Below are 118,678 nucleotides of genomic sequence, written 5' to 3'. Positions count from 1 at the left end.
ATACCTTTTTTGCCAATTGGCCTGGACCCTTTATTGCCGACACGGAGCCCCGCCGATCCATCACGACTGGTCTGCCGACGTAATCTTCTGATGTGGTTTCAACAGGCTTTTCTGTTGCGTTGTCACCGAAGACCCATCTGCTAGCCCCGGCCCGCTAGCTTTCTGAACGCCGTGCCTCCCGCTCGCCTAGCATAGTAGCGACTACTGAACGGCTCCCAGACTCACCTATTGCTGCTCATTGGACCCTATGATCACTCGGCTACACATGCTTCTCTCAAATGTCAATATGCCTTGTCTTCTGCCGTTTCAGTTAGTTATTGTTTTATTTCACTGTAGAGCCCCTAGTCCAGCTCAACATGCCTTAGATAGCTCTTTTGTCACACACCCAACATATGGGGAGACATCACCTGGCTTAGCTGGTGTCTCCAGAGATGCAAGCTCTCTCATCGTCACTCAATGCCTAGGTTTACCCTCACTGTACTCACATCCTACCATACCCTTGTCTGTACATTATGCCCTGAATCTATTCTACCACGCCCAAAAATCTGCCCCTTTTATTCTCTGTTCCCAACGCACTAGACGACCTTGTTTTATAGCCTTTAGCCGTACCCTTATCCTACTCCTCCTCTGTTCCTCTGGTGATGTAGAAGTTAACCCAGGCCCTGCAGCCCCCAGCATCACACCTATTCCCCAGGCGCTCTCATTTGCTGACTTCTGTAACCGTAAAAGAATTGGTTTCATGCATGTTAACATCAGAAGCCTCCTCCCTAAGTGTGTTTTATTCACTGCTTTAGCACACTCCGCCAACCCTGATGTCCTAGCCGTGTCTGAATCCTGGCTTATGAAGGCCACAAAAAATTCGGAAATTTCCATCCCCAACTACAACATTTTCCGTTAAGATAGAACTGCCAAAGGGGACAGAGTTGCAATCTACTGCAGAGTTAGCCTGCAAAGTTCTGTCATACTATCCAGGTATGTGCACAAACAGTTCGAGCTTCTACTTTTAAAAATCCACCTTTCCAGAAATACGTCTCTCACTGTTGCCGCTTGTTATAGACCCCCCTCAGCCCCCAGCTGTGCCCTGGACACCATATGTGAATTGATTGCCTCCCATCTATCTTCAGAGTTCGTACTGTTAGGTGACCTAAACTGGGATATGTTTAGCACCCCGGCCATCCTACAATCTAAGCTAGATGCCCTCAATCTCACACAAATTATCAAGGAACCTACCAGGTACAACCCCAAATCCGTAAACATGGGCACCCTCGTAGATATCATCATGACCAACCTGCCCTCTAAATACACCTCTGCTGTCTTCAACCAGGATCTCAGCGATCACTGCCTCATTGCCTGCGTCCGTAAGGGGCCCGTGGTCAAACGACCACTCCTCATCACTGTCAAACACTTCCTAAAACACTTCAGCGAGCAGGTCTTTCTAATCGACCTGGCCCGGGTATCCTGGAAGGATACTGACCTCATCCCGTCAGTAGAGGATGCCTGGTTGTTCTTTAAAAGTGCTTTCCTTACCATCTTAAATAAGCATGCACCATTCAAAAAATGTAGAACTAAGAAGAGATATAGCCCTTCGTTCACTCCAGACTTGACTGCCCTTGACCAGCACAAAAACATCCTGTGCCATACTGCATTAGCATTGAATAGCCCCCGCAATATGCAACTTTTCAGGGAAGTCAGGAACCAATATACACAGTCAGTTAGGAAAGCTAAGGCTGGCTTTTTCAAACAGAAATTTGCATCCTGTAGCACTAATTCCAAAAAGTTATGGGACCCCGTAAAGTTAATGGAGAATAAGAGCACCTCCTCCCAGCTACCCACTGCACTGAGGCTAGGAAATACTGTCACCACCGATAAATCTACGATAATCGAGAATTTCAATAAGCATTTTTCTACGGCTGGCCATGCTTTCCACCTAGCTACCCCTACCCCGGCAAACAGCTCTGCACCCCCCGCAGCAACTTGCCCAAGCTCCGCCTGTTTCTCCTTCACCCAAATCCAGATAGCTGATGTTCTGAAAGAGCTGCAAAATCTGGATCCCTACAAATCAGCTGGGCTAGACAATCTGGACCCTCTCTTTCTAAAATTATCTGCCGAAATTGTTGCAACCCCTATTACTAGCCTGTTCAACCTCTCTTTCGTATCGTCTGAGATCCTTAAAGATTGGAAAGCTGCCTGTTACAGACCTATATCCATCCTGCCCTGCCTTTCTAAAGTCTTCAAAAGCCAAGTTAACAAACAGATCACCGACCATTTTGAATCCCACCGTACCTTCCCCACTAAGCAATCTGGTTTCCGAGCTGGTCATGGGTGCACCTCAGCCACCCTCAAGGTCCTAAACGATATAATAACTGCCATAGATAAAAGACAGTACTGTGCAGCCATTTTCATCGACCTGGCCAAGGCTTTCGACTCTGTCAATCACCGCATTCTTATCGGCAGACTCAATACCCTTGGTTTCTCAAATGACTGCCTTCCGTGGCCTCCAACTACTCTTAAATGCTAGTAAAACTAAATGCATGCTTTTCAACCGATTGCTGCCCGCCCGCCTAGCATCAGTACTCTGGACGGTTTTGACTTAGAATATGTGGACAGCTACAAATACCTAGGTGTTTGGTTAAAATGTAAAGTCTCCTTCCAGACTCACATTAAACATCTCCAATCCAAAATTAAATCTAGAATCAGCTTCCTATTTCGCAACAAAGCCTCCTTCACTCATGCTGCCAAACGTACCCTCGTAAAACTGACTATCCTACCGATCCTTCACTTCGGCAATGTCATTTACAAAATAGCCTCCAACACTCTACTCAGCAAATTGGATGTAGTCTATTACCGTGCCATCCGTTTTGTCACCAAAGCCCCATATACTACCCACCACTGCGACCAGTATGCTCTCATTGGCTGGCCCTTGCTACATATTCGTTGCCAAAACCACTGGCTCCAGGTCATCTATGTCTTTGCTAGGTAAACCCCCGCCTTATCTCAGCTCACTGGTCTCCATAGCAGCACCCACCCGTAGCACTCACTCCAGCAGGTATATTTCACTGGTCATCCCCAAAGCCAACACCTATTTGGCCGCCTTTCCTTCCAGTTCTCTGCTGCCAATGACTGGAACGAATTGCAAAAATCACTGAAGCTGGAGACTTATATCTCCCTCACTTACTTTAAGCTTCAGCTGTCAGAGCAGCTTACCGATTACTGTACCTGTACACAGCCCATCTGTAAATAGCCCACCCAACTACCTCATCCCATATTGTTATTCTTTTTTTGTTGCTCTTTTGCACCCCAGTATCTCTACTTGCACATCATCATCTGCACATCCATCACTCCAGTGTTAATGCTAAATTGTAATTATTTCGCCACTATGGCCTATTTATTGCCTTACCTCCCTAACATTACTACATTTGCACAAAGTGTACATGGATTGTTCTATTGTGTTATTGACTCTTCATTTGTTTTTTCCATGTGTAACTCTGTGTTGTTGTTTTTGTCGCACTGCTTTGCTTCATCTTGGCCAGGCCAGGAACTTGTTCTCAACTGGCCTACCTGGTTAAATAGTATTTTATTTATAAAAAAAACAAAAAAACTTTAACAGCACTAACCTTATAACCGCACTAATGCTTAGTGGTCATAGTATGGATATAGTTAGTATGCCAAAAGTTCCCGGATGTCGTACTAAATTCGCCAAAATATGAAGTATACACGCAGAGGACACTATTTCCGAACTTTAGTGCCCATAATGCAATTATTCAGGAAATGGGCTTGGCTTCATATCGTTTTCAGATTAGAAGAAAATGGCGGAAAATGTGCAGCCGAAGTACAACGAGAGCGAATACAAATTCATTGCTTTAACTAATTAGGACAAATGTTAAGGAAATGTTGAGCAATTTAATAAAGTAATGACTTTTCAAATAAGTTACCTTACACGTTATGTTGGCTAACAATTTGTTAGCTACACTATCCTTACGAACCACATAGCACATCATTACAGCAGTATGTATCGGTATGTTAGCTAGCTACCTAACGTTAGTTGGCTATTCATACATCAAACTTGCCAGTATATTAACTATAGACTATCTAACTACCCAACGTTTATTGACTTGATTATTCCCGTCATTCTTAGCTTAGCTAAATGGTATAGTCGGTGTGCGTTCTCAATGGACATTCGGGTGCTTTTGTAAATTTACTAGCGCTCAACACCCGTTGAATATGGCCGGTGTCAGTAAACGTTGGCAAAAAAGTGTAATTAAATTGTTGCCAGCAGCACAGTTACAGCCACCAACTCTCTGGATAACATGAAAACTGCCTAACCAGCTCTGCTAGGGCGAGAAAAATGGTCAGAGTGGTCTCATTTGTGTTTGGAAGTAGCTAGCAAGCTAGCCAACGTCAGCTTGGGTGCTTGACTGCCATTGTAAGGTCAGAACGCTGAATTCAACCCTACTCCTCAGCCTGAGCGTCCAGTGTGCGCTCTGAATATACAAACGACAATCTGACAATGCTCTGAACTTACGAGTGCACCCTGGCACTCCACATTGAATTTAAGAACACACCCAAAGTTGTAAAATGTCTAACTAGTCATTTGTTATGCTCACTAGCTAGCAAGAGGTTGCATAGCAAAAGAATCAACTTCCGGTAGACAGGCGAAGAGCTAGTACGCTCAACTGAAAGCATACTGTTCATTTACAGCATACTAAAATAAACTTATTGTATATAGTATGTAGTATATACTCATTAAGTATGTAGTATACAGTATGGGTATTCGAACACAGCTATTGTCATTGAAAAAGCAGGTGTACCTAATGTTTTGTTCGCTCGGTGTAGCGAACTACTTTTGACCATGGTCCATAGGGTTTTGGCCAAAAGCAGTGCACTAGGGAACCATTCGGGACGTAAACAACAAGTTAAATGTCAACGGGATCTGGATTTTCCTTTGCGATACTCTTTAACCATTCTATGTGTGTATGTTCTGTAAGAGTGAGCAGGGAACAAAACATTAAGGGCTTGTTTGGGATTCACGCCAAGGTGATTACAAAATGTATTTTACCTAACAAAATGTAAGCAGTGAGACAGATTATAGGCTTATTATAGGGTAAGGTAAAAGTATTTTAAGCACATCAGCTGATATTATACAACCTATATTACACTACTCTCAAGACAAAAATTATTGCAAAATTTTAAATACACTATATATACACAAAAGTATGTGGACACTCCTTCAAATTGGTGGATTCGGCTATTTCAGCCACACCCGTTGCTGACAGGTGTATAAAATCGAGCACACAGCCATGCAATCTCCATAGACAAACATTGCCAGTAGAATGGGATTACTGAAGAGTTCAGTGACTTTCAACGTGGCACCGTCATAGGATACCGCATTTCCAACAAGTCAGTTTGTCAAATTTGTGCCCTGCTAGAGCTGCCCCGGTCAACTGTAAGTGCTGTTATTTTGAAGTGGAAATGTCTAGGAGCAACAATGGCTCAACTGCGAAGTGGTAGGCCACACAACGAGACCGCCGACTGCTGAAGCACGTAACTTGTAAAAATTGTCTGTCCTTGGATGCAACACTTACTACTGAGTTCCAAACTGCCTCTGGAAGCAACGTCAGCACAATAACTGATAGTAAGGAACTTCATTTAATGGGTTTCCATGGCCGAGAAGCCGCACACAAGCCTAAGATCACCTTGCGCAATGTCAAGCGCCGGCTGGAGAAGTGTAAAGCTCGCCGCCATTGGACTCTGGAGAAATGGAAATGCGTTCTCTGGAGTGATGAATCATGCTTCACCATCTGGCAGTCCAATGGACGAATCCGAGTTTGGCTGGATGCCAGGAGAACGCTACCTGCCCGAATGCATGGTGCCAACTGTAAAGTATGGTGGATGAGGAATAATGGTCTGGGGCTATTTTCGTGGTTCCGGTTAGGCCCCTTAGTTCCAGTGAAGGGATATCTTAACGCTACAGCAAACAATGACATTCTAGACGATTCTTTGCAGCAACAATTTGGGGAAGACCCTTTCCAATTTCAGCATGACAATACCCCTGTGCACAAAGTGAGGTCCATACAGAAAAGGTTTGTCAAGATCGGTGTGGAAGAACTTTACTAGCCTGCACACAGCCCTGACCTCAACCCCATCGAACACCTTTGAGATGAATTGGAACACCGACTGCAAGCCAGGCCTAATCACCCAACATCAGTGCCCGACCTCACTAATGCTCTTGTGGCTGAATGGAAGCAAGTCCCCGCAGCAATGTTCCAACATCAAGTGGAAAGCCTTCCCAGAAGAGTGGAGGCTGTGATAGCAGCAAAGAGAGGACCAACTCCATATTAATGCCCATGATTTTGGAATGAGATGTTCGAGGAGCAGGTGTCCACATACTTTTGGTCATGTAGTGTAGAAGGACAGCAAATTAAGGCTGTCGTTGGCATTGTGGAATGGCCATGCATTCAATATGTCCCAAATAGGACCCTATTCCCTATGAGCTCTTGTTAAAACTAGTGCAATACATAGGATGCCATTTGGGATTCAGGATACACACCATATGGTCATGCTTGCTCAGAATACAGCTGTTTGGAATATGTAGGGTAATTTGTCCTCCTTGCTTGGCCAAGTCAACACTTCACAGCACATGCATCATGGTGATTTCTACAGTAGTTTAGCTAGCCTAGCCTAGCCTAGCCTAGCCTAGCCTAGCCTAGCCTAGCCTAGCCTAGCCTAGCCTAGCCTAGCCTAGCCTAGCCTAGGAATCTGAATCTCATTGGCTGCCCAATTATTGTCAAAAGACCTGATTGGTGAAAAGTCCAATTAGTGGAAAAATGATCAGAATAAGCAAGTGAAAACGCAGCGTTTGATGGAAGTCTCCTATAATTATTAAAAAAATATATATTTCTTATTTTTATTTAACCTTTGTTTAACTAGACAAGTCAATTAACAACAAATTCTTATGACAAACTAGTTGTGACTAAACAAATTGACACTATTAGCATACATACGAACATGCTTGATAAATGGCATTCATCCGTCCCTCCATGTTAAAACTGTTGTAATCTCGTCCACAGGCTCAATTGCTACAGTATATAGGTTGTTGTGGAGAGAGAGAAGGCGACGGTTTGTGGACCGCTGTCACGACAAATGCGCGGAGATTAAGCGCGCATTCAATGGTGCCAAGTAGAATCAATCCTCTGACTAGGAGTACACTACGGTACGTTTAGATTTTAGCTACCTGTACGCTTTCTTTTTCTTAATCTTCTTTCGACACATCCCCGTGTTTTTCCTCTTGTCAAGACGAATAGGCGACAGAATGGGCGAAAGCGGCACAAAGTTATCAAAAAAGCTCCATTGAGAGATACAGGTAAAACACAGGTAGGCTAAATCGTTTATTTTTTTTTTGCTTCATTTTTACCAATGTTTTTTTAAAGATTTAATTTACATTTTGAATGAACACTTCGTAGCAAGACTATGCTATGGAATCACATCCCCAGTGTGCGCTCATATTCCATCAGTAATAATGATCATATTCTTAGACGCATGCAGACGTAACGGTAGGCCTAACGAGGATAGGGTGCAAATGGCATGAAATAAAGTAGCACACACCAACCACGTGAATATTGTTGACTTTTTCACTCGTGCAGCCCATTTGAGATGTCTGTCTTCCTCAGACAGGCAGCACATGGCAGTAGTGGGAGCACAGAACGCTAGTTGGCACTGGGTCAACCAACAGACTGGAGGGCTGCAGATTCCTTAGACACACCCAGGGAACGATAGTGGTTGTCATGACACTGTCCTATGGCAATGGATGTCCACGGATTCTGTTTGGAAATCTTTCTATGAGGACAACTGTGTGTGTGTGTGTGTGTGTGTGTGTGTATAGTGTGCATTGAGAGATCTATGAATGATCATAGTGACCAATGACCTTATAGTACATCTGTAGCCTACTAGTAACTGCACACTAGTAAGTAGTAGACTTACGCTGGGCACACACAGTTCAACATCTAGTTTTGATTTACATTCGGTTGAGTTGTCAACTAACCTGAATTCAATGTGAAATCAACAAAACATTTCACCCAATCATTGGATTTAGGTTAAAAATGTGAAATAATTCCCTTACTTTCATAACTTTTTGCAAATCTAATCAGTTTTCCACTTTGATTCAATGTCATCACAAGAATTGTTGTGAATTGTTGAAATGATGTGGAATCAACATTGACTCACGCTCGCCGTAGCCGATGTGAGTAAGACCTTTACACAGGTCAACATTCACAAGGTCGCACGGCCTCCACATTGACTCTGTACCTCCTGTATATAGCCTCCACATTGACTCTGTACCTCCTGTATATAGCCTCCACATTGACTCTGTACCTCCTGTATATAGCCTCCACATTGACCCGGTACCTCCTGTATATAGCCTCCACATTGACTCGGTACTGGTACCTCCTGTATATAGCCTCCACATTGACTCGGTACTGGTACCTCCTGTATATAGCCTCCACATTGACTCGGTACTGGTACCTCCTGTATATAGCCTCCACATTGACTCGGTACTGGTACCTCCTGTATATAGCCTCCACATTGACTCGGTACTGGTACCTCCTGTATATAGCCTCCACATTGACCCGGTACCTCCTGTATATAGCCTCCACATTGACTCTGTACTGGTACCTCCTGTATATAACCTCCACATTGACTCGGTACTGGTACCTCCTGTATATAGCCTCCACATTGACTCTGTACTGGTACCTCCTGTATATAGCCTCCACATTGACTCGGTACTGGTACCTCCTGTATATAGCCTCCACATTGACTCGGTACTGTTACCTCCTGTATATAGCCTCCACATTGACTCGGTACTGGTACCTCCTGTATATAGCCTCCACATTGACCCGGTACCTCCTGTATATAGCCTCCACATTGACTCTGTACTGGTACCTCCTGTATATAACCTCCACATTGACTCGGTACTGGTACCTCCTGTATATAGCCTCCACATTGACTCTGTACTGGTACCTCCTGTATATAGCCTCCACATTGACTCTGTACTGGTACCTCCTGTATATAGCCTCCACATTGACTCTGTACTGGTACCTCCTGTATATAGCCTCGTTACTGTTATTTTATTGTTACTCTTATTTTTTTACTTTAGTTTATTTAGTAAATATTTTCTTAAGAAAAATAAGAGTGAACTGCATTGTTGGTAAAGGGCTTGTAAGTAAGGTTTTCACAGTGAGGTCTGTTGTATTCATGTGACCAATAACTTTAGATTTTTGATTTGACTTAACCAGTTTTTGCCCAATGGGCTATATCACACTACCTGGCTTTTCTGCTTTGAATTACCCCGAAAACAGATACTGCGCTGTTCAGAGATTATATCCATAACCAATGTATAAGGTAAACTATGGTTCAGACTTACAAAGTCAGGTCATGTAATATGTAGGGTTTTGAAGGCACGGCATAGGACGCGGTATAATAAGGCGTTCTTTGAGGCTCAACTAAATCAGCTTGCATGGACTCCTTGATAATGCTGAAAATCCACACAACGGCGCACATTCAATAATCCATGTGTCCCAAATGGCATCCTATTCCATATATAGTGTAGGGCCCATGACTCTGGCCAAAAGTAGTACACAATAGAGAATAAGTTACCACTTGGGACACAGACACTGTATCTGAATGTACGGTAGATGGGTTGCAGATGTGTTGTAGATGCACCTAGCTGTTGACGGTCCAATACACAGCTGCCTCATTCTGCATTCGGTCAGTCTGTAAACAGTACATGTATTATTGTACAGCAACACACCTGTTAATCCACTGTTGATGCTGGGGAATTTCAGAATATTGTCAGTCCTGTCAGTTTCCCCTTTCCTATTCTCTTCTCCCAGCCTCTGTGTCTGGGGTGGAGTGTGCAGAGTGCCTTCAGTCTGGAGACCATTCCATTTCTCTGCCTTTACCCCAACCCCACAGAGAGGGGCTTGGAATGAGCTGAACCCATTCCATATGTGATATACTGTCTTCCTGGAGCAGTGATATACTGTCTCCCTGGAACACTGATATACTGTCTCCCTGGAGCAATGATATACTGTCTCCCTGGAGCAATGATATACTGTCTCCCTGGAGCAATGATATACTGTCTCCCTGGAGCAATGATATACTGTCTCCCTGGAGCAATGATATACTGACTCCCTGGAACACTGATATACTGTCTCCCTGGAACACTGATCCACTGTCTCCCTGGAACACTGATCCACTGTCTCCCTGGAGCAGTGATCCACTGTCTCCCTGGAACACTGATCCACTGTCTCCCTGGAACACTGATCCACTGTCTCCCTGGAACACTGATCCACTGTCTCCCTGGAACACTGATCCACTGTCTCCCTGGAACACTGATCCACTGTCTCCCTGGAACACTGATCCCCTGTCTCCCTGGAACACTGATCCCCTGTCTCCCTGGAACACTGATCCCCTGTCTCCCTGGAACACTGATCCCCTGTCTCCCTGGAACACTGATCCCCTGTCTCCCTGGAACACTGATCCACTGTCTCCCTGGAACACTGATCCACTGTCTCCCTGGAACACTGATCCACTGTCTCCCTGGAACACTGATCCACTGTCTCCCTGGAACACTGATCCACTGTCTCCCTGGAACACTGATCCACTGTCTCCCTGGAACACTGATATACTGTCTCCCTGGAACACTGATATACTGTCTCCCTGGAACACTGATATACTGTCTCCCTGGAACACTGATCCACTGTCTCCCTGGAACACTGATCCACTGTCTCCCTGGAACACTGATTCACTGTCCCTCTTGAATCGGTCTCGGAACAAAAACACTAATAACTTGTAATTTCTGCCTAGATCAGCTTGTATACCACTACATTTTTATCTTATTATATGAATTCTCTGTAGAAAACATTGCTTTCATTGCAGCCTGCTGTTCGCCATATACAATTTCAGAAATATTAGAGTCAAATAATTGTGGTGGGGGGGAGATTATATGGTCTTGAATTGAACTCGTGTTGCTCTGGCCATGCAATAGCTGTCTTAGTCCACTAGATGGCGACTAACGTTTATAGAACACATTGGAGGGACTGCAGGGTTTATACAGAGAGTCATTTATTCATCGTACTGCCTGGGTGACAGAGGAACTGAAAACCATGACCTGTTTGTGTTCTGCTGTGAACCTGACCTTCCTCCCTTTCACCCATCAGCTGACTGACCTATGGAAGGACGAAGCGCATGCCATGTTATCAATCCGCCTGACTCTCTTCATGGATCTCTTCCAAATACATGGGAGAGGAGACTGTGGGAACAATCCAAATAGAGCCCTATTCCCTATATAGTGCACTACTTTATACCAGGGCCAATAGGGTTCGGTGTAGGCCGTCATTGTAACTAAGAATTTGTTCTTAACTGACTTGCCTAGTTAAATAAAGAAAAAAAAGAAGTGCACTATATATTTATTCTTTATTTAACTACGGAAGTTAGTTAAGAACAAATTCTTATTTACAATGACAACCTACCGGGGAACAGTGGGTTAACTGCCTTGTTCAGGGGCAGAACAACAGATTGTTACCTTGTCAGCTTGGGGATTCAATCCAGCAACCTTTCGGTTACTGGTCCAACACTCTAACCACTAGGCTACCTACCACCCCTACACTCTAACCACTAGGCTACCTGCCGCCCCTACACTCTAACCACTAGGCTACCTACCACCCCTACACTCTAACCACTAGTCTACCTACCACCCCAACACTCTAACCACTAGGCTACCTGCCGCCCCTACACTCTAACCACTAGGCTACCTACCACCCCTACACTCTAACCACTAGGCTACCTACCACCCCAACACTCTAACCACTAGGCTACCTACCACCCCTACACTCTAACCACTAGGCTACCTACCACCCCTACACTCTAACCACTAGGCTACCTACCACCCCAACACTCTAACCACTAGGCTACCTACCACCCCTACACTCTAACCACTAGGCTACCTGCCTGCCCCTACACTCTAACCACTAGGCTACCTGCCTGCCCCTACACTCTAACCACTAGGCTACCTGCCTGCCCCTACACTCTAACCACTAGGCTACCTGCCGCCCCTACACTCTAACCACTAGGCTACCTACCGCCTCTACGCTCTAACCACTAGGCTACCTACCACCCCTACACTCTAACCACTAGGCTACCTACCACCCCTACACTCTAACCACTAGGCTACCTACCACCCATACACTCTAACCACTAGGCTACCTGCCGCCTCTACACTCTAACCACTAGGCTACGTTGCCGCCCCTACACTCTAACCACTAGGCTACCTACCGCCCCTACACTCTAACCACTAGGCTACCTACCACCCCTACACTCTAACCACTAGGCTACCTGCCGCCCCTACACTCTAACCACTAGGCTACCTACCGTCCCTACACTCTAACCACTAGGCTACCTACCACCCCTACACTCTAACCACTAGGCTACCTGCCGCCCCTACACTCTAACCACTAGGCTACCTACCGTCCCTACACTCTAACCACTAGGCTACCTACCACCCCTACACTCTAACCACTAGGCTACCTACCGCCCCTACACTCTAACCACTAGGCTACCTACCACCCCTACACTCTAACCACTAGGCTACCTACCACCCCAACACTCTAACCACTAGGCTACCTGCCTGCCCCTACACTCTAACCACTAGGCTACCTACCACCCCTACACTCTAACCACTAGTCTACCTACCGCCCCTACACTCTAACCACTAGTCTACCTACCGCCCCTACACTCTAACCACTAGGCTACCTACCACCCCTACACTCTAACCACTAGGCTACCTGCCTGCCCCTACACTCTAACCACTAGGCTACCTGCCGCCCCTACACTCTAACCACTAGGCTACCTGCCGCCCCGATAGGGTGCAATTTGGGGCATATTTTAAAAACATGGGACTGCGAATGGACTGTCATACAGTCTGTAGTTGTTCCCTTAGCTAACAAAGGGCCTGTCTCAGCTGGCACCCTATTCCCTATATAGTGTGTCAACTGGCACCCTATTCCCTATGGGCCCTGGTCAAAAGTAGTGCACTATATAGGCCTGGAATAGGTTGCCTTTTGGAATTGGGATACAAACTCTGGGATGCAAACTCTGTAAAACAGTCTGTGTTCCTTCCCTCAGCTAACAAGTAGCTGTCTCAGCAAGGGCTGTCTGCCTTCCAGCTCTAACAAGGGGCTGTCTCAACAAGGGCTGTCTGCCTTCCAGCTCTAACAAGGAGCTGTCTCAGCATGGGCTGTCTGCCTTCCAGCTCTAACAAGGAGCTGTCTCAGCATGGGCTGTCTGCCTTCCAGCTCTAACAAGGAGCTGTCTCAACAAGGGCTGTCTGCCTTCCAGCTCTAACAAGGAGCCTGTCTCAGCAAGGGCTGTCTGCCTTCCAGCTCTAACAAGGAGCCTGTCTCAGCAAGGGCTGTCTGCCTTCCAGCTCTAACAAGGAGCCTGTCTCAGCAAGGGCTGTCTGCCTTCCAGCTCTAACAAGGAGCTGTCTCAGCAAGGGCTGTCTGCCAAGGTAACCTGTCTAAAATGGCTTGGTTTTGGCAGGGACCTCACGATATGATCAGTATTACAATATATATGATATACATTGCGATTCTTCACGAACCAAGATTCTATATGTCTTGAGATTTGATTCTGCTATAGGGTGGAACTAAGGGTTGTTGTAATGCATTACATTTGAACTGCTATGGTATAAGGTACTTTTCTTAACCTGTTGGCGATGGCGTGCCCACAGGAGCCGCGTCTTCTTTGCTGAGAGGAGTGGAACCCGGTGTGGTCGTCTGCTGCTATAGCCAATCCGTGACAAGGACCGACAAGTTGTGCGTTCCCGAGATATAGTTCTGCACACCACTGTTATAGTGCGCCGTTATTTTCCTCTTTGTGGCCCACCTGTTAGCTTGCACGATTCTTGCCATTCTGCTTCGACCTCTCATCAACAAGCTGTTTTCGCCCAGAGGACTGCCGCTGACTGTATTTTTTTAGTTTGTCGTACCATTCTCGTTAAACCCTAGACACTGTCGTGCGTAAAAAGCCCAGGAGGCCGGATGTTACTGAGATACTGGAAACGGCGCTCCTGGCAGTGATGATCATACCACGCTCAGAGTCGCTTAGGTCACTTGTGTTGGCCTTTCTAACATTCAAATCGAACAGTAACTGAATGTCTCGATGTCTGTCTGCCTGTTTTATATAGAAAGCCACAGCCACTTGACTCACTGTCTGTAGGAGCAAACCGTTTTTGTGAACGAGGTGACCACTGAGTGTTTACTGCTCAGACCCATATGAACACAGTACATGTGATATGTAGACTATAGACATTGAAACAAAGTGTCAAACATTGTGTTCGAGCTTCTTCGACCTTGCCATTTCTGGAGAGAAAAACATTTGTGTTGGCCTGAGCTTTTGATAAATATTTACCCTGGGGTATGACCACTCTCCCCACACACGAATGGGGAATCAAAAACCCCTTGCATAAACAACACTGGAGCTAGCTATCCTGTGGGCTCGCACATTCTCACATATCTACTGCCCTCATAAAATACCACGGGTCAGACGGTCAGGTTCATGGTTAAAGATACATAGAACAGACTAGATCAGGACCAGAGCCATAGATTTAGAGTTGTGCCAACTTTTAGAATGTTGAATATTGTTCTAATTCTAGATGTTACGTGGAATTATTAAAATCTTCCACATGTAATGTTGATGAGGCGCTAACATGGCTGCCGTAGAATTGTTACGTTTCATGTAAATGCATCATAATGTACAAACCAAGGTCCCAGTCATAGAATTAGGAAATAGCATTCAATAGGACCTCTGTAGGTCCCAACTCCCTAAATACATGGCTCTAATCTTGACCAGTCTGAAGTTTCTAGTTTGGTGTAGTTGTGTTCTGTAAAGGAATGCTCTGTTTGTGCCCAAACCTTGTTGATGCCAAATCATCATTGGCAGTATAGTGAGTCTAGAACGTGGTATTATTGTGTCTTTCTGTTAGTCAGCAGCTCTTGCAATTCTATGTGCATCAGCTCCTGCTTTTTATTGTTCCGTAGATCAACACTCCATATGTCTGCTGCACCGTAGAGCAACACTCCATATGTCTGCTGCACCGTAGAGCAACACTCCATATGTCTGCTGCACCGTAGAGCAACACTCCATATGTCTGCTGCACCGTAGAGCAACACTCCATATGTCTGCTGCACCGTAGAGCAACACTCCATATGTCTGCTGCACCGTAGAGCAACACTCCATATGTCTGCTGCACCGTAGAGCAACACTCCATATGTCTGCTGCACCGTAGAGCAACACACCATATGTCTGCTGCACCGTAGAGCAACACTCCATATGTCTGCTGCACCGTAGAGCAACACTCCATATGTCTGCTGCACCGTAGAGCAACACACCATATGTCTGCTGCACCGTAGAGCAACACTCCATATGTCTGCTGCACCGTAGAGCAACACTCCATATGTCTGCTGCACCGTAGAGCAACACTCCATATGTCTGCTGCACCGTAGAGCAACACTCCATATGTCTGCTGCACCGTAGAGCAACACTCCATATGTCTGCTGCACCGTAGAGCAACACTCCATATGTCTGCTGCACCGTAGAGCAACACTCCATATGTCTGCTGCACCGTAGAGCAACACTCCATATGTCTGCTGCACCGTAGAGCAACACTCCATATGTCTGCTGCACCGTAGAGCAACACTCCATATGTCTGCTGCACCGTAGAGCAACACTCCATGTCTGCTGCACCGTAGAGCAACACTCCATATGTCTGCTGCACCGTAGAGCAACACCCCATATGTCTGCTGCACTCATTTGTTACACTGTACACTGAGTGAACAAAACATTAAGAACACCTGCTCTCCATGACATAGACTAACCAGGTGAATCCAGGGGAAAGATATGATCCCTTATTGGATGTCAGATGTTAAATCCACTTCAATCAGTGTAGATGAAGGGAAGAGACAGGTTAAAGAAGGATTTTTAAGCCTTGAGACAATTGAGACATGGATTGTGTGTGTGTACCATTCAGAGGGTGAATGGGCAAGACAAAATATGTCGGTGCCTTTGAACGGGCTATGGCAGTAGGTGCCAGGTACACCGGTTTGTGTCAAGAACTGCAACGCTGTTGAGTTTTTCACGCTCAACAGTTTCCCGTGTGCATCAAGAATGGTTCACCACCCAAATGACATCCAGCCAACTTGACACAACTGTGGGAAGCATTGGAGTCAACATGGGCCAGCATCCCTGTGGAACGCTTTCGAAACCTTGTATAGTCCATGCCCTGACGAATTGAGGGTAAAAAGGGGAGGGGGGGGGGGGGTGCGCGACTCGATAGTAGGAATGTGTTTCTAATGTTTGGTATGGTCAGTGTAGATTTATGGTGGTGAGTTGGCATTAGATGCCCCCCCTGCTCTTCCCAGCGTGGTGGAAGTGGGGCCCTGTGGTGTGGACTGCTGGAGCTGCAGTGGTTGCCTGGATTGTTGTTCTAACAGCTGATTTGATCCCTCTGAGCAAGACTTCTCCCTGGCTATTTATGGCAGATTCCCTGCTATCAAAGCTCCTCTCTTCAGCCCGTACATGGTTGCTCCTGTATGAGGTTACCACCACGACGCTTTTGGCACACAGTCCTCCTCAGCACAGTCACGAAAGCGCGCAAAGCCGGCCTCTCACTCGAAGACTGTCAGATGCCTAATGTTAGTGGTTAGTTAGAATGGACATTTTGAAAATCCGGCAGGCAGGGACAGCGGACTGGTGACTGGATCGTTGGACTATCTTAGAATAGAATCTGAGGAACATAGAACTTTTGGAATAGTCTGAAGAATAGAACCACCTGCTTCTTTTTAGCATCCCTTCTCCTTACCCCTCTCCCCCTGTCCCCCTTCTCCTTACCCCTCTCTCCCTGTCCCCCTTCTCCTTACCCCTCTCTCCCTGTCCCCCTTCTCCTTACCCCTCTCTCCCTGTCCCCCTTCTCCTTACCCCTCTCCTCCTCCTCTCTCTCTCCTTCCCCTTCTCATCTTTTCTCTGTCTCTCGTTCCTGGACTGATTTATTTGGCATAGAGTGGTCTGTAAGGCACTGTTGTATAATTGTTGGCTGCTGAAACGATCTTCTCCATCGTGGATGAGGCTTGATCCTGGTGCCGCTTTGGAAAGGTGTGGACCCTAACCCTGTCCCATCTGCACCTCCTGTACCTCCAGCCTGCTCACTACTGACCAGACTTATTGCCCCCTGCTGGACAAATAAGAGTATTTTCCTTCCTTGGCTGCAAAACCCTGAACTGTTATTTTTCACTATTGTGATGTTGCACCACCATCTCAATGTCATGCTGAGAAATTGAATGTAGTTGGAACCAAGGAAAAGTAAGTGCCTTACCTTAATCAGGGCCGGATTATTGAACAGGCACGTTGGGCACATGACCTGGGGCCCTAAAAAAATTGTAATTTTGGGGGGGTATAAGTGAGGTTGATCTTTAGAGAGGGGTGGCCCCCAAATAGCATATTAACACGTCATAAGCAATGGCAAAATGTATAGAATAGCAAGAAATTTGCTTTAAAACTGCATCATTTTCCAGTGCCCCTTGGAGGTAGGTGCCCTGGGGCCCGAAATGTGTTAGTCCGGCCCTGATCTTCATTCCTCCTTTTGTTTACTGAAGACTTGCTAGTCTAGTACTTGGTCTTAATAATTCATCTGTCAATGTTGAGGTGTAATGTATATGATTTATATATGGATTGTGTCATTCATAGGATGTACAGTATGCACACCTCTTCATTGAATGTGACCCAAAATGCAAATCCCGGACCGTGATGTTGATATAAGCCGAATTTGAAGTGCTCCGTCATTTAGTCTATGTAACATTGCCAAAGTATGCAGTCTCGAAACGGAGACAATATTGGCATCTGCTCCAGTAGACTAAAGATAATTCAATTATCTTACGTGACATCAGTGGTTTAGCCTAGTTACACAGGAGCGGGGGGATTTTATTTATATATATATTATATATAACAAATGTAATGTTGTCAGCTTATATCTCTCTACTGACAACAGGCCTAGGGCTTGGCTCTGCATGCTCTTAGAATTAGTGGCGACTCGAGGAACCAAAACTGTCATTCTACTAAACTCAGATTGTACTATGCTGGCATGGGGCTAAGAATGAGGCATCACCTGTCTACTGATCACACTGCTCTAAAGACCAAACTCACTGTCTGAAAGGAGGCGTATATTAACTCTGTTTTGTCCGTGTGTGTGTGCTCCCTCATTGCTTTCCTCATAGAAAACCCTACAATATGTTTTAATATCAGTTGAATAAGGCTGCTATGGAGCAGGAATGGGTTTGGACAGTGTGTTCTGATGCTGTCCAGCGGGTCCAGCCTTCATTTCCCCAAGTCTTTGTTGTTATGGTGCCCCAAATGGCACCCTATTCCCTATGTAGTGCACAACTTTTAACCAGGGTCCCAGTGCGCTATGTAGGGGAATAGTGTGCCGTTCGGGATGTAGACGGTGAGTATGAGGACCTGCCGGAAGGATCTGGGGCTGCTTCATGTTGTTTAGAGTCCTGCACTGTCACCTCCATCACAATAAAGAGGTTTACTGCTGCTGCTGCCTGAATGCGTAACCCTGTCTTCACCCTGTCTCTCTCTGTAGGACACACACACACGGTTGTCTTTGACTGGCCCAGTAAGAGGACATCTAAACAACTTTTGGTTGTAGGGAGAAATCTAATGCTTTTAGATTTGTGGCAAGCAGTCAAAGAATGCACACTTAGGAGAAAAGAGAGATTATTGGGATGGCCACTGAACATGTTTCAGGCTTTGACCCTGTGGATTACTGTGGTCAGGTACTAAACCTGTGGTCAGGTACTAAACCTGTGGTCAGGTACTAAACCTGTGGTCAGGTACTAAACCTGTGGTCAGGTACTAAACCTGTGGTCAGGTCAGGTACTAAACCTATGGTCTGGTCAGGTACTAAACCTATGGTCTGGTCAGGTACTAAACCTATGGTCTGGTCAGGTACTAAACCTATGGTCTGGTCAGGTACTAAACCTATGGTTTAGTCAAACAGACAGGCCGGGATGAGATCTTTAAGGTCGGGACCCTCCGTAAGGCTCACAAAATCATTTTAGACCCAAGCCACCCCCTGTACCTGGACTTTAAACTACTCTCCTCTGGGCGCAGGTATAGGGCACCCCTCAGCAGGAAAAACACAACTAGACAATCATTTGTGCCAGGTGTGATATCCCTCCTAAATAGCTCGGGCTAATGTTTTAAAACAAAATGTTTTATTTCTTTATTATAATTGTTTTATTGGAATGTAACTATATTATGAAAGTTGTATTGTCAATTTTGTTTTGTATTTAAACGCCACTTTAAATGTGTACATGACATTGCAACAAAATTTCCCCATGGGTACAATGAAGTCAGTAAGTAAGTACTAAACCTATGCTTTAGTCAGGTACTAAACCTATGCTTTAGTCAGGTACTAAACCTATGCTTTAGTCAGGTACTAAACCTATGCTTTAGTCAGGTACTAAACCTATGCTTTAGTCAGGTACTATGCTTTCTACTGGTTGTCTTCTCTACAATCACATACTAGGGTCGTCATTTTCTAAAGATCAAAATTACAATAGTTACCAGTAAACACAGATGCCTGTTTATCTGCTCGTAGAGGAGTGTCGTCCTCCTGCTCGTAGAGGAGTGTCGTCCTCCTGCTCATACAGGAGTAATTAAAGGCCTAGTTAAAACATTTTGGGGAGATAAATAGAAATTCATTATTTTTAAAAAAATTTATCAGGGGGTGCTGCAGCACCCTACTCCCCACGGCCATGCTGTAGGTATTTTCCAACAGCTATGGAAATCGATAGTGAACAATATGGCTCTTTGTTCCACCCTGTCCTGTGGTCACAAACACAAAACTAAGCTCTGCAGTGGAATTACTCTCAGACAACCACAGACGACCATCTATTGATGTCATTGGTGGCTGGTGGGCGGCGATACGACTCATTTTAATGGCTGGTATGGAATAAATGCAATGGTATCAAACACATGGAAACCTTTCCATCTATTCAATTCCAGGCATTACAATGAGCCCGTCCTTCTATATCTCTGACCACCAGCCTCCTCTGATCGAGGACGTTCACATGTCAGAGATGAACTCTATTATACTGATTTCTTGAGCACCGTGACCTTAACCTCCACATGATGAAGAGCTGTTATAGATGTGCTCTACAAAATTGCCATGGCATCTGGATGTACTGTACAGTATACTCTGAGTGTACAAAACATTATGAACACCTGCTCTTTCCACGACAGACTGACCAGGTGAATCTAGTGGAACGCTATGATCCCTTATTGATGTCACTTGTTAAATCCACTTCAGATGAAAGGGAGGAGACCGGTTAAAGAAGGATTTTTAAGCCTTGAGACAATTGAGACATGGATTGTGTATGTGTGTTATTCAGAGGGTGAATGGGCAAGACATATTTAAGTGCCTTTGAATGGGTTATGGTAGTAGGTGCCAGGCGCACTGGTTTGAGTGTGTCATGAACTGCAACACTGCTGGGTTTTTCCATGCTCAACAGTTTCCTGTGTGTATCAAGAATGGTCCACCACGTTTCCCGAGTGGCGCAGCTGTCTAAGGCACTGCATTGCAGTGTTACAGCGTCACTACAGCCTGGGGTTCGATGCCGGGTGCGTTACTTGGCTCATCTCACTCTAGCGACTCCTTGTTGTGGGCTGGGCGCCTGCAAGCTGATTTGGGTCGTCACTTCAACGATGTTTCCTCCGACACATTGGTGCGGCTGGCTTCCGGGTAAGATGGCGGCTGTTAAGAAGCGCGGCTTGGCAGGTCATGTTTTGGCCTTCGTCTCTCCTGAGCGATGAGACAAGATCGTAATTGGATATCACGAAATTGGGAAGAAAAGGGTGTAAAATTACAAAAAAACTAAAAAAGAATGGTCCACCACCCAAAGGACAGCTTGACGCAATTGTGGGAAGCATTGGAGTCAACATGGGCCAGCATCCCTGTGGTACGCTTTCAACACCTTGTAGAGTCTATGCCTCGACGAATTGAGGCTGTTCTGAGGGCAAAAGGGGGTGCAACTCAATATTAAGACTGTGATCCTTATGTTTTGTTCACTCTGTGTATATCCTATAGTAACATGATCAGGCCAGAGAGAGTGGTGGAATCTTCCATCACATGGAAACAGGACCAAAACCAAAAAACAAGACCCTTCCTTAGTAAATCGCTCCCATCTCCTTACTTTACCTGTAACCCCTCTTCTGTACCCTGTACCCCCTCTAACCTTACTTTACCTGTAACCCCCTCTTCCCCGTAGTAACGTTACTTTACCTGTAACCCCCTCTTCCCCGTAGTAACGTTACTTTACCTGTAACCCCCTCTTCCCCGTAGTAACGTTACTTTACCTGTAACCCCCTCTTCCCCGTAGTAACAGGCCCTATCATTCCCTGGCCGGCTGTCTCCATTCTGCCTTTATTTGGAGACGGTGACAGCCAGCCAGCCAAGCAGGCAGGTAGGCTCTTGCCCAAGATGTGTGTTTAGATTAGCAGTGTGCTCCAGCAAGGCTGCTGCTCTGAGCTGAGCCTGTCCAGGACAGCTTCACACAGCCAGCCAGAGGACCATCCTACTCCTTCAGAATGTTTACTCTGGTATCCAAAGGAGAACCACGTTCCTGCACTCTCTCTGGCTTACATCACTGGAGCTGACATTTTGGGGGCCGTCGGGGCAGGATTCTCCCTGGTCTTATATGGTATAGATTAGTGGAGGACTGAGTGGTGGAGAGGAGAGACGTTCTGTGGAGTATCAACAGAGAGAGGACAGGCTTTCGGAGCAGAGGGGGTTGATATGTTCAAGGGAGCTGCTGTTCTTCAAATGTGCTTAGCCATGATGGATGATGCAGCATTGTGACACACACACACACACACACACACACACGCAGCGTAATGACACACACACACACACACATGCAGCGTAATGACAGACACACACGCAGCGTAATGACAGACGCACACGCAGCGTAATGACAGACGCACACGCAGCGTAATGACAGACGCACACGCAGCGTAATGACAGACGCACACACGCACACGCAGCGTAATGACAGACGCACACACGCAGCGTAATGACAGACGCACACAGCGTTCATACTGACCATATGTCTTTAAGTATTTCACAAAGACGCATCATTTTGCATTCCTTAGACACGTACACAGCTTAGCATTTGTGCAACAGGTAGAATGTGAACCATGCAGGCACAGCTGTCTGGCTGATGGCTGTCTTAAACTAGCCCGACATTAATGTGAACCATGCAGGCACAGCTGTCTGGCTGATGGCTGTCTTAAACTAGCCCGACATTAATGTGAACCATGCAGGCACAGCTGTCTGGCTGATGGCTGTCTTAAACTAGCCCGACATTAACACCATCAACTAGGCCTAGACCAGTCAATACTGTCCCCTAATGATGGACAAAGGCTGAAGGTCATCTGACCAAGGTTCTTTAGGGTCACACTGACTGACCCTGTCTCTCATTTAGCATAGCTTCAGATTACATAACAAGGAGAACACTATCAATAATATTGGTCCTAATTTACAACCCTTTTGAGACCTACCAAGGTTACCAAGGTTACCAAGGTTACCAAGGTTACCAAGGTTACATTTTATCGTGAATGTGCAATAACAAGCTCCTAGCTAACTCATGAGGCAGCATGTGAGCATGATCAGCTGTCATCTAAGTTAGTACACGATCATAAACACCATCTACACCAGTAAAAAAAAAAGTTTAATATTTCTGATTTCTTTTGTATTTTTTTTTATACATTTTTTATTTAACCTTTTATTTAACTAGGCAAGTCAGTTAAGAACAACTTGTTATTTACAATGAAGTCCTATCGTACACTGTTCTGTTCAGAGGGAGGGTGGTGGGGAGCAGAGCACAAGACGATGTGGGTTAATTAGACAATATGGATGAGATGTGAGATCAGACTGAACAGCTGTGGTTTATGAGGTGAGTCCGGGCACGGGCTGGAGCCGCAGTCAGAGAGTGGCTGTAGTGTGTGGCTAATCCTGTAGCTAACCACACACGGATATGACTGGGGCCAGGAATCTCTGTATTTCTAACACAGTGTACCATCTTACTGAGAATATGACTGGGGCCAGAAATCCCTGTATTTCTAACACAGTGTACCATCTTACTGAGAATATGACTGGGGCCAGAAATCCCTGTATTTCTAACACAGTGTACCATCTTACTGAGAATATGACTGGGGCCAGAAATCCCTGTATTTCTAACACAGTGTACCATCTTACTGAGAATATGACTGGGGCCAGAAATCCCTGTATTTCTAACACAGTGTACCATCTTACTGAGAATATGACTGGGGCCAGAAATCCCTGTATTTCTAACACAGTGTACCATCTTACTGAGAATATGACTGGGGCCAGAAATCCCTGTATTTCTAACACAGTGTACCATCTTACTGAGAATATGACTGGGGCCAGAAATACCTGTATTTCTAACACAGTGTACCATCTTACTGAGAATATGACTGGGGCCAGAAATACCTGTATTTCTAACACAGTGTACCATCTTACTGAGAATATGACTGGGGCCAGAAATCCCTGTATTTCTGACACATTTTTTTCTTCCCCCCTTAAGGACCCCATTAGCCAAATAATGATAGTTTTGCATAAAAACGCCCAATTTAGTCCCTGCTGGCCCTAGCTTTAGGTCTGAAAACCCACTTAACCTGGCCATACCCACACTATTCATGTGCTGTTTCACACACCAGCCTGTCCCATCACGCGTATCCCTGTTTATTTTGGTAACTAAGCAGCGTTGTGGTCTGGTGAGGCGATACACAGCCTATGCTAGAGGTTACATTCAGCCACTTTATTTTTAAGAAGAAGCCCCCGTCTGCATTGGGACTGACGTCTGTTTTGAAATTGTACATTTGTGTGGGTGGCTGTTACGGCCATTCAGGCAGAGGTGCTTAAGGAGGAAGGATCGTGTTTGTTGCTGTGGTGACTGTCAGGAAGGTGAGGGAGTGGGAGGAAGAGCACACACACAGACTCCCGCTGTCAGGCAGCCACTCGGCTAACACTTTGCCTTATTAGGGATGTCGACTGGGAGTGGAGAGGGGCGGACTGGGGATGGGCGAGGCGTGCGTGAAGGGCGAGGCGTGAGGTGTGTGTTAAATGGTTACTCTGACTTAATTGGGAAGGCCAGTTAAATATTATTTAATGTTTTTAGTGTTCACCGTGTAAAGTACTGTCGTGTTCTGCAGGGAGTCTCCATTAACTTTCCTAGTGTGGACAACAGTAGACTAGGTCTAATTTTCCTGCAATTGACACTGGTCTGCTGTAAATCCCTGCTGATTATGGAACCTAGGCTCTACTCCAAATGGCAGTCTATTCCCTACATAGTGCACTACTTTTAACCAGGGCCCATAGCACTCTATTCCCTACATAGTGCACTACTTTTAACCAGGGCCCATAGCACTCTATTCCCTACATAGTGCACTACTTTTGACCAGGGCCCATAGCACTCTATTCCCTACATAGTGCACTACTTTTGACCAGGATCCGTAGGGTGCCATTTGCTTCTCTACTAGGTGTTGATCTTCTTAACTCACTGTCTGTTTCCAAAGCAGTTAGATTCTGTGGTGTTGACTACTAACACTATAATGGACACACACACATGGGTAGCAGCACCAAACAGGAGGACTACATCCCATATGTCACCATAGGGCTCTGGTCTAAAGTAGTGCACTATAAAGGGAATAGGGTGCCATTTGGGATGTAGTTTGTGATTATGACACCACTGTGGGAGGGAACTTAGCTGTCCCCATAGGAGAACCCTTTTTGGTTCCAGGTAGAACTTTTGTTGTGTGTGTATGTTAGACTTCCTGTATTAACATGTAATAACACTGATAACATCCAAACAGTGCATCAGCAAACATGGTGTTCCTAAAGAATAGTTTTCCTGTTTGATAGTAGTGCAGTGTTGTAACAGTGTTGTGCAGTAGTGCCTAGTAATGTAACTCATTAACATATGATTCATCAAGAGGAATCTTCTCTTGCTCTCTCGCTCTCTGCATCTGCTCTCTTCTCTTTCTCTGCATCTGCTCTCTCACTCTCTGCTCTCATTCTCTCTCTGCTTCTGCTCTCTCGCTCTAAGCTCTCTCTCTCTCTGCTCTCAATTCAAAGGGCTTTATTGGCATGGGAAACATATGTTAACATTGCCAAAGCAAGTGACATAGATAATAAACAATACAAAATGTACAGTTAACATTACACTCAAAAGTTCCAAAAGCATAAAGACATTTCAAATGTCATGTCTATATACAGTGCATTTGGTAAGCATTCAGACCCCTTCACTTTTTCCATATTTTGTTATGTTACAGCTTTATTCTAAAATTGATTAAATTATATATTTTCCCTCATCTATCTACACATAATACCCAATAATGACAAAGCACATGTATTAAAAATAAAATACAGAAATAGCTTATTTACATAAGTATTCAGACCATGTGATATGAGACTCAAAATTTAAGCTCAGGTGCATCCTATTTCCATTAAGTGGCCAGATGGAAGCCACTCCTCAGTAAAAGGTACATGACAGCCCACTTGGAGTTTGCCAAAAAGTACTTAAAGGACTCTCTGACCATGAGAAACAAGATGCTCTGTTCTGATGAAACCAAGATTGAACTCTTCAGCCTGAATGCTAAGCGTCATGTCTAGAGGAAACCTGGCACCATCCCTACGGTGAAGCATGGTGGTGCCAGCATCATGCTGTGGGGATGTTTTTCAGCGGCAGGGACTGGGAGACTAGTCAGGATAGAGGGAAAGATGAACGGAGTAAAGTACAGAGATCCTTGATTAAAACCTTTTCCAGAGTACTCAGGACCTCAGACTGGGGTGAAGGTTCATCTTCCAACAGGACAACGACCCTAAGCACACACCCAAGACAACGCAGAAGTGGCTTCGGGACAAGTCTCTGAATGTCCTTTAGTGGCCCAGCCGGAGCCCGGACTTGAACCTGATCGAACATCTCTGGAGAGACCTGAAAATAGCTGTGCAGCTACGCTCCTCATTCAACCTGACAGAGCTTGAGAGGATCTGCATAGAAGAATGGGAGAAACTCCCCAAATACAGGTGTTCCAAGCTTGTAGCGTCATACCCAAGAAGACTCGAGGCTGTAATCACAGCCAAAGGTGCTTCAACAATGTACTGAGTAAAGGGTCTGAATACTTATGTAAATGTGATATTTCAGTTTAATTTTTTATACATTTGCAAACATTTCTATAAACCGGTTTTTGCTTCGTCATTATGGGATATTGTGTGTAGATTGAGGGGAGGGGGGGAAACTATTTAATCCATTTTAGAATAAGGCTGTAACGTATCAAAATGTGGAAAAAGCCAAGGGGTCTGAATACTTTCCAGGTTGCCCTGAATACTTTCCAGGTTGCCCTGAATACTTTCCAGGTTGCCCTGAATACTTTCCAGGTTGCCCTGAATACTTTCCAGTAAAAAGGAAAATAAATAAACATAAATACAACCCCATATTTACAATGGTGTTTGTTCTTCACTGGTTGCCCTTTTCTTGTGGCAACAGGTCACACATCTTTCTGCTGTGATGTCACACTGTGGTATTTCACCCAATAGCTATGGGAGTTTCGAATTCTTTGTAGGTTTGTGTAATTGGAGGGAAATATGTGTCTGTAATATGGTCATACATTTGGCAGGAGGTAAGGAAGTGCAGCTCAGTTTCCATCTCATTTTGTGGGCAGTGTGCACATAGCCTGTCTTCTCTTGAGAGCCAGGTCTGCGTACAACAGCCTTTCCTCAATAGCAAGGCTATGCTCACTGAGTCTGTACATAGTCAAAGCTTTCCTTAAGTTTGGGTCAGTCACAGTGGTTAGGTATTCTGCCACTGTGTACTCTCTGTATAGGGCCAAGTAGCATTCTAGTTTGCTCAGTTTTTTTGTTAATTACTTCCAATGTGTCAAGTAATTACTTTTTGTTTTCTCATGATTTGATTAGGTCTAATTGTGTTGCTGTTCTGGGGCTCTGTGGGGTCTGTTTGTGAACAGAGCCCCAGGACCAGCTTGCTTAAGGGACTCTTCTCCAGAATCTCAATTTGGTGTTTTTACCCATTCAGTGAATTCTTGGTTGGTGAGCAGACCTCACAACCATAAAGGGCAATGGGTTCTATAACTGATTCAATTATTTTTAGACAGATCCTAATTCGTATGTCGAATTTGATGTTCCTTTCGATGGCATAGAAGGCCCTTCTTGCCTTGTCTCTCATTGTTCACAGCTTTTTGGAAGTTACCTCTGGTGCTGTGTAACGGTCTTCGTCGTCCTCAGATGAAGGGGAAGAGAAATCAGACCAAAATGCAGCGTGGTAAGTGTTCGTCATTTTTAATGATAAAACTGAACACTAAATCCGACAAGCAAAACAAAAGAACAACCGAACAGTCCCGTCAGGTGCAAAACGCTAAACAGAAATTAACTACCCACAAACCCCAAAGGAAAACAGGCTGCCTAAGTATGACTCCCAATCAGCGACAACGAAGTACAGCTGTCCCTGATTGAGAGCCAGGCCAAAACAAAGAAACACAAAGCATAGAAAAAAGGACATAGAATGCCCACCCCAACTCACGCCCTGACCAACCAAAATAGAGACATAAAAGGATCTCTTAAGGTCAGGGCGTGACATGCTGAGGTATGTATAGTTATTTTGTGTGCTCTAGGGCAACAGTGTCTAGATGGAATTTGTATTTGTTGTCCTGGCAACGTGACCTTTTTTTGGAACACCATTATTTTTGTCTTACTGAGATTTACTGTCAGGGCCCAGGTCTGACAGAATCTGTGCAGAAGATCTAGGTGCTGCTGAAAGTCCTCCTTGGTTGGCGACAGATGCACTATCAGACCTCAGGATAAGACCCAGAAGCAGACAGTTTGAAGTAACAAAAGTTTATTACAAAAACTTGGCAGGCAAACGACAGGTCAAGGGCAGACAGAGGTCAATAATCCAGGGCAGTGTCACGAGGTACAGAACGGCAGGCAGGGTCAGGGCAGGCAGAATGGTCAAAACCGGGAAAACTAGAGTAAACCAGGAGTATGGGGAAAAACGCTGGTAGGCTTGACGAGACAAGACGAACTGGCAACAGACAAACAGAAATCACAGGTATAAATGCACAGGGGATAATGGGCGACACCTGGAGGGGGGTGTAGACAAGCACAAGACAGGTGAAACCATTCACGGTGTGACAAGATTATCAGCAAATAGTAGATGTTTTACTTTAGATTCTAGCCTGTTCTAGTGCTCTCGCCAATTTGTTTATTTATATATATATATATATATACATACACACACACACACACACACACACACACACACACACACACACACACACACAGTTGAAGTCGGAAGTTTACATACATGTTTTCAACCAATACACACATTTCTTGTTAACAAACTATAGTTTTGGCAAGTCGGTTAGGACATCTACTTTGCATGACACAAGTAATTTTTCCAACAATTGTTTATAGACAGATTATTTCACTTATATTTCACTTATAATTCACTGTATCACAATTCCAGTGGGTCAGAAGTTTACATACACAAGGTTGACCGTGCCTTTAAACAGCATGGAAAATTACAGAAAATGTCATGGCTTTAGAAGCTTCTGATAGGCTAATTGACACAATTTGAGTCAATTGGAGGTGTACCTGTGGATGTATTACAAGACCGACCTTCAAACTCGGTGCCTCTTTGCTTGAGATCATGGGAAAATCAAAAGAAATCAACCAAGACCTCAGGAAAAAATTGTAGACTTCCACAAGTCTGGTAAATCCTTGGGAGCAATTTCCAAACGCCTGAAGGTGCCACGTTCATCTGTACAAACAATAGTATGCAAGTGTAAACACCATGGGACCACGCATACCGCTCAGGAAGGAGACACGTTCTGTCTGCTAGAGATGAATGTACTTTGGTGCAAATCAATCCCAGAGCAACAGCAAAGGACCTTGTGAAGATGCTGGAGGAAACGGGTACAAAAGTATCTATATGCACAGTAAAACGAGTCCTATATCGACGTAACCTGAAAGGCTGTTCAGCAAGGACGAAACCACTGCTCCAAAACCGCTATTTAAAAGCCAGACTACTGGTTGCAACTGCACATGGGGACAAAGATCGTACTTTTTGGAGAAATGTCCTCTTGTCTGATGAAACAAAAATAGAACTGTTTGGCCATAATGACCATCGTTATGTTTGAAGGAAAAAGGATGACGCTTGCAAGCTGAAGAACACCATCCCAAGCGTGAAGCATGGGGGTGGCAGCATCATGTTGCGGGGGTGCTTTGCTGCAGGAGGGACTGGTGCACTTCACAAAAGGAAGGAAAATTATTTAGATATATTGAAGCAACATCTCAAGACATCAATCAGGAAGTTAAAGCTTGGTCACAAATGGGTCTTCCAAATGGACAATGACCCCAAGCATACTTCCAAAGTTGTGGCAAAATGGCTTAAGGACAACAAAGTCAAGGTATTGGAGTGGCCATCACAAAGCCCTGACCTCAATCCTATCTCAAATTTGTGGGCAGAACTGAAAAGCGTGTGCGAGCAAGGAGGCCTACAAACCTGACTCAGTTACACCAGCTCTGTCAGGAGGAATGGGCCAAAATTCACCCAACTTATTGTGGGAAGCTTGTGGAAGGCTACCCAAAACGTTTGTCCCAAGTTAAACAATTTACAGGCAATGCTACCAAATACTAATTGAGTGTGTCAACTTCTGACCCACTGGGAATGTGATGAAAGAAATACAAGCTGAAATAAATCGCTCTCTCCTATTATTCTGACATTTCACATTCTTAAAATAAAGTGGTGATCCTAAGACAGGGAATTTTTACAAGGATTAAATGTCAGGAATTGTGAAAAACCCTGTTTAAATGTATTTGGCTAAGGTGTATGTAAACTTCCGACTTCAACTGTATATTGAAAAGGGTGGGGCTTAAGCTGCATCCCTGTCTCAGCCCCGTGGAAAGAAATGTGTGCGTTTTTTGCCAGTTTCTACCCCACACTTTTTTGTGTACATGAATTTTATAATGTCATATTTTTTTCCCCAACACCACTTTCCATCCATTTGTATAGCAGACCCTCAAATTGAGTCAAAAGCTGTTTTGAAATCAACAAAGCATGAGAAGACGCCTTTGTTTACATTTTTTTTTTTAAATTGTCAATTAGGGTGTGCAGGGTAAATGCGTGGTCTGTCGTACGAACATTTGGTAAAAAGCTAATTTGACATTTGCTCAGTACGTTGTTTTTATTGAGGTCAAATTTGTCTCCACTTTTGTGGATTGGGGTGATCAGTCCTTGGTTTCAAATATTGGGGAAGATGCCAGAGCTAAGGATAATGTTAAAGAGTTTAACTAAAGCCAATTGGAATTTGTGGTCTGTATATTTTATAATTTAATTTAGGATACCATCAACACCACAGGCCTTTTTGGGTTGCAGGGTTTGTATTTTGTCCTGTAGTTCATTCAATGTAATTGGAGAACCCAGTGGGTTCTGGTAGTATTTAATATTTGATTCTAAGATTTGTTTTTGATCATGTTTATGTTTTTGCTGTTTGTTCTTTGTTACAGAGCCAAAAAGATCGGAGAAGTGGTTTATTCATACATCTCCCTTTTGGATAGACATTTTGTTTAGTGTTTTCCAATAAGTGGTTCGAGTCTATGGATTCTTCAATTACATTGAGCTGATTTCTGATGTCCTGTTCCTTCTTTTTCCATAGAACATTTCTGTATTGTTTTAGTGATTCAACATAGTGGAGGCGTATCACTCAGGTTTTCTGGGCCTCTGTTTTTAGTCGGATAGGTTTCTGAATTTCTGTCTTAGGGTTTCATTCTTCATCAAACCATTTGTCATTGTTTTTAATTTTCTTAGGTTGTCTGCTTGACATGTTTAGATTTGATAGGGAAGCTGAGAGGTCAAATTTACTGTTTAGGTTTTCTACTGCCAGGTTCACACCTTCACTATTACAAAAATGTTTAGTCCAGGAAGTTGTCTAAAATGGATTGAATTTGTTGTTGCCTAATTATTTTTTTGGTTGGTTTCAACACTACATTCCTTCCATCTGTAGCATTTGTTAATATTATTCAGATCCTTTTGATTTGATGCCTCATGATTTGAGTATTGCTCTGTTCAAGTAGACTGTGATTTTCTGTGATCTGATAGGGGTGTCAGTGGGCTGCCTGTGAATGCTCTGAGAGACTCTGGGTTGAGGTCAGTGATAGTAGTCTACAGTACTACTGCCAAGAGATAAGTGTACCTACCGTAGGAGTCCCCTCGAAGCCTACCATTGACTATGTACATACCCAGCGTGCGACAGAGCTGCAGGAGTTGTGACCAATTTTTGTTGTTTTGTCATAGTTGTAGCTAGGGGGACATTTTTGGGAGGGAATGCTGTCACCTCCAGGTAGGTGTTTGTCCCCCTGTGTGCTGAGGTTGTCAGGTTCTTGTCCAGTTCTGGCATTTAGGTCGTCACAGACTAGAACATGTCCCTGGGCCTGGAAATTATTGATTTCCCCCTCCAGGGTGGAGAAGCTGCCTTCATTAAAGTATGGGGATTCTAGTGGGGGAATAATTGTAGGTAGGTTTCTCTGTTAAGATCATTTCCTTTTGAATTTCTAGCCAAATGTAAAATGTTCCTGTTTTGATTAATTTAATAGAGTGAGTTAGATCTGCTCTATACCAAATGAGCATACCGCCTGAGTCCCTTCCCTGTTTCACACCTGGTAGTTTGGTTCATGGGACTACCAGCTCTCTGTAACCTAGAGGGCAGCCAGTGGGTCCGTCTCCTCTATACCATGTTCCTTGTAGGATGACAATGTCTGTGTTTCTGATTTCTTTGGTGAAGTCCAGGTTCCTGCTCTTAAGGCCAAAGGCAGATTACCTCAGATCTTGTATATTCCAGGATGAGATAGTGAAGGCTTTGTGTTCCATAGTGTCTAGTGTTTTCGTGTGGTTTAGGCCTGGACCATTACAGTAGGTGTGAGCAGAGCATGTTGAGCATCTGATACATACATCTCTTTGCTCTCTCTCCCTGCTATTGCTACATTTTTTGTAATTTTGCAGATGCTCATATCCAGAGCGACTTACAGGCGCAATTAAGGTTAAGTGTCTTGCTCAAGGGCACATTGAAAGCTTTCGGTTACTGGCCCAACACTCTTAACTGCGAAGATACCTCTCTTTCTCTCCCTGCTTTCTCAATTCAAAGGGATTTTTTGGCATGGGAGACATATTGTTTACATTGCCAAAGCAAATGGAATAGACAAACAAGGGAAACATTAGTGAACATTACACTCACAAAAGTTTATAGACATTTCAAATGTTATATTATTGGCTATGTACAGTGTTGAAGTATGAAAGGGGAGATAAATAAACAGAAAAATATGGGTTGTATTTACAATGGTGTTTGTGCTCCTCTGGTTGCCCGTTTCTCATGGCAACGGGCCACACATCTTGCTGCTGTGAATACACACTGTGGTATTTCACCCAGTAGATATGAGAGTTTATCAACATTGGATTTGTTTTCAAATTCTTTGTGGGTCTGTGTAATCTGGAGGGAAATATGTCTCTCTAATGTGGTCATACATTTGGCAGGAGGTTAGGAAGTGCAGCTCAGTTTCCACCTCACTTTGTGGGCAGTGGGCACATAGGCAAACCTGGCTCTCGAGAGAAGACTGGGTATAGTGGCCTCTCTCAATAGCAAGGCTGTGCTCACTAAGTCTGTACGTAGTCAAGGATTTCCTTAATTTCGGGTCAGTCACAGTGGTCAGGTATTCTGCCACTGTCTACTCTCTGTTTAGGGCCAGATAGCATTCCAATTTGCTCAGTTTTTTTGGTTTATTCTGTCCAATGTGTCAAGTAATTATATTTTTGTTTTCTCATGAATTGGTTGGGTCTAATTGTGTTGCTGTCCTGGGCCTCTATGGGGTGTGTTTGTGAACAGAGCCCCAGAACCAGCTTGCTTAGGGGACTCTTCTCCAGGTTCATCTCTCTGTAGGTGGTGGCTTTGGAATGTGTGGGTGTCACTTCCTTTTAGGTGGTTGTAGCATTTAACAGCTCTTTTCTGGATTTTGATAACTAGCAGGTATAGTCTTTCTCTCTCCTGCTTTCCTTAGTCTCACTCTATTTGGGATGACTTAGACAAGTGGTATTTCGTGTCCATTAGCTTGTCTGCACCTCCTATGTGTGCCGCACTATTGAAACCTTTCCAATAACTGTGTATGTGCGGGAGATTACAAACGGACTTCCTGGCTGGTCACAAAGCAGGTTCAATGAGTAAGCCACCAGTCTTTGATTAAAAAAAAAAACAACAGAAATAACTATTGATTTTCTGCTTAATTAAGAAAGCAGAACTTAGATACTTTTGTATATATAGTGTATGTGGACACCCCTTCAAATGAGTGGATTTGTCCATTTCAGCCACAGCCGTTGCTGACTGGTGTATAAAATTGAGCACACAGCCATGCAATCCCCATAGACAAACATTGGCAGCAGAATTGCCCGTACTGAAGAGGTCATAGGATGCCACCTTTCCAACAAGTCAGTTTATCACATTTCTGCCCTGCTCTAGCTGCCCCCGGTCAACTGTAAGAGCTGTTGTTGTGAAGTGGAAACGTCTAGGAGCAACAACGGCACAGCCTCGAAGTGGTAGACCACACAAGCTCACAGAATGGGACCACCGAGAGCTGAAGTGCATAGCATGTAAAAATAGTCTGTCCTCGGTTGTAACACTCTACTGAGTTCCAAACTGCCTCTGGAAGCAACGTCAGCACAATAACTGTTAGTTCGGGAGCTTCATGAACTGGGTTTCCATGACCGAGCAGCCTCACACAAGCCTAAGATCACCATGTGCAATGCCAAGCATCGGCTGGAGTGGTGTAAAGCTCGCCGCCATTGTACTCTGGAGCAGTGGAAACATGTTCTCTGTATTGATGAATCACGCTTCACCATCTGGCAGTCTGACTGCGGAATCTGGGTTTGGCGGATGCCAGGAGAACGCTACCTGCTTGAATGCATAATGCCAACTGTAAAGTTTGGTGGAGGAGGAATAATGAGCTGGGGCTGTTTTTCATGGTTTGGGCTAGGCCCCTTAGTTCCAGTGAAGGGACATCTTAATGCTACAGCATACAATGACATTATAGATGATTCTGTGCTTCTAACTTTGTGGCAACAGTTTGGGGAAGGTCCTTTCCTGTTTCAGCATGATAATACCCCTGTGCACAAAGTGAGGTCCATACAGAAATAGTTTGTCGCGATTGGTATGGAAGAACTTTACTGGTCTGCACAGAGCTCTGACCTCAACCCCATCAAACACCTTTGGAATGAATTGGAACACCGACTGCGAGCCAGGCCTAATCGCCCAACATCAGTGCACAACTTCACTAATGCTCTTGTGGCTGAATGGAAGCAAGTCCCTGCAGCAATATTCCAACATCTAGTGGAAAGCCTTCCCTGAAGAGTGGAGGCTGTTATAGCAGCAAAGGGGGGGGCCAACTCCATATTAATGCCAGTGATTTTGGAATGAGATGTTGGACGAGCAGGTGTCCACATACTTTTGGTCATGTAGTGTATATAGTAGACTGATAGGGCTCAGGTTAAAAGTAGTGATCATGTAGTTTGAGTGTTTTTGGTTGTTGAGTCAATAAGACCATGCCCATTGCAAGCGTATCTTTCCAAAAAATAAAAGGTTATTTCAGAATAGTGCTGCTAGTTGGCTGTAGTATACACCTCTGTCCTACATCCCAAATCCCACCCTATTCCCTATATAGTGCACTACTTTTGACCAGAGCCCTATTCCCTATAGAGTGCACTACTTTTTACCAGAGCCCTATTCCCTATAGAGTGCACTACTTTTTACCAGAGCCCTATGGATGCACCTCTCTCCTCAGTCCTCCTGGTGCCTTCCTCCAATCCCTTTTCAGCGTTTTTATCATCAGGGCTAATTTCTGCCTGTAATCTGATTATGGGCTCTGAGAAGGTTTAGCACCCTGCCTGCAGAGTCTCTCTCTCTCTCTCTCTCTCCTGTCTTTATCGCTCTCTCTCTCATCTCTCCCTCCATCTCCCTCTCCCTCTCTTTCTCTCTCTGTCTACATTGAGCTCCCTGGTTGCGCTCACTCACATACACATAGTGTCTGTCTGTCTCAGACTGCTGCGTGGTCTGCGCTGGAGATCCACTCCCACTCTGTGCTGTTGCCTGGCTGTATCTGAGTGTCTGTCTGCCTGCATCACTGCTGCTGTGACTGTCTTTGAGCTTCGTTAGCTGCTGTTAGCTGCTGTCACCCGGGAGACGGGGCCTGTCATCCGTGTGTGTTCCGTCTGTCTTCAGCCTCCCTACAAGTATGTTCCGGAACCCATGGATCACTAATTATCTCAGCCATGTCAAATACGGTTTCGATGGGCAAGGTAAGGAGGAGGAGAGGGGGGGTGTTAGCAGTACTACCACTTATTATGGACTTATTGTCCATTCATAGTAAGGAATTGTTCTTGTGTTGTGCGGAGAGGTGAGAGATTCCAAGGGCATGCTCTCTTATGGAGGGGACTGGCTTTTAGTGTGTGTGTGTGTGTGTTAATAATCAGTCAGATGTCCATTTGTGGACTTTGAGTTGCTGTTTCTTTGTTACTTCTCACCTGACTCAAACTGCCCTGGTATTAAACAGGTGCTTTATCCTTTGTTGTCCATGAATCATTGTATTGCAGCAAATCTTTACACCCCTTTCCTCCACGCACTTCAAAGACTGTACTGTATGTACAGAGGTAAGATCTTAATTTGAGACAGTTTGCTGGAGCAGGAAATGTGAGTTGTGGATTATAATTACTGGACATTTTTTGTAGGGGTTGATAGATTTTGTTGATGGGGCAAATCAAGTCTGACATTTTTTTTTGTGTGGAAATTACAAACTTTAGAAGCCTTTCTAAACCTTGAATACATATACTGTCTCAGCAGCAAAAGAGTGATCAAATTAAGATCCTACATCTGTATCAAGCATCTCAGAGTAGGAGTGCTGATATAGGATCAGTTTGGCCTTTTTAGATCAAATTGAGTAAGATTACATTGACAGCGGGTCCCTGATCCTGGATGAGCACTCCTAATCGGAGAAGCATAATACAAACGGCTCTAGATAAGACTATGGAGGATGACTGAGAGGGTGGTTTGCGTGATCTTTGCTGAAGATGACACACTCTCTAGTCTCTGTTCGCTCCTGTGATGCCTGGCTGCGTGTGGACAAGACCAGCACCATTTTAACATGCTCTATTTTTCACTTTATCTTTTCCTCTGTGCATTTATAGAAAATCCCTTTATTCACTTTTGACAGTTGGTCTCCTGAGCTTGTCGTGGGCGTGTTCTTTTCGCTCGGCTGCCCACGAAGCAACCAGACATTGCCATGATGTAGGGCGACTGACATGCCTCTTCTTAAAGGCCCAGTGCAGCCAAAAACATGATTTCCATGTCTCAAGGCTTAAAGATTCTTTATTAACCTGTCTGCTCCCCTTCATCTACACTGATTTGAAGTGGATTTAACAAGTGACATCAATAAAGGATCATAGCTTTCACCTGGATTCACCTGGTCAGTCTATGTTATGGAAAGGGCAGGTGTTCCTAATTTTTTGGGGTTGGAATAATACTGTGAAATTGTGAGAATGATAACAATGCCCTTTTAGTGTAAGAGCTGTTTGAAAAGACCGCCTGAAATCCAACCTGTTTTGGTGGGATGGGTGTTATCACTAGGCGGTAAATCAGTTAATAAACCAATAAGAAGCAAGAGTTACTAACCTCTCTGCCAATCACAGCTAGTTTTCCCCTCCCCACTCAGACCACTCCCAGACAGTCCTAGCAAAATTCTTGTTTGAGAAATTGATCTTTACTAAGAAGCTATTTTTGACCATTTTTATTGAAAACAATCACAGTAAGGTACTTAATTGTTAACCAGAAATGATTCAATATTGTGATTTTAAAAACGTCTGCCTTGGACTTAAGACGACCTGACTAACACTCTCAGGCCAACTGTAATCGCTCATCACCACCCATGACAACACCTACACACACACACTGCTTTGCTGCACAATTCATTGCTCTGTCTTGGTCTAGTCTTTATTGTAAATGAGAATGTGTTCTCAATGACTTACCTGGTTAAATAACTACCAACGCTCCCACTGTCCCTCCTGGCTGGGCAACCCCTCTTTGTCGTCATCCATTGGCTTTTGGGGCTAAAATAACCAGGGAGCACAGGTGTATTCTGGGGCAGAGGAACCTTGCCCAGTAACTTGACCTGCTCCTATACTGGGGAGAGACTTCACCACAGGGTTATATTGCTGCCTGCCTTGAGTAGAGGGACTGTCAACTATGCTATGGTGTACCTATTTAGCCAGAACTAGATGGTTTTACCTTTTTTGTACTAGCTTTATTTTTGGACGACAGTGGGAGTTGATAGAAATGCTTATTTAATGAATGCACCTTGGTTGGAGAGCAAGACAGTGTTCCTTTCCCTCTGATTACACTACATGGCACCTGCTCGTCGAACATCTCCTTCCAAAATCATGGGCATTAATATGGAGTTTGTCCCTCCCTTTGCTGCTATAACAGCCTCCACTCTTCTGGGAAGGCTTTCCACTAGATGTTGGAACATTGCTGCGGGGACTTGCTTCTATTCAGCCACGAGCATTAGTGAGGTCCGGTACTGATGTGGGCTCCCGGGTGGCGCAGCGGTCTAAGGCACTGCATCTCAGTGCTAGAGGCATCACTACAGACCCTGGTTTGATTCCAGGCTGTATCACAACCGGCCATGATTGGGAGTCCCATAGGGCGGTGCACAATTGGCCCAGCGTCATCCGGGTTAGGGTTTGGCCGGGTTAGGCCGTCATTGTAAATAAGAATTTGTTCTTAACTGACTTGCCTAGTTAAATAAAATTAAAATTAGGCGAATAGGCCTGGCTCGTAGTCGGCGTTCCAATTCATCCCAAAGGTGTTCGATGGGGTTGAGGTCAGGGCTGTGTGCAGGCCAGTAAAGTTCTTAAACCCCGATCTCGACAAACCATTTCTGTATGGACCTCACTTTGTGCACAGGGGTATTGTCATGCTGAAACAGGGAAGGGCCTTCCCCAAACTGTTGCCGCAAAGTTGAAGCACGGAATCATTGACAATGTGATTGTATTGTAATGTTAAGATTTTGCTTCAGTGGAACTAAGGGGCCCGAACCATGAAAAACAGAACATTATTCCTCCTCCACCAAACTTTACAGTTGGCGCTATGCATTCGGGCAGGTAGTGTTCTCCTGGCATCTGCCAAACCCAGATTAGTCCGTCAGACTGCCAGATGGTGAAGCATGATTCATCACTCCAGAGAACGCATTTCCACTGCTCCAGAATCCAATGGTGCAAGCTTTACACCACTCCAGCCGATGCTTGCATTGTACATGGTGATCTTAGGCTTGTGTGCGGCTGCTCGGCCATGGAAACCCATTTCATGAAGCTCCCAACGAACAGTTATTGTGCTGACGTTGCTTCCAGAGGCAGTTTGAAACGCGGTAGTGAGTATTGCAACTGAGTTGCAGCACTCGGCGGTCCCGTTCTGAGCTTGTGTAGCCTACCACTTCCCCTTGCTACTAGATGTTTCCACTTCACAATAGCGGCACTTACAGTTGACCGGTGCAGCTTTAGCAGGGCAGAAATTTGACCAACTGACTTGTTAGAAAGGTGGCATCCTATGACGGTGCCACGTTGAAAGTCACCGAGCTCTTCAGTTCTCTTCCATTCTACTGCCAATGTTTGTCTATAGATATTACATGACTGTGTGCTCGATTTTATTCACCTGTAAGCAATGGGCGTCGCTGAAATATCTAAAATCACTAATTACTTTTGGACATGTAGTATAGCTTTACTTTCACAGCTCTTGACCAATGCTATTGGACTCTGTTGAAAAAACAACAGTTATTGTTGATTTCAGGAGTGAATGCCTTATTTAGGCTGGAGTCTAGTGCTGGTTATCTAAAGTGTGTAATTCCCTAAATGTTTCCATTTTAGATTATGATGTTATGATGGACAGATTTCAGTGGAAGAATTCATCATTTTTAAACATGGTGGCTTCCAGTTTTTTGTCCATTATCAATTGGCACATTCTTGATAGTATGGACTTTTCCTCTCTGTTTCTCTCCAGGCTTTAGAACTGAAGCTCCAGTCAAACTCTGCACTTCAACCTCACTGCCAACCGAAGCTCTAAGGTGGGGGAAACCATTTTATGTGCACTTCTCATGTGTCATGCTCTACTCACGTTTATCAACTTTCAAAGCAACAGAACTTCCCCATGTTTTAAGCTCAAGAGTCTGTACTTTTCTAAAAAAACAACAGCTGAAATACAGCCTAGATATGGTCGTCTGGGCCCTGGTAAGAAATTGTGCACTGTAGGGAATAGGGTGCCATTTGAGACACAACTATTGTATCTGCCATATCATCAGGAAAAGGGGGTAGATAAAGATAATGGTAGGTTCTTCAGACTGGTTTAAGACTCGTCTTTCTTGCCTCGTAAGCATTAAAAGCTGAACATGATTGGAGCAGCTTATCCTAAGATGCTTTGTTCAAATGTAAGAACAGAAGAACAGTAATTCCTCTATTAGGATTGCTTTGTTTGCCATATTCAGTAGTCTCTTTCTATCCTGATGGAATTAACATAGTCCTGTAACTGAAGCTCCTTGGCTGGATGGGATGAATTTTGGGCACTAGCCATCTACACTAGTAGCCGGGAAATTTCTACTAACCCGGTTTGAATTATACCAGCTAAGTGTCCAACATCTTATCATAGCCTTAAGATAAAATATATATATATATATATATATATATGTAAACATGTTTTCACTCTCCTGGCGGGCTAGTTTGGCATGTTTCCTACTAGTCCGGTCTGAAAAGTATTAGCTAGCTTCATTTCCATCCTTAATCCATTCAAAGCTAGTTATGTGATCATTCAGTAATGTGTCATAGAGTTGTACTGTTTCGCACTGGACCATTGTAAAATCTTTTGATTGACAAGTAAGAGGGTCAGAGTCAGTGTTTCATTGTGACAGCAGAGATGTTTAGAAGATATTTGCCTGGGTATGTATCCTTTTGATTCCCCTCTATAAAGCCACTAAGACATGATCCTGATGGTTTCCTGGAGGTGGGCCATGTTAGGGTTAGAGGTTAACCTGTGCCAGGTCTTGTTAGCCTCATTCTTAGCTAGATCCCTCACTCCCTCACGGAAGTGGATGGCTCAGCAAAGTACAACATTACCTGCACTGAACATGGGGACTGACAAGATGTTTATTCCTTTAAAGGGACAATCTGCAGTTGAAACGATAACCAAGCGGTCGTCCCACTACTGTTTCGGTATAAAGCTAAGGGATGGGTCTGGAGAAATGGAACCACTCTCAAATGTATAGACAGAGCTATGGATGCAAAGACTGACCATCCATGATATTACAATTATAGTTTTGACCATGTATTAAGGCTCATATGTTTACATTGTGGTTGTTTGCAAACATTGGAGTAAAACAACATTTTTACTCTGATGGGGTACGGCAGTTGAACTAAGCACATGAGGCATTTGTAAGTTATATTCTTTGAGAATCCATGAGTGTACACTATATCATGAATTTATAAGTCCAAAAATGTATGTAGCAACTGCAGATAGACTCTTTTTTTTAAAGGCAGTGAATATAGTAATAGTAGTAGACATGATGTTGCCTTCACAACCTTCAAATGGTTTATTACTGTCACCAACTCAGTGGCCTTGTGGTTGGTGTCAGCCCTGAGATTGGAAGGTTGGACATTCCATCTCATTTTGAGTTGTACCAAAGACTCTAAAAAATGGAACCCTATTCCTCTCTGCTTGACACTCCACATTAAGATAGATTGTGGCCCTGCGACAGGCCAGCGTCCTGCGACAGGCTAGCGTCCTGTCCAAGAGGTGTACTTGTATATCAAGCTGCCTCACATGACAGAAACAGGAGATAGAACAACCTATAGGGGCAGGAGCCTGTCTGAGACAATGACATGTCGGACTTCAGAGTAATCTGATGTCCATTATGTGAGATGTATCCTGTATGAATGTGTGTTGGTACCTTACTAAACACTGGAGTACATCGTACATGTATATACAGTGCCTTCAGAATGTATTCAGACCAGTTGACTTTTTCCACGTTTTGTTACTTTACAGCATTATTCTAAAATGGATTCAATAAAAACTATTCCTCAATCTACACACACTACCCCATAATGACAAAGAGAACATAAAAATACAAATACACCTTATTTACATAAGTATTCAGACCCTCTCCTATGAGACTCAAAATTGAGCTCAGGTGCATCCTGTTTCCATTGATCATCCTTGATGTTTCTACAACTTGATTGGAGTCCACCTGTGGTAAATTCAATTGATTGGACATGATTTGGAAAGGTACAAACCTGTCTACATAAGGTCCCACAGATAACCAGTAGATGTCAGAAAAACCAAGCCGTGAGGTTGAAGGAATTGTCCGTAGAGCTCCGAGACAGGATTGTGTCGAGGCACAGATCTGGGGAAGGGTACCAAAACATTTCTGCAGCATTGAAGGTCTCCAAGAACACAGTTGCCTCCAATCTTAAATGTAAGAAGTTTGGAACCACCAAGACTCTTCCTAGAGCTGGCCACCCGGCCAAACTGAGCAATTGGGGGAGAAGGGCCTTGGTCAGGGAGGTGACTAAGAACCTGATGGTCACTCTGACAGAGCTCTAGAGTTCTGTGGAGATGGGAGAATCTCCCAGAAGGACAACCATCTCAGCAGCACTCCAGCAATTAGGACTTTGGTAGAGCAGCCAGACGGAATTCACTCCTCAGTAAAAGGCACATGACAGCCCACTTGGAGTTGCCAAAGGGCACCTAAAGGACTGTCTAGTGTGATGAAAACCTGCTCCAGAGCGCTCAGGACCTCAGAATGGGGCAAAGGTTCACCAACAGGATAATGACCCTAAGCACAGCCAAGAAAAGGCAGAAGTGGCTTCGGGACAAGTCTCTGAATGTCCTTTAGTGGCCCAGCCAGAGCCTGGACTTGAACCCGATCTGGAGAGACCTGAAAATAGCTGTGCAGCGTCGCTCCCCATCCAACCTGACAGAGCTTGAGAGGCTCTGCAGAGAAGAATTGGAGGAACTCCCCAAATACAGATGTGCCAAGCTTGTAGCGTCATACCCAAGAAGACTCGATGCTGTAATTGCTGCCAAAGGTGCTTCAACAAAGTACTGAGTAATGGGTCTGAATACTTGTGATATTTCCGTTTTTTTATTTTTTTATAAATTAGCAAACATTTCTAAAAAACGGTTTTTGCTTTGTCATTATGGGGTATTGTGTGTAGATTGAGGGGGGGTGAACAATTTAATCAATTTTAGAATAAGGCTGTAACGTAAGAAAATGTAGAAAAAGTCAAGGGGGTCTGAATACTTTCTGAAGACAATGTACATCTTGAATAGCAAGTCTCATAATATGATGCTAGATTCATCTGAACTTTCAGCTTTCTGAACTTTCAGCTTTCAGAACGACTTTTCATTCAGGGACAAGACTGCTCTGGTAAGGAGTGCTACTGATATCGATGCCAATCTTCTGGCAGTTCTTCCCAAAGGTGAGTTGCGTCCCGAACACAGACGTCATCCTAATGGCACCTTATTCCCTTGGCACTACTTCTGAACAGGACCCATAGGGTTCTGGTCCAAAGTAGTGCACTAGATAGGGAATAGGGTGCTATTTGGGATTCATCCTTTAAAATAGGAATAATAGTCTAACATGTTACTGTCATGCTTTCATGTTTTGTAATTATTATTATTTTCTTTCCCAGTTTCAGAATTAAAGAAACATTTTGAAAGTGTTGTCTCTATTGATTTGGAAATGAACAGGTATGTTTGCATTTGTCGATTCGGAACCCTTGACAATGACAACCCTCCCTCTGTCCCTCCGTTTCCATACATCCTTTCAGTTGTCATCCACTGTCATAGTTACCTCAGACCATTTCCATACATCCTTTCAGTTCTCATCCACTGTCATAGTTACCTCAGACCGTTTCATGTTGGTACTACAGTAGGGTGACAAAATTTAGTTAAAATTCCCAGGTTTTCCAGAAATTCTGATTGAAGATTTCTGGATGTCCTGTTTATTCCTTTCTGAATCCAGGAATCTTCCAACTGGGATTTCCTTTAGAGGAATGTGGTTTTTCATGATTTGTATTTAGTGTTTATTGGTGTATTTACTACTCTCCTATGCTACCTTCATTGTGCAATTGTTAAGATGCAGGGCTCCCTTGCAAAATAGACCTTGGTCTGAATGGGACTCCCTGCTAAAATAAAGGTTAAATAAATAAACTGTTTCAGTATGTGATAACACAGTAATCTCTGTATGCACCTGTCTGGTATGAAGCAGGAAGGAGAGGATAGCCAGGCGTCTGGAGGGTATAGAGAGTGACGTTCCTCCTGCCCTGACGCCCAGCTGTGTCGGCCTGGTGGTCAACCGTATCCTGGAGGAGGACCTGCCACGATACACCCGGGCCTCAGACCGCTGTGAGCCAATCATGGGTATGTATGCTGACCACGTTTGGGTGACAACCTGTTTCTGCTCTCTTGCCAACTCCTCGTGTCATGCCATGTTTGAGACGGTGTGTTCATATGATTTAGGTTGAGTTCCAAATGCCTCCCTATTCCCTATATCACGTGTATCCAACTCTTACCCGGAGCCTGGTCCGGAGCCTGCTGCTTTTCTGTTCTACCTGATAATTAATTGCACCCACCTGGTGTCCCAGGTCTGACTCAGTCCCTGATTAGAGGGGAACAAATGAAGGAAAAAAAAACCGCAGTGGAACTGGCTTCGAGGTCCAGATTTGAATTTGATACGGCTCTGGTCATAACTTGGGGACTATATAGGCGGCGGTGTCATTTGGGACACATCCTTACTGTGTGTTTGTCTCCCTCCGGTTCCACAGTGAGACGTTACAGCAGAGAAGACATGGAGATCCCACAGATGCAGGTGTCTTCCCCAGACAGACAGTCCAGGGGCAGACCGGGGGACCAGCCTGGACCAGCCGCCCACCCCCACACAGAGCCTGTCCTATCCCTCTCTGGTGGCCCAGTGGACCCAGCCAGCCTCAGCTCCAAGGCTGAACGGATCGCCCGCTACAAAGCCGAGCGCCGTCGCCAACTCTCTGAGCGTTACGGCATCGTCCTGGATCAGGAGATCAACATGGACTACTCCCCCCGTTACTCGCGCTCACGTAGAGAGTATGACGTCTCCGACAGAGGGGCCCCAGCAGTCACCGAGCGTAGGAGAGATAGAGAGGAGGTGGAGGAGGGAAGAGGAGGGAGGGAGAGTTCTCGCAGGGCTCCCTACAGCTCCAGACTGGGCCGGGTCTTCATGCAGACTCACCCTGCTGAGGCTGGCCAAGCTCCTGCACCAGGCCACGGCTCTACCCACACCCAGGCCCCTCCGCCCACCCGGGAGAGGGCCAGCACCTTCTCAGAGCGGGAGAGGATGATGAATCTGGAGAACTATCAGCTGGCCCAGGAGAGGACAATGGCAGGCGGGCCCAGAGGAGCCAGCAGTAGGCCACAGGATACCCTCCATACCCAACCCCAACAGACCCTTCCCCAGACCAGCCCTCTGGAGCAGCATCTCAGCCCCCCTTCATCCAGGGTCTCATCCAGGGAGTCTTACAGCGTGGATGCTGTCCCCAGCTCCCCCCTGGCAGCCCGCCGAGCCCCCCTGCCCTACGGCATCTCCCCCGGGGACCTGTTCATCGAACAGCAGGCTCAGGCCGTCCTCAGCAGACATGGGTGAGTTCAAATCAGCTTTGCTCTTATAATGCACTCTGTCTCCATTGCGTTTGATCAGTGTATCAAGATTCAAATGTACTCTATGCACATCCAATAAGTTGCTGGTACAAAGAACAAACTCCTGAAATACAGACAGTCCCCAAATCCAGAACAAAGAACAAAATCAAGAAAGTGTTCAGTATTATAAAGAGACGTTATTGCATGGAACTCATATTGCTCAAATGAAAAGCCAACCTGGTTTAAAAAAACAGATGAAGCAACACCTCACGGCACAACGTCTCTCCCCTATTTCATCTAGATAGTTTGTGTGTGTATTAATATGTAGCTCTGTGTGCCTTTTTAAAATAAAAAATGATTTAGTTCTGTCCTTGAGCTGTTCTTGTCTATTAATGTTGTGATTTATGTCATGTTTCATGTTTTGTGTGTACCCCAGGAAGAGTAGCTGCTGCTTTCGAAACAGCTAATGGGGATCATAATAAAATACCAAAAATAGACACACTAATTAATGCTCCTGCTGTTTTGTCAGGCTTGAACCTTCAGGTCTTCACTCATGTTTTATAGGAGTTCAGATTAGGTCATGGCCATTATAATAACGCACTCTCAAATATGTTTGATCTCTGTATCAACTCGGGTTGCTTTCAGCATTAACTGACCACTTTAAGGATTAGTTGCTGTATGTTGTTGCCCTTGGTAACAGTGTGTTAATTGTACCATTAGGGGCTGTATCCAGACTGTGGTCACAGTGTTCTATCACGCTAAGCACTGCTCTGGTTTCATAGAGGTGGTACTCTGCCTGCCTGGGTATCTCATCAGGGCCCTTAGAGGGGGTACTGGGTGGGTTTGGGAGGGGGTAGAGGGGACTATCTATTACGGGGGGGGGTTGTTCAGTGGGTTGGGTTTCACAGCTTGCCCTGTGAGGCAGACCTGAGGCCAGACCAGAGAAAGAGGGGGAGAGAGAGCACACGTTTCAGATACTATAGCCTGTTACGAAACCATTTGGCCAGCCTACTGCTATCGCTACACTTGCTAGCTCTAGAGGTTCTAGGACTGGCTAAATTATCTTTAACCTGTCTGAAACACTATGCAGACCCATTATGTCCTGCTCTATTATTGTATAGGGTTAATGGCACAGTCTAATGGCACACAAAATACTATGTATTGTCCTGTAGCCTGGCAACCTTGTCTCAGACCCACTGGTCTCTCCAGACAGACTCAGGATGTGATGCTGTTGCTGACACCCAGTATATCTATGTAGCTAGGCCTACTATCTACTTATTATAGCTAGACAGGTTTAAAAGGGCTTTTTCAGCTGAATTTAAGAGAAGAGCAGTCACAGATAGTCAATCATAAATCAATCTAGTTTAACACAAGTTGCAACAGGGAGACACCTCTAGCACAGAAGCAGAGAAAATGTCTAATGTGCCTTTTGGAGATAAGCCCTTTAAATTCTAATCCGACAGTATCAAATGTTCTGTAAACACCGGCCCGAAAGGCTGCGAGGAGGACACAACATCAGCTGCTACAGAATCAGAGATACATTATCAGTGTGTCCCTGGCCCAGTGTTGCGTCAGACTTTAACCATAACATTAATACGGGAAGTTAAACAGGTCAACAGTAGGAACCTCACTACTTAGTAACTGTTAAACAGGTCAACAGTAGGAACCTCAGTACTTAGTTACTGTTAAACAGGTCAACAGTAGGAACCTCAGTACTTAGTTACTGTTAAACAGGTCAACAGTAGGAACCTCAGTACTTAGTTACTGTTAAACAGGTCAACAGTAGGAACCTCAGTACTTAGTTACTGTTAAACAGGTCAACAGTAGGAACCTCACTACTTAGTTACTGTTAAACAGGTCAACAGTAGGAACCTCACTACTTAGTTACTGTTAAACAGGTCAACAGTAGGAACCTCAGTACTTAGTTACTGTTAAACAGGTCAACAGTAGGAACCTCAGTACTTAGTTACTGTTAAACAGGTCAACAGTAGGAACCTCAGTACTTAGTTACTGTTAAACAGGTCAACAGTAGGAACCTCAGTACTTAGTTACTGTTAAACAGGTCAACAGTAGGAACCTCACTACTTAGTTACTGTTAAACAGGTCAACAGTAGGAACCTCACTACTTAGTTACTGTTAAACAGGTCAACAGTAGGAACCTCAGTACTTAGTTACTGTTAAACAGGTCAACAGTAGGAACCTCAGTACTTAGTTACTGTTAAACAGGTCAACAGTAGGAACCTCAGTACTTAGTTACTGTTAAACAGGTCAACAGTAGGAACCTCAGTACTTAGTTACTGTTAAACAGGTCAACAGTAGGAACCTCACTACTTAGTTACTGTTAAACAGGTCAACAGTAGGAACCTCAGTACTTAGTTACTGTTAAACAGGTCAACAGTAGGAACCTCACTACTTAGTTACTGTTAAACAGGTCAACAGTAGGAACCTCACTACTTAGTAACTGTTAAACAGGTCAACAGTAGGAACCTCACTACTTAGTTACTGTTAAACAGGTCAACAGTAGGAACCTCACTACTTAGTTACTGTTAAACAGGTCAACAGGAACCTCAGTACTTAGTTACTGTTAAACAGGTCAACAGTAGGAACCTCACTACTTAGTTACTGTTAAACAGGTCAACAGTAGGAACCTCAGTACTTAGTTACTGTTAAACAGGTCAACAGGAACCTCAGTACTTAGTTACTGTTAAACAGGTCAACAGTAGGAACCTCAGTACTTAGTTAGCCGACAGTAAATCAGTTGATGAATTAATAAAATAATTCCTCATTAGTTAGTGTCAAAATAAAATAAACACCAACGAAGTGTCTTAATAGGCCATTGGGTCACCATGTGACGCCAAAATAGATTCTACAAGTGTGTGGAACTCTTCCAAGAGAAATTCCATAATTTGGTGTTTTGTTGATGGTGATGTAAAGCTCTGTCTCAGGAGCCGCTCTGCAATCTTCCATTAGTGTTCAATTGAGATCTGGTGACTGAGACAAACACACACACACACACACACACACACACACACACACACACACACACACACACACACACACACTCTTTAAACCCCCTATGTCCCTTTGAAACCCCTCTTTCAAAGTCACTTAGATCACTTCTTGGTAGCCAATATAATGGGCAACCGGGCATTTTTATACGTGACCCTAAGCGTGATGGGATGTTAATTGCTTAATTAACTTTGGAACCGTGTGTGTGTCTGTGTGTGTGTGTGTGTGTGTGTGTGTGGAAGCACCTGCTTTCAATATGCTTTGTATTCCTAATTTACTCAAGTGTTTCCTTTATTTTGGCAGGTACCTGTAGTTTTTCTAATGGCCCAGTCTGTCTTTTCCTGTAGCCTGGCAGCCTTGTCTCAGAGTGACTGGTCTCTCCAGACAGACTCAGAAGGTGATGCTGCCTCTGAGTCTCTTATCAGCTGGCCATCCAGGTACTGTAGTAGGAACATATTGTATGGGCAGACCTGGATTCAAATACTTTTTGAAACCTTTCAGATACTTTCAATGTTTGCTTTAGCCTGCCTGGAGTGCCAGGTAGGCGGGGTTTGCACTTTCAAGACTTTTCTATTGGATTCAATGTAACAGGCAAGTGCAATCAAATTATTTTTTAAATAGTATTTGACCCCAGGTCTGTGTACGGTATGGGTGTGTCTGACCTGTAGAACCCAAAACACCTGCCTAACCCATCCTCCTGAAGGAAGGAAGGAAGGAAGTCTGTCTTGTCTGTCTTGTCTGTCTTGTCTGTCTTGTCTGTCTTGTCTGTCTGTCTGTCTGTCTTGTCTGTTTGTCTGTCTTGTCTGTCTCCCTATTCATTTTGTAATCTCCAAGTTAACAGGTGCTTAACTTGTAATCAACATTTTGCAGGCTTCATCCACTTAGATTTTTCTTAAAATGTCTTACGATGTTATCTTTCAAATGTCATCAAACCTGCTTATCAGGGAATCGTAAACCTGGTTGTTGCATACAACTGCCGCAAGTGAATGATTTGGTCACACTTGAGTAATTGTCCCCCACAATGAAATCGAGGAAGAGACCGTTAATCTTTCTCCGTCCGTTCGTCACAGGTAATATCTCAGACAGCACCAGTCCGATTTTGACGAAACTTGGGTGAATGGTGTCTCTTGCCTTAGAGATACGGCATTTAATAAAAATACAATGATTGGCCAGATGGTGGCGCTATAACGATTGAAAAAGCTAACTTTGAAAGGTCACACACCTCACACAGTTTGACCTAAATTCATGAAATTTGGTACATATGTCCTTCTCTTGCCTCGGGGACCCATAAAGTCCACCATGATGGATTTTCCGTAATTTGTAATTTTGTGAAAAACACTTAAAACGCTACTCCTCTGGCACCGAATGACCGATCTGCACGAAACGTGTTATGTGGCGTCAATGGACAAAGGACACTCAACGCAATATTTTCCAGACTAGTCCCTAAAACAACATGGCCACTATTGATCAATAAACATTTATGTGGGTGTGGTCTGGCACATAAATGCATATAAATCAGTCAAGGATATTTATATTGTAACAAAATGTGGTACACGTTGCAAACACTGTCAAGACTCAACATATGTAAGAACATCTGCATCATTTGTGGGGGACGACGTGATGAAAATGGTGACTAGTGCTCTGTAGGCTTGGCCGGCCTTAAGCCCTTGTGGTCAGGAAAGGGTTAGCTAGGCTAGGGGTGGTATATTTCTGGAGCAGAGCTTGGCCCACATACTCTGCATGGCTGGCCAGCTGAAGGCAGGGCTGTTGTCTGAGAAGGGCCCATGGTCAGGCCAGCCTTTCTTCGAGGAGTATAGACAGGAGAGTGTTGGTCTACTGAGCCCAGCCCACTGAGGCCCTGCACCAAGCCTGTAGAAACCTATCTGGAGTGGACTGTAAAGCTTGACGGTTTGCTTGAATTTATTATCAGATATTGAAATCTGGGGCTGCGTCACAAATCGCGGATTACAGGCAAGATTCGCATTGGGCTAAAGGCTAGAGCTGATGTTTTCAAGAAGCGTGACACTAATCCGGACGCTTACAAGAAATCCCGCTACGACCTCCTCCGAGCCATCAAATAGGCAATGCATCAATACAGGACTAAGATCTAATCCTACTACGCCAGTTCTTGCGCTCGACGGATGTGGCAGGGCTTGCAAGCTATCACGGATTATAAAGGAAATCCCAGCCACAAGGTGCCCAGCGACGCAAGCGTACCAGATGAGCTAAATGCCTTCTATGCTCGCTTTGAGGCAAACACCACTGAACCATGCATGAGAGCACCAGCTGTTCCTGATGACTGTGAGATCTCGCTCTTCATAGACAATGTGAGTAAGACCTTCAAACAGGTTAACATTTGTAAGGCCTTAGGGCCTGACGGAAAACCAGGATGCGTACTCTGAGCATGCGATGACCAGCTGGCAAGTGTCCTCACTGGCATTTTCAACCTATCCGGTAATACCACTTGTTTCAAGAAGACCACCATAGTCTCCATGCCCAAGAACGCCAAGGTAACCTGTCTAAAAGACTATCGCCCTGTAGCACTCACATCTATAGCAATGAAATGGTTTGAAAGGCTGGTCATGGCGCACATCAACACCATCATGCCAGACACCCTGGACCCACTCCCAATTTCCATACCGCCCCAACAGATCCACAGATGATGCAATCTCTATTGCACTCCACACTGACCTCACCTACCTGTACAAAAATAATACCTACAGTTGAAGTCGAAAGTTTACATACACCTTAGCCAAATACATTTAAACTGTTTTTCACAATTCCTGACATTTAATCCTAGTAAAAATTCCCTGTCTTAGGTCAGTTAGGATCACCACTTTATTTTAAGAATGTGAAATGTCAGAATAATAGTAGAGAGAATGATTTCTTTCAGCTTTTATTTCTTTCATCACATTCCCAGTGGGTCAGAAGTTTACATACACTAAATTTGTATTTGGTAGCATTGCCTTTAAATTGTTTAACTTGGGTCAAACGTTTTGGGTAGCCTTCCACAAGCTTCCCACAATAAGTTGGGTGAATTTTGGCCCATTCCTTCTGACAGAGCTGGTGTAACTGAGTCAGGTTTGTAGGCCTCCTTGCTTGCACATGCTTTTTCAGTTCTGCCCACAAAAATTCTATGGGATTGAGGTCAGGGCTTTGTGATGGCCACTCCAATACCTTGACTTTGTTGTCCTTGGGACATTTTTCCACAACTTTGGAAGTATGCTTGGGGTCATTGTCCATTTGGAAGACCCATTTGCGACCAAGCTTTAACGTCCTGGCTGATGTCTTGAGATGTTGCTTCAATATATCCACATTTTCCTTCCTTATGTCATCTATGTTGTGAAGTGCACCAGTCCCTCCTGCAGCAAAGCAATCCCACAACATGATGCTGCCACCCCTGTGCTTCACGGTTGGGATGGTGTTCTTCGGCATGCAAGCCTCCCCCTTTTTTCTCCAAACATAACAATAGTAATTATTGCCAAAAAGTTATTTTTGTTACATCAGACCAGAGGACATTTCTCCAAAAAGTACGATCTTTGTCCCCATGTGCAGTTGCAAACCTGGCTTTTTTGTGGCGGTTTTGGAGCAGTGGCTTCTTCCTCGCTGAGTGACCTTTCAGGTTGTCGATATAGGACTCGTTTTACTGTGGATATAGATACTTTTGTACCGGTTTTCTCCAGCAGCTTCACAAGGTCCTTTGCTGTTGTTCTGGGATTGATTTGCACTTTTCGCACCAAAGTACGTTCATCTCTTGGAGACGGAACGCGTCACTTTCCTGAGCGGTATGACGGCTGTGTGGTCCCACGGTGTTTATACTTGTGTACTATTGTTTGTACAGATGAACGTGGTACCTTCAGGCGTTTGGAAATTGCTCCCAAAGATGAACCAGACTTGTGGAGGTTTACACTTTCTTTCTGAGGTCTTGGCTGATTTCTTTAGATTTTCCCATGATGTCAAGCAAAGTAGCACTGAGTTTGAAGGTAGGCCTTGAAATACATCCACAGGTACACCTCCAATTGACTCAAATGATGTCAATTAGCCTAACAGAAGCTTCTAAAGCCATGACATCATTTTCTGGAGTTTTCCAAGCTGTTTAAAGGCACAGTCAACTTACACGGAACCCAAACCGGCTGCGTGCGTGCGCAATCGTGCATAAATTTGTTTTGTTCACCCACACCAAACGCGATCACGACACGCAGGTTAAAATATCAAAACAAACTCTGAGCCGACTACATTAATTCGGGGACAGGTCGAAAAGCATTAAACCTTAATGGCAATTTAGCTAGCTAGCTTGCACTTGCTAGCTAATTTGTCCTATTTAGCTAGCTTGTTGTTGCTCGCTAATTTGTCCGGGTCTATAAACATTGAGTTGATATTTTACCTGAAATGCACAAGGTCCTCTACTCTCTACTCTACCAATTAATCCAAACATAAAATGGTCAACTGAATCATTTCTAGTCATCTCTCCTCCTTCCAGGCTTTTTCTTCTCTAGACTTAAAGTTGCCAATCGCAATATAAATAAATTACGTGCATTACTGCCACCGACCTATTTCGTCTTTCAGTCACCCACGTGGGTATAACCAATGAGGAGATGGGTACCTGCTTTTATAAACCAATGAGATGGGAGAGGCAGGACTTGCAGCGCGATCTGCGTCAGCAATAGAACTGACTTCTATTTTAGCCCTTGGCAATGCAGACACTCGTTGGCGCGCGCGAGCAGTGTGGGTGCAATAATTGAATAATATAGATTTCTACATTTATTTTGCAACGCTTGTGCACTCGACGCGAGCGGTGTAGTCAGCCGGTTAGTGTATGTAAACTTCTGACCCACTGGAATTGTGATACAGTGAATAATAAGTGAAATAATCTGTCTGCAAACAATTGTTTGTAAAATTACTTGTGCCATCCACAAAGTAAATGTCCTAACTAACTTGCCAAAACTAAAGTTTGTTAACAAGAAATTTGTGGAGTGGTTGAAAAACGAGTTTTAATGACTCCAACCTAAGTGTATGTAAACTTCCGACTTCAACTGTATGTAAGAATGCTGTAGATTGACTACAGCTCGGCATTCAACACCATAGTCCCCTCAAAGCTCAGGACCCTGCGACTAAACATCTCCCTCTGCAACTAAATCCTGGACTTCTTGATGGGCTGTGCCCAAGGCGGTGAGGGTAGGCAACAACACATCCACCACGCTGACCACCAACATGGGGGCCCCTCAGGGGTGTGTGTGCTTAGTCCACTCCTGTATTACCTGTTCACACACGACTGTGAGGCCGAGCACGATTCCAACACTACCATCAAGTTTGCTACCAACAACGGTAGGACTGATCACCGACGATGATGAGAACCTATAGGGAGGAGGCCAAAGACCTGTCAGTGTGGTGCCACATCTCCCTCAATGTCAGCAAGACAAAGGAGCTGATTGTGGACTACAGGATGCATATCAATGGGGCTGTAGTGGAGAGGGCCAAGAGCTTCAAGTTAATCGGTATCCACATCACTAAGGAATAAACATGGTCCAACATGGTCCACACCTCTTCCCCCTCAGAAGCCTGCAAAGATTTGGCATGGGCTCCGTATAGTACGGCAACTGCAAGGCACCCGACCGCAAGGCCCCACAGAGGGTGGTCAGTACCACCCAGTACATCACTGGGGCCGAGCTCCCTGCCATCCAGGACCTCTATATCAGGCAGTGTCAGAGGAAGGCCCAAAAAATGGTCAAAGACTCCAGCCACCCAAGCAATAGACTGTTCTCTCTGCTACCGCACGGCAAGCGGTGCCAGTGCACCAAGTCTGGAATCAACAGGACCCTGAACAGCTTCTACCCCCAAGCCATCAGACTGCTAAACAAGACTGCCAAATAGCTAATCAACTGGCTACCCGGACTACCTGCATTGACCCTTTTTTGCAATAACTCTTGTACTGACTCTCTTGCACACACACTGGCACCCAAACATACACACATACACTTTACCCCTACCTGCAGTATATCTACATACAGTTGCTACATCAATTACCTCATACCCCTGCACATCGACTCGGTACTGGTACTCCCTGTATATAGCCATGTTATTTTTACTTATTGTTATCGTTATTCACAGTGTATTTAGTCATTACACAAAAGAAACATCCTCTCACTGTCAACTGCGTTTATTTTCAGCGAACTTAACATGTGTAAATATTTGTGTCCATATGTCTCTGTAATCTAGCATGGGTAGGATGGCCATCTGAATCAGGGTTAGTTTGGCAGCTGGGATGAAAGAGGAAACTAAGTCTAGATTTAACTTAAGGTTCAGCAACCTTAAAGAAGAAAGGGTCTAAACCCTTTTTTTTGCGGTCAAGTTTCAAGAGCTCCTTTAGCACCCCAGACTAAGTGACTGCCTGCAGGGTGAAACTTTGTTGTGGGGCAGGGGAAAAAGAGGGAGAAGCATCGGGGATAGTTGCATTAGAAGGGGTGGGATTGAATGGTACTAAGATTCATACTACACCGGCTCCGACGCTCATCTTAACTATTACAGACTACAAAGGGAAGCACAGCCACGAGCTGCCCAGTGACACGAGCCTACCAGACGAGCTAAATCACTTCTATGCTCGCTTCGAGGCAAGCAATACTGAGGCATGCGTGAGAGCATCAGCTGTTCCGGACCACTGTGTGATCACGCTCTCCGTAGCAGACGTGAGTAAGACCTTTGAACAGGTCAACATACACAAGGCTGCGGGGCCAGACGGATTACCAGGGCGTGTGCTCCGGGCATGTGCTGACCAACTGGCAGGTGTTTTCACTGACATTTTCAACATGTCCCTGATTCAGTCTGTAATACCAACATGTTTCAAGCAGACCACCATAGTGCCTGTGCCCAAGAACACGAAGGCAACCTGCCTAAATGACTACAGACGCGTAGCACTCACGTCCGTAGCCATGAAGTGCTTTGAAAGGCTGGTAATGGCTCACATCAACACCATTATCCCAGAAACCCTAGTCCCACTCCAATTTGCATACCGCCCAAACAGATCCACAGATGATGCCATCTCTATTGCACTGCACACTGCCCTTTCCCACCTGGACAAAAGGAACACCTACGTGAGAATGCTATTCATTGACTACAGCTCAGCGTTCCACACCATAGTACCCTCAAAGATCATCACTAAGCTAAGGATCCTGAGACGAAACACCCTCTGCAACTGGATCCTGGACTACCTGACGGGCCGCCCCCAGGCGGTGAGGGTAGGTAGCAACACATCTGCCACACTGATCCTCAACACTGGAGCTCCCCAGGGGTGCGTGCTCAGTTCCCTCCTGTACTCCCTGTTCACCCATGACTGCAAGGCCAGGCACGACTGCAAGGCCAGGCACGACTCCAACACCATCAAGTTTTCAGACGACACAACAGTGTTAGGCCTGATCACCGACAACAACGAGACAGCTTATAGGTAGGAGGTCAGAGACCTGGCTGGGTGGTGCCAGAATAACAACCTATCCCTCAACGTAACCAAGACTAAGGAGATGATTGTAGACTACAGGAAAAGGAGCACCGAGCACGCCCCCATTCTCATCGACGGGGCTGTAGTGGAGCAGGTTGAGAGCTTCAAGTTCCTTGGTGTCCACATCACCAACAAACTAGAATGATCCAAACACACCAAGACAGTTGTGAAGAGGGCACGACAAAGCCTATTCCCCCTCAGGAAACTAAAAAGATTTGGCATGGGTCCTCAGATCCTCAAAAGGTTCTACAGTTGCAACATCGAGAGCATCCTGACGGGTTGCGTCACTGCCTGGTATGGCAATTTCTCGGCCTCTGACCGCAAGGCACTACAGAGGGTAGTGCGTACGGCCCAGTACATCACTGGGGCTAAGCTGCCTGCCATCCAGGACCTCTATACCAGGCGGTGTCAGAGGAAGACCCTAAAAATTGTCAGACCCCAGCCACCCCAGTCATAGATTGTTCTCTCTACTACCGCATGGCAAGCAGTACCGGAGTGCCAAGTCTAGGACAAAAAGGCTTCTCAACAGTTTTCAACCCCAAGCCATAAGACTCCTGAACCTGTAATCAAATGGCTACCTGGACTATTTGCATTGTGTGTGTGCCCCCCCCCCCCCCCCAAACCCCTCTTTTACGCTGCTACTACTCTGTTTATCATATATGCTTTGTCACTTTAACTATACATTCATGTACATACTACCTCAATTGGCCCGACCAACCAGTGCCCCCGCACATTGGCCAACCGGGCTATCTGCACTGTCCCACCACCTGCCAACCCCTCTTTTCCGCTACTGCTACTCTCTGTTTATCATATATGCATAGTCACTTTAACCATGTCTACATGTACATACTACCTCAATCAGCCCGAGTAACCGGTACCTGTATATAGCCTCGCTACTGTTATAGCCTCGCTACTGTATATAGTATTTTTTACTGTTTTTATTTTTTTACTTACCTGTTGTTCACCTAATACCTTTTTGCACTGTTGGTTAGAGCCTGTAAGTAAGCATTTCACTGTAAGGTCTACTACACCTGTTGTATTCGGCGCACATGACAAATAAACTTTGATTTGATTTGGGAGATGAGGAAATGTTGGACGGGCAAGGAGGCATGACTGAGTCAAATAGGAATCCTGATTAATGAAGTGGTGATTAAAAAGCTCAGCCATGTGCTTCTTGTCAGTAACAACCACATCAACTTTAAGGGACATGGGCAGCTGTGAGGAGGAGGGTTTATTCTCCAGGTCTTTAACCATTTTCCAGAACTTCTTGGGGTTAGACCCAGAGAGAGAGAACTGCTCCTTAAAGTAACTAACTTTGGCCTTCCGAACAGCCTGAGTGCACTTATTTCTCATTTGCCTGAATGATAGCCAGTCAGCTTGAGTATGCGTGTGCCGAGTCTTTCACCAAATGCAATTCTTGAGGTGGAGTAACTCTGCAAAATCACGGTCGAACCAGGGGCCAAACCTGTTTTTTTATTTTTTTATTATCATTTTCTTTATGGGGGTGTGTTTGTTAACAATACCACTGAAAATATACCAAAAGAAGGTCCAAGTGTCTTCGACAGAGGGGATCAAGCTGATTCTATATCATTTTACAGAGGTCAGGTCATGAAGGAAGGCTTGATCATGATTTTTATTTTTTTTGAACAAGCGTCTATAACAAATCGAGACAGGTCGTTTCGCTGAGCCGCCATTACGAACACAGGCTGTAAAACAGTGATCACTAGGGTCATTACAGAAAACACCAGACTGATACCTATCAGGATTATTTGTGAGGATAACATCAAGAAGAGTAGCCTTTTCTGCGTAGCCTTTACCTTGTGGGATTGGTAATAATCTGAGAAAGATTTAGGGAGCTTTAGGACTTGGTCAGGTGATTTAAGCATGTCCCAGTTTAGGTCACCTAGCAGGACAAATTCAGACTTGGTGTAAGGGGCCAGGAGAGAGCTTAAGGCAGGTAGGGTACAGGCCGGTGCTGATGGAGGAAGATAGCACCCAGCAACAGTCAACAAAGAGCTATTTGAAAGTTTAATACTTAAAACCAGCAAATCAAATTGTTTGGGTGGAGACAACCGAGCACTGAAGGTGATCCTTGGTAAAGATTGCCACTCCCCCACCTTTGGAAGATAAAAGTTATAACCAGAAAGGTTAACATCAGTATTCAAAACATTCTTCCTTAACCACGTCTCAGTAATGACCAACACATCTGGATTGGAGCTGTGAACCCACACTTTCAATTGATCCATTTTAGGTATTAAGCTTTTAGTGTTAACTTGCAGAAAACCCAGGCTTTTACGAGAACAGAAATCAGTGAATCAGATATCAGAGCAGAAGTCCGAATTGGGGATAGCAACTGTAGATGGGCCAGGGTGTACATGCACATTTCCAGATATCATCAACAGAAATACAATCAAGGCACGGCAGAGGACAGGGAGAGCTCTGCAGTGCTGATTTATGACATCTGAATGTGCATCAGATGGCAACAAGATCATATTGTACAGAAATTTCATCAGGTAACATGAATACAAAGCCGGCGAGAGGTGGTTAGAATAGGATGGGAGGCCAAAAGACTGTGTAACCAATAGTCAAAGTCCTGAGTGCGGGAACAAACACAGTCTGTCTGTCACGATTGTCTAGGACCAGTAGATATGTGAAATCAGGAGCAGGAGACAGAGGGCCGGAGCAACTGAGTTTTAATAATAAATACAAGACGCAATAGCCGTTGGGCACAGGGTGCGTGGCGAAGTCCGCCAGGAGAAAACACTTTTCCCAAAACAAATAAGCGCACTGGAAAACAAACAGCGCGCGGGGCGCAGCCGGGCAATATAATGTCTACTTAATCGGATATAATTACAACTGTCCTGAGTGAACAAATGAACAATCCCGCACGAGAACCCCAACTGAAAATACACACTAAATAACCCCCCACTAATGACAAACACAAAACAGGTGCGGGATAGACAGACAAAACCAAAAGACACAGAAACAACGATCGGTGGCAGCTAATAGGCCGGCGACGACGACCGGCGAGCGCCGCCCGACCGAGGAGGGGCGCCACCTTCGTTAGATACTGTGACAGTACCCCTCCCTGGAGCCGCGCGCCGACGCCGGCCTCGGGGACGGCCCGGAGGGCGAGGCGCCGGCCGATCCGGACGGCGACGGTGGAATTCTTGTAGCATCGGTGGATCTAGAATGTCCGCCGCCGGAACCCAGCACCTCTCCTCCGGACCGTACCCCTCCCAGTCCACGAGGTACTGCAGGCCCCCTACCCGACGTCGGGAGTCCAGGATGGTTCGGACTGTGTACGCCGGGGCCCCCCCGATGTCCAGGGGGGGCGGGGGGGACCTCCAGCACCTCATCGTCCTGCAGTGGACCAGCTACCACCGGCCTGAGGAGAGACACATGAAACGAGGGGTTAATGCGGTAATATGTAGGGAGTTGTAACCTGTAACACACCTCGTTTATCCTCCTCAGGACTTTGAACGGCCCCACAAACCGTGGACCCAGCTTCCGGCAGGGCAGGCGGAGGGGCAGGTTCCGCGTCGAGAGCCAGACTCTGTCCCCCGGACTATACACGGGGGCGTCACTGCGGTGGTGGTCAGCGCTCTCCTTGTGTCGTTCACCAGCCCTCCTTAGGCACTCCTGGACACCATTCCAGGTCTCCTGAGAGCGCTCCACCCATGCCTCCACCGCAGGAGCCTCCGTCTGGCTCTGTTGCCATGGCACCAGGACCGGCTGATACCCCAAGACCACCTGGAAGGGTGACAGGTTGGTAGAGGAGTGGCGCTGAGAGTTCTGGGCCATCTCGGCCCATGGCACGAACTGCGCCCACTCCCCTGGCCGGTCCTGGCAATATGACCGCAGAAACCTGCCCACATCCTGGTTGATGCGTTCTACCTGCCCATTACTCTCGGGGTGGAAACCCGAGGTCAGGCTGACCGAGACCCCCAGCCTCTCCATAAACGATCTCCACACCCTGGACGTGAACTGGGGACCCCGATCAGATACGATGTCCTCGGGCACCCCATAGTGCCGGAAGACATGGGTGAACAGGGCCTCCGCGGTCTGCAGGGCCGTAGGAAGACCGGGCAAAGGGAGCAGACGGCAGGACTTAGAGAACCTGTCCACAACGACCAGGATCGCCGTATTCCCCTGGGATGGCGGGAGATCCGTGAGGAAATCCACCGAGAGGTGAGACCAAGGCCGTTGCGGAACAGGGAGGGGCTGTAATTTCCCTCGAGGCAGGTGCCTAGGAGCCTTGCACTGAGCGCATACCGAACAGGAAGAGACATAACGCCGAACATCCTCAGCCAAGGTGGGCCACCAGTACCTTCCCTTCAGGCCCCGCACTGTCCGTTCCACCCCAGGATGACCCGAGGAGGGTAGAGTGTGGGACCATCGGATCAGACGATCGCGAACACCAAGTGGAACGTATTTCAGGCCCACGGGACACTGCGGTGGAGTGGGTTCTGACCGACCCGCCCGCTCGATGTCCGCATCCACCTCCCATACCACCGGCGCCACCAGACAGGAGGCGGGAAGTATGGGAGTAGGATCGATGGTCCGCTCCTCGGTGTCGTAGAGACGCGACAGTGCGTCAGCCTTCCGGTTCCGGGAACCTGGAATGTACGAGAGAGTGAAGTTAAACCTCGTAAAAAACATGGCCCACCTTGCCTGACGGGGATTAAGCCTCCTCGCTGCCCGGATATACTCCAGGTTACGGTGGTCGGTCCAGATGAGAAAAGGGTGACGTGCCCCCTCAAGCCAATGTCTCCACACCGTCAAAGCCCTGACCACAGCTAACAGCTCCCGGTCCCCCACATCATAGTTGCGCTCCGCCGGGCTCAGCTTCTTAGAAAAGAAGGCACATGGGCGGAGCTTCGGAGGAACGCCCGAGCGCTGCGATAGCACAGCTCCTACCCCAGCCTCGGACGCGTCCACCTCCACTATGAATGGCAAAGAGGGGTCCGGATGCGCCAGGACAGGTGCGTTGGTAAACAGAACCTTCAGACGAAGGAAGGCTCTGTTCGCCTCTGCTGACCATCGTAGCCGCACCGGCCCCCCCTTCAACAGTGAGGTAATGGGAGCCGCCACCTGACCAAAACCCCGGATAAACCTCCGATAATAATTAGCGAACCCCAAGAACCGCTGCACCTCCTTCACAGTGGTTGGGGTTGGCCAATTACGCACAGCCGTCACACTCCACCTCCACCCCTGAGGTGGAAATGCGATATCCTAGAAATGAGACGGCTCGTTTGGAGAACTCACATTTCTCCGCCTTGACGTATAGGTTATGCTCCAGCAGCCGCCCAAGCACTTTACGCACCAGGGACACATGCTCGGCGTGTGTGGCGGAGCAAATCAGGATGTCATCGATGTACACCACCACACCCTGCCCGAGCATGTCCCGAAGGACCTCGTCCACAAAGGATTGGAAGACAGCGGGAGCGTTCTTTAACCCATACGGCATGACGAGGTACTCATAATGGCCCGATGTGGTACTAAATGCGGTTTTCCACTCGTCTCCATCTCGGATACGCACCAGGTTATATGCGCTCCTGAGATCTAATTTCGTGAAGAAGCGCTCCCTGTGAAATGACTCCACTGCCGTAGCAATGAGAGGTAGCGGGTAACTGAAACCCACTGTGATAGCATTTAGACCTCTATAGTCAATGCACGGGCGCAGACCTCCCTCCTTCTTCTTCACAAAAAAAAAACTCGAGGAGACGGGGGACTTAGATGGCCGAATGTATCCCTGTCTCAAGGATTCAGTGACGTATGTATCCATAGCCACTGTCTCCTCCTGAGACAGAGGATACGATACACGTGACTCCTAGGAAGGACCGCGTCGGCCTGGAGGTTTATCGCACAATCCCCTCGTCGATGGGGTGGTAATAGAGTCGCCTTCGTCTTACTGAAGGCGATAGCCAAATCGGCATACTCTGAGGGAATGTGCACGGTGGAGACTTGGTCTGGACTCTCCACCGTAGTCGCACCGATGGAAACTCCTATGCACCTACCTGAGCACTCCCTCGACCACCCCGTAAGAGCCCTCTGTCTCCACGAAATCTGAGGGTTGTGCGTGGCTAGCCAGGGGATTCCCAGTACCACCGGAAACGCTGGGGAGTCAATGAGGAACAGGCTGATACGCTCCTCATGACCCCCCCACGTCTGCATCACCAGTGGCACTGTGACCTTCCCTACTTGGCCTGACCCTAGCGGTCGACTATCTAGGGCGTGCACGGGGAAGGGGTGGTCCAGCTGAACCAGGGGAATCCCTAACCTTTTCGCTAACCCAAGGTCCATAAAACTCCCAGCTGCACCTGAATTGACTAGTGCCTTATACTGGAAGTGAGGGGAAAAATCTGGAAAACAAACCGAGGTGTACATGTGGTCGACAGGGGGCTCTGGGTGTGGCTGGTGCGGACTCACCTGGGGGTTCGAAGTAGTGCTCTGCCTGCCCTCCGAACTCCCGGGGGGACCACTCCAGCACCGGTCCACAGTGTGTCCTCTGCGTCCACATCGGGTGCAGGAGAGACCCCCCCCCCCTCCGGTCCTCCTCGACGCAGCCCCCCCCCTATCTCCATGGGCTGTGGAGCGGGGGGACTGGGAGGCGGAACGAACAGGCCCCGACTGGAACGTCCCCGGGAAGCCAGCAGGTTGTCCAGTCTAATGGACAAGTCCACCAGTTGGTCGAGGGTGGAGGCGTTGTCCCTACAGGCCAGCTCCCGGCAGACGTCCTCGCGAAGGCTACACCTATAGTGGTCTATCAAGGCCCGCTCGTTCCACCCCGATCCAGCGGCGAGAGTCCAGAATTCCAGGGCGAAATCCTGAGCGCTCCTCGTCTCCTGTCTCAAATGGAATAACCGCTCACCCGCCGCCCTGCCCTCCGGGGGATGATCGAAAACCGCCCGGAAGCGGCGGGTGAACTCAGGGTAGTCGCCCCGAGCCGAGTCTGGGCCATCCCAGACCGCATTGGCCCATTTCTAGGGCTCGACCCGTGAGACAGGAGACGAGGACACTCACCCTCTCTTCGTCGGAGGGGGGGGGGGGGGCGGACGGTCGCCAGGTATAGTTCCAATTGGAGCAAGAACCCCTTGCACCCAGCGGCCGTCCCATCGAACTCCCGGGGAGGAGTAATCCGGATACCACCGGTGCCCGCTTCAGGGGGTGTGTGTGTAGGGGCGCAGGGTGAGGGACCGGAGCTGGTCCAGCTGGGGAAGCACCTCTCTCCCAGTTCTCCAACCGGGCCAACACCTGGTCCATGGCCGAGCCTAGGCGGTGGAGGAGGCTGGCGTGTTGAGAGACCTGCTCAGCCATGGACGGCGCTTCTGCTCCTGCTGACTCCATTTTCGGTGCGGGATTCTGTCACGATTGTCTAGGACCAGTAGATATGTGAAATCAGGAGCAGGAGACAGAGGGCCGGAGCAACTGAGTTTTAATAATAAATACAAGACGCAATAGCCGTTGGGCACAGGGCGCGTGGCGAAGTCCGCCAGGAGAAAACACTTTTCTCAAAACAAATAAGCGCACTGGAAAACAAACAGCGCGCGGGGCGCAGCCGGGCAATATAATGTCTACTAATAGGATATAATTACAACTGTCCTGAGTGAACAAATGAACAATCCCGCACGAGAACCCCAACTGAAAATACACACTAAATAACCCCCCACTAATGACAAACACAAAACAGGTGCGGGATAGACAGACAAAACCAAAAGACACAGAAACAACGATCGGTGGCAGCTAATAGGCCGGCGACGACGACCGGCGAGCGCCGCCCGACCGAGGAGGGGCGCCACCTTCGTTAGATACTGTGACACTGTCCCAAGGTTAGGTAAAGAAAGTTTGTAGTCAACAAAGTATTCAGGAGTCATGAGGCAAATAGCAAAATGCACAATAATGTTTTAAAATATATAACGACTTGGGGCTAGCCATTGTAAATGCAGAGTCACTCGCCCCAACAGTGCCTGTGTGCTGGAGGCGAGCGTGTGCGTGTGTCTTATCTTTGACTTTGCATTGTTGGAAAAGGCCCTGTAAGTGAGCATTTCACTGTTAGTCTACACATGTTGATAACGACGCATGTGACAAATAACATTTAGATTTGATTTTGTTCCAGCTATGTGTAGCTTTCCAACAGGTGTATAAGTGGCTATCACTTCAAACCAACATAGGATCAATGCAGTGCAGCTGATGTAGCATAGCCTGACCCTACATCTGTTTGCTCTTGCCAACTCCATCGCTGTTATTGTGTGTCAAGCCAAACATGACCGTGACGGACAAGGATGGTTGGCGTAATAGAACTGCCAGACCGGCATTCAGGCTACTATATGTGTGGACTTAACACTTAACCAAGCGTTACTGGGAAGATAAGTCCACACATACATTAGCGATTTTGACCTATCTTCCCAGTAACACTAGGTTAAGTGTTAGGTCAAAATGGCTACTGTAAAGTTGTGGCCAAAAGTTTTGAGAATGACACAAATATTAATTTTCACAAGTCTGCTGCCTCAGTTTGTATGATGCCAATTTGCATATACTCCAGAATGTTATGAAGAGTGATCAGATGAATTGCAAAGTCCCTCTTTGCCATGCAAATGAACTGAATCCACAAAACGCATTTCAGCCCTGCCACAAAAGAACCAGCTGACATCATGTCAGTGACTCTCTCGTTAACACAGGTGTGAGTGTTGACGAGGACAAGGCTGGAGATCACTCTGTCATGCAGATTGAGTTTGAATAACAGACTGGAAGCTTCAAAAGGAGGGTGGTGCTTGGAATCATTTGTTCTTCCTCTGTCAAGCATGGTTACCTGCAAGGAAACATGTGGCGTCATCATTGCTTTGCACAAAAAGGGCTTCACAGGCAAGGATATTGCTGCCAGTAAGATTGCACCTAAATCAACCATTTATCGGATCATCAAGAACTTCAAGGAGAGCGGTTCAATTGTTGTGAAGAAGGCTTCAGGGTGCCCAAGAAAGTCCAGCAAGCACCAGGACCATCTCCTAAAGTTGATTCAGCTGCGGGATCGGGGCACCACCAGTACAGAGCTTGCTCAGGAATGGCAGCAGGCAGGTGTGAGTGCATCTGCACGCACAGTGAGGCGAAGACTTTTGGAGGATGGCCTGGTGTCAAGAAGGGCAGCAAAGAAGCCACTTCTCTCCAGGAAAACCGTTAGGGACGGACTGATATTCTGCAAAAGGTACAGGGATTGGACTGCTGAGAACTGGGGTAAAGTCATTTCTCTGATGAATCCCCTTTCCGATTGTTTGGGGCATCCGGAAAATAGCTTGTCCGGAGAAGACAAGGTGAGCGCTACCATCAGTCCTGTGTCATGCCAACAGTAAAGCAACCTGAGGCCATTCATGTGTGGGGTTGCTTCTCAGCCAAGGGAGTGGGCTCACTCACAATTTTGCCTAAGAACACAACCATGAATAAAGAATGGTACCAACAGATCCTCAGAAAGCAACTTCTCCCAACCATCCAGGAACAGTTTGGTGACGAACAATGCCTTTTCCAGCATGATGGAGCACCTTGCCATAAGGCAAAAGTGATAACTAAGTGGCTCGGGGAACAAAACATCAATGTTTTGGGTCCATGGCCAGGAAACTCCCCAGAACTTAATCCCATTGAGAACTTGGTCAATAATCAAGAGGCGGGTGGACAAACAAAACCCCACAAATTCTGAGAAACTCCAAGCATTGATTATGCAAGAATGGGCTGCCATCAGTCAGGATGTGGGCCAGAAGTTAATTGACAGCATGCCAGGGCGGATTGCAGAGGTCTTGAAAAAGAAGGGTAAGCACTACAAATATTGACTCTGCATCAACTTCATGTAATTGTCAATAAAAGCCTTTGACACTTGTGAAATGCTTGTAATTATACTTCAGTATTCCATAGTAACATCTGACAAAAATATCTAAAGACACTGAAGCAGCAAACTTTGTGGAAATTAATATTTGTTTCATTCTCAACTTTTGGCCATGACTGTATGTGTGGACTTATCTTCCCAGTAACGCTAGGTTAAGTGTTAGGTCAAAATGGAGACGTGCTGTCTCTGTGTAGCGTGTATACTGTTTAAACTCCTTCCATGACAAATGAAGCAGCAGCCCATCAATTAGGGTTGGCTTAGTGGTGTACGAGGAGATTAAGGATGAATCCCAAATGGCATCCTATTTCCTATTTGGTGCGACCAGAGCCCTGGTCAAATGTATTGTACTATATAGGGTGCCATTTGGGACACAGCTTAACATGACCTTTGGCTGCTGGGAGCAAGGGGTCACAGATAAAAAATAGTTTAGGCTTGCTCACACTTTGGCCAAGAGAAATTAGAGTGAGCTAGAGATGACGCAGCAAGGATTAGTATTGAACTACAACATGGGGCGTGATGTCACTACCTGAACTTGTGAAACCATTCTGTCAGTCAGATGGATGTTGTTTGTCCCATGACAATCTACTGCTGTCTTTATATATCCCTGTTTGTTGACCCTAGATTTAATGTCATTCTTAAATTAATAATCACTTGATTTGATCACATTTATAGTTGACTTGGCGTGCATCTCAAATGGAACCCTATTCCCTATATAATGCACTACTTTTGTCCAGGGCCCATAGGGCACTATGAAGTGAATAAGGTGACATTTGGAACAACAAGGGCACTGACTATAGTTTATATGGGTGTCTGTTTAATAGCCTTTGAGATCTGAAGTTAGTTAATCCATCCTTCCCCCTTTAAGAACCAGAGTAAGAGAGAGAATGTTAAAAGATGACAGTGGTGTCCAAATGGTCCCAGCAGAGCGGGTTCTGGCTCCAGAGCCCCGAGTGAACAGACAGCGTGATTGGGCTCACACCACCGCAGCTCACCACCTGTCCCAGCGTGGTCACAGCTCTGACCCTGTCACCTATCAAAAGACTGCCCCCTCTCAGCCCTCCCAGCCTGCCTACGTCCACGTCCCAGACCACCACGCCTCAGTACCACACACCCACACATCAGACCCTGCCTTGGGCCTCCACGGTACCCACCAGTGGACCCCCATGGACCCCCCGGTGGTGGAGGTGGTGCCCCCGAGGAGGAAGGTCAGTGCCGACCACATCTACACGACCCAGAGGGAGACCCACAGGGAGGGCAGGCAGGCGCTGAGAGAGGTCCTCACTGAGGGTCTGCTAAAGAGTAGGAAGGCCGTGCTGCCCTCTGAGATCCGCCGCAGGGAGAAGAGCGTGGACGACCCCCAGAGAAGGGAGCCCCAGCGGGTCCCAGGCAGCCGCCAGGACCACTCTGCCACCTCAACTGGCACGGAGTGGGAGAGCTATGGCATCGTGGGGGGGAGAACCAGTCGGGCGAACTCAAAAGAGTTGGAGACTAGGCTTCAGGACAGGGACGAGCAGCAACATCAGCACTTGTCCAGCCACATCCAGGACACAGAGGAGACAGGTCCAGCCAGGCCCATGGAGATCTCTTCCCACGCCCAGCCCAGACAGCAGCCCCTCTGCCAGCAGAGCCAGAGTCAGCCTGGGCAACAGAGAGGCAGTGAGTCGGCCGTCTACCTCCAGAGTGGTGCCTCCCACCCCCAGGCCAAACCCAGCAGCATGGAGCCAGCTGGGCCGCGCAGGCCCCCCAAGCCCAAGGTCCGCACACGCTCCATGTCCGACATCGGCGTGAGCCAGCGCCCGGCTGCCTACAGGAGCATGGAGAGGACAGCAGCCAGCAGAGAGAGAGCAGCCCAGCTGGCCAGGGAGGGAGGGGTGGTGATGGGGGTGCTGCCCAACGGGGAGGTGGGAGCCCTGGACACCAGGGTCTCTGTGGCCCAGCTCCGACACTCGTACCTGGAGAACGCCAACAGGAAGCCAGAGCTGTAGGTGGAACAGCATGGCTACCACTGGCTAGCTACTGACTCTTTAATCTGTTTGATGTGGTTAATTACCTAACACTAATGTAGACCATCATCCTATTATGAGGCTTGAGGTGTTTGAGCTTGTGTTCATTTTAGGGCAGTGTATTGCATAGTCAAACGTGATATCAAGAGATCTAGGCCTGTTTGAGGCGTAACTTACTATTTGTTTAGCCACCTGCTTGGACATTCTGTCAGCCTGTTGGGCAAACATGAGTGGTTTGTTGCTGCACGTTGTGCTGTGTGAGGATTCAAACACAAGTGGGCTGCTGACAAAATCTCAGATTTTTTGGGACAGATAATATTTTTGTGGTGTGATCGTGCTCTAACCTGGATTGCTGTGGAAGACGTACTAAACGCATCATCAATATGCCGTTTGTTCTCTCAGTATTATTCTCCTTTTATGTTGCCGTCGTCTCTATATCCATCCCTAATCACGACCCTAAAAGGGAGCTGACTAAAGTAGAGCTAACTGCTATGGAAGTAGATCCGGCTGCTGGGAGCGCTGATCGGGAGCGTGGTGCGGCAAGGAGGCCGCGGCGGTACATCACCCCAGGAGACAACCGCAAGTCCTCTGAGAGGTTTAGGACCCAACCCATCACCTCTGCAGAGTGGCTGGAGTCTGATAGGTGAGAGTATTAGGACGTAGCCCAGAGTGGCTGGAGTCTGATAGGTGAGAGTATTAGGACGCAGCCCAGAGTGGCTGGAGTCTGATAGGTGAGAGTATTAGGACGCAGCCCAGAGTGGCTGGAGTCTGATAGGTGAGAGTATTAGGACGCGGCCCAGAGTGGCTGGAGTCTGATAGGTGAGAGTATTAGGACGCGGCCCAGAGTGGCTGGAGTCTGATAGGTGAGAGTATTAGGACGCGGCCCAGAGTGCCTGGAGTCTGATAGGTGAGAGTATTAGGACGCAGCCCATCACCTCAGCAGAAGGGCTGGATGGCTGGAGTCTGATGGGTATTGAAGGCCCTGAGTGACTGGATAATATCCACATAATATATTTGGTAAGATCACCAGTGGGTGTGATACATGCTGGAGGCTAGATGGATTTTTAAGCTTTCAATACTTGGATTGTTTGTTCTCTTGTGGGTAATTTGTACTGTGCCTTATAGCAAAAGACCACTATTGAATTTTGTCTTTGTTTTATCCCTCAGGTCTCATCTGACTCCAACAGAGCTACAGAACCCAGAAGGCAAGTATCCATGGAGATTTGCTTCATTTAGTTACCAATAACACTCTTAATTAAAACAAATCTTAATTGGCCATGTTGCCTCCCTATCTAACAGCACAATGGTTGAGGTGAACGATAGCTAAAATTGCCTAGATGAATTGACTTTGTCAGTCAGGGAAATACACACACATTTCAAAGTTATGAATATAACTACTGTTCCCCGAAGGAGGGAAATGAGGCACACCGCTATGGGGGATCAAACTCGTGAGAGTGTTGGCATCCAAGCAATATTCAAAAACGTTATACTATTCTCCAACCAATTTGTGACAGATTTTCATGGAAATGTTCTAAAATCTGCAAAAAACTATATGCGCATTTTCCCACCAGAGATGTGTTTCCATCAAACTGCTCTAGCCAACAGCTGGCAATTACAGTGCGGGTAGGCTACCTACATGATGAGATTATTATAGATAAGAGCGATATTATTTGTATTTGTCAAACAGCAGTCATTGATCATCATGTCACCAGAATAAGACCCATGATTTTTATTGGAAAGGAGCACCCTGTGAAGTTCATCATTTATTTCCTCTGTAGCCTAATAAACTGCAGGCTTTCCTGAGTCCTAGTGGGAGGACAACACAACATATCACGTGACTCAATTCACTTTGATATGATTGTTATTATATCAATATTTGCCCATAAAGATTTTTCCACCGCCATATCTCGCATAATTAATTTTAATTTTTTTGCTTTTTTTTTGACGGCTTTTTTTTTTCCATCTGCCCAGTCGTGATGTTTGTTTTCACGCGTCAGGTAATTAATTCATGGTTGGATGGAAACGTGGTTTATGTTGTGATCTGACATTGACATACATTTTCTGCCCTTTCTTTTTCACAGCTGACGAAGAGAAGCTTGATGAGAGAGCTAAGATGAGTGTGGCTGCTAAGAGGTCCCTTTTTAGGGTACAGTATCTGCCTTGTGTGTAGTTGTCTACATTTAGGGACAGTTTCCCGGATACAGATTAAGCCCTGAACTAAAAATATATTTCAATAGACGTTCTCCATTGGGCCTGCTTTTCAGTCCAGGACTTGGCTTAATCCGTGTCCAGGAAACCAGTCCATAAATGATATACCCGTTGTTTTATGTACGTCGTTGATGAGCGGAGATTTACTCCTTAGGACTGTTCCTCTTCGATTCCCTTCACAGGAGCTAGAGAGGATCACAGGTAGCGTTCCCAGACCACGGTCCCGTGACCCCGCCACGGAGAGGCGTTTGTTACGAGTCCAAGACCGCTCGCACACACAGCCTATCACCAACGAGGAAGTGGACACCGCTCACACGTACGTCACCCTCTGATCATTACTGAGCGCCACTAAGGTCATTTCGTCAACAAAGCAAGGGTTAAAAAATTTGGCTTGAGGACAGTTGGTGAATAGAAAGTGACACTATCTCTTAACTCGCTGTTTCTTAACTCTCTCTCTCTCTCTCTCTCTCTCTCTCTCTCTCTCTCTCTGTCCTTGTCTGTCCCCTCTTTCATGGACATTTAAAGTGGCCCTGCTATGTCCTCACAAACGGTGATGGTCCACTCCACAGTAGCACCTATCCCCAGCCCCACTGTAGTCAGCACCATCACAACCAGGTACGGGTGATTGCTGTGTGTGAGTGTGAGAGCCCTGGACATGGGTTTACCTAATTGATATCAAATTACAGCAAACACTTTTTTTTTTTCTACATTCCATTCAGCTTTCAATTGGCTTGTGACATTGCATGGAATGTACTGTTCATCTGTGATTTAATATGAAGATATTATTGATTCATTCATAGGGTTGAAGAATTCTGGTAACCTTCCCAAAATATATATATATATATATATATATATATATATATATATTTTTTTTTATCCAGAAATCCTGGTCAGAGGATTCTGGATGTTCTGCTTATTCCCTCTGATTCCAGGAATCTTCCAACAGGGATTTCTGGAAAACATGGGAATTTTAGGAAAGTTCCCAGAATTTTTAAACGCTATTCATTCATTTGTAGTTGTTTTCTCTAGAGCCGGGATGGGCAACTGGCTGTATGCCCTCGTTCAATCCTGATCACCCCAAAACATTTTATTTTGTATTTATTTTTTAGGAACTCAGTCGGGGTCTCAACTTACTATTGAGAGTTATAATAGTAGAATACACAAGGTGACATTTCTAAATTTGGTTGTGCATCAACAGTTCTCTCTTATGTCAGCAAAAATGTTTTAGATTGGTAAGTTAGTCTAGTGGCCAGCTATTTAAACTTGTAGTAATCATGGTAAAATTACCGACTGGGGGGCTACCATTGATATTGTTAGTCACTCTCACTCAGATATCATATTCAAATCAAATGTTATTAGTCACATGAGCCGAATACAACAGGTGTAGACCTTACAGTGAAATGCTTACTTACAAGCCCTTAACCAACAATGCAGTTTGAAGAAAATACCTACAAAAAAGTAACAGATAATAATAACAAATAATTAAAGAGCAGCAGTAAATAACAATAGCGGGGCTATATACAGGGGGTACCGGTACAGAGTCAATGTGCGAGGGCACCGGTGTTGAGGTAATATGTACATGTAGGTAGAGTTATTAAGGTGACTATGTATAGATAATAACAGAGAGTAGCAGCAGGATAGAAGGGGAGGGGAAATGCAAATAGTCTGGGTAGCCATTTGATTAGCTGTTCAGGAGGCTTGTGGGTAGAAGCTGTTTAGAAGCCTCTTGGACCTAGACTTGGCGCTCCGGTACCGCTTGCGGTAGCAGAGAGAACAGTCTATGACTAGGGTGGCTGGAGTCTTTGACTATTTATAGGGCCTTCCTCTGACATCGCCTGGTATAGAGGTCCTGGATGGCAGGAAGCTTGTCCCCGGTGATCTACTGGGCCGTACACACTAACCTCTGTGCTTTGCGGTCGGAGGCCGAGCAGTTGCCATACCAGGCAGTGATGCAACCCGTCAGGATGCTTTCGATGGTGCAGCTATAGAACCTTTTGAGGATTTGAGGACCCATGCCAAATCTTTTCAGTCTCCTGAGGGGAATAGGTTTTGTCGTGCACTCTTCACGACTGCCTTGGTGTCCTTGGACGATCTTAGTTTGTTGGTGATGTGGACGCCAAGGAACAATAGGGGGAAGAAGCTTGATCTAACACAATAGATTCTTGACTTGAGTATCTTTCAACTTTTTTCTCAGCATCACTGCTTTCACTATTGTTTATACTCTTAAAGGGATAGTTCACCCAAATTACATAGTGTTTCCTTACCCTATAAGTAGTCTATGGACAAGGTAACGCAGGAATCCAGGGTTTGGTTTTGTTTACCTGGCCACTGTCTCCAGATGTAATTTTGTAATGTGGGTGAACTATCCCTTTAAGTTGATATGTTGAAATGTGTCACACGTCTTGTGATGCTGGCTGAGGGAAGAAAGGTCAAAAGGTGAAGCCAGTTAAAGCTCAGTGCATGGTCAGGTTTCCGTGTGAGTGTGTAGCACCCGGTTTGTTTACCAACCGAGGATAAACGTAAGATGTTGACAGAACCAAACGTCTAATATTCTCTACTACAGATGGCCAACTGCATCAACAGTTTGAGTAGCTACCTCAGTGTAGTCTACACACATCTACTTATAACTGCTGTTGCCACCCCATGGCTGCATCCTGATTCTCCACCCTTCTCCAAAAGTATGCACTTGCCAATGCTTACACCATCCTGACCGCTGCGCTCTCGACCAATCCTGTGCTTTTAAATCCATGGCAGGGTGTGTGCAATTGCAAGGGGGTGGAGAATCGGAATGCAGATCATTCTTTGATCAGGAATTAGTTATTTACCTTGGTGCTATTCATAGGATACGTTTATCTGACTATTAACAATGTCGTTTTAACAGAATGTGTTTGACTAGTTACTCACCCAGAATGTCAACATTCTCTAGATATTGTCCTTCAATTGTACAGTACATGCATTACATATGGCCCTGCAGCTGTTACCCAAAGCAGCACAACATGCACTCATTGTGTGTGTGGTTCCTCCTCCCAGCTTGCAGGAAGCGTCACAGCACGGCTCCAAGGTGCGGAGCATGGGGGAGCAGGAGAGGGAGAGGGAGGCCCAGTCAAGGCAGGCAGGAAAAGGACCAGGGCCTGAGAGGATGATGGAGGACCTGGGTCTGGATGAGCCTGACCTCTCCACTCTCAGGTACAGGGAGACAATGCGCTCAACTCCTAGTCTGCTTCCCAAACGCACCCTGAGCTCTATACTGTATAGTGCAGTACTTTTGACCCAGGCCCATAGATGCTATTTGGGACACAGCCTTACTCTCTTGTGTAAACGAATGATAGTGTGCTTGGAGCCGCCCAAAAGTAAATCACATCAAAAGTGATTTGCAAACGACCTGATCTGATTTGGCCATCTGAAAAGACCAATTAGTGGCAAAATATCAGAATTGGGCCGCCTGAGTAAAAGCAGCCTATTTAAGGGAATAAGATGCTATTTGGGTCACACCCACTGATTACCATCTTCTCTCCTGTTCCAGCCTGGTGGAGAAGATGGCCCTGTTCAACCAGCTGTCCACGCAGCCCTCCAAGCCTGCCGCTAAGGGGGCTGGGGCCTCCAGGGCAAACTCCCGCTTCCAGACCCAGCCCATCACCCAGGGAGAGGTGGCTCAGGTAGGGCAGGGGTGTCAAACTCATTCCACGGAGGGCTGAGTGTCTGTGTTTTTTTTGCTTTTTCCTTTCAATTTATTTAGACCTAGACAACCAGGTGAGAGGAGTTATTTACTAATTAGTGACCTTAATTAATCAATCAAGTACAAGGGTGGAGAGAACCCGTAGACAGTTGGCCCTCTGTGGAACGAGTTCGACACGTGTGGTAGGGAGTCAATCAGTCAATCACTAATGTTGTTATCCATTACCCAGGTAGAGGTGGATCAGGTAGGGAGTCCTGCCCCTCTTTCAGCCCAGATAGAGCCTCTCTTCACCAGGGACTTTATGGACTTCTTCCCTCTTGCTCTTCAACACTGCAGCCTCTAGGTGTCACACAAGTCAAGGAGACGTGGCTGTTGTACAAACTGATATTTCATTTCTGAATTGGTTCAAATTTAGGGTTAAGGGTTTGGTTAGGTTTAAGGCAAGGGTCCGTTTTTGGCTTTGGTTAGTCGGGCTGTCAATGGGATGGTGGCCAGGATAGACCCCATAGTCTCTACACAAGTCAAGCTCTACACTGACAGTATCTTGTTATACACAAACGTCTTTGCCCTGATACAACTACATTTGGATCATACTTTGTAAATGCTGAAGAACTCACACAATCACACAACTATTCAGTGATTCAAGATGAGCAGCATGTATTGAACTAATATTAAACAACAACATGAAGTCATGATGTGTCTATACAGGAGATAGATCCTATGGGTACCTCTCCTCCTCCTCCATTGACTAATGAAGAACAAGTAAGACGCAAGCAACCTGCCTAAACACTGCTGCTGATTGGTAGTGTTCTACTCATAGCGTTCTAAAGGCTGGCGGCGTTGGCGCGCGCGGCGTGTGCTTTCGCAGCCTGGCGACCAATGATGTCCATATATGGCTTGGTTTTATTGCAGTGTTAATATTGTAGAATTTGAAATGCTCAGGACCTCATAGAGGACATGATTTTTAACCGTTTCTTTGACAACATGACGTATCTCCACAGTGCCTCGTTCATATAGGAATGAAGAACTACAGGGTATCATAATGCTGGGTTCCTGACAGAAAACGTTGGCATGAAAGTGACCGTAGTGTTTAGTGAATACGATGATATTCTGCCTCAAGATGTTTTATTATAATATTAGGAAGAGTGTTCTGCTCTTCTAAAATGCTTGTCCAATGACGGAATAAGAATGCATGTAGGCTTTAGTAATTATATTTATGAATGTATTATACTTTTTATATTTTTATACGTTTTTGTGTAAAGGCTGTCTTGTCTTGCACATAAGAGTACACTCTAAAAGTACTTAAATAAAACTGGCTGGAATATTTTAGGTTTAATTATAAATGCTTAAGCTGATTTTAGAGAACATCAAATTTCGACCCATCATCAGCGATTGCAAGGAAGTTGTGTTGTGCGCAGGTGAATGCAGCCTGCTTGTTCTAAAGTTGTACTGCAGGTGAATGAGATCTGAAGAAAGTGGTGACTATTCACAGAAGAGAATCACTCCTAAAAAGCGGGATGAATTATAATGCATGACAATGTAATGCTATGATAAGGCCCTACTAAAGAGAGTGGCCACTTACACGGAGTGTACAAAACATTAGGAACACCTTCGAAATATTTAGTTGCAAACCCCCCCCCCCCCCCCCCCTCAGAACAGCCTCAATTCATCGGGACATGGACTCTACAAGGTGTCGAAATAGTTCCACAGGGATACTTCCCATAGGTGTGTCAAGTTGGCTGGTTGTCCTTTGGGTGGTGAACCATTCTTGATACACATGGGAAACTGTTGAGCAAGAAAAACTCTTGTTCTTGACACAAACTGGTGCACCTGGCATACCCCGTTCAAAGGCACTTAAATGTTTTGTCTTGCCCATTCACCCTCTGTTTATTAGCAAGTGCATCGGTGATGTTATACCCACAGCAACTATTAAAACCTTCCCCAACCAGAAAATGTGGATTGATGGCAGCATTCCACACAAAACTGGCAGCATTCCACACAAAACTGGAAACTCGAACCATTGCTTTTAATCAGGACAAGGCGACCGGAAACATGACCGAATACAAACAGTGTAGCTATTCCCTCCGCAAGGCAATCAAACAAGCTAAGCGTCGGTATAGAGACAAAGTAGAGTCGCAATTCAACGACTCAAACACGAGAGGTATGTGGCAGGGTCTACAGTCAATCATGGACTACAAAAAGAAAACCAGCCCCGTCGCGGACCACGATGTCTTGCTCCCAGACAAACTAAACAACTTCTTTTCTCGCTTTGAGGACAATACAGTGCCAACGACACGGGCTCTCCTTCACCGCAGCCAACTTGAGTAAAGCATTTAAATGTGTTAACCCTTGCAAGGCTGCCGGCCCTGACGGAATCCCTAGCCGTGTCCTCAGAGCATGCGCAGACCAGCTGGCTGGTGTGTTTACGGACATATTCAATCAATCCTTATCCCAGTCTGCTGTTCCCACATGCTTCAAGAGGGCCACCATTGTTCCAGTTCCCAAGAAAGCTAAGGTAACTGAGCTAAATGACACTCGCCCCGTAGCACTCACCTCCGTCATCATGAAGTGCTTTGAGAGACTAGTCAAGGATCATATTACCTCCACCCTATTACCTCCACCCACTCCAATTTGCTTACCGCCCCAATAGGTCCACAGACGACGCAATCACACTGCACACTGCCCTAACCCATCTGGACAAGAGGAATACCTATGTAAGAATGCTGTTCATCGACTACAGCTCAGCATTTAACACCATAGTACCCTCCAATCTTGTCATTAAGCTCAAGACCCTGGGTCGCGACCCCGCCCTGTGCAACTGGGTCCTGGACTTTCTGACGGGCCGCCCCCCAGATGGTGAGGGTAGGTAACATCTCCACGCCGCTGATCCTCAACACTGGGGCCCCACAAGGGTGCGTTCTTAGCCCTCTCCTGTACTCCCTGTTCACCCACGACTGTGTGGCCATGCACGCCTCCAACTCAATCATCAAGTTTGCAGAAGACACTACAGTGGTAGGCTTGATTACCAACAACAATGAGACGGCCTACAGGGAGGAGGTGAGGGCCCTCGGAGTGTGGTGTCAGGAAAATAACCTCACTCAATGTCAACCAATCAAAGGAGATGATCGTGGACTTCAGGAATCAGCAGAGGGAGCACCCCCCTATACACATCGATGGGACAGTAGTGGAGAAGGTGGAAAGTTTTAAGTTCCTCGGCGTACACATCACGGACAAACTGAAATGGTCCATCCACACAGACAGCGTGGTGAAGAAGGCGCAACAGCGCCTCTTCAACCTCAGGAGGCTGAAGAAATTTAGCTTATCACCAAAAACACTCACAAACTTTTACAGATGCACAATCGAGAGCATTCTGTCGGGCTGTATCACCACCTGGTACGGCAACTGCTCCGCCCCCAACCGTAAGGCTCTCCAGAGGGTAGTGAGGTCTGCACAACGCATCACCGGGGGCAAACTACCTGCCCTCCAGGACACCTACACCACCCGATGTCACAGGAAGGCCAAAAAGATCATCAAGATCAGTATAGGTGCATCAAAGCTGGAACCGAGAGACTGAAAAACAGCTTCTTTCTCAAGGCCATCAGACTGTTAAACAGCCATCACTAACATTGAGTGGCTGCTGCCAACATACAGACTCAATCTCTAGCCACTTTAATAATTAAAAATTGGATGTAATAAATGTATCACTAGCCACTTTAAACAATGCCACTTTATATAATGTTTACATACCCTACATTACTCATCTCATATGTGTATACTGTACTTTATACCATCTACAGCATCTTGCTTAAGCCGCACGGCCATCGCTCATTCATGTACTTATGTACATATTCTTATTCATTCCTTTACACTTGTGTGTGTGTATAAGGTAGTTGTGAAATTGTTCGATTACTTGTTAGATATTAATGCATTAACATCTGCTAACCATGTGTATGTGACAAATAAAATTTGATTTGATTTTGAATGACACACATACACAATCCATGTCTCAAGGCTTAAAAATCCTTCTTTAACCTGTCTCCTCCCTTCATCTACACTGATTGAAGTGGATTTAACTCCCTCTATCCCTATATCCCCCGTCCCTCCTCTCTCTTCCTGCAGCTGCAGAATGGAGACGGGGTCAAGCTGGAGCCGCTGTCCGCTTCCTTGGTCCGCTCCGTGGCAGCCGTCACCTCACAGGTCTCGGTTGCCACAGTAACCACGGTGACCTCCGGCATGGGTGACCACTTGGGGAAATCTACGGCCGTCCCCTACAACCCCCCTGCCCCCACCACTACCACCCTGGACAGGGGAGGGGTGAGGTGGGTCTTTATATTATAACAGTTCTAAACTGTATCAAATAATTCAGCCTTCACTACTACTGATACAGTGTATTGTTGCAAAATTGAATTAAACCTCTGTCGCACGCTCGCTCTCTCTCTGGTACTTCAGCCTGACCCAAGGTGGAGACTCCTCCAGTGTCCCTGAACCAGATATATACTCCGCTGGCCTTTCCCTGTCAGAGCAGCAGCAGGCTCACAGCAGAGGAGGCAGAGACAGAGGAAGGGCTCCTGGAGCCGGTCGCTCGTTCACTGGCTACAGAGGGAGAGAGGAGGAGGATGTATCGGGAGGAGGGGCCAGAGAAGAGGGAGAGAGCCGTAGTGGTCCTGGAGGCAGGGAGAGCAGAGACAGCAGGCAGCAGCGGTATCAGCCCCCAGCCCCAGAGCCCCAGCCCCAGAGCACCACAGCCCCAGAGCCCCAGCTTCCTCAGGCTCAGCTGCGGCACGCCAGCGGTAGCCACGGAAGGGGTGAGTTACAGGTGGAGCCTAGACAGTGAGACACAGACAGTGAGACACAGACAGTGAGACACAGACAGTGAGAGACACACAGAGCTGCAGCTCAGACACACACAGAGCTGCAGCACATGCAGACAGAGACATCACATGGTGCATAGAGAGCAGGGAGCTCCTCTCAGCTACGGTTGGAAACACACACCATGTATGTCTCCCAAATGACACCCTATTCCCTACGTAGTGCACTACTTTAGATCAGAGCACTATGGGACCCTATTCCCTACGTACAGTGGGGGAAAAAAGTATTTGATCCCCTGCTGATTTTGTACATTTGCCCACTGACAAAGAAAGGATCAGTCTATAATTTTAATGGTAGGTTTATTTGAACAGTGAGAGACAGAATAACAACAAAAATATCCAGAAAAACGCATGTCAAAAATGTTAAATTGATTTGCATTTTAATGAGGGAAATAAGTATTTGACCCCCTCTCAATCAGAAAGATTTCTGGCTCCCAGGTGTCTTTTATACAGGTAACGAGCTGAGATTAGGAGCACACTCTTAAAGGGAGTGCTCCTAACCGCAGCTTGTTACCTGTAAAAAAGACACCTGTCCACAGAAGCAATCAGTCAATCAGATTCCAAACTCTCCACCATGGCCAAGACCAAAGAGCTCTCCAAGGATGTCAGGGACAAGATTGTAGACCTACACAAGGCTGGAATGGGCTAGAAGACCATCGCCAAGCAGCTTGGTGAGAAGGTGACAATAGTTGGTGCGATTATTTGCAAATGGAAGAAACACAAAAGAACTGTCAATATCCCTCGGCCTGGGGCTCCATGCAAGATCTCACCTCGTGGGGTTGCAATGATCATGAGAACGGTGAGGAATCAGCCCACAACTACTCGGGAGGATCTTGTCAATGATCTCAAGGCAGCTGGAACCATAGTCACCAAGAAAACAATTGGTAACACACTACGCCGTGAAGGACTGAAATCCTGCAGCGCCCGCAAGGTCCCCCTGCTCAAGAATACATATACATGCCCGTCTGAAGTTTGCCAATGAACATCTGAATAATTCAGAGGACAACTGGTGAAAGTGTTGTGGTCAGATGAGACCAAAATGGAGCTCTTTGGCATCAACTCAACTCGCCGTGTTTGGAGGAGGAGGAACGCTGTCTATGACCCCAAGAACACCATCTCCACCGTCAAACATGGAGGTGGAAACATTATGCTTTGGGGGTGTTTTTCTGCTAAGGGGACAGGACAACTTCACCGCATCAAAGGGACGATGGATGGGGCCATGTACCGTCAAATCTTGGGTGAGAACCTCCTTCCCTCAGCCAGGGCATTGAAAATGGGTCGTGGATGGGTATTCCAGCATGACAATGACCCAAAACACATGGCCAAGGCAACAAAGGAGTGGCTCAAGAAGAAGCACATTAAGGTCCTGGAGTGGCCTAGCCAGTCTCCAGACCTTAATCCCATAGAAAATCTGTGGAGGGAGCTGAAGGTTCGAGTTGCCAAACGTCAGCCTCAAAACCTTAATGACTTGGAGAAGATCTGCAAAGAGGAGTGGGACAAAATCCCTCCTGAGATGTGTGCAAACCTGGTGGCCAACTACAAGAAACATCTAACCTCTGTGATTGCCAACAAGCGTTTTGCCACCAAGTACTAAGTCATGTTTTGCAGAGGGGTCAAATACTTATTTCCCTCATTAAAATGCAAATCATTTTATAACATTTTTGACATGTGTTTTTCTGGATTGTTTTGTTGTTATTCTGTCTCTCACTGTTAAAATAAACCTACTATTAAAATTATAGACTGATAATTTCTTTTTAAGTGGGCAAACGTACAAAATCAGCAGGGGATCAAATACTTTTTCCCCCCACTGTAGTGCACTACTTTTGACCAGGGGTGAACAAGCATGCATGTAGACCAGAGGACGATCTACTTACGGTAGATTTGTCTTAATGCCTAAGGCTTCTTTGTCCATCACATCACAGAAGACATGGCTGAAGACATGGCTTCAGTACTGAATCTAATGGGCATTTTATTTATTTTTTTTACATACATTTGCCCCCGTGGCTTCCTACGTTTGCAAAAGGACTGCCACTGTTACTGACAGGCTGTTTGTGATTCCAAATGAAAATCAAGTAAATGATTGTATGTTGTGGCCATGCTGGCATATCAATGCAGACACTGTAATAGGGTTGATCCGTCTCTCTGTCTGGATGGCTGTGTCAGCAGACATTGTTTAAAAGAGGTCCAGGGTCGTCTTTTATTTTATTTACCCTCCTTTCTGGAGAGAGGGGGGGGAGACCCTCCATGCAGACAAACCTCTAGACATAATAGACAGCAGCTGAGGTGTGTGAATTTTAATGTGTGTGTGCTTCTCTCTCTGTATGAGATGAGTATTGATTTCACTATGGATTTATTACAATGCATTGTGTGTGTGTGTGTTGCTGTCTTCATGTCTACACAGACGCGGATCACACCACTGTGTCATTGAGAAGTGCTGTGGTGTCGTCCAGGATTGTCTCTCACAGCGCCAGTATCCAGCAGCAGCAGAATATTCAGTCTTTCACCCAGCCTCCCCAGACTCTGCCCAAGCCTTACACCCAACAACCCCCACAAACTCAACCCCAGCCTTACTCTCATCCACCTCAGCACCATCCCTTCACCCAGCCTCCCCAGACTCTGCCCAAGCCTTACACCCAACAACCCCCACAAACTCAACCCCAGCCCCAGCCTTACTCTCATCCACCTCAGCACCATCCCTTCACCCAGGCACTTTCAGCCCAGCCCAAGCCCCAGGAAAGGGAGAGGCGATTCACCCAGCCACTACCCAAGCCCTACTCTCAGATAACCCCCCATACGCAACCCAACGCCCAGTCCTTCTCCCAGCCTCCTCCGCACCCTCCCCAGACCACTCCCCAGCCACTACCCAAGCCCTACTCTCAGATAACCCCCCATACGCGACCCAACGCCCAGTCCTTCTCCCAGCCTCCTCCGCACCCTCCCCAGACCCTACCCGAGCCCACCTCCTTCCCCCAGTCCCTGGTCAAGTCCCAGTCCCTGCCTCTGGACAACAGTGAAGTCTTCACAGGACACAGTGTGTCCGACCTCCTCTCCCCCGCCGAGACAGAGCTCTCAGAGATGTCCGCCAAACAGATGTCCATCAAGGAAAGGTGAATATGTGGGGGTGGCTGGTTATATAAGGGCTACGTAGTACCACAGTAATACCCATCATACATTGTTAGCACCTTTCTATCTAGAACCTAATAAGGTTCTTCAGCTGTCCCTATAGGAGAACCCTTTGAAAAACCCCTTTGGGATCCATTTCGAACCCCTTCCACAGAGGGTTCTACCTGGAACCAAAAAGGGTTCTCCTATGGGGACAGCTGAAGATCCCTTTGGAACCCTTTTTTCTAAGAGTTTATAGTACCACAGTCTGAGTCATACCTATAACTGGTTATATAAAGGCTATATAGACCACAGTCTGAGTCATAATACCTTTAACTGGTTATATAACGGCTATATAGACCACAGTCTGAGTCATAATACCTTTAAGTGGTTATATAACGGCTATATAGACCACAGTCTGTCATACCTATAACTGGTTATATAACGGCTATATAGACCACAGTCTGAGTCATAATACCTTTAAGTGGTTATATAACGGCTATATAGACCACAGTCTGTCATACCTATAACTGGTTATATAACGGCTATATAGACCACAGTCTGAGTCATGATACCTATAACTGGTTATATAACGGCTATATAGACCACAGTCTGAGTCATACCTTTAACTGGTTATATAACGGCTATATAGACCACAGTCTGTCATACCTATAACTGGTTATATAACGGCTATATAGACCACAGTCTGAGTCATAATACCTTTAAGTGGTTATATAACGGCTATATAGACCACAGTCTGTCATACCTATAACTGGTTATATAACGGCTATATAGACCACAGTCTGAGTCATGATACCTATAACTGGTTATATAACGGCTATATAGACCACAGTCTGAGTCATACCTTTAACTGGTTATATAACGGCTATATAGACCACAGTCTGAGTCATGATACCTATAACTGGTTATATAAAGGCTATATAGACCACAGTCTGAGTCATAATACCTTTAACTGGTTATATAAAGGCTATATAGACCACAGTCTGAGTCATACCTATAACTGGTTATATAACGGCTATATAGACCACAGTCTGAGTCATACCTTTAACTGGTTATATAACGGCTATATAAGCTGGTGATTTACAGGCTTCTGTTAGCTAATGTTTGCAATCTTTTTGATTCACCTTGTTGTCTCTCTGAAAGCCTGATGATGTAAAGAATGAGGCAGTGTTGAATGAGTTTCTGTGTCCTTGTGAAATATGTTTCTGGCTCTTGTACCTTTTTGAGGTGAAGGGGATTTATTTCTGGCTACTGCGTTTTCCTGAACTGAGACTAGCCTCTCTCTCGCTCTTATTCTCTCTCTCGCTCTCTCTCCAAATGTCTCCCAGGCTGGCCCTGTTGAAGAAGAGTGGCGACGAGGACTGGAGGAACAGGATCAATAAGAAACAGGAAGTGGTGAAGGTTTCTGTGACTGAGAGACACTCCACAGTACAGGGATGGGCGGCAGCACAGACCTACAAGAAGAAGGTGAGACTTCACATTATCTAACTACGACGCTAGAGCACTGAGGCGACGCTAGAGCACTGAGGCGACGCTAGAGCACTGAGGCGACGCTAGAGCACTGAGGCGACGCTAGAGCACTGAGGCGACGCTAGAGCACTGAGGCGACGCTAGAGCACTGAGGCGACGCTAGAGCACTGAGGCGACGCTAGAGCACTGAGGCGACGCTAGAGCACTGAGGCGACGCTAGAGCACTGAGGCGACGCTAGAGCACTGAGGCGACGCTAGAGCACTGAGGCGACGCTAGACTATTCCCTATATAGTGCACTACATTTGACCAGAGTTTGACCACAGCTCAATTGACCCAGGTCAAAAGGATTGCACTATATTGGGAATAGGGTGCCATTTGATGCCAGCGCATGGGTCAGAACAGCCCTGCATGGAGCATATGGTGCCAGTATCCCTGGGGAGGGGGGGGGGGCATGGTGCCAGTATCCCTGGGGAGGGGGGGGCATGGTGCCAGTTTCCCTGGGGAGGGGGGGGGCATGGTGCCAGTATCCCTGGGGAGGGGCATGGTGCCAGTATCCCTGGGGAGGGGGGGGGGGCATGGTGCCAGTATCCCTGGGGAGGGGGGGGGGGGCATGGTGCCAGTATCCCTGGGGAGGGGGGGGGGGGGGCATGGTGCCAGTATCCCTGGGGAGGGGGGGGGCATGGTGCCAGTATCCCTGGGGAATTAGCAGTCTGGGGTCTTTGGAGAAATCCCTTGTCTATTTCAGACCATGATGAGATCAAGTAAATTTCACACTGATGGAAGATTGAGTTTCACCAAGAACTAGCACTAGTGCTTCACCAAGAGCTTGTTTTACAAAATGTGTTTCTACAGAATGGCATGTGATTATATCTATTTAATGTACACTATTATATTGAATAATGCAAAGGTCTCGTTTAACTGACTATTACCCTTTGATTTAAAGGGGCAATCCGCAGTTGAAACAATAACGTGTTACCCCCTCACTGTTTTGGTAAAAAAGGGATGGGGCTGGAGAAAAGTAACCACTCTCAAATTCATATATGGACTTTTCCCCCTGTGTTGTGTTTCCCATGTCTTCAGGAGGAAAGGATGGTTATTGATGATTTTGCTGCTGTCACTGTGTCTGAGCAGCTGTGGGTAAGACCTGACGACGGTGCTGTGCCAAGGCCCATGTGTCAACGGTGGTCCACTGAGCTTTGTGTGAAACCTGCTGCTTCTTTCAGTCTCGTGTTCTGTTGTTCACTGCCGTTCAGTGTTGCTGTGGTCGAGGATTGCAACGTTTCGATCATTTCCCCATATTGTTCAGGTTTTCCAGAAATCCCGGGTGGAAGATTCCTGGATGTAATGCTTATTCCTCTTGATTCTGGGAATCTTCCAACTGGGATTTCTAGGAAACATTTGGTGGGAAATGAAAGTAAATGTACAACCCTAGTTCTGTTGTTTACTGCTGTTCAGTGTTGCTTTGGTCTGACGCTAACCTATTTTACCTCTGGTGGTTTGGAATGCTGCCGACGAGCACTTTTGCTTGATTTAAGTCAATATAGCTACGCTATTGTTTTTAGAGAGAAGATGCGATGTGTTTGTTGCTGTGATGCTGCCAGTCACCGTCTTTTTATTCTGCTCAAAATGGTTGCTTTTTGTACCACACACTGCATACTGGTGATGGAGAGAAATGTGATTCATCAAAAGCAAAGAATATTACTGTAAGCCAGTAGCGACTGAACAAAATGGTAAACACCGACTTGTCTAGGTCCCTGTTTTATGTGCTGAATTGAATGGCATTGGGTACAGCAGCGTTAACGATTACTTCACATTCAAGCACCTCTGGAAATGTTCATGATTAAACATTTAACACTTGCATGCCAGTGGTGGCTGGTGCCACGCTAAATCAGAGGACGGGCTCATAATAATGGCTGAAACCGAATGACTGGAATGATACTGCTCCATTCCAGACATTACTATGAACTGTCCTCCCCTCACCAGCCTCCACTGTTGCATGCCGTTGCATTTCATGTGAGGGGCTCAGGTGATGCTGTAGATGTTGTCTCCCTCTCTTTAAAGGGGAAAAGACATTGTGAACCAGCTAAAGATTTGACTGGGGAACCCTCCCTCTGTCTGCTTCAGCCCTGGACCCCCCATCATGACTTCAGACTTGATTTATCCAAAATAATCTCTGTGAGTTGTCTTCCATCAGTGCGTCGCTCTGCTCCTGGTCTCTATCACAACTTGTGAATGATCATTTCTGGTTGTGAATGTTATGGTAACTCTCCTCTAGCCTGGCTACCCAAACTCCTTGCTCCGGCCAAACGCTACGCCACGGATGTTAGTTTCTTCTCCGTAATGGGTCTGGATCTCAGTACCTCCCCGACGATTTCTAGAATGGAAATCCATTCTAGACCATCTGATTGGTGCCAGAAACTGATGGGTTGGGCCAGTCAGGACACACGTGGGTAAAGTGGCGTTTTGAAAATTCGTCATTCTCTTTGATACTCTGATTGGTTGGAGATGATCCAATCGCTGATTACTTTGTTTTGTACAGCACTACTCATTTGACATCACCACAAACTACTTCATTGATGGCCGTTTCAGACTGAAGCATGTAGCGAACGATAGAACAGCAGAATAATTCAGTTTGAGTCATCAGGCCATCTCCTCGGCATCCTTTCTCTAGCATCCCTCTGTATCTCTGCCTGACTCATTTTCCTCCTTATTTTCCACGTCAGTGGTGGCTGGAGGACGAGCTCATAGTAATGGTTGGAATGGAATGAAAACCATGTTTGATACAATTCCATTCCAACCATTACTATAGGTATGAGCCTGTCCTCTGATTTTAAAGTGACACCAGCCACCATTGATCCACATCTCTTCTTCTCTTATGCACTTATCCAATCGCCTCTGTCCTTAGGAACCTGTCTTTTCCTCCACATATTCTCCTCCCAGCTCCCTTGGCCATAAGTGCCAAGTTATTGACCCTCGCAGTCAGGTAAGAACATGCACCTGACCTGCCATGCATGTTTCACTGTTCTGCCTGGTACTTGGGTTGCGTCTTAAATGGCACCCTATTCCCTATGTAGTGCACTACCTTTGTCAAGGGTCCCGGTCTAAAGTAGTGCACTATAAAGTGAATAGGGTGCCATTTAGGAAGCAAAATCAGTCTTCCATTATCCTGTCATGCCTGTCACTGGTAAGGACCGGTTATACGTGTGTCTTGTTTACACATGATCACCTGCTTTCATTTCCAAGTGTTTTTGTGGTTTTGATCAAGTGGAACAGGCCATTTGGGAGATGACAACAGTGGTCTGTTACAGATAGTCCTTGCTGTACAGCATCTGAACCTATGTGTCGGGACGTGAAATAATGTGTGTACTGTAATAGTATCTCACAGTAAGAAACTGTTATAACAGTATATGTAAAAGTATTTGTAACAGTATAAGTAACAGTGTGTAATAGTATTTGTAACAGTATGTAACAGTGTATAATAGTATTTGTAACAGTATAAGTAACAGTGTGTAATAGTATTTGTAACAGTGTGTAATAGTATTTGTAACAGTATGTAACAGTGTATAATAGTATTTGTAACAGTATAAGTAACAGTGTGTAATAGTATTTGTAACAGTATATGTAACAGTGTGTAATAGTATTTGTAACAGTATATGTAACAGTGTATAATAGTATTTGTAACAGTATATGTAACAGTGTATAATAGTATATGTAACAGTGTGTAATAGTATTTGTAACAGTATATGTAACAGTGTGTAATAGTATTTGTAACAGTATATGTAACAGTGTGTAATAGTATTTGTAACAGGATGTGTAAAAGGATATGTAACAGTATTTGTAACATATGTAACAGGATATATAACAGGATATGTAACAATGTATCTAACTGTGTGTATAACAGTATACAGTACCAGTCAAAAGTTTGGACACACCTACTCATTCAAGGGTTTTTCTTTATTTTTACTATTTTCTACATTGTAGAATAATAGTGAAGGCATCAAAACTATGAAATAACACATATGGAATCATGTCGTAACCAAAAAAGTGTTAAACAAATCAAAATATATTTTATATTTGAGATTCTTCAAAGTAGCCACACTTTGCCTTGATGCTTTGCACACTCTTGGCATTCTCTCAACCAGCTTCATGAGGTAGTCATCTGGAATCCATTTTAATTAACAGGTGTGCCTTGTTAAAAGTTAATTTGTGTAATTTCTTACCTTCTTAATGCGTTTGAGCAAATCAGTTGTGTTGTGATAAGGTAGGGGTGGTACACAGAAGATAGCCCTATTTGGTAAAAGACCAAGTCCATATTATGGCAAGAACAGCTGAAATAATAAGTAAAGAGAAACGACAGTCCATCATTACTTTAAAACATGAAGGTCAGTCAATCCGGAAAATTTCAAGAACTTTGAAAGTTTCTTCAAGTACACTCGCAAAAACCATCAAGCGCTATGATGAAACTGGCTCTCATGAGGATCGCCACAGGAAAGGAAGACCCAGAGTTACCTCTGCTGCAGAGGATAAGTTCATTAGAGTTAACTGCACCTCAGATTTCAGCCCAAATAAAGGCTTCAGAGTTCAAGTAACAGATACATCTCAACAACAACTGTTCAGAGGAGACTGCGTGAATCAGGCCTTCATGGTCAAATTTCTGCAAAGAAACCACTACTAAAGGACACCAATAAGAAGGACTTGCTTGGGCCAAGAAACACGAGCAATGGGCATTAGACTGGTGGAAATCTGTCCTTTGGTCTGATGAGTCCAAATTTGAGATTTTTGGTTCCAACCGCCATGTCTTTGTGAGACGCAGAGTAGGTGAACAGATGATCTCCTCATGTGTGGTTCCCACCGTGAAGCATGGAGGAGGAGGTGTGATGGTGTGGGGGTGCTTTGCTGGTGACACTGTCTATGATTTATTTACAATTCAAGGCATACTTAACCAGCATGGCTACCACAGCATTATGCAGCGATATGCCATCCCATCTGGTTTGCCCTTAGTCCCACTATCATTTGTTTTTCAACAGGACAATGACCCAACACCCCTCCAGGCTGTGTAAGGGCTATTTGGCCAAGAAGGAGAGTGATGGATTGCTGCATCAGATGACCTGGCCTCCACAATCACCCGACCTCAACCCAATTGAGATGGTTTGGGATGAGTTGGACTGCAGAGTGAAGGAAAAGCAGCCAACAAGTGCTTTAGCATATGTGGGGACTCCTTCAAGACTGTTGGAAAAGCATTCCAGGTGATGCTGGTTGAGTGAATGCCAAGAGTGCACATCAAGGCAAATGGTGGCTACTTTAAAGAATCTAAAATCTAAAATATATTTCGATTTGTTTAACACTTTTTGGGTTATTACATGATTCCATATGTGTTATTTCATAGTTTTGATGTCTTCACTAGTCTACAATGTAGAAAATAGTAAAAATAAAGAAAAACCCTTGAATGAGTAGGTGTGTCCAAACTTTTGACTGATACTGTATGTAACAGTGTGTGTAACAGGATGTGTAACAATATACTTAACAGTGTACGTAACAGTATATGTGTACCAGGAAATGTGTAACAGTGTACACTACCGTTCAAAAGTTTGGGGTCACTTAGAAATGTCCTTGTTTTTGAAAAAAAGCTATTTTTTTGTTGTCCATTTAAAATAACATCAAGTTGATTTAATGTTGTAAATGTCTATTGTAGCTGAACGTCTGATTTTTAATGGAATATCTAGGCGTACAGAGGCCCATTATCAGCAACCATCACTCCTGTGTTCCAATGACACGTTGTGTTAGCTAATCCAAGTTTATCATTTTAAAAGGCTAATTGATCATTAGAAAACCCTTTTGCAATTATTTTCGCACAGCTGAAGTGCTGTACTAAATAAAACTGGCCTTCTTTAGACTAGTTGAGTATCTGGAGCATCAGCATTTGTGGGTTTGATTACAGGCTCAAAATGGCCAGAAACAAAGAACTTCTGATACTCATAATTCTATTCTTGTTCTGAGAAATGAAGGCTATTCCAATGCGAGAAATTGCCAAGAAACTGAAGATCTCGTACAACGCTGTGTACTAATCCCTTCACAGAACAGCGCAAACTGTCTCTAACCAGAATAGAAAGAGGAGTGGGAGGCCCCGGTGCACAACTGAGCAAGAGGACAAGTACATTAGAGTGTCTAGTTTGAGAAACAGACACCTCACAAGTCCTCAACTGGCAGCTTCATTATTAAATAGTACCCGCAAAACACCAATCTCAACGTCAACAGTGAAGAGGCGACTCCGAGATGCTGGCCTTCTAGGCAGAGTTGCAAAGAAAAAGCCATATCTCAGACTGGCCAATAAAAAGAAAAGATTAAGATGGGCATAAGAACACAGACACTGGACAGAGGAAGATTGAAAAAGGTGTTATGGACTGACAAATCTAAGTTTGAGGTGTTCGGATCACAAAGAAGAACATTTGTGAGACGCAGAAAAAATGAAAAGATGCTGGAAGAGTGCTTGACGCCGTCTGTCAAGCATGGTGGAGGCAATGTGACGATCTGAGGGTGCTTTGGTGGTGGTAAAGTGGGTGATTTGTACAGGGTAAAAGGGATCTTGAAGAAGGAAGACTATCACTCCATTTTGCAATGCCATACCCTGTGGACGGCGCTTAATTGGAGCCAATTTCCTCCTACAACAGGACAATAACCCAAAGCACAGCTCTAAACTATGCAATAACTATTTAGGGAAGAAGCAGTCAGCTGGTATTCTGTCTATAATGGAGTGGCCAGCACAGTCACCGGATCTCAACCCTATTGAGCTGTTGTGGGAGCAGCTTGACCGTATGGTACATAAGAAGTGCCCATCAAGACAATTCAACTTGTGGGAGGTGCTTCAGGAAGCATGGGGCGAAATCTCTTCAGATTACGTCAACCAATTGACAACTAGAATGCCAAAGGTCCGCAAGGCTGTAATTGATGCAAATGGGGGATTCTTTGACGAAAGCAAAGTTTGATAGACACAATTATTATTTCAATTAAAAATCATTATTTATAACCTTGTCAACGTCTTGACTACATTTTTTATTTATTTTGCAACTCATTTCATGTATGTTTTCATGGAAAACAAGGACATTTCTAAGTGACCCCAAATGGTAGTGTATGTAACTGTGTGTGTAACAGTATATGTAACTGTGTGTGTAACTGTGTGTTCAGAGGATGGGAAAGGAGATGGAGATCCAGGCTCAGATGTCCGTAGAGGAGAGGAAGCAGATCTCTACAAGGGAGGAGGCCTGGGAGTCTAAAGGTAAGGGCGTGGCCAACGACTCCACCCAGTACACTGTGACCGAACGCATGGTCAAGAAAGGTTAGAGCACGGATGGTCCATTTGTCTGATCATTTACTGTCCACTCACTTTTTTTCTCCCCAATTTCATTGTATCCAATTGGTAGTTAGTCTTGTCTCATCACTGCAACTTCGTACAGACTCGGGAGAGGCGACGGTCGAGAGCCGTGCATCCTCCGAAACACAACACAACACAACCCAACCAAGCCGCATTGCTTCTTGACATAATGCCCACTTAACCCAGAAGCCAGCCGCATCATTGTGTCGGAGAAAGCGTTGTACACTTGGCGACCGTGTCAACGTGTATTGTGCCCGGCACGCCACATGAGTCGCTAGTGCGTGATGGGACAGGAACATCCCTGCCGGCCAAACCCTCCCCTAACCCGGACGGCGCTGGGCCAATTGTGCGCCGCCCCATGGGTCTCCCGGTCGCAGCCAACTGCGACAGAGCCTGGACTCGAACCCAGAATCTCTAGTGGCACAGCTAGCACTGCGATGCCATGCCTTAGACCCATGCACCACTCGGGGGGCCATTCCTTTGTATTTGATGAGAATGTTGACTGGTTGACCCTGTGAGCTTGGGGGGAAATGTAGTTCTTTAATTTCATTAGCAAATAATAACTGGTGAATTTGTTGACCTCTGAAGGTATGATTTTGAATTGGCTTACTAGTTATTGAAGCATATTATAAACTGGTTGGTTTGAGCACTGAATGCTGATTGGCTGACAGCCATGGTATATCAGACCGTATACCATGGGTATGACAAAACCTTTATTTTTGACTACTCTAATTACGTTGGTAGATATATCACAGCTAACAGTGATATATTTAAGCAATAAGGCACGAGGGGGTGTGTTATATGGCCAATATACCATGGCTAAGGGCTATATCCAGGCACTCCGCTTTGCGTCATGCTTAAGAACAGTCCTTAGCCATGGTATATTGGCCATATACCACACCCCCTCGTGCCTTAACGCTTAAATATATCACTGTTAGCTGTGTGGTGTTAAAAGAAGGCAACCCAGTTAGGTTATTCTGTCCTCTCAGTTTGTGTGTGTGTTTGTGTTTGCAGGTCTGACAGCCTCTTCCTCAGCCATCAGCCCTATCCTGTCTCCTGTCTCCACCAAACTCAAGAGCAGTGTGACTGGGTACAAACCTCAGGAGGGTCAGTCATACAGTCCACGAAGGATGTAATGTAGAATTGCAAAATTTCAATCACTTTCCTAAATTTCCCAGGTTTTCCCAGAAATCTTGGTTGTAGGATTCATGGATTTCCTGCTTTTTCCATCCTGAATCAAGGAATCTTCCAACTGAGATTTTGTGAAAGCTACCGGAATTTTGCATCCCTAGTCACATTTCTTTGAAACGTACACTCACAACATGACCTCACTGTATCTATCATGAATACAACTCTGTTGTCTAATCCACCAGAAATCGAAGCCAGACCAGAGATGAACTTAGTCGGATAAAAAGCTGGATAAATTGGAGACCTTTTTGGGACGTCTGAACAGTAGAGGTTGGGGCTGACATTTTTCAGTTGTCTTTACCCACGCCATCGAGTTGCTAGCTTTTCAGTGGCGTATCCGGCTAAGGGTTTTTCAAGAGTGTGTTTTGGAGACGAGATCAAATATGGAATACCAGTGTAGCTTGTGAGGAAGGAAGCTATACAGTTAATCCAGTAGTCTGTTCCAGTAGTCTGTTCCAGTAGGAATTTGACCTTTTGTGTTTCTATCAGTGACAGATCTTCAGGAGACCACTCTGACAGTGACAGAGAAGGCTGTGAAGGAGGTGATGAGGATGGACGATGAGATCTTCTCCAAGTTCTACCGTCACGTGGCTGACTTCCCATGCATGCCCAGCAGGATCGAGATCGACGATGACTTTGATGCCATCTTTGGCACTCAGGCACCAAAGTAAGCATAACGATTTCACCAATAATGAAGTATTTGCTCTAGGGTTGCGAAATTCTGGTTGGAATATTTCTGGAATCAGGAAAATCTTTGGTCAGAGAAGACATATGGCATTGGGTGTAGTTACAATGCATGGAGTTTTACTACATCTACATGCCCTCTCTGTCTCTCCCTCTCTGTCCCGCTTTCTCTCTGTCCCGCTCTCTCTCTATCCTGCTCTCTCTCTCTCCCTCTGTCCCTCGCCCCGTCTCTTTCGCCTTTTTCCCTATCCAGGTTGACCTCAGCCTTAGCGCAGCACAAACGGGCAGTGAGACCGTCTAGGAACGTCCAGTCGTCTAAGAACCCTCTGAAGATGCTGGCGGCCAGGGAGGACATCAGACACGAGTACACTGAGCAGAGACTCAACATCGGCCTCATAGAGAGCAAGAGGATGAAGGATGAGAAGTGTGAGTGTGTGTGTGTATATATTACATGTATGTGTGTTACATGTATTCGAGACCTTTTATATTAAAATATTATGCTACTGTCATAGGAGCGTAAGTGTGTTGTAGGAGTACATTTATATTTAGGAAGTTTTACCTAAGCACAGAATCTGTGTGTGCACCCGTAATATTTGCACTCACTGCTCACTCATCCGCCTGTGTGATTTAGTGAATACGAGTCCTCCTCCTGTTTGTTTTAGTGAATGCGAGTCCTCCTCCTGTGTGTTTTAGTCCTCCTCCTGTGTGATTTAGTGAATGCGAGTCCTCCTCCTGTGTGTTTTAGTGAATGCGAGTCCTCCTCCTGTGTGTTTTAGTGAATGCGAGTCCTCCTGTGTGTTTTAGTGAATACGAGCCCTCCTCCTGTGTGTTTTAGTGAATACTAGTACTCAGATGTACTCAGATGCTGGGCTGGCCAGTAAGGAGAACTTAAACAACGTGAGTCTGAGGAGCGTCAACATCTCCGAGCAGATGTCCAACAACAGCGCTGTGCCCTACAAGAACCTCATGTTGATGCAGGTCAAAGGTGAGATTCCTACTGCGCTACTTATCTGCCCATAGTAAGGTTATAACATTTTCAGAAATACTGGTTGAAAGATTCCATTTTATTCCAGGAATCTTCCAGGATTTCTGGAAAACCTATGAATTTTGTGAAAGTTACTGTATGTGTCTATAGTATCTTTCCCATTCATTTGACGAAGAGGCATATAGATAGTGTGGGATATGTACTAATCGCCATTTTTGAGGTCCACTTTAAAACGTCTAACCAACTTTGGTTTTGGGGCAAGCTATCAGTTCAAAATCAGGATGTTGACATTGAGGTTGCTCAATGTCATAGTGAAAGCTAAACAGGACATTTTAGAGTGAGCATATTCCCTAGGTTTTTGGATTAGAGTTGAAAAGAGAAAGAGCGTCATGGCGGGATAGTTAAAACATGTAGTTTACACACATGCATACAGTACTGTGCAAAAGTTTTAGGCAGGTGTGAAAAAAATGCTGTAAAGTAAGAATGCTTTCAAAAATAGACATGTTAATAGTTTATATTTATCAATTAACTAAATGCAAAGTGAGTGAACAGAATAAAAATCTACATCAAATCCATATTTGGTGTGACCACCCTTTGCCTTCAAAACAGCATCAATTCTTCTAGGTACACTTACACAAAGTCAGGGATTTTGTAGGCCTATAGTCAGGAGTATGATTATACCAAACAGGTGCTAATGATCATCAATTAAATATGTAGGTTGAAACACAGTCATTAACAGAAACAGCTGTGTAGGAGGAATAAAACTGGGTGAGGAAAAGCCAAACTCAGCTAACAAGGTGAGGTTGCTGAAGACAGTTTACTGTCAAAAGTCATACACCATGGCAATACCGAGCACAGCAACAAGACACAAGGTAGTTAAACTGCATCAGCAAGGTCTCTCCCAGGCAGAAATGTCAAGTCAGACAGGTGTTTCCAGATGTGCTGTCCAAGCTCTTTTGAAGAAGCACAGAGAAACGGGCAACGTTGAGGACCGTAGACGCAGTGGTCGGCCAAGGAAACTTACTGCAGCAGATGAAAGACCATCATGCTTACTTCCCTTCGCAATCGGAAGATGTCCAGCAGTTCAGAATTGGCAGAAAACTGTGGGACCCTGGTACACCCATCTACTGTCTGGAGAAGTCTGGTCAGAAGCCTTCATGGAAAATTTGCGGCCAAAAAGCCATACCTCCAACGTGGAAACAAGGCCAAACGACAACTATGCACGAAAACACAGGAACTGGGGTGCATAAAAATGGCAGCAAGTGCTCTGGACTGATGAGTCAACATTTGAAATATTTGTCTGTAGCAGAAGGCAGTTTGTTTGCCGACGGGCTGGAGAGCGGAACATGAATGAGTGTCTGCAGGCAACAGTGAAGCATGGTGGAGGTTCCTTGCAAGGTTGGGGCTGCATTTCTGCAAATGGAGTTGGTGATTTGGTCAGAATTAATGGTCTCCTCAATGCTGAGAAGTACAGGCAGATACTTATCCATCATGCAATACCATCAGGGAGGCATCTGATTGGCCCCAAATGTATTCTGCAGCATGACAACAACCCCAAGCATACAGCAAAAGTCATTAAGAATGATCTTCAGCGTAAAGAAGATCAAGGAGTCCTGGAAGTGATGGTTTGGCCCCCACAGAACCCTGATCTCAACATCATCGAGTCTGTCTGGGATTACATGAAGAGGCTGTGTAAATACACCGAAAAACTGTGGTTAGTTCTCCAAGATGATTGTGCCAACCTACCTGCCGAGTTCCTTCAAACTGTGTGCAAGTGTACCTAGAAGAATTGATGCTGTTTTGAAGACAAAGGGTGGTCACACCAAATATGGATTTGATGTAGATTTTTGTTCTGTTCACTCACTTTGCATTTAGGCCAGCCCATATAATCTATTAACCTGTCTATTTTTGAAAGCATTCTTACTTTACAGCATTTTTTCACACCTGCCTAAAACTTTTGCGCGCACACAGACACACAGAGAGAGACACACACACACACACACACACACACACACACACACACACACACACACACACACACACACACACACACAGACTAAACTAATCCAGCCAAGAACAGCAGACTAAACTAATCCAGCCAAGAACAGGAGACTAAACTGACCAGAGGTCATTCTTGGCAATTACTGTTGTGAGGGGAAAAATTATGTATTCACTTTATTTGTTGGATATGTAACAATTATTTACATAACAAACTGCAAGATATGTCTGTCCTGCTAATGCTGCAGCTAGTCTGGGTGTTGAGGACATGGGTTCTACTAGAGATAGCTTGAAGCTGACAATTGATTGATGTTGGTGATTAAAAGCTGGCATTCTATAGACAAGATGTGGTGTGTGTGACTCGAGATAGAGAGAGCCTGGAAGAGTTGAGAACAATGGCTCATTGTCTCATCTTCCTGGCATCTGGGAAACTAAGTAAAATACCATCCTGTGTAGATAACCAAGGGGGCTTATGGGAAGGTTAGAAATGACTGACTAAGCAATCTTGGTATCAGCTATATAAAAACTGTGCATCGTCTGTAAAGGCTAGACTCTCAGCCTAACAGTCAGTCAAGACTGGTGGGCTGACGGTCTCATTATTGCAATAATTAATCGATATTAAATAAAGATGATTGTTTGAAGAAATTACCAAGTCTCTCTCAGTACTGTCTAGCTAAGCATATGACACTCAGACATTTGCTATGCCCGTTTATTGACTTGCTGCTATGCCAGTTTATGTTTGCCTTATTGATGATGCACTAGCCATATATTTAGGCAGATCATTTCTTTTTACTTATGTTTTATACAGTATGATATAGTTATGTGTATTTCTGAATATGTACCAACATGTTCAAATAAACCTAAATTTATCACCCAGGGAGCCGTCAGGTCACTCTTCTCATATAGTTTCTCGCTGTCTCTATCCTATCCAACAAAAAACACTTTTAAAAATGTTATCTGTAGCCTCACTCTTCTCTCTCTCTATCACCCAGGCCGCCGTCACGTTCAGACCAGACTAGTGGAGCCCAGAGCCTCAGCCCTGAACAGTGGAGACTGTTTCCTGTTGGTTACTCCTCAGCACTGTTTTGTCTGGATGGGAGAGTTTGCTAACGTTGTAGAGAAAGCCAAAGTGAGTCCCCCGCTGTGTGTGTGTCTGGCTTTGGTGAAATCCATAGTGAGTCCCAGTCTCCCTGTGCCAGACTGCGTCAGCGTTTAATAATGTCTTTCCCAGTCTCCCTGTGCCAGACTGCGTCAGCGTTTAATAATGTCTTTCCCAGTCTCCCTGTGCCAGACTGCGTCAGCGTTTAATAATGACTTTCAGGATTAAGAAAATGTCTTGTTTGATAATCTTATTCCCCTGGGGTTGGGCTAGATGGAATTTGTGGTTAAAAACTTTTGGAGCAGGCTGATGTTTAATAAGGCTGATGTTTAATAAGTTATTTTGGATGGGATTTTTAAATGACTCCTTATGTTACTTTATAGCTTGTCTCCTCAAGTGACCATATTGAAGTAGCTGTATTGAAGTAGCCATAATGTCTTTGATAGGCGTTCGCTCTATTGGCCCTGGTCAAAAGTAATGCAGTTTATCGGGAATAGGGAGCCATTTAGGGGCTCAGCCACATACTGTTGAGATGTTCTGCTCTCTCATTGGAGCAGAGAGCTGTGCCATCTGTTCCTACAGCAGCTCTTATTCCCCATGAAAAGTGTCCTGTTTGTGTACAGTAGACAGTTTCAAACAGACTGTAGATTGATTGGTCCAGGCTACTTAGCTTGATTGGTCCAGGCTACTTAGCTTGATTGGTCCAGGCTACTTAGCTTGATTGGTCCAGGCTACTTAGCTTGATTGGTCCAGGCTACTTAGCTTGATTGGTCCAGGCTACTTAGCTTGATTGGTCCAGGCTACTTAGCTTGATTGGTCCAGGCTACTTAGTTTTTCTCAGTCCTTGTATTTATTTCACTAGCTCTAGTATTTAACTGGTATCAACTAGGGTATCATTAGGAAGACATTGAACTACAGTATGGAGACCCTTGATCTGTCAAGATGAATGATGACTCATCATTACAACGTACAGTACTGCTGGTAGAACACACCAAGTAGGTTCTGACATTGTAACCTCCTACAACAATGAGTCTGGTAATTACGAGGCTGTAGTCATTGCAAGTAAATCTAAAGCCTAATCCCCTTACAAGGCTGACACGATTTCTATTCTACTGTATTTATGATATTGACGTGTGTATTTCAGGTTAATGACATTTTCTCTGTGTTTGTGTGTGTGTCTCGTACTGTAGGCCTCTGAGCTGGCCACGTGTATCCAGACCAACAGGGACCTGGGCTGCAGAGCGAGCCAGATTCAGACCATTGAGGAGGGGGTCAACCCCCAGAACCATGCAGCCACAGAGTTCTGGAAGACCCTGAGAGGACAGCAGACCTACCAGTGTAAGTAGCAGTAGTGTCCATGGCTGCGTCTCAATTCTCAACCCTTTTCCGAAAATGTTGCACTTGTACACTTCCTGTCATTGATCTAAACGCATTAGTGGAATCACTGGCTTGAGGGCGTTTCCACCATTGTTAAATCATGACGGCAAGTGTGCACACTTTGGTAAATGGGTGGAGAATTGGGACTTTGTTCATTTTAAAAGGTTTAGCTACATGTAATCTGAAGCCTTTATCTTCATGTTTTATGCCACCGTTGTAGATTATTCTTGATATTTTTGGTGTGTGTGTGTCAGCTGCGGGACCACTGGAGGAAGATGAGCTGTTTGAGAGTGCCATCGTGGAGACTAACTGTATCTTCCGTCTGCTGGATGATAAACTGGTTCCCGATGATGACCAGTGGGGGAAGGTTCCACGCAGCACACTACTGGAATCCAAAGAGGTACTGGACTCATCAGGAACCACATATAGCAGACAACTCATAGTAGGAGAGCTGATCTAGGATCAGTTTAGCCTTTTAGATCACAATGATTAAGATTACATGGACAGGGGAGGACCTGATCCTAGGTCAGCACTAGGACTAGCAGCTGATCCTATTCTGAGATGTCTGACACATATTATGGCCCCTGGTCCACAGGGTGTGTGTTATTTTGGTCCCGTATCTCCACTGTGTGCCCCCCCTTGCAGGTGCTGGTGTTTGACTTTGGCAGTGAGGTGTATGTCTGGCATGGTAAGGAGGTGACTCTGGCCCAGAGGAAAGTAGCCTTCCAGCTGGCCAAACACCTGTGGAATGGAACCTTTGACTACACCTGCTGTGACATCAATCCTCTGGACCCTGGAGGATGTAACGCACGCATACCCTGGTAGGCTACCAACACACACGCACACACACACGCATCAACACGCGCGCACACACACACACATCAACACACACACATCAACGCGCGCGCACACACATCAACGCAACGTTGATGTGTGTGTGTGTGTGTTGATGTGTGTGTACGCGCGCACCTGCACATACACACTCTCTCCACCACCCAGTCAATTCATCCCTCAGGGACAGTTTGTCCTAGAGGGGTTTATAACGTCTATAGGTCCTGTGCTAAAGTCTGCTCTCACTTTCTCTTACTGTGTGTGTGTGTGTGTGTGTGTCCACAGGAAGGGCCAGGGGCGTCCTGACTGGGCCATATTCGGCAGGCTGACACAACACAATGAGACAATCCTGTTCAAAGAGAAGTTTCTGGACTGGACAGACACTAAGAAACCACAACCAAAGAATAGCAACCAACAAGTCACTGAGCAGAAGGTATGTCCTCTTGACTCTCTCTCTATTTCTCTCTCTCTCGTTCTTTCTCCATCTCTTTCTTTTTCTTTCCCTCTCTTCCTTTTACACATATTTCGTTATTTGTTATGTTTTCATCAGACCCCATGACCCTAGTTTTCTGAATGATTCTCTCTCTCTCTCTCTCCATCCCCCTCCCTCTCTCTCTCTCTCCATCCCTCTCTCTCTCTCTCTCTCTCTCTCTCTCCATCCCCCTCTCTGTCTCTCCATCCCTCTCTGTCTCTCCATCCCTCTCTCTCTCTCTCTCTCCTCTCTCTCTCTCTCTCTCTCTCTCTCTCTCTCTCTCCTCTCTCTCTCTCTCCATCCCTCTCTCTCTCATCCCTCTCTCTCTCTCTCCATCCCTCTCTCTCTCTCTCTCCATCCCTCTCTCTCTCTCTCTCTCTTTCTCTCTCCATCCCCCTCCCTCTCTCTCTCTCCATCCCCCTCCCTCTCTCTCTCTCCATCCCCCTCCCTCTCTCTCTCTCCCACTTTCTCTCCACCCCCAGGATTCGCCAGGGTGCGTGTGCAGGCCGTATGATGCAGTGTTGATGCTTCCTGTACTCCAGACAGCTGTCAGCACGGTGTTGGATGGGATGAACGTTGGCCGAGGCCACGGCTCTGTAGAAGGAGAGGACAGGATGAGGACTCTAGAGATCAGCACAGTGTCTGTAAATGTCTGGCACATCCTGGAGTTTGACTACAGGTCATTATCTCCCCCTTTACTAAGGTTGCAACATTCTGGAAACTTTCTCAAAATTCCCAGGTTTTCCAGAAATCCTGGTTGGAATATTTCTGCAATCAGGAAATCCTCCAACAGGGATTTCTGGAAAGCATGTGAATTTTGGGAAAGTAACCAGACTTTTGCAACCCTTCCCGTACGGAGTGCTGTAGATATCCAATGAATTATTTGTATTGTTTTTATCCCAGCCGGCTGCCCCAGCAGAGTATAGGCCAGTTCCATGAGGGAGACGCGTATGTTGTGAAGTGGAAGTACATGGTGAGCGCAGCAGTTGTCAGGAGGCAGAACCCAGAGCTGAGGAGCACAGGCCTGGTGGAAGAACAGTGCTGCTACTTCTTCTGGCAGGGACGGAACTCCACCGTGAGAGAGAAGGGAACGTCAGCACTGACGACAGTGGAGCTGGAGGAGGAGAGAGGGGCCCAGGTACTGTCCACCCTAAATACTAAGGCTGTGTCTTAAATAGCACCCTATTCCCTATACAGTGCACTACCATACCAGAGTGCACTATATAGGGAACAGGGTGTTTGAGATGCAGCCTAATTTCATGTATACACGCATCTACAGTCACTGATCTGAGAGCTGCCTTAGATGAATATGTCATGTATGAGCCGTGTCCCCGTCGCTGTCCCTGACAGGTCCAGGTACAGCAGGGGAAAGAGCCTCCTTGTTTCCTGCAGTGTTTCAACGGGGGGATGATTATACACGGTGGGAAGAGAGAGGAGGAAGAGGAGAACACACAGAGTAAGGAAGGATCTATCCCGTCTTCTGTACCAGTGGTGGCTGGTGTCACTTTAAATCAGAAGACTGGCTCATTCTAATGGTTGGAATGGAATTAATGGAAGTTCCCATTGAGTTCCATTCATTCCATTCCAGCCGTTACTATGACCTGTCCTTCTCTCAGCTGCCACCACTGGTATCTGTGATCAGGACAGTAGTGTGTACGAGTGTGTTCCTGAGCGACTACATTGCTGATGCATACCAGGTTTTACAATGCCTGGATAGGTGTTTTACATATCAGCTAACCACATTATATCAATCTGGTGCCCGACGGAACGGTTGCTGTAATAAAAAGCATGAGCAAGGGAACACGACCTGTGTGTGTGTCATACTGACCACGCGCCTCTTCATCTTCTTCTAGCTGAGTGGCGTCTGTACTGCGTGCGGGGGGAGGTCCCTGTAGAGGGACACCTACTGGAAGTGGTCAGTCACTGCAGCAGCCTTCGCTCCAGGAGCTCCATGATCCTCCTCAACGTCAACAAGGCCCTCATTTACCTGTGGCACGGCTGTAAGGCCCAGCAACACACACGGCTGGTGGGCCTCACCGCAGCTCAGAGGATTAAAGAACAGTGAGTCTGCTTCTCAAATGGCTCCCTGTTGCCTAAATAGTGCACTACTTTTGACCAGGGACTAGTGATCTTTCCTGACCATGTACTATGCTGACCAGGAAAAACTCTTGTGTAATGAAATGTGTAATACGGTATATCTCTGTCCCAAATGGCACCCTGTTCCCTATATAAAGCACTACTTTTGACCAGGGCCTATAGGGCTGTAGTCTAAAGTAGTGCACTATATGGGGAATAGGGTGCCATTTGGGACGACTGGTATAATGTAGCTATGATGTGACGCATGGCTGCTGTCTTTTAGATGTCCATTGGAGGCGGGGCTCCACAGCAGCAGTAAGGTGACCATTACAGAGTGTGATGAGGGATCAGAGCCCACAGGATTCTGGGATGCTGTAGGGAGTAAAGACCGGAAAGCCTACGATTGTATGCTGCAAGGTATAGTACTGTTACACACACACTGAAATAACACTTAACAATATGGCAAACTGATTATCCGGGTTTAGGTACATGTTAAAACTGAGCATGAATTTTCTTGTTTTAGATCCGGGTAAATTCAACTTCACCCCTCGGCTGTTCAAGCTGAGCAGTTCTTCAGGGGAGTTTGTGGCTACAGAGTTCTTCCACCCCTCCAGAGCTCCAGACATGGTTGGCTCTCTGCCCTTCCTACAGGAGGACCTGTACCGAGCCTCCCAGCCTGGTGAGTCCTATTATACCATAGTAATACATTACACCTGTAAGGACCTGTACTGAGCCTCCCAGCCTGGCGAGTCCTATTATACCATAGTAATACATTACATCTGTAAAGACCTGTACTGAGCCTCCCAGCCTGGCGAGTCCTATTATACCATAGTAATACATTACACCTGTAAGGACCTGTACTGAGCCTCCCAGCCTGGCGAGTCCTATTATACCATAGTAATACATTACATCTGTAAAGACCTGTAATGAGCCTCCCAGCCTGGCGAGTCCTATTATACCATAGTAATACATCTGTAAAGACCTGTACTGAGCCTCCCAGCCTGGCGAGTCCTATTATACCATAGTAATACATCTGTAAAGACCTGTACTGAGCCTCCCAGCCTGGCGAGTCCTATTATACCATAGTAATACATCTGTAAAGACCTGTAATGAGCCTCCCAGCCTGGTGAGTCCTATTATACCATAGTAATACATCTGTAAAGACCTGTAATGAGCCTCCCAGCCTGGCGAGTCCTATTATACCATAGTAATACATCTGTAAAGACCTGTACTGAGCCTCCCAGCCTGGTGAGTCCTATTATACCATAGTAATACATCTGTAAAGACCTGTACTGAGCCTCCCAGCCTGGTGAGTCCTATTATACCATAGTAATACATTACATCTGTAAAGACCTGTACCGAGCCTCCCAGCCTGGTGAGTGTATAAGCCTCTCTGCTTGGCACTCAGCATTAAGGAGATGTCCTGTCTGTTGGAATGTTGGTGTACAAAATGGCTGCTCTGAGAACTTCCTCTTCCTGTATAGCTCTGTTCCTGGTGGATAACTTCCATGAGGTGTACCTGTGGCAGGGCTGGTGGCCCCAGGACAGCGAGAATCCCGGCTCTGCCAGGATAAGATGGGACATGGACAGGAAGTGTGCCATGGAAACGGTGCTGCAGTACTGCAAAGGTAGCATACCTGATGATGTTATCATCTCTGGCCTCTCTCAGTTAAGATTAGGTGCTTGATGTTTATCTTTTCAAGAGCATTACATCTTAGAGACTGTTTTATTAAGTGCAAGTTTTCCTTTTCCAGTTTATATGCCCTTTGAACCCTGCACCCACAGACCTTTTCACTAAGGGCATGTCTCTAGTTAGGATGTGTTGCAAAACTTGCTGACTTCCTCCCGCAGTGAATAATGAGAATAAGCCTCAGAAGTCGTATCTGATCCATGCTGGTCTGGAGCCTCTCACCTTCACCAACGTGTTCCCAAGCTGGGAGCACAGAGAGGACATTGCAGAGATCACTGAGAGGGTGAGTTATTCACTACACTGATCTGCCAACCCTTATACACATACACAGACACACTCTGACCATAAGGGAGAGTTGGATAAGCTGAGACAATTTTTACTTCCAGCATCACTACATCAAGGGAAACATAGTATTCTTTCTAACAAAGCTATCTATACTAAACAAAAATATAAACACAACATGTAAAGTGTTGATCCCATGTTTCATGAGCTGAAATAAAAGATCCCAGAAATGTTCCATTTGCATATAAAGCTTATTTCTCTCAAATTTTGTGCACAAATTTGTTTACATCCCTGTTAGTGGGCATTTCTCCTTTGCCAAAATAATCCATCCACCTGACATGTGTGGCATATCAAGAAGCTGATTAAACAGCAGGATCATTACACAGGTGCACTTTGTGCTGGGAACAATAAAACGTCACTCTAAAATGTACAGTTTTGTCACACAACACAATGCCACAGACAAGGGCGCCGCCAGGGATTTTGGGCCCCATAAAAAGATATCACATTGGGCCCCACCACCACAGGCCACACCAACTCTGCCCAATTACTGTAACCACACACCTCCAGAACCCAATCGAACCATTCAAATCTTTAAATAACTCTACTTTGCAGGCTTGCAACTCTCTTGTAGTCCAATATTTACTGTGAGATATTTACTGACAGTGAGCTGTGAAAATATAACACTGTGCAGACATGCATGCAACATTCTGCATACAGTGGAATTCACTGTTTGATGCAAGACTGATACCCTCTATAAGAAATGTGCTAAAGGCCATCTTTTACAGTCTAAATGTAATTTGAATGGTAAATTCTTGAATGGAAAATTCTCTTAACATTAATGATTAACTTAAAATAAATATAACTTAACCTGTTCAATTAAATTAACATGTATCATCTATATAGAATGATATAACAAACAAAATAATCAAATCAGCAGCAGATTGTTGAACTTAGTATACATACCAACCAGAAAATAACAGCTGTAAAAGTGGAAATGGAAAACAAAATGGAAATGAAAAGGCCTGATGGTGGCGCTAGAGGAAAGGTCAAGTGGTCACCAAATCAATAGGTTTCTTCCACTTCGGGTCTTGATTGTGCACAACAAATGTTATGTCAATCCAGCCATTACTTTGAGATATATCTTGTTCTCAGCCTGTGGGCATCGTGTGTTAGTGATCCAATATCCATAGCCATGCCATTTAACAGTTATCACTGGCCCTTGCTCAGTCTTACTCACCAAGAGCCCAGCGCCGAGCCTTCTTGCTAGCAAAGTCACTGATCAGGTCTTTGAAGTCCAGCTTTCTAGCTAACTGACTTTCAATGTACAGCATGGCAAGACTGCAAAGTCTGTCCTGGGACATAGTGGACCTCAAATATATATTTTTTTTATCAGTTTTTTTAGTTTTCTGAAAGCTCTTTTGCCACCAGCAACAGTCACAGGCAGTGTGGAAAATATATGTAAAGCATTGCACACTTCTCCGAAAAGGCTTTGCAGCTGCATTGTACAAATTGCATTCAGGAGACCGAGGGGAGAAGTTAGGGGGTAAAGTGGCAGCATATACAGTGTTCAGGTGTCTTACTTCATTATGAAACTCAGGTGTAAGATCTCTGGAATACTTCATGATCAGTGGTTGACACACAGAAGGGACTTTATCCTCACTAATCTGCCCAACTTTCAGAACAGCAGAAAATGATTCTACAATTTTTTGCAGTGGTGTGGAACCTAGTGTCCAAGTCACTTATGATGTTGTCCATAGCAGTAAAAAACACTGTGTTCTGAAACACTGCTGCTGCACTGTCCTGAGCTGTCTCCTCTTCAGAGGTCTCATCATGGAATCTCTTCCTTTTCCTCTGTGTTCCCAAACACCGCTGCTGCACTGTCCTGAGCTGTCTCCTCTTGACAGGTCTCATCATGGAATCTCTTCCTTTTCCTCTGTGTTCCCAAACACCGCTGCTGCACTGTCCTGAGCTGTCTCCTCTTCAGAGGTCTCATCATGGAATCTCTTCCTTTTCCTCTGGCGGCTGTGTTTCTTGCTAAATTGAGTTGCAACAACCATTTGCATAGCAATCAGTGTTGCCTCAGACAGGAGAGACTCCTTTCCATATCTAAGAGCCTGCATCTCTTCCTTTAAGGCTCTGATATTGGTTGCCTCTGTGTCAAGTGAGATTTTTCCTGACTGGAGAATCACATTCCTATCCTCATTGCAGTACCTGCAATTATGCCAACTGACATGTCATCCAACACAATGCTGCTCACCTCCTTCTTCAGTTGGGAGTAGGGCTGGTTCAGGGGTATGGGGAGTAGGGCTGGTTCAGGGGTATGGGGAGTAGGGCTGGTTCAGGGGTATGGGGAGTAGGGCTGGTTCAGGGGTATGGGGAGTAGGGCTGGTTCAGGGGTATGGGGAGTAGGGCTGGTTCAGGGGTATGGGGAGTAGGGCTGGTTCAGGGGTATGGGGAGTAGGGCTGGTTCAGGGGTATGGGGAGTAGGGCTGGTTCAGGGGTATGGGGAGTAGGGCTGGTTCAGGGGTATGGGGTGTAGGGCTGGTTCAGGGGTATGGGGAGTAGGGCTGGTTCAGGGGTATGGGGAGTAGGGCTGGTTCAGGGGTATGGGGAGTAGGGCTGGTTCAGGGGTATGGGGAGACAGGGCTGGTTCAGGGGTATGGGGAGACAGGGCTGGTTCAGGGGTATGGGGAGACAGGGCTGGTTCAGGGGTATGGGGAGACAGGGCTGGTTCAGGGGTATGGGGAGACAGGGCTGGTTCAGGGGATGGGGAGACAGGGCTGGTTCAGGGGATGGGGAGACAGGGCTGGTTCAGGGGATGGGGAGACAGGGCTGGTTCAGGGGATGGGGATGGGGAGACAGGGCTGGTTCAGGGCTATGGGGAGTAGGGCTGGTTCAGGGCTATGGGGATGGGGAGACGGGGCTGGTTCAGGGGTATGGGGATGGGGAGACGGGGCTGGTTCAGGGGTAGGGGGATGGGGAGACGGGGCTGGTTCAGGGGTAGGGGGATGGGGAGACGGGGCTGGTTCAGGGGTAGGGGGATGGGGAGACGGGGCTGGTTCAGGGGTATGGGGAGACAGGGCTGGTTCAGGGGTATGGGGAGACGGGGCTGGTTCAGGGGTAGGGGGATGGGGAGACGGGGCTGGTTCAGGGCTATGGGGATGGGGAGACGGGACTGGTTCAGGGCTATGGGGATGGGGAGACGGGACTGGTTCAGGGCTATGGGGATGGGGAGACGGGACTGGTTCAGGGCTATGGGGATGGGGAGACGGGACTGGTTCAGGGCTATGGGGATGGGGAGACAGGACTGGTTCAGGGCTATGGGGAGACGGGACTGGTTCAGGGCTATGGGGAGACGGGACTGGTTCAGGGGGATGGGGAGACGGGGCTGGTTCAGGGGGATGGGGAGACGGGGCTGGTTCAGGGGGATGGGGAGACGGGGCTGGTTCAGGGGGATGGGGAGACGGGGCTGGTTCAGGGGGATGGGGAGACGGGGCTGGTTCAGGGGGATGGGGAGACGGGGCTGGTTCAGGGGGATGGGGAGACGGGGCTGGTTCAGGGGGATGGGGAGACGGGGCTGGTTCAGGGGGATGGGGAGACGGGGCTGGTTCAGGGGGATGGGGAGACGGGGCTGGTTCAGGGGATGGGGATGGGGAGACAGGGCTGGTTCAGGGCTATGGGGATGGGGAGACGGGGCTGGTTCAGGGCTATGGGGATGGGGAGACGGGGCTGGTTCAGGGCTATGGGGATGGGGAGACGGGCTGGTTCAGGGGTATGGGGGATGGGGAGACGGGGCTGGTTCAGGGGTAGGGGGATGGGGAGACGGGGCTGGTTCAGGGGTAGGGGGATGGGGAGACGGGGCTGGTTCAGGGGTAGGGGGATGGGGGAGACGGGGCTGGTTCAGGGGTAGGGGGATGGGGAGACGGGGCTGGTTCAGGGGTAGGGGGATGGGGAGACGGGGCTGGTTCAGGGGTAGGGGGATGGGGAGACGGGGCTGGTTCAGGGCTAGGGGGATGGGGAGACGGGGCTGGTTCAGGGCTAGGGGGATGGGGAGACGGGACTGGTTCAGGGCTATGGGGATGGGGAGACGGGACTGGTTCAGGTCTATGGGGAGACGGGACTGGTTCAGGGCTATGGGGAGACGGGGCTGGTTCAGGGCTATGGGGATGGGGAGACGGGACTGGTTCAGGGCTATGGGGATGGGGAGACGGGACTGGTTCAGGGCTATGGGGAGACGGGACTGGTTCAGGGCTATGGGGAGACGGGACTGGTTCAGGGGGATGGGGAGACGGGACTGGTTCAGGGGGATGGGGAGACGGGGCTGGTTCAGGGGGATGGGGAGACGGGGCTGGTTCAGGGGGATGGGGAGACGGGGCTGGTTCAGGGGGATGGGGAGACGGGGCTGGTTCAGGGGGATGGGGAGACGGGGCTGGTTCAGGGGGATGGGGAGACGGGGCTGGTTCAGGGGGATGGGGAGACGGGGCTGGTTCAGGGGCATGGGGAGACGGGGCTGGTTCAGGGGCATGGGGAGACGGGGCTGGTTCAGGGGGATGGGGAGACGGGGCTGGTTCAGGGGGATGGGGAGACGGGGCTGGTTCAGGGGGATGGGCATGGGGAGACGGGGCTGGTTCAGGGGGATGGGCATGGGGAGACGGGGCTGGTTCAGGGGGATGGGCATGGGGATGGGGAGACGGGGCTGGTTCAGGGGGATGGGGATGGGGAGACGGGGCTGCTGAGCCTGAAGCTGCATCTGTTGGGCCTGGCACCAGACAGGGACAACTGATTTAGTATGAATAGCTTGCTAAAATTTTGCCTGCGTTGATTAAATGTCGATTAAAAGAGCAGCGAAATGTCAACACTCAGAATTTTCTGTGAAGATATTAAAAAACTAATGTTAGGGGAGCAAAAGTAGACTATTTCTCTATAGACTAAGCTACATTAACAGGTTAATTTCCACCACTCACGGACTACACCCACCTTCCTTTGTGAAAAATTGGGTGACACACCGTCGCCCTTTTCTCTCGCCTGTCTTTCTTTTCTTTCTTTTAGTTTTTGGAAGCCAGATTTTTCTTTAGGAAGCTGAGACATGATGCTCCACCGGCACTTCTCACTCACAATTCACTGCTAGCAAGTACCATTCACGCCTGGTTTGGTGGCAGGACCGAACCATTTAATGTAAATAGAGGGGGGGAGGTTGGGCAATACAGAGGCTCTCTGGATGTTTACTTTTTGCCAAAAACAAGAAAAGAAAAAGAAAGTTAGTTTTATTAGTATATTGTAAATAAAATATTAATGATGATGATGATGATAGGTTAATAATTTAATATTTAAAAAAAAATGATCTAATGTTTTAATAATTTAGGGCCCCTGTCAGTCACAGGCCCTTAGAATCTCCCCCATATGGCGCCCCTGGCCACAGATGTCTCAAGTTTTGCAGGAGCGTGCAATTGGCATGCTGACTGCAGGAATGTCAACCAGAGCTGTTGCCAGAGAATTTGTTTAATTTCTCTACCATAAGCCCCTCCAACATCGTTTTATAGAATTTGGCAGTACGTCCAACCGGCCCCACAACCACAGACCACGTGTAACCACGCCAGCCCAGGACCTCAACATCTGGCTTCTTCACCTGCGGGATTGTCTGAGACCAGCCACCATGACAGCTGATGAAACTGAGGAGTGTTTCTGTCTGTAATAAAGGCCTTTGGTTGGGGAAAAACTCATTCTGTTTGGCTGGGCCTGGCTCCCCAGTTGGCTGCGCCCCTGCCCGGTCATGTGAAATCCATAGATTAGGGCCTAATACATTTATTTCATTTGGCTGATATCCTTATATGAACCTTAACTCTGTAAAATCTTTGAAATTGTTGCATGTTGCGTTTTATATTTTTGTTCAGTATACATACATTTCCGGATGCTGTGTGTACCTGGAAGTAATTTACAATTCATGTCAACATAGCTTGTCTCTTGTAATGGTGCGTGGGTTTGTTCACCTGCCCGGAATTGCTAATAACCCATCCGCAACGGCCTGATTTATATGTGATAAAGTGAATATCTGAGGTCCACACCCAATCCTAACCCACTAATATAGAAAATGCGCTACAGGCTACAATCAGACGATGGATTGATTTTTTTATTTTTTTTGGCATGGGGTGCAGGATTTTCTTTTGCCTGCTTTAGATACGTTTCTGCTTATAATTTCTGACATTTTGGTAGGCTATTTATTAGTCAACTTGTCTATAATTAGATACATGCAGCTTCTCTGTCATTTATATGTTTCCCTAGAGGACTAAATAAACCCTAAATCACCAGAATAACGTCATAAATCGTTAGGTTCATGCAGGTACATGCTAATAATGTTTTTACTCAATGTCCCTCTTCAGTGTCATTCAGTCTATTTTTCATCCCTTGTTGCTGCTCGAATGGACTTCTTCCCTTCTGTCACTTCCTTGGCTGCTCTCTCAAGAACCTCAAGAGGGGGCTAGACCCCTGCTTGTTTTACATTATACATGGGACATGATGCTGTCTGCTCTGTAACAAAATGTAATCACAATTTGTATGTGGTATGGTGGCCGTTGGCTCAATTTACCACATGGCCATTGGCTCAGCTTACCCCTGGCAAACATTTAGACTACGCTAGCCCACACAGCTACGCTAGCCCACACAGCTACGCTAGCCCACACAGCTACGCTAGTCCACACAGCTACAATGAATTTGGAAAGTATTCAGATCTCTTGACTTTTTCCACATGTTGTTACTTTACAGCCTTATTCTAAAATTGATTAAATAGTTTTTTCCACTCATCAATCTACACACAATACCCCATAATAACGAAGCAAAAACAGGTTTTTAGAAATATTACAAGCTTGGCACAACTGTATTTGGAGAGTTTCTCCCACTCTTCTCTGCAGATCCTCTCAAGCGCTGTCAGGTTGGATGGGGAGCGTCGCTGCACAGCTATTTTCAAGTCTTTCCAGAGATGCTTGATCGGATTCAAGTTCAGGGCCACTCAAGGACATTCAGAGACTTGTCCCGAAGCCACTCCTGCGTTGTCTTTGCTGTGTACTTAGTCGTTGTCCTGTTGGAAGGTGAACCTTTGCCCCAGTCTGAGGTTCTGAGTACTCTGGAGCAGGTTTTCATCAAGGATCTCTCTCTAGTTTGCTCCGTTCATCTTTTCCTCGATCCTGACTAGTCTCCCAGTCCCTGCCGCTGAAAAACATCTCCACAGCATGATGCTGCCACCACTATGCTTCACCATATTGATGGTACCAGGTTTCCTCCAGACGTGACGCTTGACATTCAGGCTAAAGAGTTCAATCTTGGTTTCATCAGACCAGAGAATCTTGTTTCTTTAGGTGCCTTTTGGCAAACTCCAAGCGGGCTGTCATGTGCCTTTTACTGAGGAGAGGCTTCCTTCTGTCCACTCTACCATAAAGGCCTGATTGGTAGATTGCTGCAGAGATGGTTGACCTTTTGGAAGATTCTCCCATTTCCACAGAGGAACTCTAGAGCTCTGTCAGAGTCACCATCGGGTTCTTGGTCACCTCCCTGACCAAGGCCCTTCTCCCCCAATTGCTCAATTTGGCCGGGCGGCCAGCTCTAGGAAGAGTCTTGGTGGTTCCAAACTTCTTCCATTTAAGAATAATGGAGGCCACTGAGATCTTGGACCTTCAATGCTGCAGACATTTTTTTGGGACCCTTCCCCAGATCTGTACCTTGACACAATCTTGTCTCGAAGCTTTACGGACAATTCCTTTGACCTCATGGCTTGGTTTTTGTAAGTCGCTCTGGATAAGAGCGTCTGCTAAATGACGTAAATGTAAAATGTTAATGTTTTTGCTCTGGCATGCACTGTCAACTGTGGGACCTTATATAGACAGGTGTGTACCTTTCCAAATCCTGTCCAATCAATTGAATTTACCACAGGTGGACTCCAATCAAGTTGTAGAAACATCTCAAGGATGATCAATGGAAACAGGATGCACCTGAGCTCATCCCGAGTCTCATAGCAAAGGGTCTGAATACTTATGTAAATAAGGTATTTCTGTTTTTTTAAATGTTTTATAAATTTGAAAACATTTCTAAAAACCTATTTTTGTCATTATGGGGTATTGTGTGTAGATTGCTTAGGAAAAATGTTGATTTACTAATTTTTAGATTAAGGCTGTAACATAACAAAATGTGGAAAAGTCAAGGGGTCTGAATACATACATTCCGAAGGCACTGAATGTGTATGTGACCAATTAAAATGTGATTTGATTTATTAACCCACACAGCTACACACACATTAAGCGTAACGCTCACACACACACACATCCAAACATCATCCTCCTTTTTGGGACTATTTGAGTTGATTTGTCTCTGTGTCAGGAGGTGGAGGTGTGTAACCAGATCATTCTGGTGGAAGATGTGCTGGCCAGGCTGTGCCAAAACACCTATCCCCTGGCTAATCTGTTGGCATGCCCACTTCCTGAGGGCGTCGACCCCCTCCGCCTGGAGCTCTACCTATCAGACGAGGACTTCGAGGTGAGACCACACCCACTGATCAATGGCCATTCAGTTCCAACACACCCTGTGAGAATAGGATACCTTGATTTCAGGTTTAATGAGTTGGTTTTCCAGACCATTGTTAGGCCTGGTCCTGGACTAAAAGCACTTTCAATGGAGAATCTCAATTTCTTAAAAGCACTTCTCTTCTCTCTCACCATTCAACAAAAGAGAGGCCATCTCCCTCCCTGTGTGTTTATCTCTATTTACAGAATTCAACACCTACACAGAGTGGGGTCCAACGTCGGAGCTCTCTCTGTACTCAAGAAATTAGTTCTCTCCCTGGGTGTCAGCTCCACTCCCCACACAGTCTGACCAATAGGATAGGCTAGAGAGATGCTTGGCCAATGAGAGCGAGACCAGGGCCTGTATGCATAATGCATCTCAGAGCACTGATCTAGGATCAGTCGGCCAATAAGAGAGAGACCAGGGGCTGTATGCATAATGCACCTCAGAGCACTGATCTAGGATCAGTTTGACATTTTAGATCACAGTGAATATCATTGATGTCATTGATGTGATTATCTTACCATCATTACTTTACGCTCCCTGGCTATTGATGTAACATATACGCTGGGAGTCAGGAAGCAGGTGCAGAAGGTGAGATTAATAAAGAAACAATGCGGATGAACAAACATGAGAGGCGTACAGAACGTGAGAGAAAACAATACTACCTAATGACTGTCATCTGAGGGCTAAATGAAAGGGGGAGTAATCACGGAGGTAATGACGACCAGGTGTGCTTAATGATGGGGAACAGGTTGTGTGTGTGTGTGTGTGTGTGTATTAATAGTTGTCAGGGCCGGTGGTTACCGGTGACGTCGAGCGACAGGGAGGAAGCAGGAATAGGCGTGACAATTGACGTCTCACAGCACTGTAATAAACTGACTAATACCCAGGATCTAGAGTCCAAGCTAACTCCTCTTGCCTTTCAGGCTGGGTTCTAGGGGATTCAGAGAAGGTGAGTTGTTTGGGCTGAGGACCATGAGAATGATCTGACTGTTCTTCCTCAAGGATACAGCATCCTCACTGAGCTGACTCACTCCTCTCTTCCTCTGGGCTGTCCTGCTTGCCCCTCTCTCTTTCGCTCTCTCTCTCTCTCCACCTGCGCCGCTCCTCTACCCCTCCACACCTCCACCTGTCTTTTCTTTCTCCACAGCGATGAGGAACACTGTGGATCACTTCTGTCTTTTTGGCATGGACTCACAAATATAACTACTTCTGTGTAAACTGTATTTCACTTTGAACTTGGAACTCTGGTGGGACCACAAACTGATAACAAAAAAAATTGACATTGTCCGAACTCAAAACAGTGCTATGTTAAAATGTACCACCTCACTCCATCTCTCATTGTATTAATCTTCTCCCCACGCAGAAAGCGTTGGACATGAAAAGAGAGGAGTACGAAGGATTACCAGGGTGGAAGCAAGTCAACTTAAAGAAGGCTAAAGGACTGTTTTAGTGTAAGTTAACCTGACGATGGTTGTGGAGAGAAGAACTCTTGGAGGACAGTGGAAGTTGATAAAATGCTTCTTTATTGTTAAGTCCAACACGTTTTGGCCCACGTTTTTCCATTCATCAGGTTGGTTGTGGAGAGAGGAGGACACAGAGACCGATGTAGGCAGGCGGTGTCACCCATCCAGCCCTTCCCAGCGGTGTGACTGAACACCGCTGGTAGCTGGCAGCACTTTAAATCGGAAGATGGGATCATGGTTTGGGTGGAATGGAATCAATGGAACCCTATCAAACACATGGGTTTTTACAAGAGTTTGATACAATTTCATTCACTCCGTTCCAGTCATTATTATGAGCGTCCTCCCCTCACCAGCCTCCTCTGCTGAACACACTCTCAGGGACGATAAGTGGGAGAAGAGGACAGAGGCTGGGTTGGGGGAACTGCTAAGGTGTGCTAGCATCATGTTTTTACCTTTTTAATTATGTAACTATGTAGGAAATTGAAAATCCTGCTTAGCACATTTTTTTTCAGTGGCTTATCAGGAACTGTACAAGCAGGACCTGCTCTCGCTGTGTCTCTGTCTCTCTTTCTGTCTCTGTGTTTCATACTGTACTTCGTTTCCTAGAAGCACTTGCTATGTCACCACTCCTGCCATGTGAGTTGAAGAGGACAGTCAGCAACTCTGGGAGGACAGTGGAAGTTGTTAAAAATGCTGCTTTATTGTTTAAAACGGCCCGTAGCCTTCATCAGGGTTTTACACATAGAAAAATGAAGATGGCCGACAGAACTCTATACCATTGACATCATCAATGATATCGTCAGACACACCGCTGTGGTCTCTGGCTTGGTGGTGTTTGTGAAGTCTTTCATAGAATGTGTATTTACAGATTCAGAAAGTATTCATGACTTATTCCACATTTTGTTGTGTTATAGCCTGAATTCAAAATCTATAAAATAGATATTGTTCTCACCCATCTACACACAATACTGCACAATGACAGTGATTTTCAAATGAAATACAGAAATACACCCCTGAGAATACTTTACAAAAATGTGTAAAAATTCGACAAACATTTTGAAATGCATAATTTCACTTTGACATTATGGGGTATTGTGTGTAGGCCAGGGACAAAAATAAATCTAAATGTAATCAATTTTAAATTCCGGCTGTAACACAACAAAATGTGGAAAAAGTCAAGGGGCTGAATACTTTCTGAAGGCAAAATATGTCAATGTATGTAAAAATGTATTCAACTTGAAAGTTCTGTGTAGTATCTCTATCAGTAGGAGATTTTTTTTTTCTTGTCTACGATGTCTCAAAAGGTGTTAACATGCCAAGTATGTACCTTTTTTTGATTCGCATTCTCTGGTCTGGTACCTGGGGCTGTCATAATGATGTCTCAGCTTCACAGGTACCTGAGAAATGTAAATGGTTGTATTTTTAAAGGCATGGAATTCTTTATGGGGGGAAAAAAGTGATTTATTTGAATGTGCTGTATAGTGCCTTGCGTTTGTGTACAGTTTATATACAGAAATTGTAGTCTGCGTTTTCAAAGACTTTAGTGAATAAACAAAATACAAAATCCCAAAATCCAAATAGATGTTAGTGTGTTTCTTTGATACAGTCAGTGAATGCACAATTGTATTTTCTTGACTCTTCACATCCTCGTCTCCTTCTCAAAGCACATTCAAATAGATCTGAGGTTTTTCCCCTCGGTCTTCTTCAATGTGCTTTAAGAATGAGGCAAGGAGAGGATGCGACAAATCAAGGAAATACAATTAAGATTCACTGTGTTGGATCTGATTGAATCGAGCCCTAAAACTTCCTTGACTTTGTAACAGTTTGTCTTATGCCCAGCTAGTGGTGCTCTTCGTCCTCAGAACGTTCAGTGGAGTTCTCGTAAGAGGCATGTATACATTTGCCAAGTCAACTCAACAAAAAAAGAAACGTCCCTTTTTCAGGACCTTGTCTTTCAAAGATAATTTGTAAAAATCGAAATAACTTCACAGATCTTCATTGTAAAGGGTTTAAACACTCTTTCTCATGTTTGTTCAATGAGCCATAAACAATTAATGAACATGCACATGTGGAACAGTCGTTAAGACACTAACAGCTTACAGACAGTAGGCAATTAAGGTCACAGTTATGAAAGAGGCCTTTCTACTGACTGAAAAACACCAAAAGAAAGATGCCCAGGGTCCCTGCTCGTCTGTGTGAATGTGCTTTAGGCATGCTGCAAGGAGGCATGAGGACTGCAGATGTGGCCAGGGCAATAAATTGCAATGTCTGTACTGTGAGACGCCTAAGACAGCGCTACAGGAAGACAGGACGGACAGCTGATCGTCCTCGCAGTGGCAGACCACATGTAACAACACCTGCACAGGATCAGTACATCCGAACATCACACCTGCAGGACAGGTACAGGATGGCAACAACAACTGCCCGAGTTACACCAAGATCGCACAATCCCTCCATCAGTGCTCAGACTGTCTGCAATAGGCTGAGAGAGGCTGGACTGAGGGCTTGTAGGCCTGTTGTAAGGCAGGTCCTCACCAGACATCACCGGCAACAACGTCTCCTATGGGCACAAACCCACCGTCACTGGACCAGACAGGACTGGCAAAAACTGCTCTTCACTGACGAGTCGCGGTTTTGTCTCACCAGGGGTGATGGTCGGATTCACGTTTATTGTCGAAGGAATGAGCGTTACACCGAGGCCTGCACTCTGCAGCGGGATTGATTTGAGGGTGGAGGGTCCGTCATGGTCTGGGGCGGTGTGTCACAGTATCATCGGACTGAGCTTGTTGTCATCTCAATGCTCAATGCATCTCAAGTCCCGTGTGGCTCAGTTGGTAGAGCATGGTGTTTGCAACGCCAGGGTTGTGGGTTCGATTCCCACGGGGGACCAGTACGGGGAAAAAATGTATGAAATGTATGCATTCACTACTGTAATTGGCTCTGGATAAGAGCGTCTGCTAAATGACTAAAATGTGCGTTACAGGGAAGACATCCTCCTCCCTCATGTGGTACCCTTCCTGCAGGCTCATCCTGACATGACCTTCCAGCATGACAATGCCACCAGCCATACTGCTTGTTCTGTGCGTGATTTCCTGCAAGACAGGAATTTCAGTGTTCTGCGAAGAGCCCAGATCGCAATCCCATTGAGCACGTCTGGGACCTGTTGTATTGGAGGGTGAGGGCTAGGTCCATTCCACCCAGAATTGTCTGGGAACTTGCAGGTGGAAGAGTGGGGTAACATCTCACAGCAAGAACTGGCAAATCTGGTGCAGTCCATGAGGAGGAGATGCAATACTTAGTATCTGGTGTCGACACCAGCTGCATTGACTGTTACTTTTGATTTTGACCCCCCCCCCCCCTTTGTTCAGGGAGACATTGTTCAATTTCTGTTAGTCACATGTCTGTGGAACTTGTTCAGTTTATGTCTCAGTTGTTGAATCTTGTTACGTTCATACAAATATTTACACATGTTAAGTTGGCTGAAAATAAACACAGTTGACAGTGAGAGGACGTTTAATTTTATGCTGAGTTTATATGTAGGATTACATATACACCTTGTCGATGATTCCCAGAGTGCTGATGAGAGCAGTGTAGGCGACGATGATTTGAAGAGAATAACCGGATGGTCCTACTTAAATACACCTTCTTAGATACAGTACTCAACCATAGCATTGATTGTTAGAGGTTCTTTTGTCTTCTTCAACCTTGTGTTGACGTTTTCGTGGTCGTGACTAATGTGGACCAAGCTGCAGCTTGTGGTCCACATAGTCTGATATATCAATTCTTAACTCAAACATTTATACCCTCGGGTAGAAAGGGGGTGTTGACGTCAGGCTGACACGCTCTCTGGGCTCCCTGGGGCATGGCTAGTTATTACTATGATCTTGTTAGAGAACTAAAATCACAATCTTATCACAAAAACATTCTCTTTATCCTTGATATTTTCTACACAATGTAAAGCAGATGTACACAGTGTAAAAGATCTTCAAGTTACAATGTTTTCGTTATAACGTCTTTATAACAAATTCACCAACTAGACATATTCCATCTCCAAACATTCGGATGTTGAAATATATTGTCCCAGTGTTCATTGTTTGATGTTAAAGTTTTAGGCGGCAAACTTTTCTGAAACAAAGACACATTCCATTCGCCCAATCTAGAAACCAAAAGGAATCGTCTGCTGCCTACAATTTACAATCGACGTGAGGTGTCATAAAACCCACACATCCATCCCTCCCTCCTCTGCGGGTGAGAGGGCTCTATTGAACGCTGATCCACTGTAACCTGATCCTTGGATCCTCACAGGAGAGTCATGACACAGGGTTGCAGGTGTTATTGCAGGGTACAGTGAAAATAATAAGTAGAGATATTACTATACATGATATCAACTTTAGCAGTGATGAATGTTCATTGAGGGATGTGGGGGCAGAGTAAAGAGCATTGAGGGGGAGGGGCAGAGTAAAGAGCATTAGGGAGCAGCAGGCATTAAGGGGGTGGGGGGACAATATGAAATAAGGTAGCTGACTAGTGGTGGCTATTCAGCATCCTGATGGTCTGGGGGTAGAAGCTCTTGGCCAGTCTCAGTTTTTGCCATGATGCTCCTGTACTGCCCAGGTCTAAGGGATGGAAGCGGGGGGAAGAGGGCATGGGGTCCCTGGGGTCCCTGATGATCTTCTTGGCCTTCCTACGACACCTGGTGTTATAAGTGTCTTGGAGGGCAGACCGTGTACACCCAATGGTGCATTCGGCCTTGCGGAGTTGCCGTACCAGCGCCATTTAAATTGGGAGTAATTAATTAGCATTGCGACAATCAACCCGTTAGACAAACCATATGTGGTTAGCTGACATGTAAAACACCTATCCAGGCATTGGAAGATCTGGCATGGATCAGCAACACCTGGGCAGAGAAATGCACCTTTTGTTCAGCCATCCATCATCTGAAGCCCAGTTTATACCTGGTTCTAAAATGTGTCCTTTGACCTGATATTATCCACATTCTGATTGTGCCCACATTTTTAGACAGGTGGAGACGATTTGTGATCTGATGGTGATGATCAGATCTTCCTGCCCACCTCCCAGAGGTAGTGTCTGGATATCTTACAAGTGTAGACAGATCTGGACAGGGAAACCATTTAAAAATCCAAATTAAATATATTTTAAATCATTATCTTTTGCCATTGACTTATGCCATCAACATGAGTCTTAAAACATATTATTTCAAAATAACATTAAAAAAATCTGTGAAATAATATGCATATAGAGAGGGACCAGAAATCTTGCCACAATGTGGACAGATATGAGACACATTTTAATACCAATTGTAGACATATTTCTGAAAATGTGGGCACAATCAGAATGTGGACAAGATCAGGACACAGGATGTTAGTGCCAGGTATAAACAGGCTTTTGTCACGGTTACTATAGAACATTACAAATGTGACCTAAATGCATAGGATCTTCTTCGGAATCTGTCTCTGTGAATGTTTCTCCATGTAGAGTGAGCTTTAACAAGTTTATTTCAACCAAGAAACCGGTCCTCCCAGTCAGTGCACTGGTCAGCAGGCTTCCTGCATCTGAACCTGTAAAGGTGAGAGATGGATTTCACCAATGATGATGATTAGTGGCACTTTGTGATTAGCTTCAGCTGATAAATTGGTTTATTTAAACCTCATCACAGAAATAATATACAGTAAGTACATGCATACCCAAAGGGAAGTAACTGGCAATCTGGGCGCCTCTTTGATTCACGTAAGCATTGTATTCCTTCGTCCAATAAGAAACCGTTTACTTGAAGGCTGAGAGAAAGAGAATAGAGGAGTCATGAGTGGAACAGTAACACTGAAACATATGAACACAGACACTGATAGTATAGTAGGTTGGACTCACATTATGTCCTTCAGGTTGGAACAGGCCTGGCTGAGACTTACTACACTGGCAGCACACC

The 118,678-nt window shown here is 45.9% G+C and overlaps 1 protein-coding gene and 1 long non-coding RNA gene across 12 annotated transcripts in view; one reads left to right on the top strand and one right to left on the bottom strand.

Moving 5' to 3' along the window:
- Positions 1–16,677: 16,677 nt before the first annotated feature.
- Positions 16,678–113,712, top strand: LOC115157482 (supervillin). 11 transcript variants are annotated; one of them, XM_029705767.1, is made up of 43 exons: positions 35,253–35,543; positions 39,292–39,355; positions 42,667–42,758; positions 42,972–43,029; positions 43,547–43,701; positions 44,106–44,952; positions 48,306–48,395; positions 66,184–67,299; positions 67,785–67,964; positions 68,489–68,526; positions 69,403–69,467; positions 69,712–69,845; positions 70,055–70,144; positions 72,560–72,715; positions 73,053–73,185; positions 77,325–77,524; positions 77,655–78,010; positions 80,475–81,180; positions 82,525–82,663; positions 83,748–83,804; positions 84,729–84,842; positions 85,573–85,650; positions 89,850–89,940; positions 91,051–91,143; positions 91,714–91,891; positions 92,162–92,334; positions 92,744–92,893; positions 95,884–96,020; positions 97,181–97,328; positions 97,622–97,767; positions 98,013–98,188; positions 98,484–98,631; positions 99,153–99,349; positions 99,574–99,808; positions 100,021–100,126; positions 100,524–100,731; positions 101,030–101,163; positions 101,270–101,425; positions 102,231–102,374; positions 102,598–102,719; positions 111,083–111,238; positions 112,635–112,722; positions 112,842–113,712. In XM_029705767.1, the coding sequence occupies exons 1-42, from the start codon at positions 35,480–35,482 to the stop codon at positions 112,719–112,721; spliced, it is 7,917 nt and encodes a 2,638-aa protein (XP_029561627.1). In that variant the 5' UTR covers positions 35,253–35,479; the 3' UTR covers position 112,722; positions 112,842–113,712. The 11 variants fall into 11 exon arrangements, with proteins under 11 accessions (XP_029561635.1, XP_029561636.1, XP_029561634.1 ...); XM_029705775.1 differs by lacking the exon at positions 35,253–35,543 and adding an exon at positions 16,678–17,409 and having other exon boundaries at positions 42,651–42,758; positions 43,550–43,701; positions 112,635–113,711; XM_029705776.1 differs by lacking the exon at positions 35,253–35,543 and adding an exon at positions 16,994–17,202 and having other exon boundaries at positions 42,651–42,758; positions 43,550–43,701; positions 112,635–113,711.
- A 4,760-nt stretch (positions 113,713–118,472) lies between these two features.
- The window catches only part of LOC115156424 (uncharacterized), a 276-nt gene continuing 70 nt past the window's right edge, over positions 118,473–118,678 (bottom strand). The window contains exons 1-2 of the long non-coding RNA XR_003868242.1: positions 118,621–118,678; positions 118,473–118,529 (exon numbers count right to left, since the gene is read on the bottom strand). The exon at positions 118,621–118,678 is cut by the window's right edge and continues 70 nt beyond it. This is a non-coding gene — a long non-coding RNA (uncharacterized LOC115156424). The remainder of the gene's footprint in view (positions 118,530–118,620) is intronic.

The sequence above is a fragment of the Salmo trutta genome, chromosome 21 (assembly GCF_901001165.1).
Source record: "Salmo trutta chromosome 21, fSalTru1.1, whole genome shotgun sequence".
NCBI lineage: Eukaryota > Metazoa > Chordata > Actinopteri > Salmoniformes > Salmonidae > Salmo > Salmo trutta.
This window is presented reverse-complemented; position numbering and strand designations above follow the sequence as displayed.

What these genes read in the sequence shown, in the direction of transcription:
- LOC115157482 (XM_029705767.1), top strand. Translation starts at nt 35,480, where the DNA reads ATGTTCCGGAACCCATGGATCACTAATTATCTCAGCCATGTCAAATAC. An exon ending in CTGTGTCTGAGCAGCTGTGG is followed by an intron (nt 83,805 to 84,728) that starts GTAAGACCTGAC and finishes CTCTCTTTAAAG; the next exon opens with GGGAAAAGACATTGTGAACC. An exon ending in CTACGATTGTATGCTGCAAG is followed by an intron (nt 101,164 to 101,269) that starts GTATAGTACTGT and finishes TTCTTGTTTTAG; the next exon opens with ATCCGGGTAAATTCAACTTC.